The sequence below is a fragment of the Aulonocara stuartgranti genome (genome assembly GCF_965226115.1).
Source record: "Aulonocara stuartgranti genome assembly, chromosome: 12".
Classification (NCBI taxonomy): domain Eukaryota; kingdom Metazoa; phylum Chordata; class Actinopteri; order Cichliformes; family Cichlidae; genus Aulonocara; species Aulonocara stuartgranti.
In genome coordinates, this window is record NC_138948.1 from 8,807,753 (window position 1) to 8,951,931 (window position 144,179).

At 39.6% G+C, this 144,179-nt stretch overlaps 5 protein-coding genes across 35 annotated transcripts in view; 1 reads left to right on the forward strand and 4 right to left on the reverse strand.

Annotated features, from left to right (window-relative positions):
• Positions 1 to 13,780: 13,780 nt before the first annotated feature.
• On the forward strand, positions 13,781 to 90,291 carry kcnt1b (potassium sodium-activated channel subfamily T member 1b). Of its 26 annotated transcripts, none has more exons than XM_082553777.1 (37): positions 14,688 to 15,492; positions 16,204 to 16,326; positions 17,613 to 17,661; positions 19,309 to 19,476; positions 40,425 to 40,463; positions 48,714 to 48,793; positions 50,684 to 50,789; positions 51,784 to 51,840; positions 51,957 to 52,005; positions 52,200 to 52,259; positions 53,947 to 54,021; positions 54,243 to 54,326; positions 56,465 to 56,559; positions 57,175 to 57,355; positions 57,894 to 58,058; positions 59,092 to 59,228; positions 60,115 to 60,178; positions 60,331 to 60,439; positions 60,546 to 60,654; positions 61,938 to 62,087; positions 62,193 to 62,425; positions 62,754 to 62,774; positions 63,437 to 63,650; positions 64,760 to 64,865; positions 65,022 to 65,194; positions 66,171 to 66,242; positions 69,023 to 69,157; positions 69,866 to 69,977; positions 70,216 to 70,311; positions 71,434 to 71,535; positions 71,908 to 71,991; positions 72,092 to 72,220; positions 72,686 to 72,706; positions 72,904 to 73,201; positions 75,517 to 75,579; positions 79,886 to 79,970; positions 86,160 to 90,291. In XM_082553777.1, the coding sequence occupies exons 3-37, from the start codon at positions 17,621 to 17,623 to the stop codon at positions 86,278 to 86,280; spliced, it is 3,834 nt and encodes a 1,277-aa protein (XP_082409903.1). In that variant the 5' UTR covers positions 14,688 to 15,492; positions 16,204 to 16,326; positions 17,613 to 17,620; the 3' UTR covers positions 86,281 to 90,291. The 26 variants fall into 26 exon arrangements, with proteins under 26 accessions (XP_082409887.1, XP_082409888.1, XP_082409880.1 ...); XM_082553774.1 differs by lacking the exon at positions 16,204 to 16,326 and having other exon boundaries at positions 14,688 to 14,853; positions 15,303 to 15,492; XM_082553778.1 differs by having other exon boundaries at positions 14,688 to 14,853.
• A 236-nt stretch (positions 90,292 to 90,527) lies between these two features.
• On the reverse strand, positions 90,528 to 96,411 carry LOC309719522 (uncharacterized protein; the record flags this gene model as incomplete). Its single annotated transcript, XM_082555682.1, has 15 exons — positions 90,528 to 92,246; positions 92,337 to 92,393; positions 92,488 to 92,586; positions 93,721 to 93,801; positions 93,902 to 93,976; positions 94,076 to 94,177; positions 94,271 to 94,351; positions 94,454 to 94,528; positions 94,619 to 94,720; positions 94,866 to 94,961; positions 95,048 to 95,146; positions 95,254 to 95,322; positions 95,420 to 95,506; positions 95,603 to 95,746; positions 95,838 to 96,411. 15 exons carry the CDS (start codon positions 96,409 to 96,411, stop codon positions 91,003 to 91,005), a joined length of 2,985 nt encoding a protein of 994 aa, XP_082411808.1. The 3' UTR covers positions 90,528 to 91,002.
• A 3,791-nt stretch (positions 96,412 to 100,202) lies between these two features.
• On the reverse strand, positions 100,203 to 129,448 carry camsap1b (calmodulin regulated spectrin-associated protein 1b). Of its 6 annotated transcripts, none has more exons than XM_082554531.1 (18): positions 129,011 to 129,445; positions 127,490 to 127,655; positions 121,213 to 121,475; positions 115,194 to 115,355; positions 113,939 to 114,019; positions 110,744 to 110,885; positions 110,336 to 110,475; positions 110,163 to 110,259; positions 109,049 to 109,172; positions 108,561 to 108,643; positions 108,354 to 108,441; positions 105,842 to 108,143; positions 105,370 to 105,506; positions 105,071 to 105,285; positions 103,957 to 104,059; positions 103,687 to 103,796; positions 103,288 to 103,406; positions 100,203 to 101,878 (listed from the first exon to the last, which is right to left on the reverse strand). In XM_082554531.1, the coding sequence occupies exons 2-18, from the start codon at positions 127,653 to 127,655 to the stop codon at positions 101,582 to 101,584; spliced, it is 4,629 nt and encodes a 1,542-aa protein (XP_082410657.1). In that variant the 5' UTR covers positions 129,011 to 129,445; the 3' UTR covers positions 100,203 to 101,581. The 6 variants fall into 6 exon arrangements, with proteins under 6 accessions (XP_082410657.1, XP_082410656.1, XP_082410654.1 ...); XM_082554530.1 differs by having other exon boundaries at positions 109,016 to 109,172; XM_082554528.1 differs by having other exon boundaries at positions 105,071 to 105,506; positions 109,016 to 109,172; positions 129,364 to 129,448.
• A 4,089-nt stretch (positions 129,449 to 133,537) lies between these two features.
• On the reverse strand, positions 133,538 to 141,247 carry ubac1 (UBA domain containing 1). Its single transcript, XM_082555393.1, has 10 exons — positions 140,660 to 141,247; positions 139,432 to 139,552; positions 139,282 to 139,355; positions 139,086 to 139,193; positions 138,820 to 138,922; positions 137,999 to 138,107; positions 137,443 to 137,719; positions 136,898 to 136,984; positions 136,550 to 136,688; positions 133,538 to 135,891 (listed from the first exon to the last, which is right to left on the reverse strand). The coding sequence occupies exons 1-10, from the start codon at positions 140,795 to 140,797 to the stop codon at positions 135,776 to 135,778; spliced, it is 1,272 nt and encodes a 423-aa protein (XP_082411519.1). The 5' UTR covers positions 140,798 to 141,247; the 3' UTR covers positions 133,538 to 135,775.
• Positions 141,248 to 142,120: 873 nt separating this feature from the next.
• notch1b (notch receptor 1b) overlaps positions 142,121 to 144,179 on the reverse strand; it is a 42,326-nt gene continuing 40,267 nt past the window's right edge. The window contains exon 34 of the mRNA XM_082555788.1: positions 142,121 to 144,179. This exon is cut by the window's right edge and continues 784 nt beyond it. Coding sequence (XP_082411914.1) covers positions 143,590 to 144,179 — 590 coding nt within the window. The 3' untranslated portion in view covers positions 142,121 to 143,589.

Sequence of the window (144,179 nt, forward strand, 5' to 3'; positions counted from 1 at the left end):
TGACATTTGAGATTTACAGAGCCCATGGAGAAATCTTTTATCTCGTGTTCAGAAGTCATTTACCTCATGGGGACAAGTTGTTTTTTTTAATTTCACATCCTAGTACTTCAGGGTAGAGATTAATATGAATACTGCAATTTTAAAATGCTAAATTCATTCACTAAACCCCCAAAATGCAGCAGATGCATAAACAATATAGCAGTTTTAAAATAATGTGATAATAATTCATTTTATTTGTACATGTTGATTTTAATTATAAAGTCACTGGGTAGCTGAGAGTAATTTTTTCCCATTGATTCCAGATCGTGTACTGAATGCTTGAACTGGATAAGATTGTAAAAAAGCTTAGTTCATATATTGCAAAAAAAAAAAAAAAAACCTCGCGTTTTCCTTTGTAAATAAAAATATATTTTCCCCTGTCTCCTAAGCATAAAAATGTATTATAGTTTTAAAATGTAATGCTGCTGGAAGTTGAATAGATATCTAGTTTTGGCTAGTGACTGAAGTCATCCATGAAACATCTTGATTTCTCTCTGACTACTTGAGCAGGGTTTAAAAAGCAACTGATATATTCAGTAATTCACATGCCTAGATATTATTCATCCAAGTCAAAGAAGAAATGCCCTACATGCCTTACATAGAAATCTGTTTATGAGAAGATAGCTTGTCAGTATTTATTTTTCCCTTACAGACTTCAATAAATCCCTGACCTCCTGAAAATACTGGATTTTATTTTACAGCTGAATCACTCAAGAGGCCCTAGGGTGATGAGAGCAGCCCAGATACTGAGGTCACTGAGTGGCCAAATCAAATCTGCCAGTAGAGTGCACGGGTGTCACTGCTGAATCTGGAAGGAAACTACAGACAATTAGAGAGATCAGTTGTCTATCTTATACCCAAAGACTTTCGACTCATTTATTCTGCAGGTCTCGCTGACGGGCAGACGACTACAATTTAGCCTGGTGTAACTGTCTGTTTGTCTATCTGTGAAGTAAAGGTGAAGTGCGTTTATTACCAGATCTCATAAAACAAATATTAATCTTTAGAAACAATATAATGTGTAGTGTAATGTGTAGTTAAGACACAATTTGGCAGTCAGCCCTGGAAAAAGGACCACAAGGAGGTAACAGAATAGTCATTTTTACATCAGAATTTGCATTTTACCGACTTTCCTTGACCAACAAATAATGAATCATTAAAACATCCGAGCGGTTCCTGCTGAGCAAAGAAATAGAGATTTGTGATGTGTTTAATTGTTATAATTTTTATAACCCAATAATTGATTAATTAGAAAACAAATTTTGCATCTAGAATTTGTACCTATACATACATATCTTCTACTTTCATTAGATAAGAAATCTAACATATACAACACCTTCATGGGCCACAGAAACCCTGCATGACTTTAAGTTATGAGGCAATCAAGTCCATCTGAACTTAAAATTGAGCACACGTCAGCAATTTCCTATTAAAGGAGGAGTCTGGGGTTTCACGGATGGTAGAATGAATCACTTGGGGAAGTTATATAGGGATTTGTGGAGCAACTGAGGGAAGGCAGGTTTTAGCACTTGAAATGTCTTACAGTTCAGAAAGCTATTGCAATACAAAGAAGACACATTGCAGGAATCAGAAATGTGTTTACAGATAAAGCACATAAGGTTGTTGCTTTCAGGCAGATTCACAAGTCTGATTACAGATACTAAAAGATTAAAACAAAAAATAACAGTAGGATAATGAACAAACTTCCAGCTCTCAATCTAGGTTTTTGAGTCTTTTGGCTGGAAAGATTTGTAGTAGCGAAACAAGAGGGGACATAATGTCTGAACATCACATGTCTTGTTTTGCATAATGCAATACAGGAAGATGTATAAAAACTTGTTTTTGTTAATTATTGGCAGTAGTTGGGAGAAAGTTATGAGTACACAGTCACTGTAATTTGTCCATGTCTGCTTTATCGCTTCATGTCACAAAGCAGCACTACAGGAGCAAGAGGCCCGCCATATGCTGGTTTGTTGGTCAAAGAAGGGTTATTCTGCCATCATGGCATGTCAACTCCCCTCACTCTGCAGAGACAACTCAGCAAATGCATTCCAAAACATGTCCTCAACAGCATGTTTATGGGTCAGTTGATGCATCACAATTTGAGAGTTTAAAGAGTTCAGGAAAAGAACAGATTTTCTTTTTATTGCAACACTCAAATACAATATTGAACTGAAGAAATGTTATTATGAGATTGTATTATGGAAAGTGTACCTGCAGGACCAAGATTTTATTTATGCTTGCAGTCCTCTGCTTCCCTAAATATATATCATCTCAGGCACACAGCTCTGGCTGTCAGCACAGCAGCTCCACTCACCAATTGTTCAAACCTAATGTTTGCAAGGAGCAGCCAATTAAACTCAATTTTTGGCTTAGGTAGTATGGCTTTACAGGGAAAGGAGCTAAAACAGTCTGATAAATCTGATAAATAATTGTTATTGTAAATTGTGGGTTATTCACAGCTACTCTGCTAATGCCATTCTTCCAGAGTTGCTTCATCCGGTGTTTTGATAATGGTGTTAGAGAGCACTGTCCTACTCCCATAGGTGTTAGATTCAAGAAGAAAAACATGGGGCTGGAATGTCATAATAGGTCCACTCTTAGTAAACAGCTTTCGAAGGAGTCTGCAATCCTCATTAAATGAATGCATCTGTTCACTCTCTCACAAGACCAATTAATGCTGGATCTTGCAGTTTCAGTACCATACTGTTGTGAGACTGCTGTGGTCACTTTATTGTAATTGCTGTAGTCTGTCCTGGGCAGGCTTTTTGGTTAATAATTAATGGATGCCTGGTTAAATGGCAAATAGATCAAACTATTTTTCAGCATTTTTGTACTCTAACTTAGCACTCAAAGTGTTTTTAGTACATATTCAACCATTCACACATACACTATTCAGAGGAGCACTCGTCACACAGTTACTGCAGATGTTTCAGCTGCACATCCAGGTCCTAGTCTACCACACCCCAAAGGTGCTTTGTTAGATTGAGATCTGGTATCTGTAGAAACCATTTGAGTACAGTGAATTCATTGTCAGGTAACCAAGCCTAGCTCAGATATGAGCAATAGAGAGCTAACTGAAACCATACTGGTGTGGATTAACAAGGTCTGCGTCAGGTTGCAAGGAACCAGGTCACTGATGAGAAGAGGGCTATTTGAACACGAAGGCATATGTGGGAGAACAGGGCACTGTTGGAATGCTACTACCAAGTAACTCCAGCGGAAGGGGTTACACAGGGAGGATGTGGGACCTATGAAATACCCAGCATCTAGACTGACAGCAAAACAATTAGTAGCTCAGTGTTTCAACACTTGGATGAAACAGCTGCTATCACAACTGGAGATCAATGAGGTATAACACAAATACTGCGACAAGTGGGAGCTGGGATTGGGTACCAAGCCCTAAGTATGACTGAAGGTGCGCTGATTGCCAGAGCAGCTGACCTGAGAGATAGGATCGTGGCAAAGGTGGAAACCTGGTCCCTCCATGGCCAATTACCAAGACTATGTGAAGTACCCTCTGAAAGTCTACTAGAAGATGTGGATGCAGCATTACAGAAGATCCCTACTGCAACCATCACCGAGACTACACCATGGCAGCAGTGAACCAGAGGTGCTTGGCTATAAGATGAACAGCCACAAGTAGCAGTGTCCTCCATGGAGAAGGAAACTAGTGGCCAAAATCAAGGTAGCTCAGAGGGAAGTTAGCCAACTTTTGGAGTTGCATAAAAGGTGCAATGAAGAAAGGGGTGCCTAAGAAGTACAGACACCTGCCCATACCTGAAACTTTGGAAACTGCCAAGCAAAGACTCACAGCCTTGACCAGCTGCTTAAACAGGTATACCAGAGAGATAGAGGCCAGGAGAATAAACCAGCTGTACTACACTGAACCATCCAAGATATACTGTCGGTGGCAGGGGAACAATATGAGAACAGCTCCTCCAAGGATGGACACAGCGCAATCCTGGAAGAGCATATGGGAGAAGAAACCCATAATGGTGATGCGAAGTGGTTAGTGGATCTAAGAGCGCACCACAGCAACCTCCCTGAACAGGGTCCAGTATCCATCACAGTGGCCAGCTGCCAGCATTCCATGAGCATCTGGCAGCACAAACGAACCAGCTGCTAGTAGACAAGAGACACCCAGAATGGCTAATTGAAGGCTGGACTTTCCTGATCCTCAAGGGTGCCCAGAAGGGACTGGTCCCATCCAAGTACCAGCCAATAACCTGCCTCAATACCACATGGAAGTTCCTGTCAGGCATCACTCAGGAACAACCTCTGAGATATATATGCAAATCATGGGGAAGTGAGATGTTTTGATATGTTTTTATACAAGATCTATACTGTGGGTAGGGGAAGATAACCTGCAATGTTACAGGAATGTGGGGAGTTGAGATAGTTTTAAAATGTCTTATGTGTGTACACTGGTCTTATTCTGGCAAATAGTTATATTTAAAAATGACACTCTATGGAATAACTTCAAAACTTCTCCCCTGGTATTAACACTTAAAGCCCTTTAACACAAAGGATTTGTCACTGTGAGCATTTCACGCCATCTTCTGAGCAGATTGAGTTTTCATTTTCCAGTTAAACTGCTGACTTCATGAGAGGCTTTAACTGAAATGGGTTATTTTCATTTAGGCTAATTTTGTGGAACAAGATGATTCAACCTGCATTTCATTACCTCGCACAAGCAATCACAGCAAGGAAAGGTGAAAGGAAGCATGCTCGAGCTGGCAGCGACAATCTGAAGTCAGCTCTTAATAAGTACCAGCTGCCTGGCTCTAACAGAGAATTCCTCCCAGCTCGAGCTGATGAATGAAGTCGTGTAATGTAATATAGGTGTCATGTGGAGACATCAAAGTCGGTGAGTTGTGGACCAACTGCTGGCAGTAGGCTATGGGGTGCTGATGCTTTTTCATTAAGCCAAGGCTGGCAAAAGATGGTGTAAGTATATACGGTCCAAACATCTATATATTGAAAGACCTCTGTCCTATTGTTGATGTAACTTTCTTTGACCAAGAATATAGCATTGTGAAACTTGAATTTAAGTTAGACTTCATGGTTGTTTTGACAAATATAGCAGCAGGCTTGTAGATAAGTCAAATGCTGAGGGTACAAAACTTACAGGGCAAGACATTCTTCTCAAATTATGCTTAAGGTCAGTGTCGTATTTGTCAATTTATGACCGCATTCCCGCATGAATTCCTCCAAGGGTGGTCAGATTTCCTGGATATGATGGTTTGCCTCTCTCTTTGACTTCTCAGTAGAATAATTTCCCATTAGTTTGTGTAATACAGTCAATCTAATTTGTTTTCACTTTTATCTCAGGGGATACTTGGATCCACAAGTTTAATGTTCCTTTCTTTACAAAACCATCCCATTTCTCTGGACTGTGTTTGGGTTTGTGTGTTTCCTCCCAGTCAAACGAACCAACCTAACACAACTATTACCTTATAACTTGCATTCTCTTCATGACACATTACAATAAACTGTAAATTGTGGTGGATCTTGAGTGAGACAAGCTGCTACATCACTGACCTTGTGTTTTTATTTTTACCCAACCTGAATCTGGTAATCTTAAAACTTAACATCATTAGCCATACACTTATTTTAAAGTACTGCTTAAACTGTAGATCAATGTTTCATATTAAATAAAAAGAAAGGCAACTGCTTTAAACTGCATAACTGTGTATGCTGTAGAACTAATGGGAGAATGAGAGATTTGTATTTATTTGCCGTTGTTGTTGTTGATAGTATTCGACAGAAGAGGTCAGTATTAAGGCAGAAATTTGATGCAGGTGCCTAAAAAAAAGTAAAATCAAATTGTAATTATAAAATCTTATTAGTGAGCGATGGACTGCCCCAAATTCTTGTTTTATAGGATTTTCTCCATCTCCTGATGTTTCTGGGGTATTTATTTCTCATAGGCCCAGAAAGTCCAAAATAAGCTATTTCACTCACACACACAGTTTCTTCAAATATCTCAAAGGAGCTGGCCAATTTCCCAGTTCCCACAGTTAGCCATTTCTTAAATGGATGCCAGCCAACTGACCCAATAATAATCATCCCAGCAGGCTCTTGACAACAGTATGGGGAAGACCTGCTCCAGAGTGATCAACTCTCTATGCATTGATCCTGCTAGCTCTTTTTTTTTTTTTTTTGCCCCTTAGCCGACTGCACCTAATCTCTGAAGGGTGTTTACATCGCTGTGCTGACATTTCAGGGGAATATCAAATGTCCCACTCAAGCAAAATTTTGCCAATTAGGAGAAAATATTGTTCTGTAGGATGTGGGTTTTCAACTAAGAGTCTTGAATACAGAGAAAACAATTTTAATAGCCTTCCTGTGGAGAGGAAACACTTTGACAGATGTTTGCACAGATGCCCACACAACTAAAACGTTTTCACTCAGTGCGAACGTGTGTGTGTTTGTGTGTGTCTGTGTGCAAAAGCTAATGTATGAGAGTAGTATACTACTCTAATTAAACTAATACTTTATCTTCATTTTGAAGTATCTCTCTGGTAACTATTCTTATTTGCACTGTCATTTTATGCTACTGAGGCTAATAAGAAATTGTGGCTATATAAAGGGGAAAACAGTATTTGGCTATTGTAGTAAATGGGCAATTTGACTAATTCTGTCTGTTGCAAGACCCTCCTAAAGGATAGAAATGAACCAAAAGTGACATTCCCACACTGCCCCATGAACAGTGTAGAATGGTTTTCTATTTTTATTTGTGTGTAAGCTTGAAAAACTTTAAAAGTAGCACAAAGCACAAAGATTGCAAATACTTTTTTTTTTTTTTTAAAGCTGAGTTTCTATGAAAGCATCTCTCTGTGACTTGTCTTCTCAAAATGTTATTGCCAGCAGCTGATATTATCTTCCTCCAACACTTTGACATCCCACTCTTTGATTTCCATCCTGGCAGGTACAATCCAGACACAGACAGCTGGAGTACAGATGTAGCACCCTTGAACAACCCCCAGAGTGCAGTGTGTCTGGTGGCAATGGACAGATATCTGTATGCCATTGGAGGACATGATGGCATTACTTTCATAAGTACTGTAGAGAGGTACTTTAGCACAAGTGCAAACTAAAGGTCAATATCTTACAAAATGAACTGTCATTCCACTTTGTGCAGACTGTAAACAAATGAGACTGTTTTAAAGAGCTCTCACTGAAATGAAAGGTCTCTCTTTAGAGTTTGCAAATAAAATAAATATGTATCTTCCATTCCTAACACAGTCTTCTAATGTGTTTAGTTTACTGTCCATGTATGAAACTTGTTTGTGCTATGAAAAAAAAATCTATAAATGTAGCTAAAACTAATCTAATCATTTTCTTATTTACCTGACATTTCACATTAATTTGATGACAAGCTGAAGAGGCTGACTCAGAGGAAGGAACAAAGAATTCAAGCTGCACAAAAATATCAATGACAGACAGATCACTTGCTAAAATGATAACCTTTGTTTCGTTGTTATAAATATGATCCAAAAATGAACAAATGGACCAAGCAGGTACCGGTGCTGACAAGAAGAACCAGAGCTGTGGCTGCTGTGCTGGAAGGTAACCTGTATATAATGGGAGGGAGTGATGGTGAAAGGACTCAGGTGTGCGATGCTATTGAAAAAGACTATCTTTGTCCTAAACCTCACAGATACTGATTACATCAACAGGATAAAAGGCTGAAATCGAATATTATGCCTAACTTCAATAAGGAAAATCTGTAATCACTCACCTGCATTCATCCCTGGCTGTTTGGCTAGTAGTCGATTCTTTACGTCACTTCCACTCACCCACATTCTCAAACTCAATACTGACATCATTACTGTAGTCCAATCATCTTCTTACGTGCCTCGTTTGAGCCAATCTGCTTACATTAAATCTCAGTACTCCTCTGTTAGTCTCCCTTTTAGATTCTGATTCATGCAGCTCACTTCCTCCCCACCTCAGTCAGAGCCTCCAGCTTCATCTTCACCAGCATCCAAACCCTGGAGTCACTTAAGTCCTTGATGATGGTTATCAGACTTTAATTGGCTAATAGATTTTCCTGTCTAATAATTTTTCTAACACAATAAATCATGTTCAATTGTCCCACATGATTTCTCCTTGTTGAATTAACAATTATTCACTATGAATTAATGTGAGCTAATCATAATAATAATAAAAAAATGTCTTTCATAAGACAGACTTTTTTTTCACCCACCGTGCTAACCTGCAACCATCCACATTTGGGCAGTTGGAAGCAACAAATACCCAGCATTTTGCTTTGCTTTTATATGAAGATTTTTTTTAAACTAAAAGAATAATAAATAAATAAATAAATAAATAAATAAATAAATAAATAAATAAATAAATAAATAAATAAAAGCTGAAAAATAGTATGTGTTAATATAGGAAAGCTATACTCACAAAAAATATTTTGTGCCCTGTTTGTGACCCGACCTCTTTCTACCCTCAAAAACTGAACTTGCCTGCTTTTGGACATAGGAGAATTTAAGAAACACTTATTGTGTATCTTGACCCCTTTAATTCCATGTATCCCACATTACCACAAGACACACACATGCATACACACTTACAGGCAACCGCTTCAACCTTGCCAAAGATAAACACAGGTCACTTGTTCCTAACTATTTTTGTCTGTGAGAAGTGCACATCGGTGCAATTCCCACAACCATTTTTTGGTTCCCATCAAGTTCTTGGACACAATCTTGGCTTGGAATATCCAACATGTTTTTTTTTACAAACTGAAAAATGTACGTATATTACAGGAAACACTTTTAGCTTATTGTGTAGAGTAGATTAGTAAAGCCTGTGTTATAGGTCTTAAACCCAGGGCTTAGTGTTTCTCTGCGGGTTCAACACTTGTTTTTAAGATTGCCTCTTTTTGCATATTAGTGCAGTTCACATTTTCCTTTGGCATTTATTATTTCCCCTGTCTGCAGTCTAGTTCATCTTCTTGGTTATGTAATATTTAGTTATCCCTTTCTATTTCCCCTGTCTTCCCCTGTGTTCCCATGCCTTCTGTCAAGTCTTTGTCTGTTAATGATGCCATGTTTAGTTACTTCCTGTTTTATTTTGCTAGTATCTTGTCTCTTGTGCACTCTGTTTGGCTTTGCTTTCTTTGTTTTGTGTTCCCAACAAGTGTCAGCTGTGTTCCCTGGTGTGTCCTGTCTCTCTAATTACTTGGTGTGTATTTATTGTCTGAGTCTCCCTCTGTTGTTTGTTTGTATCCTTCCCTCATGGCAGTTTGTTTACCTCCTCCAAGGGTCCTCATTTATTTTTCCTTATGTGCTGCTCTGCATTTCTTTTGGTTTTTTTTCTTAAGTTCCAGCAATAAAACTGAGTTTTTGAGTTAATTTCTGCCTCCTGGATCCTGCATCTAGGTCCACACTCTGCCTGCCACACAGTCGTTCCCATGACAACCTGGGCATTTTTCTACATAAACACTCCCAACCTGTAGTGCTACACACATGGTGTATATGGTTGTGCATTAAATAGTATACATGGCCTCCCCTCACTTGTGCTATCTTCTAAATGTTCCCCAGTGTAGCGGTACAACCCTGCAGATGGAACCTGGTCGATATGCGCGCACATGCTGAGTCACAGAGAGAGCGCTGGTTGTGCTGTGTACCTGAGACACCTCTACATGGCCGGGGGCAAAGATGAGCTCAAGCTGGAGCTCCATGCAGCTGCAAAGGTTCAATTGTGACACCATGAGGTTGATGCCTGTGAAACACATGAGGAGTGAGAGGGTAGATTGGTACAACAGACATAAACTGTTCTCTCTAAAAAAAAAACTTCTGGCCATATTTGCATACGAATGATAAAAATGGAAAATATGGAGCGAGGAAATATGAGTGACATGAATGAGAGAGGACCACATGATTTTTCTTTTGTTTTATTGTTTAATAATTTACACTGCAATAAAGGGTTCTTACTGAAAACATTTTCTAGCATGCTTTCACTGGATTGTGATGGTGCTGATGATTAAAATGAATTCATTATAAAGTTAGAGGACCCAAATGTAGGATGCTAGACGAGTAAGAAAGTTAAAAAAAAAAGTATAAAATTGAGTAAGAGAGCATGAGTGAAGCTAATCAGGGCAGGGAATGCAAACATACAAAATTGAAACAAGACAAATGCACAACAAAACAAGGAGATTCAGGAGACGTTGGGGAAAGAACGGTCAGGGTTTGAAAAAATAAATCAGGAATCAAAACTAAACAAATCCAGCACTGATAACAGTATAATGTTTTCAGTGCTCACCATCTCCGTTTCATATATTGGCATACCAGCTTTTGGCAGCTAAACAAAACACTAAGTGTCACTTAGCAGTTATGTGTCACAAACTTAGTTTGGCTGGATGATGGCATTTTCACACTATGGGCATAAAAGTATCTATCAAATTTGAGCCAAACCAACTATATTCTAAAATATTTGACTGAACATATTTGAGTGAAACATCTGTCATTGTACTCTGGTACAATGTGAAAAGTCTACACAGATTTATTTTACAAATGTAAAGCAGCACACTCGCAGGTCACTTTGTTAGGCACACATTTTCAACTGCTGAGTAACATAAATTCTGTTCGGCCAATCAGAGGTTTGGGGGAAGTGTTAGAATGATTGGAGGTGATTTAAGTGACCTTAAAGTGGCCAAGATTCGCTTTGCATTCACTTAGTGGCTTTTGAGCCACATGAGCTCAAGAAACACTGAGGTGCCAAAGTCTGAGTATTTCCCTCCATATCTTACAACACTACCACTGCTGATCCACTGGGATTTTCCCACACAAACATCTCTAGGGTTTACAGAGAGTAGCCTGAAAAAGAGAAAATATCCAGTGAGTGGCAGTTCTCTGAGTGCAAATGCCTAATTGTTCCCAGAGGGAGAATGGCCAAACTGCCTCCAGCTGACAGGAAGGAAGCAATAAGTCAACAAACCACTTTTTAAAATGAAAATATGCAAAGTAATAAATATGATAGCCTTATAAATAAATATATAGAAAACCATTTTTTTCTGGCACACTTTGGATCCCTTAGTACCACCTGAGCAATATTTAAACATCATAGCCTGCCTAACTATTGTTACTGACCATGTCTATCTCTTTATGACCACAGTGTACCCATCTTCTGATGGCTGCTTCTAGCAGGATAACGCACTATGTCACAAAACTCAAATTATTTCAAACTGCCTTCTTCAACATGACAACGATTCACAATTGATTTCACAATGATTTCACAACTGGCCTCCACAGTCACCAGATCTCAGTCCAACAGAGCACTTTTTGGGATGTGGTGGAACAGATTTGTAGTGCAGCTGACACATCTGCAGCAACTACGTGATGCTGTTATGTCAACATGGACGAAGATATCTGAGTAATGTTTCCAACACCTTGTGGAATCTATGCCACAAAAACCTGAAGCAGTTCTAAACGCAAAAGAAAGACTAATCCAGAAGTGTAATGTAAGTGTAAATAAATGCTAAATCTTTCCAGTAACTGTTGAGATTATTTACTTTTGATGAGAATGGCACCTTAATGACACAATTTCAAACATTGGACTTTGAGTTTCAGAAAGTTTTTTCTACTCTTGACTCTGTATGATATCAGTGAGATCAGATGTCCATAAACAGTCACGCTGGTCTGGTTTTGACAGCAATCCTACCGACATCTTGTTTAAACCTTCTGTATGTGACAGGTAATCATTTGGGAGAAAGTTTGCATGAAAGGGGTGGACTTAAAGAGATAGAGAATAAAATGGCTTGTTTCCCACAGTGGAAACAAGGCGCAGTATAAGATAAATGAGGATACTTCAAGAAAACACTTGGAATAGTTTTCAGCACTGAAACAAAGACTTGGTTCTTCGTAACATAATCTGAAATCCTGGGATCAACAAAGTATATATATGTCTTTCTCTATCTTACTTGTGTATTTTCAGATATCTCTTGTAGTCTTCAGTGGTGCACTGCTGGCTGTAGGAGGATCTGATGGTTTCACCCATCTGAAAACAACAGCAGTTTACAGCCATGAAAACAACACATGGAGGTAAGAGGAGAACTGAATTTGTGACAAAACTAATACAAAATGATTGCTACAAGCATCAAATGATGCCATAAGCCCTGACATAATTTTGTTTTGATTCCCTGTTAATTACATTTGCAGGAAACATGAAAGCCATAATGTAAACAAGCTATGAACTGAATCACTATTCAATGACATCAATTAGTAGTAGAGAGCTATAAAGAGGAAATGTATTTACATTTAAACATCATGAAGGGCACAGCAGGCCACGAATGCATTAGCATAAAACATTAAATATGTTGTATAAGATATATTGATACAATACATTATATTAATATTTTCCCGGAGGATTATTGTTTACACTTTGTTGGTAATATGGGAGAAGGATTAACTAATCAAAATAATTTTATGTTTAACTGGATTGTTCGAATCATTTATGTTTAGTAAATGTAATTACACTGGATGTGGCAGGTTCAGATAATGGTGTTAAAGGGAAAAATACAGACTCTTACTTTGGTAAAAATCAAGACACAAAAAAGAGGAGAGATGTCTCTTCCAAAATTAGTTAAAATTCAATGTAACATTACATCGATTAATGTTAAAGAAAGTGTATGCAGGATGAAAATATTATAAGCGAGACAAATATATAGTCTCTTTGTGATTCATGCACTGTGCTCATGTATGGCTCCTATATATTATATATGCCTTCAGGCTGCAAGCTGAATCTGGGTGCTTCACTGTCTGAGCATGTTTCCCTTTCCATCTGTTTTTAGACACTTTGGAAGCATGAAGAGTAAGCATCCAGGTGGGAGAGTGGCTGCGCTGTGCTGAGACTCAACAATACTCATATTATATGAGCAGGACAGAAGTGTTAGAGAAAAATAGCCTAATGGATAGGCTCAGGGACACATTGCAATATGGTTCAAGTAAAGGCAGTAGAATAAATGAATAATGGAAGAGTTCGCTACAAAATGAGACATAGCTGCATTAGTACATGGTGACAGCTAACTAAAATTAAAGCACATCACATGCTACCCAGTTTTGATCTTTTATGTCTGTTGTCTAGAAATTATAAACAGATGAAACTGTAGAAAGCAGATTTCAAGAATAGGTTAACTTTTGGATTGACAGACTTAAAATGTAGATTTTATACAATTCTGAAAAAGAAAAAGCAATCAAGTAAAAATGAGACAATCACAAAATGCTCATAATATGAAAAAGTGAATCAGTGTTTCAAGGGATAGCACCATTTAAGATGATTTCATTTTAACTCATGAGCTTGCTAATTAAATATTAATGTGGAGTAACAGGTGTTAGTCATGGATAAATCATAGCTAAGGTACGGATTTGGAGGTAAAAACATAGAAAGCGCATATTGTTAGTCTTACAATGAGGCATGGTTCATGTGAAGTGTGTTAAAAGTAACCAATCACAGCTCCTTTCTGAGTTATTTCAATAAGCTGGAGACATCTTTGAAATTTATGTAGACGTTAATCATATCACTGAATTTTTGCAAGTGGCTCAGTCTATTCAAAGTATGCGGGAAATGACTGTAAATGACCCACAGCAGTGACTGTAAATAAAGTGCTTCACCATATTTAATCATTGAGCTTGTGTAAACATCCACTGATAGGAAGGGTGCCTGCTGCGGTGTAAACCAACAAAATCAGACAAATCAAGTGGAGAAGAAAATCTGTGGGAATCAAGATCCTTAGCGAGACTAGTGAGTGAGTGAGTGAGTGAGTGAGTGAGTGAGATCTGACTGCTGGCATGGGAAAGCATAAGAGGCTGTGTGGGCTTTAAAACGATGACGCTCAGAGCTCTTTCCCCTGGAGAATAATGGGCTGAAATGTGGAGAGGCTCAGCACAAGGAACGCACACAGAGTAGCGCGGCTTTTCCACAGACACACAGGAACCAGCGGTGTCTCCCCAGTCGTGCCACTGTGCACACAGAATGAATATTTTCTTCAATGTGAGGGGGACAGTTGTGAGGCAAATAGCAGAGGACAGAGCAGCTGTTGCAGGTATGGTTTAACAGAAATACATATATACATTTATGTATGTAATTTTTCCCTGTGTGTTGTAGGAAGATATTGCAAGTGTAACTTGCCAAGACTCTACACGTGCTGTGTATATGCTCCATAAAATGTTGCTGGATATTGATAATTATAAGGATCAACAAATAACTTAATAATTTTGGGGACTGTTGTGATGTTTTGGTCTTTTCCTGACCAGTATGCAGCTAAGAGTAAAGCTCCCCCCACATGCAATTTATTGTGTGGTAGTGGAAATATAATAGTAGAAGAATAGTTGCACTTTAATGCACTTTTTTTCTCCAAACAAACGTGTTTGGATATATAGGTACATCTGTCACTACCCATTAAATACCACTTCTTAAAAATAAATAAATAAGAGCCAGTCTTTTGCCTTGACATAACTTTGAAAGAATTCTGCGCTGTCATGATTTGGGGTGGGAATAACCGTGACAGCGCAGAACTGCAGAATCTATTATTAGGTGTTTTTTTTTTTCATTTCACTAAAAGCTCTTTTTAAATTAGAAATTTCCTGTCAGCATTAAACGCTTCAGTTTCCTCGGCAGACGACGAATTATTCCAAGGTTGTCCGGTAGGTGGCGAGGCACCGGTGGTGACTTCAGGTTAGGAAATCAGCGCCCCTCACCCGCTGTGTCCTGGGAAGCAAGGATGAGGATGATGATGTTGTCCGGACAGCGTGGAAACCCGGTGGACAGCGCGCTTACTTGATGTGTTACTTCATATGCGTAAGCAGACGTTACATGGCAGGAGACAACAGCAAAGAGAAGCTGTACTTTGAGTGATTCCGAGGGCAAGGGTTGTTATATAACAGCAGCTGACAACGGTTACAGGGGACTGCGAGCTAATTAAAAAGACGAGCGCAAGTTTATCGTTAACTTAACGTCCGTCCTCCTTCCGCCACGAAATGTAGTTCGGCAACAGTGGCAAACAAAGTTGTTGCTAAGCGACAAGGAAGTCAGTCGGTTGTTTTTTGTTTGTTTTTTTTCGCCCATGAATATTTACGTTTAATGTCAGGTGTGCCATAATCGCGTACATGTGATAATGATAATGGCAGGAAGTTAGCAAGTCAGGCTTCGCGCTTTGCCGTCAGGAGACCCTTCTTTGGGTTGATGGGATTTAACTAAACCTCCAAAGCTCACTGTTGGATCCCTTTTCTTCCCACCTCTGATCACAGGAGCTAACTTCCACCCCACAACTCTTGCAATTGTCACTTTCCAGTGATGACATAGCTTTCGCGGGTACTCGTTGTTGGGAAGCATCCTGTGTCGCACACGCAGTGCAGTATGGAGAGCGAATGGAGATTATCTAAATCAAACCTAAGTTTACGATGCTGGGACCTCGGCCAGAAACGGGAGCACAGCCAGGTAAACGAAGTTAACAGGAAATCACAGGGTACAGATGCACCTATGTGTTTTAACGCGTATTAGTTCAGCGAATATCATCAAGTTTATTGTAAAGCTTTGGTGGCAGATGCTGTACCGTGAAGTAAGATTATTATTATTTTCTCTGTTATTTATATTGTGTTGCCATAACATCTGTGGTGGACGTAAATGCAGATGTTTTGGTTGTCATGAAAATATCATGACTGCATTTCTGCGTTATGTATGTCTGTATTAATTGTATCTGTATTAAAGCTGAACCCTTGGTAATTGCAGTGAGGATGGGCTGATTCGCTGTGGTGGAGAGCATCTTTCTGCCATTGTTCATCACTGCAAATCAATACAGTTATCAGCTTTATATTGATGCTCAGTGGGCTCTTCCAGGATTCCATTACCTTCATTCATAGGGGCCACTGAATGCCTTGATTGAGTCAGAAAATAATGTGAGTTTGCTTTAGAATAGCATCATCAGCTGGGGAAATCTTGGTGTCCTGCCTCTCTGTGGAGGTTAAAAACGTTTGAAGAGTCAATTCCGATGGCTCAATCATCCAACACCTTAATAAGTAACCCGCCCCCATTTTTCCACTAATTAAAAGTTTTGTTGTCACTAACAAACTTTTTTCAAATGTGGAATTTTGATAAATATGTTTCACAGATGATGGTTTTAATCACAGATTTCCTTTTTTTTGCTTGCAGACTGTGCTGAGCATTATGTCTAGATATTGGTCTCTGCATTGAAATCTGAAAGGCAGTTAGTCTCATCTGACCTTTTGAAATACATAATTCTGAAGAAGACGATTGCAGATTTTTACAGCCATTGTAAGTCGAATTTGATTCTTTTTAGTCTTCTTCTCGCCCTGGTTCCCGTTATTTATTTAAAGACGAGTTTTATGCCTTCCCTGCACATGCTTTTCCTCGCTCCATCTGCTCTCTTTGGTCTGAATCCACGACATTCGCTCCATTAAAAGGAGACACTCTCTTACCGCAAGCGACTCTTTTTCCCTTTTATTGTGGTCACTTTGCCTCCTCCATTAAGTGAGCTCTCAGAGGTCACAGGCTCTGTATTTTTTTTTTTCTTTTATACTGCGTGCTAATTTTACTTGCACAGCTGAATGTACAGTTCTCTGTCTCTTTTATCTTGTCATGTAGTTCTTCTTAACTTCTGATGTCTCCTAAAGTAAAGAACACATTGAGAGTACTATATTCTTTATTCTTCTGCATTCACCTCCTTTTGTTTCTGGTTTTGGCTTTCTTTCCACTCCACCGTACTCGCGGTCATAACCTATCTCTCTTTTCTCTGTCTGCCCTTCTGGGGGACTGTGCCTTCACTGTTAATAAGGGAGATCATGTTTCTGGTTGCTATTAGCCCACTCAAGATTGCCCACACCGTAGTATGAAAACCACAGACACACACTTAGCTCTGTATTACCCACTTATTTTCCCTCTGTAGACAGTTTAGCAATAAACCAAAGGCACATCAACAGAAAGTCTAGGTTTATCTTTTAGCTGGAAATGTAAAAAAATGTCATGGAAGTGCAGACACGGATGCCCATCTTGTTCAACCAGACAGATGAAGCTTTGGTATATTGAACCTACACTGTATGTATTTAAGAACGGTCTTTGTCCTGTTTCTGAAATGACCTTCCATCTGTTTGTTTTGCTTCATGGGCAGAAAAAAATGTGCTAACAGCATCTTGACAAGGGAATCCCTCCTCACTATTGCAAAGATTAAAATGTACACTAGGGTGCCTTTAATAAACACATGCAGATAGTAGCTGATTAACCCACTTGCTGCTTTCCACTTTATGAAAAGATGCAATATAAAAAAGTTAAGCACCATCGAGTGGAGATGTTGGAGAGGGACAACTCGGTAATATCAAACTGTACCCTTGCATAAATGTGTTGGTGTAATCCTGCTCTATGTAAAAACCAGAAAGTTTGAGAGTGCGCACTGATCTTTGCGTGTAAGCTGTGAAACAGGCAGTGGATGTGATCGACCTCTTTCAAAAGGTCTTAAGAGGAGAGTTTTTATAAGTGTTGTTTAATCTCTCTTTTCCCTTTTCTCTCTCTCTCGCTCTCGCTCATCATTGATGTCCCCCTGTAAGAGCCAGTGATGAACCCTCCACGCCGATCATCGAGTTCCCTCGGTGACAGGTAACTTCCTGAAGAACTTCCCTACATGTGTTACTGTGTGACAAGGTGGAAACGCATGCAATAATTAGCCACAATATTTGAAAAAAAAACAGCTGCTTAATTTTGTGTAAATGCACATTGTTCTTTGAAAATGGTCTTTACCTGTAGTGTGCCTCCACTACTACTGCTCCATAGATTGCCTTATCAAAATGTAATCTGAATTTTCAAGTTGCTCTTTGCATTCCTTGAGTCATTTTGGAGCTTGAAATGAAAGTGTTTGGGCAAAAGCTTTAAGTGTTGAGTTACCAGCTCATGGAGACTTGCTTCATTTGCAGGCTACATTCATAAATTTGATGGGATTTAAATACAGTCAGCCAAACAGAAAACTAGACAATTTATTACATAAAGCACCACCACAACCACAATAACCTTGAGCTCTAGTCCATGACTTGAATTAGCAGAGCAGAAGCCTTGGAGAGAAGTGCTGACTACAGCTTGCATCCACCTGTTAGTTGCCATAAATTAAAGTTTTGTTTTAAAAAGTAAAATAATAAATGACAATAGGTGCAAGAGAAATGAAAAATGAAAAACATTTTACTTCAGCTTATTTATTTGCACCAATCTCATTTAATCTCAGTGTGAGTCATTAGGCTACTGCATAGTGCTGACATTTAAAGCTGCATTAGTTACTTCTAGTTCCTCCTTTTCCTTGAAACATATTGCATGTGGAGCTGGTGAGAGAGAGCTGATGTGAAGTAGTATTAATCAAGGTAATGGCGTCATGTAGTATTACACTAAGTGTAATATACACTTCTCAGCAATTGTTGCAACAAACCATCATCCTTCTGGCTTCATTTCTAATGTCTGGATTTTAACTGTTGACATTCTGGTTGCAGTAGTTTTTAATTTGACTGTCGTTTTATGTGACCAGGGAAATGTTTATTGGGGATGGACCAATAAGGCCGCAGCTGCAGCAATAATGTATATTGTAAAATGTAAATAGGTTGCATATTCATATGTCGTTCCCTTTCTTTTTGAATAATGCATGTATGCATGTTTGTATGTTTCCTTTAATACAATAATACATAATACAAGATGTTTGTGAAATAAGTCAGTTGCATCAAGTCACATGGTTTAGATTATTATCCATGTCAGGATTTAGGCTTAAAATAGGGTCTGTGTGCCCATTGCAAACCATTTCTGCTTAAGCTGTTTTCTCAGCTGTGTTAGCAGCACAAGAGCTTAATAGCTGGTCAAGAATCTTCATTGTCATTATCAGTGTGCTCAGTGTGTCATCCTCATAAATGCATGTCGTGTTTACTTGGGATTTCATGGAATGGATAATGGGCCTTTTCTGTTTGCTGTGGTTTCCTTTTTGTCCCATGTGAATAAATTGGCATGTGAGCATTACAGTAAAATGTTTGTCATTGTTCCCCCGAGCAACCACCTTTGTGATTGCAGACAAGTGCATTATACAACCATAACTTTCCTCACATATGTTTTAAAACTTTGTAATATGCTTTTTCAATTAGAGCCAGCCTCTAAATTAACAGCGTCACGTACACTTTTGTTGTGTCTGTTCTCAGCTGAATACGTTGTTTTAAAATGTCACCGTTGTACTAGCAGACAGGTTGCTGAGCAGATTCTGCTGTCTTTCTCGTCATGCAGGCCATCCACTGAGACCGTGCAGAAAAACAACAGCAGCAACTCTGGTGTTATTCTGGACATCTCAGCTCTCAAGATGGCCGATGTGGATTCAGGGGTGCCTCCGCTCCCACCTCGTTACCGATTCAGGGACTTGCTGCTGGGGGACCAGACATTTCAGAATGATGACAGGTAGCACGAAAAGCTCTCTTTAAGTTTGTGTGTGTGACATGTGAGAGACTGCCCAGGAATATTGTGGATCTTTTTTGTACAATAACAACAACAGAGAACCTGAAATCTTGCAGTCTTTATTAAGAAGAAGTCTCTCCTAGAGTAAATGACAATAAATTGAGCAAACTGATACTACTTTGGCCAGAATTCTACTGAAATAAGAAAATCACATAAAATAGAATTAGCTGAAAATTCTACTTGTAACAGCTGTAACGAGATTTGTGTTTTTCAGGGTATAGCTGGATTAAGTATATATATATTTATTTTTTTATTTACCCTTGACTGGCGCTACAGTCACCAGAGTGCTGTAGTGTTTGGGAGTACAGTTATCGCTGCGGTTGGAGAGGCAGACCAACAGATGCTGTTTGCTACCCAAGAGGGGAAAAATTAGCCTCAGGCATGGCTGAGTGCTGTGGAGCTCTCCATGGTGCTGAAATGAAGGCATCTCACTAAAGGATCAGCAGTCCATTGTATACTGGCTTGCAAAGAGGAAACTGGCAGCCAAAGCTTTGTATGGTGGACTTACTTTTGATTTGTCAGAGATTTGTGTGTTAAAATGAACTTTCACTATTTCAACTTGTGAGACTTTATATGAAGGCTTCCATAACGTTTTATCCTCAATGCACTGCGGCTCAGTGATGTTGAAGTTCCTGCTGTAGGTGAATCCAGTTCCTAATTCAGTTCCCCGTTCTACACTATGGAGAAGTATGGAGACGACACCCCCCCCCCCCCCCCCCCCGCCCCCCCACACACACACACTGCTTTGTTATATTTCCTAGTTGAGAAGGGAAGTGATATTAGTTTTCTAGTTTTCACAGCTTTCCTGTTAAAAACAACAGGAAAAAGGAGCAGAACCATTGAAGCTTCCAAAAGACGTGTGGTTGTGTTCTCAGTATTTTGTTCTGTTGCATTTGATCCATTTGAGTTCGAGAAAAAGACTTATGAATACTGGTGGTTATAAGCAAAGACTAAAACCAGACGCTTTGCCTACAATGTTATCTCACAAGGTGTCCAAACACTCTCAGACAATGAGTGAAAATTGCTTAAAGAAACAGGAATGACAGGGGACTTAAGAAGCTTTTTTTGCTAGGCTACAGCAGATGCTGTATCTGAAAACACACTAAATGGCATGACCCTAGTGGTATCTGGAGGTGTCTGACATTCTGCCAGTTCATACTGCAGTTGCCTGGACAAATCAGATGGAGCTGAAGGTGGCAATCACATCTAGCCGGCAATTATGGACAGTGTTTACGTGGGTGAACACGACCTCTCATGGTGTATTCACATAATAAAAATGTGCACCCCTAACATCCAACAAAAGGCAGAGGAGGAGTACAACTGATAGCTTAAATCAGAAACATTTTTTCAGAACTTACCATTAAGTCCTATAATTTCACTCACTTCTCTCCAAGCCCACTCCTTTTCTCCCTATCTTTGTCTAGAAGTGCAGTTGAATCAGACAGCTCCAGCTGCCCACAAACACAGTCAATAAATTAGTTCTCAATTTCTCATTGTCAGCATCAGGATAATCCCAGCTCTAAGGGACATACTGAGAAGCAAATTTTCTTCCAAAGTTAAAATATTGTAATTCCTGCAAGATGCTGATTTCCCTTGATTTGTATATCAATTTGCTTTGCTGCATAAACTCTGTCTGAAATCTGGCCACAAAGAAACTTTGCTTTGCTTAGTGTAATCACAGCATAACAACTGTTGACAGAAAACAAAGCTCTCCCTATCAATGTAGAGGGGCAGTTGCTGCGCAGATACTGATTATGATTAACACTTCATTTTGAGTAATGTTCAAAGTAAAAAGATAGATGTTTATCTTGCCCTAAGGTCCAAAGACTTGGACAGTTTGTCACTAGAGAGTCTGTGCTGCTATTTAAATGAAGTAAAGTTACAATGTGTTTTTTGTTTTTTTTCTGGGTTTTTTTGTCAGTACTGTTTGATTTCTGAGGTTTATACGATTTCAATAACTGATGTTTGCTCACAATGAGCCAGACCAAGTCTTAATTAATGAATTGGAATAGATAACTTGCAAATGCTTTGGTATACCACTACCTATCATTTTATTTCTTTGTTCATCTGCCTAGTGTCACTGGGGATCCTATCAGTTAAACGCCATCACTATGTTTTTAGAGAGAAATGCAAGGCATGTGTCTACAGATAACATTTAGAGCAGCAGAAAAATACACAATCCCCACAACCCACCCCCACAACCCACCCCCCACTACACGCACACATGTTTATTGTTCCTGTGTGCTTTCCCAGAGTGCGCAAAGGTTTCCCTTTTACTGCATTAGCCATTTAATGTTGACAAACAAGTCGTTTGAGTGAAAGTGAGATAATGCACAACTTGTGTATAATATATCTCGCTGTATGTTTAACAGTGGAAATGCATGGAAAATATACATGGCAATATAGTCATTAGGTAACATATCTCTTATCTTTTGTCCCGTATGGGTTCTGTGTCATGTATCTTAAGACTGTTCCCCTGCAAATGAATGTTTTGCTGAACATTATTGAATTGCAGAAGGTAATTAGAGCTTGTTGCTTAGCTACCAGCACATGTATGCCTTAGTGTGTGTGTACATATGCATGCACATTCTTGGTGTTTCCACAGAGCCACGTAATTCACAAATCCTGCCAAGAAAAACAGAGGATAACCAAATCCAAACAACAGCTGTAAAATACATAGATACACATGTACATATACACAGGAAATCAATAGGAAAAGCACCAAAAAGTACACTGCTATTGATACTGTCTTATGCCAGTGCAGAGTAATCCCTATTTTCTGATCTCTGGAGTGGAAATTCAAACAGATGATGTCACTTTGCCTTGGGGACATGCTTTTTCTAGCTTGATGATCTTCTGCATGCTCATGGGTTGAGATGTTGACTATTTCCTGTGCTGAACCTTTGTGAAGTCTGAAGCCTGAAAACAAATTACCTCCCAGAGGGAGGAATCAGCACCTTGCTGCCCTGATGACCTTCTGTATCTGTTTTTCTTTCATTTGTCATGATGTGCTTTTAGAGTTAAAGGCAGTGGGTTGCAGAGATAACGCACCAAATAAAGATACATCATTAAGGGAGTCCACCAAGGCACCGGGTTATCAGAAGCACATAAAAGGGGAGGGGGCAGTTTGTTGCAAAGTGAATGAAATATTAATAAAATAATGGCGATAAGGCCATTCACTGCTTATGGCCTTATCGCCAAAAACAAAACATATTAGTAATCTGTTTTTGTGTTATCTTCTACAGTGATTACTATCTTGCAAACCATTCTAAGTTTTAATCCACAAAAATGGCTTTTTGGTTAGACGGTGTTCTCTCATGCATGTAGAGTTATTGCTACTCACTTTTATTGGCATAATTTAGATGAGATTGCTCAACTTGCTCATGTTTACTGGAACCTGCTTTGTTGTAGTCGTGTTTTAGATTTGCAAAGGACTGGGGGGAGACAAAAGCCAGATACTAAAACCGTACTTTTTTTGTGCCTGGATGTGAACTCATTTATTGTGGAGAAGTGCCCGAGTGTCACTGTGAATGTATTCTTTGCTGTTTTTCTGTTTGTACGCAAATGCAAATTGTTCAATGTGCGACAGTGCAACAGTATTAAGCCCTTCTGTGCTGTCTATGTAAGTGTTTCACTTTATTTCCACTCATCTCTGTGTCTGTAGTGTGGATGTGGGCGTACAGTGTAGATGCCTGTGTGGGGAGGAGGGGGGTAATCTCCCTCCTGGGCTGTCATTATCTCCAGGGTTGGGTTTCAGAGGGCCATAATGACGACTTGGTTGTGTGGGCGCTGAAGAGCAGCATTCACACTGAAGTCGAGCAATTTGTGTATGTGTGTGTATGTGTGTGTGTGTGTGTGCATGCACTAAACAGGTGTTCGTGTATGTGCCCTGAGTGTGGGCATGCTGGTGTATGGACCTGTCAATGTCTGATTATATATCTGAGTGTGTGTATGTGGGTTTATTCCTCAGTCTGTCAGCCAGCTAACCTCAATCAAAGTCAGAAATGGAAACAGCCCACCAAATTCATGTACAAATGCCAATAGAGTTAAAAACAGAGCAGAAGAAAATTAGTTGAATCTGTCTTATCTCTGTGGTCTTTTTTGTGTTTTTGTGTTTTTTTTCTTCTGGCCTCTTATCAAGGCAGGGTCCCCTGGGTGTGAAGCTGACAGGGTGAGTGTTAATCGGTCACCTTATCAACTCGACACATCCTTGTGAGTCAAATAGAGCCACTTGCAGTGGTGATCTAATACTGACTTGTGATCTGCTGTCAAGGAACAGCTGGTCTCAGATTAGACTCATTCATTCATATTGCCATTTATAATTCTGAATTATTTCATAAACCTCAGTTGTTAGATTTTTCCAAGACACCAGGCTGTATGTTTCTGGTCAATCAAAAATGTCATGTTTTGTGAAGTGGAGTTGGACACACTTTGACTCAACATGGTTTTGTTTTGACCATATAAATACTGCAAAACCAAACTCCATGCAGAATTACACATCCTGAGACAATAATTGTGCACTGATACTGGCAGCAGCTGTTTGTTTGCACTGATTCTGTGGCAGAAGTGGCTATTGGGATTTGATGCCTGAATGATTTCAATCGGACCGAGTTTAGGAGGAGGATAAGATACAGAACAAAGCGAAAGGGGAATATGATGAGCAGAAGGAGCACAAAAACTCAAAGGAAGGGAACGTGTTGGAACGAGTAAATGGGATGGAGGAAAGAAGAAAGACAAAGGACCAGAGGGAAAGTGATGAGTCAAACTGTAAAGATGAGGATGGATTGGTCCAGCTAGATATAATCAGATAATACCAGGTGCAACGTGCACACAATGATGCCTTTTGTTAGTGAACAACTTGAATGCCATTTAAATGCATGCAGCAAATTCATTTCATCATATATAGGGGGCAGAAATGGAAAAACTTGTCCTTATACTGATGTCTTTATACATTTGTCACTTATTATCTTATGTAACAAGCACACACAGAGAAGTTTTTGTTGTACATTTACATTTGATGCAAAGTTACTGATGTTGACTTTTTCTTTTAAATAAAACAGCTAATGCTTTATGCTTAATATTTGCAAATAATTATGACTTATTTTTTAAAGAAGCCAAACAGAAAGTGATATATGGTTATATTTGACTTGATCTAGCTATACCCTGAAAAACACACAGCTAGTCACAACTTTTACAAGCAAACCCTAAGTGAAGTACCATCTGTAGGTCTACTAGAAGATGTGAATGCAGCATTGCAGACAATCCTTACTGTGACCATCAATGAAACCAACCAGCTGATCTACACCACAGCGCCTGTGATTTCTGAGATGCTTGGCTATAAGATGAACAGCCAGTAGATAAGATGAACAGTGCCGTCCATGGAGAAAGAGACTAGAGGCCAAGATCAAGATAGCACGGGGGGATGTTAGCCAACTATCGGAGCTGCAGAAAAGTGCGATAAAGAAACACCAAGCTGCCCGTTACCTGAAGACTGCCAGACAAAGACTCACAGCTTTCATCAGCTGGTTGAAGAGGTTTACTAGAGAGGTAAGAGAAGTGTACTCTCAGTGGAAGGGGAATAATATGAGAACAGCCCCGCCAATGCTGGACAAGGAGCAATAATGGTTGCGGATATGGAAGAAGGACAGCAATGCTTAGTGTCTAGTAGACTCCGAGAAGGGACCCATTCAACTACCGGCCGCTATAACCTGCCTTACTATCACATGGAAGTTCCTGTCAGGCATCATAGCGGCTAAGAAGAACAGGCACATGGCTCAATACATTAGCTGGGCACAAAAAGGAATTAGCAGTGTACCAGAGCGGGAAAACACCAGCTATTTGTAGACAGAGCTGTTGCCCAAGACTGCAAGATCAAGCTCACCAACCTGTGCACTGCCTGATTAAATACAAGAAAGCCTATGACTCAATGCCTCAAACATGGATCCTGGAAAGCCTAGTATACAAGATCAACAGGACCCTAAGAGCTTTTATTTGTTTACATGTGTATATTAAACAAAATACATTTTTGTACTTTGCATTCCTCTCCAGGACATATACCAAGATTTGTTGATTGGTCTTTGCATAAAAAACTTATGTAGTACCTATAGCTACAGGCAAGGACATAAAATGCAGCTGTACAATATGTGGGCGATGATAAACAAGTCTAATTATTCACTGCAGGAGCCTCTATACACTGACTGTAGCTTGAATAATTGAAGAATGAGGGAACAAAGTCTGGACTTTTTAGGATCCTTGGATATTCGGTCATCACGTTGTAACCACAGTGATAAAAAATAAGTTACTTCATAGTATAATAGTATAAATTAGTATACATTAAATGTAATGTCACAGAATATCACCATGTGACTCATTTATTCACTAAATATATTCCTTAACTCTACTGACATGTAACTCTGTAGTTGAATCATGTATACATCACCTACTTTGTCTCAAGTGTGTTTACAATTCCTTTAGTCTGGTCTGTTTATTGGTTTTCTGTCTTAAATCTCAGCATTTCAGTAATAGTGTTCTATAACAGTTTCCTTCTTGAACATTTCCAGGGGTACTCACTGGTTTCTGCCACCACAAAGTGTTTATGACTACAGTGACCTGACTCAAACTGCTGTATGTATGTCAAAACACTGTATATGAAGTCTCATTTCCTCCACTAGTTTTTCATTTGATTATATGATTATATGTAGCTAATAAGCAGTTACATATAGCAGCATTTTCCAAATTTTTGTTGATAGCAACAAATGACAGCTGTCGTTTCATTTGCTGTGGCAAGCATTGTAATTAAGCTATCGCCTGTTTGTGTCCCTAGTTTCCATGCTGTCCAAATTATTAGTATGTAATGATAAAGGAGAAACGGCAACTTGAATACCATGAGACATTTTGCATCGCCAATTTCGACCTGATGACTTCCAGACGTCATCTCACTTAAAAGTCTGATGTGCTTCAAAATGTGTGTGTGTGTGTTGTTACTGGTGACATGTGCATTTCCGCTTAGCAAACAGAGCTTGAAATTAAGACCATAGGTGGCATTAGTCATCGCAATCAGCGCAGAGTGGGTAGGCGACACTTAAGGACGGCAGACTTGTTCTCATTAGCTGCGGAGTGGCTGTGTTTTTCTTGACATGCTGTGAGTTTAAGAGTTGTTGTTATTGTCACAATGAAGTGCAGGACCCAAGCATGTTGTCCAATTTCTGTCTATTTTGAGACAAGTTTCTCTAAGGATTTGTTCAGCCAGTGAGCGGAAATGGTGGAAATGAGTCTGTCGAAGCGTTGCATTGCTAAAAAGCCCAATTTGTAGGGAGCTCTGTTTCGACGATTTCTAGCCAGATTTATTTCCCATCAGCGCAGTGGAGGTATTAGTGAAAATGACACGACCTGCTTAAGCAGAAAGGAATGAGCATGCAGCTCTCATAAAAGGTTTTATTAGTCTTTATATGAAATCATTTGGAACATCACAGTGTCTGAGTGCATAGTCTCAGAGGGATAGCTCAAGTGGGACGTGCAATTAGAGAAAGACTGCAAAGGGAGAATTATTGAAGGTGGTGCTTGAGAAGAATTAAGATTTCATTTACCCCCTCAGAATTTGTTTCTCTTCTGGGCCACTGCATCTTTGAGCCTTGAAATCTCTGGTGCATTTGCCATTTAGCTCTCGTGCTTTGTCTTGCCAACTTAATTAGCATCAGTGGACTTGGCTTGTCAGACTTTAATAAGCAAAAGCAATGATGGAAGTACTTGGTTGAGCTTGTAAACATAGACCAGGGAGCTCCGGTATTGAGGATGCAAGTACAGCTCCACATAGTGGATTATTTAGCAATGGCCAACCACATTTCTACCCACTAGTTCAAAGGGTCTAGCAAAACTGCAAAACCTAAATACTAAAACTGGCTTTGAATTTGAAAGCGTTCCCATGTTTTTCTTAAATGTTACAACAACTGCTTTTTCCCTTGAGTATAATAAGCTTTAACACTAATTATCACTTATAAATCTATCTTAAGTTGCTGTTGTATAGCTGTGTTGTAGGGTGATTTCATGTGTGCTGCTGTGATTATCTGGTTCTCCTGCCTAAAGGCAATCAGGTAAATGTTTTATAATCAATAAAGCTGCTATGGTTCACTGATCATGAATGTGCAGCAGTATTTTAGGAAAGAGCCCAGTGGCAGCCCTTTCAAGTAATTCATCTGCCTGCCAATCACCTGATGACTTTTTCATCTCCTGTCTACAGCACCTCACATCATAGCATTATAGCAATTTTCTCTGTTCCTTTATATTCAGTCTGTCCTGGATTCACTTTCCTGTCTTGTACATGAGTGTTAATGTAGCAGCATTGCTTGCTCATGAGCAGACATATGCTGTGTTAGTAAACTGTTGACATAGAAGTTCTGTGGTATAAGCTTCTGAAATCTGCAATTGATGTGTGATGGTCTTAAAGGCTAAATAAGATAAAGTGGTGCACTTTCTTGTTTTAACAGATTTTCTTTTTCAAACTGTGCAAACTATTAACTAAACTGTGTGTTAATTTAAATGCATCATTAAAGTTCTTTATGCTTGTATGTTCCTTCAGGTTGTTTACACTGAGTGATCAGTACTATATAGACTGAACAGTAATTTTATTGTAAGTGAAATGAAAATTGCAGGTATGTTTTTGAATTATTACATGATTCAGCTGTTCATTTAGTAAACGAGTATCTAGGTAAACTAACTGGAGTATATAGTGGATGCTTTCATGTAAGGCAAATGAAGAGAACCGTGCCACTCATTTTTGGTACAGCGTCATGCTGGGAGCAGCTGTTTTATTCATGGAACTGTCGATTTGTTTGCCATTAATGTGGCTTAACGAAAGTGCCAGAAAAGGTTTCAAACGTATTTATATCGGGGGGAAAATATTCAGGAGTTTACCGAGATGGTTGTGGTGTAAATACATGTTGCACAAACTGAAGTAGTGTTTCTTATTACTTTAGCGAGTTTTCTCTGTTCATAAATAACTTAACAGCTCAACTGACATTTTGAAGAGTTGATGGCGTGTTTCTTCTAATTATTATTATTATGGATGAATCAAGCGCTCTGGCATACTCATTCTACTCAAGTAAAGTTCCACAGTCATCTTCATTTTTGGAAGAGAACATAAGGTTATGACTGATAAATGGTTGTTGAACCTTTTCCGCACCAAACAGCCTCTGGCAAGTTTGCAGTTAGCAAGCAGTAGGATCCCCGTTTGCAGTGCTCAGATGCATGTGTACACTCTTGTGTGTAAGCCTGCCAGTGGAATTGGCTAGACTTCTTCCTCCTCTTTGGCTATACTGAGCACAGGGAGACAGCTCACCCACAGCAGTGCTAGCTCACTGCGTTAATATGTTTTGACAGAGGAAGCATTATCACAGCTCTCAACTCTCATCTGCAGCACGAAGCACGATGCTGAGGCGACCCCAGTGATCACGGAGATTTAAAGGGAGACTTATTACACTTATTGCACATCACAGAGGATCTCTCCTGGACGTACAACACCACAGCACTGGCCAAGAAATCACAGCAGCGTCTCTTCTTTCTCCGCAAACTAAGAAGAGCAGGAGCACCAGCCCCCATCATGCACACTTTCTACAGAGGCACCATCGAGAGCATCCTGTCGAGCTGCATCACTGTGTGGTTTGGAGCCTGCAATGCGTCCTGTCATAGAACCCTCCAACGCATAGTGAGAGCTGCAGAGAGGATCATTGGTGTCTCTCTCCCCTCCCTCCAGGACATTTACAGCACCCGTCTCACTAATAAAGCCCTTTGCATAGCGGCTGATCCCACGCACCCAATGCAAAGCTTCTTCAAGCTGCTGCCGTCGGGGAGGAGACTGCGGAGTCTCCAGGCCAGGACCAGCAGGCTGAAGGACAGCTTCATCCATCAGGCTGTCAGGAAGCTTAACTCCCTCCCGATTCTGCCCCCTCTCCCCTCTCTCCTCCACGGTCTCACTGAACTCTGTCACACACACACACACACACACACACTCTCTGACTCACTCACTGGCCTGCACCAGTTACCAGTCACTTTGTGGAGCATTGAACTGCCATTACCTCATAAGACTTTGTTGTTATACTATCTCATACCGTACATTACCAAATCTCCATTTGCACTATTTGCCTATTTGCACTACTCTGCCTGGTTTGCACTCAATGTCATTTACCCTTATATTGTATATTGTATAGCTTTCTTGTTATATGTAAAATTGTATTATATTTATTTAATTTTTTTACTTTAAAATATTTTACTTGCATTTTTAATCACTCTTATATTTAAATGTTCATTTTCTATTTTATCTAGGGATTGAGAGTAACGAAGTTTCTATTCTCTGTATGTCCTGTACATGTGGCAGAATTGACAATAAAGTTGACTTTGACTTGACTTTGACTTTGATTAGGCCCACCAGCAGCTTTGGTTCAGTCTAACAAGCTTTTACCACTTTCAAAACATTAAGTGCAAATAAATGTTGCTGTCAGGTGACTGCTTTTAAAAAAAAAAATCCCACTATATCAGTGTCCATTTCTAAACAAATAAATTAGCTGCAGTTGTGCATCCAGCTATACAGCTCAACAGTGACAGCAGTAGCGCTATGGCACAGCATGATGTTGCATACATCAGCTCTGCCCCCAAAACCCTGTTTCTTTTTTAAAAGAAATGTCTTTTTCCTTTCATCTTCGCAGCTGGAAGTTACTCATCTTGCATAATTGTGTTTAGTTCTTCTGCCAAGCATTTCTAAGTGGAAGGCTGTGCCAGCTATAGCCAACCAGCAGGCTTCACTCCTCTCTTAACATGTTTGTTATATCCCTGCATTGTGCTACCCACTAATGTAATTAATGCAAATATCCAGTGTGAACAATGGCACTCGTTCGACTTCTTTTGTGCTTCATTAAATCTCGTTTTTAACCCTGAGTTGGGTCTGGGCTTCACCTGAAGTAACTGCAAGGGTTGAACAGCTCGTTCAAAGATGTTCGTTACTGCAGCCTCACATGAGATAAAACCCAGGACTATACTGCCATCTGTGTGGTTAGATATACTGTAAAATACATGAAAGCGCTCTCTCTCTCTCTCTCTCTCTCTGCTACACTGTCTGCAATCCTCTATTTCACCACTAAGTGTCTCTGTGCTCAAATCTGTACATTTCTTCCTGCTACTCGTGAACTCATTTACAATCCACTGTCTGGTTTTATGCAACATACATTGTTGCTTTTCTCTTTCCATTAACTGTCATTTTATGCTTCGGACTGTTTCCTTATGGTCAGCTATTACCTTTCCAGCACTTTGGATCACAAACACAGTCTTGGCGAGAGTATGTGTCACATGATACAACATGATTCATTTATCAGTTTACAGTTTGAAATGCAGCACCGCGCTGCTTGACAAATATTTATACAGAGATAAATGACTTTAGTACACGGAGACAGCATTATTGTCTATGATTTTACGAGTATGCACACATTGATTTTTAGAGAACATGAGCCTGTTAAAAGGTACTGGGTAATATCAACAAGTGTTCCTCGAATTTTATTGACCCTGTTTCCCACTAAAGCTTGGTAAAATGCAATAAAGTATAAGACTACCGTAAACTGCAGCCTTCAAAATAGAGTTTAATCAGCATGTTTTTAGAACAGTGCAATATGAAAAAGAACATAAACTAATCCAGCGATCAATCCTACCTTCGGAAAAAGGGCTGTTGTAAAAGGTTGGTTTCATTTGTACTTAAATCCAAACTGACTGTATGCTATAGTTACAGATGGGATTGTTAAGGTAGTTGTGTAGATCCCACTAAAACTGAAGACGTAACCGTTCAGTCATCCACAAGCCAGCCTCTCTAATCCCCAGGGTACTTTAAGCAGATAATTTAAAATGTTTCCTGCAGGTTGAACTGAGATCAGCATCTGCATCACAAATGGAGTGTGTAATGTGTTTTGTAAATGCATTACCAATGGGAGTTCAGCATGTATGGCTGCTTTGGCTAAATTAGGAATAAACCACACTGTAAACACATAACCAACAATAGGTCTGTGAGCTTGTAATCATGAACAGAAGATGAGGAATGTAACTGATTTTGAGTAACTATTCTAGATTAATGCCTAAAGAATCTTTTCAGTGAGCAAGACAGTTTTTATTAGATGACATAAATTTGAATTATAAATAAAATGTGAAAAATCTGGCAATCAGACTTGGGTTTTTGATGACAACATCCATACTGTACAGAGTTTAAATATATTTGCAAGGCTACTTACCTGTTTTTACCTGTCCTGTTTTAGTCTAAAGGCCACTTTTGAGGTGACTACCAATGAAGTTAGTTTTTGTATACATCGCTTTGTATCAGCTGTGGTTGTTTAAGAAGTGTTTTACAAGTAAAATTGGTATGGTGTGGTATGGAAATTCAGGATAAAGTAATTGAGCAGATAAATCAAAAGAGGTAAACTATTGCAGAATACCTTCACATCTTTAATCCCTGGTTCAGTATGTGTTAAGCAGTTTACATACAAAATGATCAGTGGCTGCAACGTTGGTTTCCCTTTGAATGACTTAATATGTACATTATGGGTCCTTTATCTCTGACTAACTGAGAGAGCCCTCCTTCCGTTACAAGACTTGAAAAAAACCCAAAGGACATATAATTCGGGGTTAAATTCATGTTTACATGTTGAGTTTTATTCTAACAGTTCAGGCTTCTTAAAAACACTTTTTAATTAATATTTTTCTTTAAAAAATGACTTTGTAAAATCAATTCCTATTTTTTTTTGTCATTTACAACTTTAAACTCTGGTGGTTTCTTTTTCATCACCTGCACACTCTCACACTAATATCATGTCAACTCCAGGTGTCCCGTGTTCCCATGCAAACCAGCACGATCATGTCTGAAGTGTTTGCCTATCCACCTGCTCATTTGTATGTGGTTTTTCGTCACTCCTGCCTGCAGCTACTGAAAGGATAGCACTTCTAAAGCTTCCAGTGAAGTTGAGATGAGGACAGCTTGATTTATTTTCAGCACTGTTTTTAATCATTAAAACGGTTTCAATAAGGTGTAGGCGCATCTAAATCTTCAGCTCGTTTTAGCTGACTGGACGATTTACTGCGGGACAGGACTGAAGAAGAATGAAGGGCACGTTGGCCTGATCAAAAGTAATCGGCGGTCATTAAATTTGAGCATCTTGGTTATGTAACATGCTGGGAAGCCCGGTTGGTCGAGCTCTTGACGCTACACCGTGACGACGTGAGGATCTCACAGACGCGCACGGGGACCTCTTATCTCCATCAGGGATGGAGGTAGATTCGATTAACAGGAGACAAGTTCATGCTTCCCTCAGTGTGTCTGAGGACCCCGTGATGCGACAGGGAGAGAGACAGTCTTCGTCCTCCTTCGTGCACCACCAGTGAGACCGGGATGCGGTTTTCCGGCGGTGTCGGTCGCTAACTGAGCCCATTTTGACACCAGGAGGAAAAAAACATATTGGCCGTTATCTGCTGGAGGTAACACTCGGGAAGCATGGCAGGCGCAAAGCTGACGCCCTCTCCCTCGGAGATCGACCCAGACGTCAAGACCGATGTGCAGAAAACACCAGAGCCCACCTGGGTCAATCCCTCCACCCCTCTCCGGACCATCGGCTCTTTGGGGAGCGATGTCGACCAAAGGTAGCTGCCGCAGATCCGCACCAAAGGCGCATGTTTCTAAATGCAGCTCGCTTGCACACACGCAGCATCCTCACGGTGTTGCAAGCGACCGGCACATCAAGTCTTCCTAATAACTTGGCTGGTAATTAACAGTAGTCGTAATCAATATTTCATTACCATTAAAGCTGTCCGCCTGTAAACTGACATTTCCCACAAATTTACAGCGTAGTGTGGGAACTACGGTAGTTACGCATCGGGTCCTACAGGCTATATTTTCCCATTGGGATTAAACATTAAGGCAACCAGTACGACTCTTTGAGTCACTTTCACGACAGATGGCTGAATGATCGCAAACATTTCTGTCGTGAGTCATTTTGCTCCAGGCATCAATGGGATTCATTTAATGACTGCAGTGTATGGGATTACATAATTCAGTGGATGCTGCATTCCCATTACAATTTTATGAATCTGAGAGTTTGCGTGGGGTAGAAGTAGTCTTTTGCAGGTTGCATGAGCTAAGTTTTTTTAATATTATTAATGCATATATATTAGATTGATAGATGAAATAAAAATGCAAACCACAGGAGAGCTCCTCACATACCCCCTCCCTATATAAAAATACTACATGTTATTTCACAATGTGCGGGCACCAGTCCATAAAATCTGCTTTTACTCTGCTACAATTTGATAGACAAATTAGATGTGGTTCCTGTAACAACTGAGGGATGCATTTTTTTTTTCTTTCGGAGACAAAAGAACTCAAGAGCTGCAGAAATGCTGCTGTTCAAGCTAATATTTGCACTGTTATCTGCAGGTTATGAGGTTGGGTTGACTGAAAACAGAGTGTGCTTATTTGGCTGTGCTTCAGAAACTACTGCACAGCCAGTATGCTGGTGGTGCAGTGTGCCCTGTCTCTCAATATTTATAGCACATATTTTTCTTCTCACTTTTTATGTGAAATACTGATATTTATCTGCATGTTTGATCAGATCTGCTGGGATTTAATCTGTTCTGAATGATGGAACATTTGCTGTTGGTTGTGATTTTAATATCCATATTGAGGCTACAAAAGCAACAGAGTGGCATGGGAAATAGCTAAACAACGTGATTACAGGAAGAATGTCAAATGCAGCACATTTGGATCAAAAAATCATAATCCTAAAATAATTGGCTACATTGTTTATTAGAAACTTTAATAAAAACAAAACAAAAACCAACCCCTTTAATTAAATATCGAGGATAGATTAGAAACATTCAGTTTTTACCACAGAATCCACCCTTCACTTTCTCAGCTAAAACCATGGGCAGAATACACACACCTCTGCAAAGCTGCCTCCCCGAGGCAAACGCCTCAACTTTAGCTACTGGATTTTGGATGACAGATCTGGAAGGATGTCAGAGTTTGTTACGGAGTTGGCAGAGATGTCTAAAGCCCTGAGAATTCAGGTGGACATAAATCAGAGTTGAGGCTTGAGCTATCACTAAATGGGAGCCATCTATTGATTCCGTTCAGTTCCAATTATTCATATAGTCCATACTGGTTTCTCAAGAACTTTACCTTGCAAAGTAAAGCTCTCACAACATCACAGGGACAAACCCAGTGATTCATATTGGATTTTTGTCTTCAGTCTTCCTTTTTTCAGTGTTTTTTGTCAAGCTTTATTAGCTGTCAAATCCTAACCGTTATGTTCAAACGGATGTTCAGTGTGGTGAACATGACAGTAGAGCAGATAACAAAACATGTCTACTAAAAATTGCAATTACAGCTGTGATCAAGACAATGAAGACAGAGGTTTAAAGTCCTATATATGCAAATAGGTGAGCTCAGTCATCAGTGCTACCAAAAAAAATAGGAGAAATATACACTAATGAAAACATTATTCACAGATGACACATCAGTACTTGTGATGATGATGATACTGGCAAAGACAGTGAATAATTAGCCAAAATTATAATGTGTGATTTTGACACTGAGGGAGGAGATGAAGCTTTTGAAGTTACTGGTGTCCTGTAGGTGGATATAGTCAAAGTGACAGTTCAGATCCGTAAGAGCAATTAAAACCCAACAAAAGCCAGTAAGTCTGTTGGCAGCTGAACACTGTAAGAATAGGTTTAGAGACACTGAACAATATTGACTATTGCTTTATTGCCATCCAAGACTGTTTAAAGGGTTGTCTAGTACACTATCTACAAACGGGTTGGCTGTAAAACCTAATGCATTAATTGGCCAGTTGCCCTGAGCGCGGTCCATCTCCTTTGTTTACAAGGTAGCGAGTTTTGTTGATAAGGGCTTATATCTTAATTGAGGACATAAATTAATAAAAGTTGGCCTTCATTTTCATCCAATCATTACATGACCAGATTTTTGCAGAGATAAAAAAAAAGTGTATTAATTTATCCAAGTCACTTGCAGGGTGATGTCTGTAATCTGAGAGCTTTCTGGGTTGTGAAATGTGGTCAGCGGGGATTTCTGTCCAGCGGGCGATTTCTGTCCAGCTGGCTCAGGAATGAAAGGATGCGGAGAGAGTAAAAGAATCAATAATCTGGTCCATCGTATAGCACGGTCTATAGGGAATTCATCTATTTTGGCATAATTTACAACACCTCTATGTTTGTTTATATCGATTCTCTGGCCGTTATTGACATCTTAATATTGCAGGCAGTGAGAGACTAATTAAGTCTTGGAGGATTTTCAATAACAGAGAGAGAAGGATCATCTTTTAAACGCGGGATGTGGTCAGAACTGATAAACACATGCAGATTTATTTTGGCTTCGTCCATCTTCTCCACCACTTTGTCCTCGCAGTGAAAAATGTGTTTGCAAATCGAGCATTTGGTCTGCCTTGCTGAGGCACTATTATGCACTGTATATTCTCACTAAGAATGGACCAGGATATTGCAAAGGATGATTTGAATTTTTTAGGTCAGCTGCGTAAGAACTTGATAAAAGGCAGAGTGACTGATGTGCAGCGTAGGCTTTATCCCATTTGACATTTCAGCAACGCAGAGCCTTTCACGAAGCTCACGTCTGTCAGTCCAGAGTGCTTCTGCTTTTTTAGCCAAGTTAGCAAACTACTTGTGTACTTGTATCCTTGTACACTTAATATTACCTCTTCAGTATTAAAGCATCAAAGTTGACTTTAAATTATTACATTTGTGCAAAAATGCTGGGCAAGTAGAAGGTCGTTGGTTCAGTTACAGTCAAACAAACAAATCACCATTGATGTTTTGTCAGGGAGGACAACCAGGCTAAATCAAAAATGCAGAGCTAGCTGCTGTGCTGACCCCGTCTGGCAGGGGAGTAGCCGAAAGTAGCTTTTATAGTAGGATTAAGTAGAAAACTCAATACGGCCACAAAACTGCTGTTCGATTAGACCCAATAATCCCAAAGATATAAAAGGGACAAATTCCACAGTATATATGTAATATGTGATAAGGTTTGTCTTTGTGATGTTTATTATTGCATCAGCAGAGATATTATAGGTAATAATTCTTTACTGTACCTGCTCTAAGTAGTAACTTATGCTAAGTAATATTTGACACTGTTGCAAAGCATATAACCTCCCTTCATTCATTTTGTTACTCCAGTTTTCAAGATTTAAAGTGGAAGAATAGTATATATTATATACCAGAATGATACTTTTGCTGTTAGCTTTTTCTGTGAATACAGACAGAAAATGTGATGAAGGAGCAGGGGAATAACATTAGGTAAAGGTAATGGGAGTTGACTTGGGGAAGGTGCGACTAAGGGCATTTTGACCATTTAGTATCTTTACCATCTAAACTTCAGTCTAGGATTACTGTATGAAATGGAGATGCTGCAGTGTGAGTCTCTTGAGTTGCTTCTGGGATGTGTGGAGAACAGTATGGCAAGCTACCAGACTGAAAACTACACTTCCCATTTGCCTTTGTAATTTCTGCAGTCATAAAGTATAAGTGCATGAAGCCCTCCCACATTATCTCTGTAGCTCTCACAGCTGAATGTTACTGGAAAACATACGTTGAAAGTGCTGGTCATGTTGCACATAACTCAGTACCTCCGCTCACACCTTCGCTCCAGATCTGCTCCAAAGAGGTGAGAATCAAGTTGTTCTTTACTGTAATTATTTGATCTTAAGTATACTAAGGCATGACGTTAATGACATAATCTAATAACGTCTGAATTATAATTGAAAACGGGACAGATTAGACTCTGCATGCAGTGTATCTGTTGTAAGCTAGTCTCCATTCATTTTAGCCTCTAAATTGTTTAAGCTCTTAGTAGCCAGATAGCATCTTTATTGACCAGTAAAGTGCTGTGAAATATCCACCAAATCACTAGCGGGATCACAGCAGAGCAGTGATGGTCCTGTTTTTATGTACATTATCTCTTATATAAGCCGACTAATCATTTGCTCATTGGTTTAACTCTGAATTAACATCTCAAACTGCTGAAATGTAGTAATAAGCAATGATAATATACTAATAAAACTGTTAGAAAATTAGTAAAGTGTTGCATTGCAAACCTGGTTCAGTGTGTTTCGTATGGTTCAGAAATTTCCCAAAAATGTCCAGCAGTCCACATTTTATTTTTTTTATCTTAAAGTTCTGTGTGTGCTAAATTCTCAAAGTGAATTTACTGAATTGAATCTGTCTTTCAGAAGTGGAAAATGTGATGTTATTAATCATTTAAGGTTGTAGAAATGTTTTTAACATCATTCTAGATTACTTGAAGAAAGAATTGCTTGGTTTCAGGTAGGGCTGCACGATTTTGCGTAAAATGAGAATCACGATTTTTTTGCTTAGAATTGAGATCACGATTCTCTCACGATTTTCTTTTCCAGTATAAATATTTATTGCACTTATTAACTGCACATCAACTTCAGGTGAGACTGAACATAAAAACAATAAATAAACATAAAAACAACAAATGTCTCACATTATGTCGTTGCCGCAAAACGTTGTACTGCTTGAAATTCCATCTCCACCGTTGCTCGACACTGCGTGTATAGAGCAGGTAGTGCAACAATAGAAAAATAGTTGCGGGACGGCACTGTGTAGCGTTTGTCTAGGGTGTTGATCATTTTCCTAAATCCCTCGTTTTGCACAGTGTTGATGGGAGCCATATCTTTGTTCAGGTGATAAGTGATAGCCTCCGTAATTTCTTTGTGCCTGCGGGAGTTCGACGGGTATAGGGAAGCGCTGTATAAGGTTCCCGTTATTGATGTTTGGGTGGTTGACGGGGTTTTTTCCCCTGCCAATTTTAGCAGCCAGCTTCTGTATCACGTGGTATAAGGCTCCGCCCTTGTCATTTGTTGAGCAGGAAGAGTGAGCGCTTGTTTTCATGCAGATTACGTCCCGGATCAAAATGCGGTACAATCGTCGTCTTTTTTTTTTTTTTTTTAAATCATTGTCATTTGGAAATGAGATCGCACATAAGTATGAATTGAGATCGCAATTTTCTAACGATTAATCGTGCAGCCCTAGTTTCAGGATATTGAGCCATTAGAAGAAAGTTGCAGATAAATGAGTGTACATGGACACTGATCTTTGGAAATTAGAATGAAACCCATTTTCACTGGCATGTTGGAAGTGAGAGCCATTGTTGAGATGGTAAAACGTGCTTGATTAATTACTGAAATGGCAAAGTCCTCCCTTGTGACCTCTCTATTTCCTGAGTGGAATGGACAGTCCATTAGTCCATTTAGAGTTTTGACAATCTTCTCAACGCAAACCTCTCAGCTCTGCAGTCTTTATTTTCAACACATATTCCTCCACCACCTCTTTTTTTATAGGTTTGACTGATATAAAGACCTTGTTCATGTAGAGATTTCAAAGACAATTCAACCCACCCTTTGTCCATTCACTTTTCCCCAAAATTGATATGGAATATTTTTAAATATACTCCAGACACTGAAGCAGCTTACTTACTAGATTAACAGTAAATTCAAATTTTTTTTGAGTTTTTGGGGGTTATTGGGATATTTTCATAGGTCATAGTGAATACTTAAGGGTGGAGTGGGGGCAGCTGAACATGTGGTGTTACCTGACTGAATATAGTATACATATAGTATGTATACATACCGTTTACAAGAGTTAAAGGAAAGGGCTGTGCTGTGATTTCTTCTATATTTACTTTTACCTCAAGTTCATAAGTACGAAGACAGAATATCACATTTATTTTTCTCTCACACAAAGCTAAGGTATATTTTCTCACTTTAAAACAAAGGAAAGTAATGTCCTAATCCCAAAGTGATACTCTGAATATATACCAAATGAAAGCAGTGTACAAAAGAAGAATCACTGGTATTAAAATGAGAAAAATCTGTGTAATAAAAGTCTGCCCCATGAATGGCCTTTTGACTCAGACAAGACCCCAGACAAGATTTTTTTTTTCCATGAAATTTGTACCTGTGTAATTACTGTGTTCATGTTGTTTCCATTTTTGAATCTGTGACGTTATGTATTACAGTATAAAAGAAAAATCCCATTTAAAAACTCATACGTTTTGATTTGTTGTCAGACAAAAATGCACACTATATTATATAAAATACTACAACTTTCAGCCTCTGTAAGAAGAATGTAAGAAAATAATCGACGTAAGACTACTTCTTCTGCTTCAAATCAAATTGTACATTTAACCTGTGACCCTTTGCGCCTCAGATCTATTCATTTGTTAGTGAGTGAAATTATCTGGGTATGTCTCTGTTTGTCACCTCCCTCAGTGTTACATACTTCCCTTCTTTTAACGGTCATCTCAATATGGCAACTTTGAGACTGACCCTGAGGATGTGTACACTGACTCCCTGTGGTTTGCGTTAAGTGTTCCATCTGTTCTTATGGTTAACTTAATGCTTTTTTATGTCACGTTAACCTCAGATATAACCAGTATCCACTGTAAATGTTTATATTTACTTGCATGTGAAGTTTAATGGTGACTTAATGAAACCTGGTGGAAAAGTCTTGCAGTAAGAAACAGCCACTCAAATATAGTATTTGATTAACCTGTTTATTTTATATGCCTTAGGTAGAATTCCTTTAGGAATTTCACTAACATATTGTCACATTCCACTTTGGCCTTTCTTGCTGCACAACTGATTTAAAATTCTCTCTGAAGTTTAAATTTGGCTCCATTATAACTAAGATGCAAGTAATGAAACTACATTGCAGTGGCATCCTTTTCTTGCTTTTCATCCTTTCCTTCCCTTTCCTGCTTTCTTGACCCCACTCTCTCCTAACCTGTACCTATCTGTGTCCGTGTGTGCTGCGTCCAGGTATCAGGAGGAGTACAGTATGGACTCAACCAATGCCCAGTAAGTCTCTGGCAGCATCATGCTTGCATGGCATGGATTGTGTCTGCAGTGATAACTGGACTGCGAGCACCAAAGCATATGCATAAAGCACTTTTCACTGGATTTTGCCTACACCATGTGTAAACATAATGCCATTACTGTGATAAGTTGCAAAGTTGGTAGATGATGCAGAAAGGTCATTCTTTGGCTACCTTTTCAACAGTTGTTGTGGAAAAGATGTTTGGTCCATTTATGGAAACTGGCCACATTTGATCATACCACTGTAAATGTTGGAAAGGTAGCTTTCAATAAAGTAAATGCTGGTGTATTTGTTTTTCAACTGAATGTGCACGCCAGGCTTCACCACTTCAGTGTTGTCAATGTCCATTTGTGGGCTTGAAACATGCAACTGTGTGAGCAAATATGACAGAATTCCTAGAAAAACAAAGAGCTAAATATTGTTGAAATGGGGGCTGAAAACACTAACATGGAAATGATTCATGCCTTACTTACCATATAATGTGCATGTTGGTGAGTTGAAAATCATTGAAATGTTTATCATCTTTTAGACCGACTGAGTTAGATGGTCTTTTTTTTTTCTTTTTCTTTTTTTTTTTTACTGCAATACCTTTTGGGAAATTGAGACATTTCAGTGATAACTCAGATTTTGGGTTGTGGCTGTAGGTGATGGATCATCAATAACGTGGTAAAACCTGAATATGGAATCTGTAGAATTCCTTCTCTTCTGTAGGTGGTTTTCCTTTAGCTGTTATGACTATGAGTTATGACTCGAAATGACAAGTGCAAAGTGTAAATGTATACCAGTCAACAACATCATCGAAACCTTTTCTACAGTTTCACATTAAAACAATACATTTTAATGAGATGATCAATGTTATTTGCATCCCCTGTCAGTGGTTATTATTGATGTGACTGACTGGTACAAGTCACATCATCTCTATGCTGCAATTGTTAGTCATGTTGCAATGAAGTGCTGGGTTCTTTCTGTGTGGGGCTGTAGGTGTGAATGTGACCGTGAATGTTGGTTTTGCCCCTGATGTTGCTCCTGATGGCTGGAATAGATTCCATCCATGAATTGGATAAGTGGATGTTAAGAAAATGGATGAATAAATGGGGGGGGGAAAGATTTTCCAGCATATATATATTGGTGTTTCAATTATTCAGATCTAAAAGTTTGAATAAACAACAACAAATTTATAGTCAGATTATGGTTTATTTATTGAACTTGTACAGATAGAGGAAGTTTGTAGTGTTTATGGGAGCAGTTGTCTTGTCTTGTCCAACATATGAATAATGTGCAATAGCAGCTATGGTTAACCTGTAGATGTAAACACCTGCCAAACAAACATTGAATTTGTGACACGTTCTGTAACATTATTAATCCTTCAGCAACATTAATGCTCCAACCTTTTACCGACACACCGCAAAAGAAGCTGAAATGTCAAGATCCTCCCTCCTTTGTCAGAAATGACAGGTCATTTGACCTTTAAGGCTGCGGTTTTATTCTTGATTAACCATCCTGTCAGTAAACTGGAAATGGTAATGTCACATACACTAATGACAGTGAATCTGTGTGTGTTTACTCTATCGGTTATCTGTTCATTTATTTGTTTTTTCTGACTGTCTGTGTAACAAATGTATATGTTTAACTTAATTTAATGAAACCACAGTTAACAGAAAACATATTTGATTACTATTCATTTTCCTTTGGCTCTTATTGAAAACGCTTGTTCAAGAAACACTGGTATAACTTGTCAGCAGCAGACCTTTCAGCTGTGGTTGCTAATAGAATATTTTGTACTGCTGTGTAATGCTACTTTGTTGGCTATGCAGTTGGAGGTTGGGTTGAACATTGTGGGTGTGTTGAGCTATACGCATGTGTTAACTAAAAAGTGCTTAATTAAAGGCAGTGCATTTTAACACGGTGTTAAAGGATATGCCTTTTAAACTGTATTCACTGTGGGGTGATTGACCTTGTTTCCGTGGTGCAGCAGTTGCATTACCCTGGCAACACCATGAGGAATCTTGAAGTCATTTTTAACTAGGATATGTCCTTCAGTGCGCATCATCAATATGTAGGACTGCTTTCTTCCATTTGCGCAATATCTCCAAAATTAGAAACATTGTGTCTGAGAGTGAAACTAGAAACTAGTATTACTTCTAGGCTGGACTACTGTAATTCGTTATTATCAGGATGTTCTACCTGTACCTGAAAAGTTTTCGATTGATCCAAAATGCTGCAGCAAGAGTACTGACAGGGATTAGAAAGAGATAGCATATTTCTCCTGTAATGCTTCTCTTCATTAGCTTCCTGTTGAATCCAGAATTAAATTTAAAATCCTGCTCCTTACATACAAGGTCTTAAATAATCAGGCCTCATCTTGTGTTAATGATGTTTTAGTACCATATCACCCCTTTATGGGACAGACTTCTCATTCCTAGAGTATTTAAAAGTAGAATGGGATGCAGAGCCTTCAGTTTTCAGGCCCATCTTCTGTGGAACCAGCTTCTAGTTTGGATTCAGGAGACAGACACTATCTCTAGTTTTAAGATTAGGCTTAAAACGTTCCTTTCTGATAAAGCATATAGTTGGGGTTGGATCAGGTGACCCTGAATCCTCCCTTAGTTATGCTGCAATAGGTCTAGGTTGCTATGAGATTATCATGATGCATTTAGTGTTTTTTCTTTAATTACCTTTTTCACTATGTTGTTTATACATTCTGCATTTCATATTCGTTATTATTAATCTGACCTTGATTCTGCTGGAGATTTCTTCCTGTTAAAAGGGAGTTTCTCCTTCCCACTGTCACCAAAGCGCTTGATCATAGGTGGTCATATGATGATTATGGTTTTCTCTGTTTCCTTTGTATTATTGTAGGGTCCTTACTTTACAATATAAAACACCTTGAGGCAACTGTTGTTGTGATTTGGCACCATATAAATAAAATTAAATTGAAGTTGACGCTGTGCAGTGGTTACTTAACCATTTCTTTCAATGATTACAATTTAATGAAACATTAAAACAATATTTAACTGCATTTTTATTTGCCTGTGAAACATTTTCATACAATTCTTGCAAAGGAGGGAAATTCATGAAGTTAGTATTTCCTCTACAAAAAGACATTATTAGGGTATTTTGACATTATTTCTTTTTTTTTTTAAATCCAACTCATGAATAACTTATTTTTTTTTACCATTTTATGAATTAGACCCTTCTGTGGTCTTTAACATCACCCCAGTGCCATTATCCAATCTGACAACCTTGTGCTTTTAAGTCTTATCCAGGCACTGAGGTCTCTGCACTTTTTACAGTGCTAAGCCTTAAACTCAGGACCTCTGTAAATCTGGAGTTCATGCACATTCTGATTCTTTCATAGAAAAGGATTATCAAAACTCACACATGGAGGCTAGATCTAAATTATTTCTGCACTTAGAGCACTTGAGCAGTACCCTGTTAAAAACCTCAACATTTTGTACCTTTTCGTTTTCTGCGGACAAAGGAACATCTCTTTTATGTGATGTCGCTTTCGTTTTATGAAACTATTCGACAAACAACATTGCTACAATGCTCTTGAAATATTCAGTCAAGAGGAGGATAAATTTGGTTTTACAAAACCAGCACAGTCAGCACAGCAGGCAGCAATCTTAAAGCTGCACATTTGTGTCAGAACTCCTTAATAAACCGTGAAAGACATATGACAGTTGCTTTGAATAAGCAGCTTTCAGATGCCTATTTAAGGCTTCATTGCACTAACGTTTGCTCATACATTCATAAGTATTAGGAACAAAACCATTCAGTGTAATCTGGGTCCGTCAGCGGTCCACACCACCCACGCTCATGTGCAGCAGCTTACAAGTTGTACATATCCTATAGACAACCAGAAATCACCATCCCTGCCCTTTCATGTTTCCCTTGTCTATCCACTGAACACACAGGTCCTATTAAAGTTAGTGAGGAAGGCTTCCCCTCCAGATGATTATGACACAAACACTTACACATCCTTCTTGAGGATTGTGGATTCAGTGTCCATTTGATAAGCTGCCTTCACAGTTAACACAGTCGCGTCTGAGCTGAAGTCCATATTCTATCTTTGCACTATAATAAGGCTTTGGAAAAGTACCTGCAACAATTGGGAAGTTTTGAGTGCTTTAGAGTGATAGAAGTAGAGAATAACAATGAAGCCACTGCTTTTTATTCGAGGAGTATTTTTAGAAGCCTTGCAGCGTTTATATCAGGAACACTTTAGTGGGAGGTGAATAGGACATTTTCTATTTTCAACTCTTTGCTTTGTCAGAGGGGCAGCAGAGCAAATCCGCCATCAGAAAATCTAAAACTGTATTAAGGCTGTGATGTGAAAGAGTTTTTTTTTTTTTAACACTGTTTACAGGTAAGATGCATCATTAATGGTCTGCATAGTGATTCTGTGGCCTGGTTATCATCAGAAACCTTGAATTAATGGGTCGCTTCACTAAGGCTGCCTGGTTGGTCAGGGATAATCAAACTGATGTGTTACAGATTTGGTTCTTTGCAACTAGTTGCAACTGGCAGACTGCAAACTAAAACATACAAGGCAAGGTTGCTGTTGATTGGGCTCTGCAATAGATGCAGAGCATGAAGCATCTGAGTACCATCTTAGGACTGATATCTGTTGTAGGCTCCTTCTTGAGTGACTATTACGACCCCCATTGTCTTGTTGTGGTGTTTGCCTGTGCTTGATTCTGCAAAACCCTCACACATATTCCATATGGCGCAGAGCATCTGGCGGCTGTTAGACAGAATTTGTTTTTTGTTCGTTCTTTTTTTTTTTAATCTAGAATGGGGCTTTGAACAGATCTGTTCTGCTCGTCTGATTATCCCGAGGTCAACAAGCTGTTTGATGTTTATTTACATGGTCTACAAAGCAGTTGTAGTTGTTCAGTGTCTCACATGAGGAGCTCATAAAATTGCAATCCTGTCACAGGCAGCGGTCACTGTAAACAGCATTTATATTTGTGTTTGTTTGTGTGCCACCTCAATACTATACATATATGTATATATATTAGTGTTGAAGCTCTATATACCGTAAAGAGTTGTTAGTTGAGGACTCAAGGTCATATGATGCATCTATCCTGTGTGCGAACAAAGGGACTGCATCTTCTTAAAGTTATTGTCTGTTGTGAACACTGTGTGACTCCTTGGATATACAGACTACTAATCATCTTACCCTACAGTCATTGGTGGTGGTTGTTTGCAGACTCGAGATGCCAAAGGAAAGAGAGTATGTACTTGAAAGGTATTGCTGTGGGTTCACAGCTCCTGGCAGCCACTTTATGTGTAAGAAGACCTTTTTGTACCCTTGGTCAGAAGTGTTTTATAAGCACGATAAAAGGTAAGGACAGCAAATGTTTATCCTTGTGTATTATGTGGACAGAAATAAGTGTGATGAGAAGTGCTGTAAGGCCATAATTTTGACTGGCTAGTTTAAAAAAAAAAAAAAAAATCCACAGAGGCAATTCAGTAATTTATAGCTTCTTATTCAAGTCCATTTTTTGCTTTTTCAGTTGTGAAGGACCATAGCTTAGAACTGTATTCTGAATCTTTGTCAGTAAAATATTGTTTATATGGTTCAAATTACTGAAATTATAGAACAAATGCACAGTTTTGAGACTACTGAATGTTGGGTTAAGTCATTTTTAAATATAGTCTCAGGAACTTTATGACATGGAAATTGAGAGCCATTGGTCTTAAGAAAGTAATGGAAAGCTAGAGCCATATGCAAGACATGTCTGAATGGCATATTGAAGTCCTAGTTGTTGACATATTTCTTGTTGTGTACTTTGTGTAGCAAAGCATATACAAAATCGACTTTTCTTCAATCCAAAATACTTTATAATGTCCCCCCAAACTACAGTTTCTTCTCTTACTTAAATAACTGAAAATGCTCTGCTACTAGAAAGAGGTATAAATACTTACATGAAAATCTGATCTATACACCCACCTTTACCTGGCATGTTTGAGCTTACCAAACAAAAGCAGCTGCAACAGATTTATATAACACATCAGATTACAGTTACTTACATCATTTTCCAGTATATTTATACATTCACCAGATAACATGACATCGACCCTTTTCTCCCTTTTCACTCATCTCCATCTTTGGATATCTTTACCTTTAACCACTTTGCCTCCATTAGCCTCCTTAAAATGTCCATGTTCAGCTGGGTGAAGGTGATTTAAGTGTCTGATTAGGTTTATTGTTAGGAAGTTTTTATGATGGTCCCTCCATGATTTTCTTTGGTGAAGTTTGCCTTCCCTCCAAGTGAGGAGCTTCCATGCTAAAGACATGTTTTTTTGTGGATGTGAATATGCGTGACAATTTATATGCACCACAGGACACATGTTGTACATGCATGAAGCAGGCCGGCTCAAAATCAGAAATACCCAAAGTCAAGATTGCTGGAAATTGGCCTTTTCCGGTCCCTTGCTGGTCGATTGCTGTGTCTGTAGTATTTTACAGAAACATAAAACTTAAATAATCAAGTAACCTAGAATTAAAACTTTGCGGCCTTTTCATTTGTAAAGTAGCTACTCTCTGTAAAGAATGTATTCGATTTGCTGCTGGGCTTTTTTTTCTGTTAAATGAGTAATTCCCAAAGTGTTCAGTTAAGTATTAATGTACTCAGTTTGTGTTTTCCTTTAGTCGTGTCTTAAATCAAGATTTAAGTTTTATAAATAAGTAATCAGTCTGTAAATCCACAAATTTTATTTTTCCTTACAACAATGGTTGGCTTAGGTTTTGCTCTGTTCACATTTGTCCATGTGCTTATAGGCAACAGGGTAAATAAAAGGCCCTAGTAACTTTCATTCAACTTTATAAGTTCTTTTACAGCTTCTTAGGTGACCGATACCAGTGAGTGAGATATGTGTGTGATGGAGTCTGTATGGATGGGGATTTGGAGATGATGGCTTCTACATGTGTGTCGGTGTGTGCATTTGGCTCCGTCTGTCTCTGACTAATTCCTCGTGCAAGGAAAGCATGCCACACAGACACGTGAGTGAACATTTCCTGCACTGAAAACTGTCTCTATGGCAATACGGAAGGAGGAGAGAGGGGATTAGCTGGGAAATGGCTCATATCATGTTCTTTCTCCTACCTACACTCTTTATCTACACACACATAGTCCCTTTGGAGTAGGCTGCTGTAATTGCCCCTTAGCTCGCTTCTCTCCTCCCTTGTCTTTTCGCACCCTGTAGTCATCTTGTCAGACAAGGTGGAAAGCTGCAAGGGTCCCTGCTGTGACTGTAAGACCATTATTACTTTCCCTTCATGTTCTTTACTGACAACAAGCTCTGTATATTACTGAAATGGGCAATAGGCCTGGCTCATTACCTTCAATTGTCTAACCTACCCACAGTTCTGTAGCTACGTCATCATTCATGCTTAAGTGATTGTTTGGTCCATTATGTCTGCTCAAATCTTTAATAGCTTTGCATGTGTCATAGTAGGTGTGACCACTTAAAAAGCATTGCTAAAGTGCTATAGTTTTTAATAGGGAGATAATTGTCAATTATTAATGGAAGCTTTTTTTTGGTGCTGTTTATAAAGCGGGCTCTCCACTTGTATTCTCTCTTATTTATGTGAAGAAATAAGGCTAGACTCCAGAGGTACTGATTGTCTCTCAAATTGTAAACAAGGTTTCAGAGTGCTGAATGTGTTGGCACTCTTAAAAGTCGCAAATAAATATTACAAATTTTATGAAATGTTTAGAAATATTAAGCAATCAGAAATGATTCAGTCCTATTTTGCCCTTTTCACAGAACAAATTAGTCAATTTGAATAAATATCTCACTAAAGTAATTAAAAAAATACTTTAAAACAAAGTATTTCTCTGAATGTGGAGAAGTTTCGCAGTCGCTGTCGAGAGATTGTCAGTATATTTACATAAATCTTCATTAATGACTGCAGATGCTGTACGTTTGAATTTCAAGTTAGATGTGAATGTACTTGTGCTCAATATTGTTATTGTACATGGCAGACAGTAAATGCTGGGTAACAGAATTAGTGAAAATAATATACAGCTTATTCTAAGTCTGTATAGATTTGCATGTGATCTGCTGTCTGGAGTTTACTGGAAAAAAACTCAATTCTGTTGACAAGAAGTGAAAAATCACAATAAAATGAAACGTACGAAACATGAAGACTTCTGGGAAATGTCACCATATTGTTACTGTTTTCTTCTATGCTTAACCTTTCTGCATTGCCCCCACAGGGTTCAGGTAGAGTTCTATGTGAACGAAAACACCTTCAAGGAGAGGCTAAAGCTTTTCTTCATCAAAAACCAAAGGTCAAGTAAGTAACCATAAACTATGCTATCTTTTAGAGTGAAAATGGTAAGCGGCTTGCTACTGCTAGATACTTTCTGAGCCAAATGAATAATAAGTGCATAATAAAGGAAATGACAGCCAATGATGACATATTTCCACTTTGTGTCTCAGTTGGGGCTTTCATTATTACATTAGCTGCCTCATTGTTGGGGTTTTAGGTGTTCAAGCTGTGACCCAGCGTGGACAGAAGAATATGGCTCATTTGTGGAGAGATGAGGCAGAGCTGCAGTGTTTTTCTCATTAGGACATGCCACATTGTCTCTAAAGAAGACACTGGCATGACTCAGCAGTTTGGTGCACTGTGTCTGGAAGCTGTTCATTTGCATGTAGTTATAAAAATGTACACTATGGGAACTCTCCCATATATAGTTGGACATGTTGTTACCGGGTCCGTGACGCTGGCTCTGCTTTCGTTCGCTCAGCTTGTTGTTGTCACTAGGCAGCCATAGTCTTTGACATAAAACAGCAGGTTTTAATGAAAATGTCACATCGTGCTGCGGGGGTCTTCTGCTCCATTTGTTGTTTGTTTGTCTGCCCTGTTTCAAACCTTTTTAACACTGACGCAGGCTTCATCGCAAGGGGTCGTGTCACTAGGGATTAGCTAACTCACTGGCTGGATGACTGACTGGCTAGCTGACACTGCTAGATTTAAAAAAGCTTCTGTCATCTTCTGTCAGGCTTTAGTTTTTATGTGTATTATTTAGTGTTGTATGTAGCAGGTTGTATGTGAGTTTATCAGTACACTTATGTCCACAAAAAAAACCTTGTGACTTCATAAACATTATTATCACCCATTGTCATGTTTAGGCTGTGTGCAGGCAGGAGAGGACCCAAACGCAAGCTCACGGGAAAACAGGACTGAACTCAAAATACAGCTTTATTGCTGACGGAAGTTAAGGCGATACAAGATAATATGGAACTAAACTGGGACGCATAAAGGAACTGACTCACAAGGAAACACACGGCAGAGCACACAGTCATGAGGGAGATTGCGACACTGACACAGAGAAACACAGGGCTTAAATACACTGGGAAATAATGAGGGGAATGAGACACAGAAGGGGAGCACAGCTGGGAGAAATCGGACATAACGAGACCCAAGGGAAGCGAAACTCAATACATTCACGTAGGACACAGACCTTCAAAGTAAAACAGGAAATGTAACATAGACGCAGACTTGACTAGGGGAGACAGAGCAACTAAGAAACACAGAGAAAAATAACAGGGAGACACAGAGGGCGGCTAACTAAATATTCAGAAAACTAAAGAGAATACAAGAAAGTCAAACTAAGACACTAGACTAAAGAATAAACTGGGGCAACAAAGAGAACTAAGATCATAATACAAAAACTCAGAGACATAAGAAACTCAAAACACTGGGTCACCAACCCAGGACCGTGACACCCATGGCTATTTCTATGCAAGCCCACCAGGCATTCATACTGCTTTGTAATGCTTCTGCACATTGTTAGGATACAAAAGTGCTAGTGTTATTTTTGTGTTCTTCTTGAAGGATTTGAAGGATGTGCGTCATGGAAAATCAGGTGTGCCAGGCTGCTGTAGAGGCATGGAAATATAATAGTTATGGTTCAGGGGTAAAAGCATTTTATGCACCCAAACGACCACAATTTGAGCAGTAGCAGTTCGCTATGATGAAGAGAATTTGCTGGATTTGTTGTTGACAGCAGTCTCTGTTTGAACTTCAGACTGCAGACAAAGTGTACACAAAAAAGAGTGGAAAAAAGTCAACACAGAGCTTTAAGTCTGAGCCTGTGAATAATGTGAAAAGATGTAAGCAAGCTCCTCTTTAAGTCACTCAATTTAAGCTCCAGCTTTTTTTGTTGTTGCTCCACAGGCCTGAGGATCCGCTTGTTCAACTTCTCACTGAAGATTCTCACCTGTGCCCTCTACATATTAAGAGTCAGCTTGGAAGATCTGAAGGAGAAAAATGGGAGCCCATGGTGAGAGTGAGACTCTACCTCTCCCTATTCAATCACTGTTCCTATTCCACTTGTACATAGTAATTCTTTTTTATTAAAAATCAAAAATGGAGGATAAATAAAAGCTAGAAAAGAAGAAAGAGGAAAAGGGTGATAGTCATGTCATCACAGGGTAAGTAAATGTTAAAGCAGTCCTTCCAGATACTCAAACTCTACCGCACAAAAAACATTAAAGCTGAGATAAAATGAGTGAGATAAAAACAAAGCCATGTATGTGTAATGTTACTTTATTAGTCCATCACTCCCTCTGTTATCTGGCTTCACAGAGCCCAATATCAGCTGTCACAACCAAAGTCTGTTATTAACAGGTCTGCACATTAGGAAAAGTGTATTTACAGCATTTTAATCTAGCAATTCCAAACAATTTCCAAAATATTTTTTTTTGTTTTCCATTGTAGAAAACGGTAAATGTAAGTGACTGCGGCGTGATGGCTTAGCGCTTAGCTCTGTTTCCTCATAGAGGATCCTTGTTTCAGTGGCTGGTAGGGCCCATCTGTGTGCAGTTGCCTCTGGGGACTCACAGATAAACATGTTAGGTTAGTGCTGCCTGTACTGGACTATAACAGACTGGCCAATAAGATTCTTCATCTCGAGGGTTTCACTGAAGGTTGTCAGGAGAGCATAAAGCATAAAGGATACAGTACCATGAAGTATTTGCCACTTCCCAATTTCAGCAAAAAAAACAAAGAAATCAGGGAAAGGGCAAATGCTTTTTCTCGACACTGTAAGTATATGTGAAATATTCAGTTTTTTACTTTCACAACAGTTATTTATTTTATAGTGATTATATAATTTTACTCATGTTGTGTGCGTGTTTATATGAACAATGTGAAAAAGTTGCTCATCCTATGCAGTTATGTGGATGTTTGACTCCCAGTAGACGTGTTTCCTCCCATTCAGACGTTCAAACTGTTACTCTGTGTTTATCTTTTCCTTACTCCTGTCCGTAATACAGTGCAATGAATCGAAGCAATGGTTGGAATGATACATCAGAGCCACCACAAATCAAATGGTATGTTCATGTTAACATGGCACTCCATAGTAAAATTAGTGGTGCACAATAGTAAGGTTGATAATAAATGCAGATGCAGTGAAGTGTGAGTAAAAGTTTCACATTGTTTGTGACAGGGAACGCATTTTCTGGGTGAACAGACGAGAGTCTGTGTGGGCAATACAGGTGAGCATAATACCGTTTCTGTGTGCATAAATCAAATTCCATTCCATGAACTCAGTCTCAATGCATAATTCAGCCCAGAAACACCACAAGCCATTTATTAGAACAAAACACTGCAGAGTATGGACGTTCCCCGCTGAAGGCCGAGAAGAGTCTGCATTTGCAGGGTTCATTTATCTCTCTCCCCTTTGCTCCAGGTGACAGTGGCCTTAATCAGTTTTTTGGAGACTATGCTTATCACATATCTCAGCTACAAGGTAAGAGACTGACTCACACTACAAATTTTATCTTTTTAATTCTTATTGTCCTCTTGCAGCTTCTTGATCTAAGTCCAACGCTTTGTTTCCTGTCTTGCGAACCAACACTTTCCAGCCTCATTTACATTCCCCAAAGACAGCCCCATCACAGAGCCAGCAGTCTTTGCTGCAAATTTTCAACTCAGACATCTAGCACACTGTCTCAGAAAGAAGTTGAGATAAAGGCTCTACAGAGCTTAAAGTGCTGTTTGTGTTTTGTCTACAAACACGTGACAGAAAGATGCATCACAAGTGTATTTAGGTCTGATTTGCGAGCCTTGCAAACCTTAGCATTGATTCTAAAGTCGCTGGAACTCTACCAAAAGATTTAAATATCATTTTTCTCAAAGTTATTCCCTCGTGTGGTGTTTTGATGATTTTGGAGGGTGCGATCAAGCACATCCACCTAAAACCTCCCACAGGGGCTCAGCTGAGTGCTCATTTTCATATTGATCAAACCATTAAGTGAGCGCTGGTACCTTATGAGTGGTGATGATATGGTCATTTAAAGTGATCACTCTCATCAGGAAACCTTTTTTTTTTATCGTAGGATAACAATGATCACTTATTGTACTGGTTTTTCAGCTAATCTTCTCTCCCCGAACCAGCCGAATGCCACAGAACACAATCAGTTCCCTTCGCTGTAGCTGTCAAGAGTTTAGGTTCAGCTTTCCTTGAATCTGTGACACATCTGAGTATGCACTTCTTTTCTCAGTCCTTGTGCATGCAAAAGGAGGATTGTGCACATTGCAAGTAAAATATAAAAAATATGTGTTAGTGAAATGCACGGTATATAGAAATACAGAATATCTGATGGCAGACAGAATATTTGAAACATTTTACAATCCACACAAACATATCTTCATAACAGACCATTCAGTTAGCTGTAATAGCTCTTCTCAGATATTTATTGAATTGAGCAGCATCACATACTGTCCATATTTTTTTCTTTACTTTTTAATCTGTTAATGTATTTAGAAATTAAGATTTTAGGAATGAACACACTATTAGTTTGGATTTGAACATCTCCCACAGCTTTCCCTGACTCTGAATCTAAGTTGCACCATTGCTTTCATCTCCTGTTGAGATCCTCAGATGTTTGCATCACAAGTGTAAATTTATAGTGTTCTGCTTCTTGAACATTATACCTTGACAGTGAAAATATATGCAGATATATTTTTACTTATGTTCTCATTCACTGCTATATAATACCAAATGGAATTATAGTGCACAGAGACATTATGTAACACACGTGTAAATGAGCAGAGGCTGCATCATACAGTCGATTATGTAAACCCTTCATTATGAAAAGAGATTTAAGTGGTATATATATATTAGAACCTTTTTATCTTCACTTTAAACTTTGTATCTTACATTTAACCACAGTAGCTAAGCATAACAGGCAAAAACTACAAACAAGCACATTTGAATGCTTTAAGCACAAAGTCAGGTGTTATATTCAGATACTGACACTAAAATTGTTAATTTCAAAGAACCATCTCCTCTCAACAAAGATTTTAGACGTTAGCACAGAAAGTTGTTGTTGTTTTTCCTACATGGTGTTGTTTTATGTTGATGTCCTCCATCTACCGAAGGCAGACCCCTGCAGCAGATTCATTAAATTGTATCCCATTAATTTCCTTTCTAGGGAAACATTTGGGAGCAGATCTTCCAGATTTCCTTCATCCTGGAAATGATCAACACAGTGCCATTTATAATCACAGTGAGTAACTTAATCAGTTCGCCTTGTCCACAAAACAAGATCTTCAAATATCAGATATGTACAATTTTGAATTTAATGAGAAACTACCTAATGCATCTAAATTTCTTTATTATTTGTATTGGGGATTGTAACGTCATGTTATATATGAGGTATGTTAACTAAATATCGCTTTACTAATATACTGTATATTTTCACCCTGTCTCTTTCTTTTCTTCTTTAAGATTTTCTGGCATCGATTAAGAGACATATTCGTCCCTGTGTTTCTTAACTGCTGGCTAGCCAAAGGTGCTCTGGAGAATATGATTGTAAGTTTTTTGCCAATGTAAATAAAGTGTGTGTTGCATCTTACACACTAAAGCTTGATTGTACTAGAGAGAATAAACAAAACTGTATGTTTTCTTTATTACTATGGGCTTTGAGGTTAAATTATCTGCCCTCTAGCAGCCATATTAGAGCTCATGAGTAGCATTGTGTAAGTGCTCAGTGGGTTGATACAATGTAACAAAACAGAATTTAATTGACTAGGCTAATTCATTTCTTTCTGGTTGCTGACACTCTCTTTTTGTCGACACTGATATGTGCACAAAACAACATATCTTTTTGAAGCTACATTTATCTGTGTATTAGCAGTAACAGTGGTTACTTTGATAAATTAGCCTGCTGTCTAATTAGCTGGCTACAAAGCTAACACAAGCCATGTTATTCATGTTTAGCTGACGTATTTAGGAGAAAACAAAAGACGTGTTTTTTTAATCGAACAGCAGACTTTCATATTCACGCTGCAGTAGGCTTTCAGACATACTGTGTTTTCTCACTAGAAGCTAGCATAAGGAATAAGCCAGAACTTTTTCTTTCTTTTAGAATTGACTGCATGTTCTTGAGGCTAGTGCACGGCATGCACGGCAGGTATCGTGGCCTTACACTCATTGGTCCACTTTATTAGAAATACCTGTTCACTTTCTCATTTATACAAATTTCTAATCAGCCAATCACACAGGGTAGGTGTGAAAATATCCAGTGACCATTAGTGACCATTAGTAAATGCCCTGTTGATACCAGAAGTCATAGTAGAATGGTCAGACTGCTTGAGCAGTTAGTAAGGCAGCAGTAACTCAATCAGCCACTTGCTACAACCAACGAATGCAGAAGAGCATCTTTGAGCAAAACTAACTTTGAAGCAGACAAGCTACTGCAGCTGAGAACCACACCAGGTGCCACACCGAGGGAACTGAGGCTACTGAAGCTACAAAACTGAGTAAAAGAAGACTGGAAGAAACATTACTAAGTCTGAGTGTCAATATTAGTGGTTCAGGCTGCTGCTGGTGGTGTAATGGTGTGGGAAATACTTTTTTGCACACTTTGGGCCCCTTATCACTTATTGCTCATCACGTGATTCCTTTATGACTACCATATACCCATCTTCCTGTGGCTGTTTCCAGCAGGATAACACACCATCTCACAAAGCTCAAATAATCTCCAACTGGTTTCTTGAACATCACAATAAGCTCATTGTACTCAAATGGCCTCCATAGTTCCCAGAGATTGCCATCATGGATGTGGAACCAACAAATCTGCAGCAACTATGAGTTGCCATCGTGTCAATATGGACAAAAATCTCTGAGTAATATTTCAAACACATTGTGGAATCTATTTCGTAGAGAATAAAGGTAGTTCTGAGGGCACAGAGGTTTCAACCCAGTACAAGCAAGGTGTACCTAACAAAGTGGATAATGAGTGTATATTGTTTAAAGTTGCAAGTAAAGCAGTATATGTTTAGAGTACTACCCAATATCAAGAGCAAGTCGAGCCAAAGCAAAAAGTACAAGTGTGGGCACGGCGAAGTTTAATAAAACACAGAGTTCACAGAAATCTGGTGTTGTAGTATTAGTGTTGCCCAGAAGGGTTTAACAGGTACATGAAATTCAAAGCAATTCCATTGGATCCACCTGGTGCAGTGTGTGCTCTTGCTGTGATTCAGATGAGACAGAGTAAGAGCTACATGCCAAGACGGTAGGTGGCAGATGGTTGAATCTGTGGCCAGGGGGGTGGTGGCAGGCAGAACATGCTAACAAGGTGCAAGTGAAAATGAGTCGTGAGCTGCCATGTTGGAAGATGGACAGTATGCTAATATAGGAGTATAAAAAAAAATCTTCCAAAGAGGAAAGGGCACTCGTTTTGGTGTAGTTTGTGTGTTAGTAAAATAATGGACTACAGTTACGTAAGAGATCTGAGCTTTGATTAATTAAATTAAATGATTTTAATTTGGTTTGGAAGGTATTTGTACGTGTGATGCAGATGCCCTTTTAATAATTTGTTTTGCAAATATATTTTGGTCCAGTTGTCCTTGAGAAATTGTTTATTTTTGCTATCACAATTGGAAAATGTGTCATATTTCTCAATCAGCGGTATGACTAATGCACTGAACCTCTTTTCTTGTGTCCAGAATGATTTCCATCGTGCCATCCAAAGGACCCACTCTGCCATGTTTAATCAGGTGTTCATCCTCATCTGCACCTTACTGTGTCTGGTTTTCACCGGGTGAGTCAGCCTCTGTTCTCGCTGTTAGTCACTGAAGTGCATCTCTGACCGCTGGGGCAAAATCTGTTCTCTGAACCTTGTACCACGTAACCCCAAAAACATCGTCTCACAGTTGGTGGTCTGCATGGCTTATTATCTGGTAGAAGCAATATTTGTTGTAGAAACAAAAACTGGAAAAAGCAAAACATGTAGCTATTCAAAGATCTGTTGAAAGCAGGCATTGTGAGCTACGGTTGGTTATTGGTTAATGTTTTTTAAGAGGTAGTATCCATGAAAGAGATATGTATTTGCTACTGTTGTTGGAAAAAGAAATGCTTATAAAAATGCACTGATGATCAGCGTCAGAGTAAACAGACCTACAAACACTGTTATTGTATTGATAACCTTGGTGTCACTTTAAATGCCATACTGAGGAGAAGCCCACGTTGGGCTGACCTTTGGGCCTTTGTTCTTGGTCAAATTGAATTGTAATATCCAGTCTAGACATGACTATATTACCATAGTGAAAGAGATTGCCTTAGTAGAATATATCCCCATTCATATGTTATATTTTAATTATCTTTACCCGTAGGACATTTGTCTGGTGTCATTGTATGATTCCTCGTTTTTATGCAGGGCTTGTGGGATCCAGCATCTAGAGAGAGCTGGGAAGAACTTGACCTTATTTGACTCGTTCTATTTCTGCATCGTTACTTTCTCCACCGTGGGCTACGGGGACGTCACGCCACAAATCTGGCCCTCCCAGCTGCTGGTGGTCATTCTCATCTGTGTTGCCCTGGTGGTCCTGCCGCTACAGGTACCGACTCTGTGCTAAATTAAAAACCAGCGATTCGCAAAGTGCAGTGAAGGGTTGCGGTTTGTTGTAAGCCTTGTGTTAGGTCTTAATCATAAGGAATTCTTTAATATTCTGCAGTCAGTGATGACCTTTGTGTGGGTATCATCAGATATTAAATGACATTTTCATGCTGGCCTGCAGCTCGTAAAAGTCTAATTTGGTCCTTCGCTTCTGTGACATTTTTTTGGCTGCAGAAGAAGTTTGCAAGTGCCAGTCAAAATCCTGGCTCACATTTGCTGCATCATTAGTCCACATATATACTGTGTTATTTATATTTAAAGACTGCGAACAGGTTCATCCCTTCACATGTCTCAAAAAGTTTCTGTCCCTGTGGAGCAAATGGAGTGAGAAGTGGAGATGAACTCCCACTGCTGCCAAATTACTCCAATAGTAGTTTTCACTCCATCTGTGTCCAGACAGAAAATCTATCTCATTTTTTATTATTTATTTCATTCTTGCTGCTTTTGACGTCACTCCACCTTTGCTGTCATTGTGTCAGTTTGAAGAACTAGCATACCTGTGGATGGAGAGCCAGAAGTTGGGGGGGAACTATAGTCGACATCGGGCGCAGACAGAGAAGCACGTGGTGCTGTGTGTCAGCTCGCTGAAGATAGACCTGTTGATGGATTTCCTCAACGAGTTCTACGCTCATCCCAGATTACAGGTACAATGAAAAGACCAAATGATATGTTAATATGCTGCTATTTTGCTTATTTCCACTGTTTCCACTATATCTTCTATATTTCTATTGCATGCTTTAATCATGAGCATGAGACATGAGACCGGTTGTGTAATTAGCTAAGTCAGTAGTACACAGTGACTATTCAATATAAAATAAGGCAAAACCTTTCAACTTGCCAGCCTAAGAATCAGCTGATTTTTCGCTCAGCCCGTGGAAGGACAGATGAACTGTATGTATTGTTTTCATAAGTCAGAGGAATCACTACTCCTCCTGCAGTATTTGGTAGAACTTAGTGAAACCTCCGTGCAATGATATCCTAATAGGTCTTCACCTAAACTGTGCTCAAGGTCATATTTGTCATTCTCAGTGGATTTTAATTGTTATTAATTGGTCCAGTACAGCTGACCAATGACAAGAAGACTTCACTGTCACTGTACTTCACACATACAGCACAACACAGTAACACAATAAGCTGTGCACGTTGATGAATATTGAGCTGGATAAGCTACCATGCCACTAAGATACTGGTTTATATTATAACTTTTTATATTATAATATTTTTGTACTTTATTGGATGTTTTACTGTGAAAAAGTTGCAGCTTTTTTGTTTTATATCATTTTTTTCCCTCAACATTTGGTATCAAGAAAAAAAGAGCACTTTGCCTGTGGATCTTGACATTGGAATGGGTGTAAAGTTGATTTGGTTGCAGTTGTCAGAGCTAAAATGTGTTCATCAGTCATGAAAAATGTATGTTACTTTCTCCTGTACCAATGAATTTATGAGGGTTTAAAAATACTGGGGGAAAAAATCAAAGGTCAGCTCATGCCTGTGTACTTCAAGGGGCTGTAACTCTTTGTAGGATGAAGGTAAATGTTTTGCATGGCTTTATTATATATACACTTTGGACTGACTGACTCACTTTTTATAGATTTATCCAGGGTTTTTGTATTTCATGTTTGTTTTGGGGGTTTTTTGTAGATTTTAATTTTCTTGTTTTTTTCTCTCTTTCTCTAGGACTATTATGTGGTGATTTTGTGCCCGACAGAGATAGACATTCAAGTTCGTCGAATTCTCCAGATCCCCCTGTGGTCCCAGAGGGTTATCTACTTGCAAGGATCTGCTCTCAAAGACCAGGACCTGATGAGGGCCAAGTGAGTAAACGCATAACATGCACATATTAAGACCAACACCTAAAAACAAAGCTCTTGTGCGTTATCTTTCTGAAAGGTTCAGATTTCAGTAGAGCTGAATCTGATTGGTTTTATTCTTTTTATTTTCTGGATACGACTTGGAATGTAATTTAAAGTGTTGCTTCTCAACTGGCAATGCAAAGCCATTGAAGTGCAGTTAGAGGGTGAGATACTTACAAATCAGCTTGGCTGGCCTCTGCTTTCACTTCAGTGTAATGCAGTTTTACTCCACAACGATCATCTCCTCACTTCAAAGAGCAAACTCTGCACAGAAGCAGCGAGAGAGATTGTGACCTGTCAGTTTTGTTTTCGTCAATCAAACCCATTACTGCACAACCGCGGCATTCGTATCTCGTAGCTCGGCTGCAGATGTTGAATTACAGCCCTATATCCTTTTCTTTGAAAAGTCTTAAGTTTGTCCAGAAGTTCACTCCTCTTTTCCAAGATGCCCTCTTTAATGTGCAGCTGTTCAGGTGCTGTGTCATTTCATATGCACCGATATGTGACCACACAGCCAGCTTACCTTCAAATGACTAACCTCTATCGAGAACATGCAGAGGGTTGGTGTGACAGAAGAGGATGCTAGGAAGGGTGAGGTGGAAGCAGATAAAAAAAAAAGGAAGAAGCAGCTCCTGTGTTGCAAGCACTGCATTCTGATACGGTAGTGTTTTCAGAGATCAATTGGGCTTTTAACCTTTTGAGCCTTTGTAATGGCATATTAACGCTCATCTATGCCTGGCTTTAATTTAATGCACTGATCTGTTAAAATGAGGTGTTTCACACCTGGTTGAATGACCTCTTTCCTGCCTTTCTATCTCTCTTTTGTGTGTCTCTTCCAATCTGTCAGGATGGACGATGCTGAGGCCTGCTTCATCCTGAGCAGCAGGAACGAAGTCGACCGAACGGCAGCTGTGAGTCTCATCCTAAACTGTGTCATGATAATGATTATTTCAAATAAGCAGTTTCCCTTTACACCCTATTTCCCTTTGATATTTGCCAGGGAAGTTGTAGATGAAAATGAGCCACTGGACAAGTGAAATAACACAATTTTGCTCCCTCACAGGATCACCAGACTATTTTGAGGGCATGGGCTGCAAAAGACTTTGCTCCAAACTGCCCTCTCTACGTACAGATTCTCAAACCAGAAAATAAATTTCATGTTAAGTTTGCTGGTGAGTGTGCAAAGAATTCATAGCTTCTGAAAAACAGTAATTTGGCATGTTGTTGAGACACAGGCCAGACTTTTTCTTAATTTTGCAATTATTCCTTTTCAATTAGATCATGTAGTTTGTGAAGAGGAGTTCAAGTACGCTATGTTGGCACTCAACTGTGTGTGTCCAGCCACGTCCACTTTAATTACGCTGTTGGTTCACACCTCCAGAGGACAGTGAGTATCCGCCAACATTTATTTGCAGTTATTATTCTTTCCCCTTTTCATTTTTTTCTTTTTTTTTTTTTACAATTTTTTAAAAATACATTTAATTTACTTATTAGTGCAGCACGATGATGCAGTGGTTAGCACTGCTGCCTGATTATTTTGGGAAACCTGTTATTAGACTAGATTTTCCAGTCCTGCAAACAGGAGGACGTTTTTGGTTCCTTTGGATAAAGTCTAATTTCAACACCTGCTTCTTTTCATTTTCCTACACTAAACCAACCATATTTGGTATTTTTCCAGTAAGTATGTGTTACTGTAACACAAATTACCCGGATAAAGTAACAATTATTTGGCAGTTAAACTAAATCTGCATGTATGGGTAGTATTATACTTAAGGAAACAAGTAATGGAAGCCCTGTGTAGTTTTTTTAAGTGTCTGTGAGTTCTGTAATTGCTCTAGAAGACATAGTTTGTTGTAGCCTGTGGACATTGTTTTTGGATTTCAAGCTAATAAGACCTATAAAAACCATATTTTTACTCCTTAAGAATTTACTCAACAAATGTCTGTGTTTCTGCCTACATAGCAGCTCAGCTTCTCTGAAAGGTTTCTATTCAGTAAAATTTCTAATCTTCGCTTTGACTAAAGAGTTGAATATTTGTGGAGAGATTAAATCTCTCTTTGGGATTAATTTGAGAGGAGGATGACTGTGTGTTCTGCACACAGTCTTTACAGTTACACAGACTGCACTCGGTACAATCTCACTACTCTACTGTCACCGCTGCCTCGACTTGTCACTGTCGAGTCAGTGAACATTACACTTTTTTCTTGTCAGGCCATAAATCTGGCTGTTTTTTTTTTTTTCACATTCTGTTCAGTCCGCAGGAGACACACATCCATTTTCATTTCCATTATGGAAACTGGCCCCAGTTTGTGCCTTAGACAAGATGACAGAAGACTTAATTTGTGCCAGGTTTCAAATATAATTATGATGTACACAATCTGTCTTACATCAATGACCCTAAAGCCTGTTGTGTCCTGATATTGTTTGTGACTAGAGTTGAGGAGGCTGGAGAAAACAGGGTCAGAAAAGGTCATGAAAGGTTTGATTTATCAGTACCGAGAGACAAATAAAGTGCAATTTGATTTAAATGTCTTCTTTCTCTGACATTCAAATTGGTTCTGCGCCAGAGTTTAAGATCACAGTCTAAAATATAGTAAGAATGTAGCATGTAGCAAAAAGACTATGGGACACGAAACATCAGAATGAATTGTTCTGTTAATACAAATTCAGGGAGGGGCAGTTATCACCGGAGCAGTGGCAGAGGACATATGGACGCTGCTCTGGAAACGAGGTCTACCACATCCGCTTGTGTGACAGCAAGTTTTTTGGGGAGTACGACGGAAAGAGTTTCACCTATGCTTCCTTCCACGCCCACAAGAAGTTAGTACATTTTCTTCTAGCTCAGTAGAGTAAGATCCTTTCACATTAGAGTAACATCTCTGAGAGCAAAAACCATGTTTGTGTCATTTTGATTTCAATCCTCAGGTATGGCGTGTGTTTGATTGGAGTTAAAAGAGAGGACAACAAAAGCATCCTCCTGAACCCCGGACCTCGCCACATCATGGCTGCCACCGATACCTGCTACTACATCAACATCACCAAGGAAGAGAACTCTGCTTTCATCTTCAAGCAAGAGGAGAAGCACAAGGGCCTGCCTGTCTCCGGGCTCTATGACGCCCCCTCAAGGCTACCTGTGCACAGCATCATCGCCAGCATGGGTAAGACTGAAAGCCACAGGCAGGAATAAATGATGTTTACAAAAAGCGCAGCTGATAAAGAAAGCAGAGAAAATAGGAAGATGGGAGGGTTCTGTTTGTGTGCTTACTAGGCTCACTATCTGATGGCTGAAACGGTTTCCATAGAAGAAGAGAAAATGGATGCTTTGTTGGTGGTTTACTCTAAATTGCACTCACACTGGGCCTTTCTGAATGCTTAGGGCTGCCTTGCTGATGCTTTATGCTTTCACTGACTGTTAAGCATGATTTTTTTTTTTTTACTTTGTTGGCTGACATTGTTGTGTTGTGCTTTTTTTTTAACCTGTGAAAGTTGATCAGGCCACTTCATTTGGTAAGTTTGTGCATGAGGCATCAATTTTCTATTATTCACACATTTTATTTGGAATCATTTGCACAATAACACCTCACACTTAGCCTAAAAATGTTTCAACAGAATGATATATGTATAGTACATATATCAAATCTGATATTGTGCATATATCTTTGCCACATATCTTGTACAACTCTGTATCCAAATAAGTTAGGGTGCTTTAAGTAACAACACTCTGCAAATATTAGCCTTTTTTAATTGATCAATTTGTTCTCTTTGTACATTTTTTAATAAACACGAGCTTTGAATAACGCTAATGCCAATATTTGCATTCTGTTTTAATCACCTTTCTTCGTCACAGCATCCTAACTAGTTGGAAACAATTGTGCTTGATATAACTGATCTATCTATTTTTCATATTTATGATATGATGTATATCATACATCATAGGGATATATTTACTGACAGATATGCTAAGTCATTACTATATGCATGCTTTTCATGGTAGATGGTAGCTTTGTGCTTCAGAAAGCAATACATTTTCTCCTCAAGGTCAAACTTCTGAGACTCAAGAGAGTAGTAGGAATATTACAGGCCAAGATAATGAAAAGTCTCAATATATACATAAAGCTATTTCTATATAGCTTTACAGTTGTGATAATATAACCCAACATGATTTCCAGGCACCGTAGCCATTGACCTGCAGCATCCCGATCCTCCTGAGGAAACCGGCAAACTTGCCCTCCCAACAGAGAATGGAGCTGGAAGCCGCCGACCGAGCATCGCCCCCGTTCTGGAAATCGCTGACTCCTCCTCCATCCTGCCCTGCGACCTCCTCAGTGACCAGTCAGAGGATGAGACCAACCAATCAGATGAGGAAGGCTCTGTAGGTTCAGAGTAAGTTTTTTTTTTTTTTTAAACTGAAATGTGCCCGTGGTATCCTTTGCTCTGTGCTTGATTGATCTCACCTCCCCTTCTCTTCTTTGTCTCTCAGCTGTTGTAGGATCAAAGATGGATGAGTTTGAAATAGGCATGTAATCAGTGTGTCGTGATGCTATTAGATGTGAAGTACTAGTGATGAATGTGTACAATCATGTCAGTGAGGATAGCACTTTTTCTCAAGTGAGGTTCTTGTATGGTGTCCCTGTATTGATTGCTGCTCTTAGCGCTCATTTATCAGTTAGCCAGGCAGAGTCACCCTGAAAGGGTTTTAGCACGTCAGATGTAGGCCAAGGCCCATGTGCTTTATTTTCTCCGTCTATGCGGTTTCTTAAAAGTGAGATAAGTTCAGGATAGATTAGGTACTGATCCCTCAGCCCATGAAAACCAACAGCTGTTAGACCCAGACAATGGTGAGTTTCATAAAGGTGGACCTAACATGGTCCTTCTGACCTGTGTGCCTCCATTACTGCACCCGTTGACGCTTCAGTAGTTTTTCTTTTTTAAGAGTTGTCAGTGCCGCATAGAAGAAAATTCAAGGTCCCACAGTGCCATCGTGTGGTGATCAGTAGGTTTACATCTATGATCAGCTGGAATTTCTTTTATTGGCAAACTAGAGGGCATCGTGAAACTCATTAGGATAATTGCAGCTGACCCATTACAAATCAAGGAGCACAGAACCAAACGGACACACAATCAAGACTTGATTAAAAATAAATAAACTTTGTAATGGAATTAGTCCTTCAGGCTTATAAACATCTGTAATTATAGTAAAGCAGCTGCAGAATCTAATAACAAACTGAAAAGAAGAAACATTAAACTGGTGATAATTCACTTAGTTTATATCATAAAGTAGTGATGAAAGAAGGAAGAGGGAGTTGGTGATGCTTACAGAAATTTTGTAACAGTAGAAGCCTCTTCAGAATCTCCTTAAATAAAGTTAAAAATTAACAGTCGCATAATATCCTAAAATATGTCACCGCTGATATTTGCCTGATATTTCTTTAAAGCTTTAAAGGTGAGTTCTTTGAGTGTTTAAGTGTTTTTTTCTGTTTCTTTTCCACAAGCTTTGTGAAGGGCTATCCCCCCAACTCACCCTACATCGGCAGCTCTCCAACCCTGTGCCACCTCCTACCACAGAAAGCTCCGTTCTGCTGCCTTCGCCTCGACAAGGTAAGACTCAATGAAAACTCACAGTACAAAATCAACGCTTTTTTTAAACATCTGTTTTATCGTCGTGGTAAGTAACTGCCCTGTGGTTTGTTTCCTAAGCGCACAGGAATACTAGACCTTGACTAAATTTCTGTTGAATTGTCTGTCTCCATCCAGGGCTGCACACATAACAGCTTCGAGGATGCCAAGGCATACGGCTTCAAGAATAAGCTGATTATAGTGTCTGCAGAGACGGCCGGAAATGGTCTCTACAACTTCATCGTCCCTCTGCGGGCTTATTATCGGCCCAGAAAAGAACTCAACCCCATAGTGCTGCTACTGGACTACCCGTAAGACTGTTCAGTCTAACATCCAACACATCCAGACCAGCGTTTATTAGATTTCCTGACAGTGATGCGAAAGCCTAAAGCTTTTCAATATCACAAGAATTTGAGAGTCTTATAAAACTTGTTTTTTTGTGTGCTTTTTAAGAATAGTTGATGATGATATAACCAATGAAGGAGGCCCTCTCTTTGTTACATGGATGTCAGTGTTACTGCACAGTGTTGATGAGACTGGTTTATCATTATTGCGGTGCATGGACTTCTCTATAGGATCATTATTTTAGCAGTTTCAGATGTTACAGGCAGCAGATTATGGTGCAGGCATGAAAATGACAGCAATATAATATCTCTATAAGGGCTTGCTTATTATACCTGGAAGGATATACTTGTTAACCTAGCCCCAACATTGAGAAAAAGCTGTGTACTGTATATGATTAAGTTCACCAAACAGAGAACTGGAGTGAATTTCAGGATTTACAAAAAAAATTATGTTTGCAATTTAAGAAATTCAGTCAATCAGTGGATGACAAAAGATGAAATTATATATATATTTTTTTTATCTCTGTTTCTTTTTTCTCTGCATTATTCATAGACGTCTGCAGTGTTTGTATGTTAGGGCATGTATATTTTTGTGCATGCATGTTGCAGTGGTCCATTTTTTCTGCTCTAACCCACTGCGGGCTTCATTAACTTTGACCTCATTTCTGCAGTTTGCTGAAACAGATGAACGATAAAAACACAGGGCCAGGAAAACAAAGTGGCCCCCTCAGGAATTTAAATGTCAGGCAGTTTTTTATAAATCCTCCAAATGCATTGAACAATTTATTTCTCTCTTAATCCATAATGAATTCAAACAAATCTTTCCTGCCCTCATCAACAGGCAGATTTCAGGAAATTACTTGTACAGTTTCGTAATCTGTCACTGGGGTTTACAAAGATAATTAGTGTGGGATGCTCAATTCATGTTTCCCGTTTCCCGCAGGCCAGACAACCATTTCTTAGAGGCCATTTGCTGCTTTCCAATGGTTTACTTCATGGCCGGCACAATTGATAAGTAAGTGTTTATATTATAAAAGAAAACGCACTCGGTTAATCACCTAGCTTAATGTATGAAATAATTTTTCATCCAGCCAGCAGAAGTACAGCTCCAGGACATCTTGGACATCACAGTTACACAACAACTTAAATGCACTGTAATCTTTAATGGCTCTTGAACACATTTGCTGCTGATTTGATTTTGTGTTTTATAGGCACATTTGAATCAAATGTAGCAGTTTGATTGCAAACTATATAATACATTTTTAAATCATTTTAATCTTTTCTGTGTTACCTGAGGAAGAAGACAAAGATGCTTGTCAGTGACGTTCAAACGTGCATCTTGCAGCTGTTACTTGCAGATTTTTGAGCTGGAACAAAGCAAGCACTCAGTGTTTGACTGAAGCAGGGAAAGCAAGTGGTAGTTAGTTTGAACCTAGTGATTTAAAAACTTCACTAATGTGTAATTAAGCTGTCAAGAAAAAATGGCTTCTTTGCAAACAAAAATGAATGAACAATGTAAAGAGGGAGTCACCATAGCATTATAGTCTAAACATTAACAAAAATAATAGCTTTATGGAGACAACTGTACATTGAAACCTAACTTTTAGTTCTGCAAATATGATTCTTTTAGTTGAGTCATGGAAAAAAAACAAATGGAAAACATGCAGTTGAAGATGTGCTGCGTTTATTCAGTCCCGTAAACCAAAGGCGTGTACTACGAAGCTGGATTTGTAACTCTGGTTTTCAGTTTCATGAAGGTAGTTCACCTCTTACTGGTGTGCATCACCATGGTAACTTATACTGAAGATCTAACCTGCTTCGGGGCAGGTTGTACTCGAGACGAGAGCAACAGGCACGAAAGTCCCGCCAACTGACCAATCAGCTCTCTGGAAAATATTCTTAGAAGCAACTTAAGTTTTTAAATGTTGACTGCAAACAGTTTTACAATAATTATTCTAAAAACTTAAATTTATAAAAAACAGGAGACCTGTTTCTTGAACTTGTATCAAATTGTTTATAACCACATTCGACTTCTGTTTTTAGATTTCTTTCTTTTCATTAATCGCCATGTTGCCGCAGCTAAAAGAATAAAAACTCAAACTTTACTATGCACATCTACATATTATTTAATGAAATAACAGTAAGAATCTCAGCTTCCTCCATGTCTTAAAGTGCTGACTATGTAATGCTGCTTACAGTCAGCATTTTTGTTGGTTTTGCTTTCTGGGTTTATGGCTAGACTTTATTAATATACTTACCATCACTAAAAGCATATTTGTAGAAGCACGTTTCTTACTAAACTACTCAATAGTGTTTTCCCGTTAGATGCTCACACCACTAATTTGTCTGCTGCAGCTGTGTTGCTTTCAGCCAGCATTGTGTGTTTAACCTCCAAAATTACCAGTAGACTCGTCCATCAGACGGTCAGGCCTGTCAGATGCTGCCAGTGCCGGTCGTCTCATGTGAACATACGAATAACTAGATGGTTAAACCCCAGTTTAATCTATCGAGTTGATAAAACCTTTCATGCAACTACTTTGTCTAGTTCTTGATGTTAGATGTAGGGTAAGCCAGACAACAGAAATATATCCTGGGTATGTTGAATGTGCTTGGTAGTGCACGTCAATTCTGACAAAAAATAAATATATTTAGTAACCACTAACCTCTATCTAAAACTTGTTTTTGCAGTCCAGCTCATTATAATTTATTCATGCATAAAAATCCACTTAGTAAACTCCTCACCTTCTTGGTCGATGCAGATTTGGACATCATAAATCCAATTTCTGTCTAAAAGAGGCAACATTAAAATGTTTAAAATGAGAGAAATGTGCCATAAAAAAATCAGCTCAATTTGAATTTGATGGGAGCAACACATCTCAAAAATGTTGGAACAGGGCCGTGTTTACCTCTATGTTGCATCTGCTCAGTCTGTAAAACTCTATGTAACTCTGTGTAGCCTGTAAAACCTGTATGTAACATTCTGCATTGATAGTGGCATTAAAGATATGCATGCTGACAATTGCATGTGTACTAATGTGCACCACACTACATAGAGACGTGCATATTTTTGAATGGAGCTCTGATAACAAGCAGAATGGTCCCTCTGCTCTTTAGTTCAGAGGACGCAGCATCCATGTTTGCATCACAGAGGTTTAACCTGGTGAACTATTTTAACAGACAAAGATTTCTGGAAGTGTTCCTGAGGCCATGCAGGCATCTCCATGACAGCCGCCTGAGGGTCCGAAGACCACGAACATCCATTATTAATTTTTGCTGTTTTGATGATGTTATGTACTGTAGATGATGAGATATTCACAGGAACATATTGAGAAACATTATTATGAAATATTTCCTAAATTTATAAGCGCTGTTTTTTGCAGATTAGTGAACCTCTACCCTTTACTATTCCACAATGCTCTTTTTTTAAAATATATATCAAATCATGTTACCGATCTGTTGCCAGTTAACCTAATTAGTTGCAAAATGTTCTTCCAGCTGTTTCTCTCATTCACACTTTTTTGAAAGGTGTTGCTTTCTTCAAATTCAAACTTGACTAATATTTTTCATGAAATAGGAAAATGTCTCAGTTCACACATTTGTTTTATATGTTTTATATATTCTTTAGTGAATACAATGTGGGTTTATCAGATTTGCAAGTCATTGAATTCTGTTTTTAAATTTTACATGATTCCAACTTTTTTGGAGTTGGGGTTGTATTTACTATATTACTCTTATATTTACCGTTTTCTAACATGTCATAACCTATTAATCACTGCTGCTTTCTGAATGGGACAGCTTGGACAACCTGCTGCAGTGTGGTATCATCTATGCTGACAACTTGGTCGTTGTGGACAAGGAGAGCACTATGAGTGCTGAGGAAGACTACATGGCAGATGCCAAGACCATCGTCAATGTCCAGACAATGTTCAGGTAACATAGAGCGTGCTTTAAAAACTCAAAGGTGTCCTCCCACCAGTCTCAATTGTTCTCACTCCCCCACTCATCTTATTGATCCAGGAACAAGTTCATTAAGTTCATCTCAGCTTCTCTCCTCTTTGTGCGCTTGGCCTCTGTCTTTCTCACTTTGCAGAGAAAAAGGTTCATGATTTTATGTATTTTGTGCCTCTGTTGGGGAAGAGGTGTCATGCTTGTTGATTACTGTACTAAAGCATTTTTCACAGAGACAGCTGTCGTTGAGAACATGTTGGAGTTCTCGTTAGCTCTTGTTAACATGCCCACGTCTAACAAAACCAGAGTACGGCAATCGCACTTAACACAGTGAATTTTGGGGAGTCTAATGTTTTTGACCACAGTATAGATCGCCTTGTGCGAGCTCACCCTTGTTATGTATGAGTCAAGATTCTGGTTTTGGCCCAAGTGTGCACCAGATTCACTTAATTAATGTCTTCGTCTGTTCTTACTGCAAAGCCAAAGAGCAAATATAAGCTTTTAGAGGGGGTTTACAGAAAGGCAGAGCTCATCTCAAAGACAAACTACAGCTGCCAAAGCTGTGAAACTGCTCATTTATTTAGCAACTAAAATTAAAAGCATTTATCACTGCCACACCATGTCTCTCTCAACACAAAGCATTTTGTCTTTCCACTGACATCCCTCTCACTTTATTTCCTCCACACTCAGGTTGTTCCCCAGTCTCAGCATCATCACTGAGCTCACGCATCCATCCAACATGAGGTTCATGCAGTTCAGAGCCAAGGACTGCTACTCACTCGCACTCTCCAAACTGGAAAAGGTGAGTGTTTCGTGTTCAGTGTCTTTGACTTAGATCGTTTTATTTTCTGGACAATTGAAAAATATCTCAGTATCCCAAAGAGAAGTGTAAGCACTTTGGGTTGTGCATTATAACTTGCAGCCTATGAAGTCTTCTTTTTTTTTTTTCTTTTTTTTTACCTTTTTGCACTGTATAAACTCATCTGGCCAATTTTTGTGTACACTTTGCTAGTTTTAAGTTGGACCCAATTTGCTTTCAGAACTGCTGTAATTCTTCGTGGCATAGATTCACACAGCTGCTACAGATTTGGCTGCACATCCATGATGACAATTTCCTGTTCTACCACATCCCAAAGGTGCTGTATTGGATTGAGATCTGGTGGCTGTGGAAGTCATTTGAGTACAGTGAAGTCTTTGCCTTGTTTGAGATAATTTGAGCTTTGTGACATGGTGTGTCCATGTTCTGGAAGCAACTGTCAGAACATGGTTACGCTGTGGTCATAAAGGGATGGGCATGGTCAGCAACGATACAGCAGGCTATGGCTTTTAAATGATGCTCAGCTGGTACTAAAGTGCCAAAGTGTCCCAAAAAATATCCTTCACACCATTATACCACCACACCAGTCTGATATGATATGCAAAGCAGGTGGATCTATGCATTTATGTTCTTTACACCCATTTTCTGAGCACACCATCACCATTGCAACAGAAAACCAGACTAATCAGACCAGGCAGTGTTTTTTTCAATATGCTTTTTTTGGTTTAGCTTCACCACAAATCTGTTCTTAACTGTCGATAGGGGCACAAGGTGCTGCTGTAGCCCATCATCTTCACATTTTGTTGTGTTGTGCATTCAGAGAAGCTTTTCTGCATACCTTGGTTGTAACAACTGGTCATTTGAGTTACTGTTACTGTTGCCTTCCTATGAAGCAGCGTGGCCATCCTCCTCTGAATTTTGGTATCAATGAGCCATTTTTCTCTTTTTCAGATTATTCTATATAAACCCTAGAGATGGTTGTGCAGGAAAATCCCAGTAGATCAGCAGTTTCTGAAATATTCAGACCAAACTATCTGGTAGCAATACCCACACCACATTTAAAGTCACCTTTCTTCCCCATTCTGCTGCTCAGTTTGAATTTTAGCAGGTCTCTTGACCATGTCTACATGCCTAAAATCACTGAGTGTTGCTGCTTCAATCAGCCGAATAGATTTTTGTGTTAACAGTTAGTTTAACAGCTGTACTAAACAACATGGTCGGGTGAGTTTATATGACATTTAAAGAGTTAGCTTAGTTTCCAGGAAATCAAATAAACCCATTAATAATTTTTGTCACACTTCAGGCCTCTTGTGAATGAATGCATTTGTTTAATGCAGTTAAATCATCATTACTAACAGATAAAGCTTGTATGTATCCCCACTCTTTCTTAAATCTTTTTTTGGCTCCTTTTTTTTGTTTGTATTTTGTTTTTTGCTTCCAGATAGAGCGTGATAAGGGCTCCAACCTGGCTTTCATGTTCCGGCTGCCGTTTGCTGCAGGCAGAGTGTTCAGTATCAGCATGCTGGATACACTACTTTACCAGGTGGGATAACAGACTTTGAACTAGTTCGTTATGAAATAGTTAAATATAGACCTGTCTGTCAGCGATTTCATCCTTAGAATTTGTGCTGCACTAGTTCCTCTGTCTGAAAGTTGTGTCTAAAAAGGTAACGGCTGTTACATCAGTATTTCCTAGTAAGGTGCAGTTTATTGTCTAAAGTAAATGTGGTTTTTTTTTTACGTGTTTAAGCCTCAAATGAATATCCTACAAAAGAACATTTGTGCCATTAAATATTAATGAGCATAATGCACAGGATAAAATAATTTATTGCAGGTGTTATAAAGAAAACTTCCCCTCAGAGCAATTGCAAAATGTGTTTGCGAAAGCTTTTAAACTTATTTTTTTAAACCACAGTCATTTGTCAAGGACTACATGATTGCCATCATCAGGCTTCTCCTTGGTCTGGACACCACGCCTGGTTCTGGGTACCTATGTGCTGTATGTGGAAATTTACTTTTGCATCTTACCAAGTGATTTGTGCATTTTAGTAATTTCATCTGTGATGTGCAGCAACTTTATCGTCAATCTCTCACTTCAGATGAAGATCACAGAGGAGGACCTGTGGATCAGGACCTACGGCAGACTCTTCCAGAAACTTTGCTCCTCCAGCGCTGAGATTCCCATCGGGATCTACCGGACCGAGTCGCATATGTTCTCAACCTCAGAGGCAAGTTCACTTTGATCAGATACTCAGTATCTGAGTCCTGGTCTTGGATTTGGTGTCAGCTTTTGCCTGTGGTTTGAATTCAGCTACCATCTATTAATCATTCCCTCCTTTAGTTTTTGCTTGAGTCCTTCTCCTTTGATACTCTTGCTTATTCTTCAGCTTGTATGTCCTATTCCCTAAATTGCCTTTCCTTTGTTTGAGGCTGCACATTTACCATTCATTTCTTAATACAGATACATTCCAGCTGACAGAAATTCATGTCAAGCAATGAAATTAGATTTATATTTTTGACTGACTCTCACATACTGCTATTAATACAGTTATAAATAAATAAAATATTAAATACAGCATATGTAAGCTTCCATATGCTGATGTTTAAGGCTTCGAACATTTGTTTGCTCTGAATGCCCTCATCTTTCATTGCATCTCTTTTTGTTTGGATGTCTGTCTGTCCTTGTATTCCAGTGCAGGGACAGTAATGCACAGGTAAGGTCCAAACAGGCTTGATTCTGTTTATTACGTCAGCTGACTCCTTTTTGCTTAAAGCAGGCAAAGTAAAAAAAAACAAAAAACCTTACTGGTATTTTTTTTTTTTAATATCAAAAGTTTGTTTGCTTCTTATTCTTATAGTGCACGCTTTCCTCACAGAATCCAGCATTCACATTTCCATCTTACCATTCCAGTCTCAGGTGTCCATCAACGTGGAGCAGGGTGAGGAGCACCGTGATCGTGGAGGATCCTGGAAGGAGAAGACGGGCTACAGAAACTCCACCACGAGTGACCAATCGGAGCACCCGCTGCTAAGGAAGAAGAGCATGCAGTGGGCTCGGCGGCTGAGCAGGAAGAACGTCAAACCGTCGACCAGAGCGGAGCGCATCTCACAGCAGAGACTGAATCTGTATCGGCGCTCCGAGCGACAGGAGCTGTCCGAGCTGGTCAAGAATCGCATGAAGCACCTGGGCCTCCCCACTGTGGGATACGGTGAGTGGAACAGCTGATGTTATGATATATGAGGATATATTGATGCTTTAGGTTGAAAGATATTACTCAGTATAGCTTATTGTATAGGACTAGATACAGTTCAGCTGCTCTAATCAGTTATTTTAATTAATGATTGTATTTCTTTGTATTTAATTTGTAAATATTAGTCATAATGTCCCAGAAAATGAATAATAATGCTAATTATAATGTTTGTTGCAGATTGGAGTCTCAGTTCTGTAAACATGACTTTGAGGTCACAGAAGCTTTGGATGCAGAAATCCTGTAACTGGTTGAGTTAAATCGCAGTGAGTGAAGCCTAAGAAAAGTCAAAGAAGGAAACCTTTAGTTCAGAAGTCACAGACATTCAAGTCCACACAGCATAGTAGTGTGAATCCAGCTATAAAGATCTGATTAAAGTCATATAAACTGAAAGCCCAATTTCTGAGAGAGGGTTTTTTGAAGGGTGCGGTATGTAAGCATCTTATTCTAAAAGGATGCTACTAGCCAGCTAACCCTGTCCATCTCGTCTCCCAGTTTCTGCTAGCTGCTCAGGTGTGGTGGTTCTTGATGTCATTAAGTGGCTGCTCATAGTCCTTGTTGCTAAGAACTGGGGGACCTGAACCCTGTGGATAACTGATTTATGATGTTGCCACAAAAGCACCCTGGCTATTTGGCACAAGAGACTAATCAGGCCAGGCCTGTGCTCTTATTATTCAAAATATTTATAGCCCCCTGAGAACCAGCCTATTCATTTATGTCCTCTGTAATGGATGTTTGTTTTGGCGTCTATATCTTTTGACTTATTTGAGCTACTTACGACGCTTTTTCTAGTAGTGAAAATGGTGAAAATGTCACCCCAGATGGATCTCTTTAGGCTGCTTGTTTTTTAATGATCCAAAAACCAAAGATTATACTACAGAGAATTTTAGAAGCTGGGACAGGCTAAAGATTTTATTTTTGTATTGTTCCTGAACACTGTAATCTGCTCAGATCAAGAATAGCATGTGACTGATTTCATGCCACAGGCAGTTACACATACAGTGCCTTTGTTATCACTGCCTTATGTGAGGAACTCCCATGAGTTCCTTGATTAAACACGGGTACCATTACTACATACAGCTGCAGAATGAGTTCTTGCATTTGTTTGAGAACACTTGTTGCCTTTCCTCAGTTGCCTACTCTGTTACCACCTGTTGGTTTTACTGGGCTTTGCTCTGATGCGTAATAATAATGATATTGACCATCTCAAAGTCTCAAAGTCACATATCTATGCACCACCACAAATTTCATTGTCACTGTGTTATCAGTTTAAATCGAGATATAATAAACTGGCCCTGTTAGCCTTAATAAGATTGCACGTACTGAATCAATGGGCCGTAGCATCAGCTGCAAAAGTACTTTCTGAGCCTGGTGGTGAAGTATATTCATGAGCTTAAATTTTAGAAGCAAGGACACTCTAGAGTCTGATAAGTTCAGGTTTCAGGATCAAGTTCATGAGATTCTTTTGCTTCACTAATTGATGCTTCTCTCAGCTGGTTAAATTATTTCTGCAGTGCAAGCAGCTGTGTTTGAGAAAGTTATTTAACCCTCCGATCTGTATTCCAGTCATTTTTGTTTTCTTTTACCTCATCTCATTTCCCATGAACACATAGTAATGTGAGGCTTGTTAGTACAGATCATCGACATCGCACTGCATCGTCACTGACCTTCAGAAAACCTCATTTTCTCACATCACTTTCACACCCATCAAACTCCTCTTCCGTGTGTCATAACTCAGACGCACACCACCTCGCAGTCATGATCATACCATCATGTGGATGTGAACACATCACGCATGAGGATGCAGGAGCACGAACCTCGTCTCAGTTGCATTCAAGACTGCAATTACAGAGTGAAATTGCCTGCATTCTTTTCAGTTCACTTTTTCTTTCGTTTTTGCCTCCTCCCAGCTTCACGGCTCAAAACAAAAAAGCAGAATCATGCTCCAGATGTGTTGTAATGTGTCAATTAAATACGTTTCAGGAAGAACTCCTGAAGTTCAAGATCTTCTAAAGAACCATGAATGTCAGTGAGGATTTCTGCAGCAGGATGTGACAGATTAATAATTTGGAAGTGATTCTGTGCACACACTGATGCATGGCCTCTTTGCATTGCTCTCACACTTTTAAGAGTTTTTTTGATTGTTGTTTTCTTTTTTTTTAATCTGCAGATGCTTTTGCTGCCTGCCTGATATTTTTTTTGTTTCTTGTTCTTGTTTTTTTTTTTTAACCTCCTTTCTCTGCCTCTTCTGTCTTCCTTCCCCTTTTGGCTTGTAGAGGATGTTTCTAATCTCACTGCGAGCGATGTCATGAATCGAGTAAATCTAGGATATTTGCAAGGTAATTTGTGTGCTGTTTATAACTCATTTGCAACATGTGAGTGATTACGTCCACCTTGTGGAGAAAGGAATTTGTCCTTTCGCCAGCATCCAATGAAGAATAGCATTTGCCCACCAAAAAGAATGCTTAACTGTAGATGTTATCTTATCTCTTTAGTTATATAATCTGTTTTATTTGACGTATAACTTGAGTACAAATGAATACATTAGGACGTTGAAGTTAACAGTGACTGCCGTTGCTTAGAGTTGCAGGCCATTTCAGAGCACCCGTATTCAGAGGGGACCAGGCTGTCAGGTTAGCTGGTTGATCACAGTACTGCAACTTTACTGCATGAGTGTGAGTGTGCGTGTGTTTTTTATGTGAGTGTGTCCCCTGCCAGAGTCAGCAGTAGGTCAGCAGCAAGTCTCTCACTCTACTCTCTCCCTCTCTTTTTCGATCTCCATCTGGTCTTTCTGCACTGTGTTCCTGTGAGGTGACGTCCCAAATGGCTAGAGTACTGCAGGGCATCAGAGTATGGCTTAAAGAGTGGAGCGGAGTGCATTATGTCTGTGGATGGAAGGATAGATTGTATTCTATAAATGTATAAAAGACGACGAGTGTCGGAGGTGGTCTGATGTAGAAAGTAAACATGTTGGATGAAGCGGGGCTCTTTTCCTCCTCCATGTCTGTTACTTTCACATGTCAGTGCACCTCAGAGTGTATTAACTTTATGCCATGGCCACTTCCCCAAAGAAGTCAAGTTTGAGCTGATTGTAGTCAGTTTGAGCTCTTTTTACCTCTCAGCGTTTTTGCTCTGGTAATATATCTTGTGGTTCTGTACTCCTGCACACTGGAGTGCTCTCAATTTTATTTAAAGAGCAACTTAACATTCACCAAAAATATTGCTTTTTTAGCAACTTCCAGTGGTTTAACTTCTCGCTTTAGTGTAGTTATGCAAAATGTGCACGCCAAGAGCACTGTGTGGAAAGAATAAATATAGAGGGAGGAAATAAAAATCAGAATATAAAGGCGGGTGATACTGAAAGACTGCAACACTCTGCTGGCAGGGTGGAACAAAATTATTCCAAAGATATTTTCCTTCACTGCCGTAACAGTGAAAGTCTTACAGCGGTGTTCGATTGGGTTGAGTTCTGGTGACTGTAAGGATGATAACATATGTTTCACACACAGACTCGCTATAATGTGGACATTATGCTAGTGGCTCTTAAAAGCAAAGCCAGCAAGGATGTGTCATCTCAGTATTAGCAGGGGGCAACTCCTCTGGCTCCAGAAAGAAATCTGATTGTAGAAGTCTGTAGGAAATGACCCAAGTGCTCTCTGGTGACTTCAGAAAATGCTTTTCTAATGAGTTTACAGTCGTAATCGATGGTTCCAAGTCTTATTTAACTCAGCACATGTAAATTATGGCCCCCATTAGAGCCTGAAAGGGCAATAAAACCAGGGTATGCTTTCAGACAGGCCTGCCTCATGATTGGAAAATCTCTTTTGAATGTGGAGCGTCCTTTAGTTTCTAATTTTATTTTTAATACACAGTCTGTGGATTGACAACATTTTCATACTTATAAAAGTGCTTTGTGGTCATCTTGTTTGAGGCCAGCTTTTGAACCATAAAGATAAAGGTGCTCCCTCAGAACAAATGATGACGCACGGCATAAAAGAGGATCGAACAGGATTCGGTTCTTTTCCTGTAATTTGTTTCACACGTTTGAGCTAAAAATCGAAGGTTTCTAAATTAGAACAAGACCAATCTGTAGTTATTTTAGTGCCACAATAACTAAATGACTACATCCTAAATTGCTACATTAAAAACTAGGATTTTGATTAATGGGAAAAAACACTGACCCTAATAAATGGGAATAATAGGAACGCAAGCAAAAAGAGACCAACTTAAACGCTGACCAGTCCAGAATCATGTTTCCAGAGTTGGATAATTACCAGTGTCAGTATATTAAATATAATATTTAAATATTCACACTTCCGTAGCATGAATAAGGCAGGGGTCTAGATCATCTTTATTTGTTGCTTTGGGGGATTTTAAGCTGTTGATTCCAAATTAGTAGCATTAATAGGAGCAAAACTGTTTAAAAAAAGTATACCCTCTAACATGAGCAAAAGTAAGCATTGTTATAACTATAGTTATGCTGGATTACAGAGCCACAACAATAAATCCTTTGCTTTTCTTCAGCTGGTTACCAATTATATATCTGCCGCCATGGTATAACCCATATTTAATACACTGAGTAGTCTGCAGTAACGATGTGTGGATGAAGGGCGAACAGAGAATTACCGTAACTGTAAAGTGTACCTGAATAGATGAATAGATGAAGCAGCAGGTTGACCTCTTCCACTCTCACACTCCCAATGTGCTTTGCTTCACTCTGTTTGGTTTGAGTCGCTCTGCGTTTGGTCCAGTCTGACGGATGCTGGAGCATGTTCCTCTCTGTCTGTGCGTATGTCACATGTCAGTCGGGGGGAGGCTGGGTTGTGGTGGTGGTTGGGGGGGGTGGGAGGCTGAGTGTCGTCAGTTAGCATGGCAACCTGCCGCCTTAGCAGCCTGTTGGTCCCGTGTGGAATGCGCAGGACGTAAAAGGAATGCGACTTAGATCGATCTGTTGCGTAGCTGGGGACGCTGTCTGCATGCTGGCTCCGTTCTGAAGCTGCGCATGGGGTGCCATTTCAGTCAGCAGGCAGCATGTGGGCCTCCCCTTATTCCACAAAGTGCCCTGTCAGTAACGGTTAGACCTTCTCTCTCTTTCACCCCGCCTGGCTTTATAAAGGGCCACAAGCAGGTGGGTTTGTCACGGAGACACACGTGCCCTCCTTTTCCTTCCTCCGCCCATCACACGACACAAGTAGGAGACACTGCCGGAGTGCAATCACCACACATGCATGCAGACATGATTAACACACACACACACACACACACACACACACACACACACACACACACACATAATATGACTCATCTGGAAAAATAAAGGTTAAACTCTCATAGGTTTCCTCTCATAAAATCTAAACTCTTCATAGTGCAGAACAATTTCCTTGGCCTAACTGTGTTGTTGAAGCAATAAAAGATGTTTGTTACAACTGTTAATGTTTTTAGTGTTTATAACAGGATGTAAAGGACTGAATGGGGGAATTTTGCAATTTATGAGTATCTTTAAGTGGTTGATTTGAAAACGAATTAAAATGCTTTTCAAATAAAAATAATAAGATTTTCTAAATCAGTTTAATATTTTGTGAAATATTAAATTTTCTAACAGTAATTTATAATCACATGGTTGATTTATTGTTCAATTAGCTTGTTGCAGACTGGAAGAATTGTTTAACTATTAAAGTGAATCCGTCCTCGTCCCCAGTTGTCAACGTCTGGTACTTCCCCTGCAGTACTCATCAGAATCTAATCAAACTTGCACACACTGATCGCTTAATGGGTCCTCACCCAAACTGTGATCAAGGTTGAGGTAACATTGGTCGTTTTACGTGCAGCAACCTGTGAATTGTTATGAATCTTGAGCCTACGTCATTTACATCCTGGTTAAGGAACTAGTTAAAGGTAGAGAATATATGCAGGATTGATTTCTTCTACAAGAAATTGGTGAATATGGCAAACTGGACTCTAAAGGCTTTCAAAACTCTTTTGCTAGTCAAATTTTATTATACATCTTTAAAATATACAAACCATAAGAACTTTGAATACTGTGTAAAATGTTTAAAAAAGGAAGAACTGAATGATGAGCCCAGATCAGTCACCCATTGAAAACATTTTGCATTAATGATAAAAAAATAGAATAAAAGACATCCTGTATAAATTGATTATGTGAAAACATTTACATTTAAAAACTGCGACTGTCCTCCACTCACAGAGTTTGTATAAGTGTGGTAAAGCTGCCCCTGCTCCAGCTATTTAAAATGACCGTGTAAAAATGTCAGATTCTGGAGTTTGTATGTTCTTTTTTCTAATCCCATTTAAATACAGGCTTTACATTACTTAATGACAGGCTTTATTCATGCTAAATGTGTTTAATAAGATCATTTGTTTCCTCATATTAAGATTTAAATGATCATTAGCAGTTGTAACAAGGAACCCTCAAATTATTCCCGCAGTTATTTGCCTCCGATTTTTTGCACCACTTGCTCGTTAAGTTTTACTTTACTTTTGTCCTGACTGAAAGGCTGAAAACAAGGCAGTGTCATATTTTAAATGGATAAAAGGCTCATTTCCTGGTTGATGTTCTGTATAATGGAGGGGGACGAGAGAGGGCTCCAGAGCAGCACTGAAGGCCATCTCTGTCTGTTTCTACAGATGAGATGAACGACCACCAGAACACGCTGTCCTACGTCCTCATCAATCCTCCTCCTGACACCATGCTGGAGCTCAACGACATTGTGTAAGGACCTCTCTCTTTTATCCTCTACACTTTACTTTGTTAACACCTTTGTGTTTTATCTGTGTGTTGTTAGTTACAGTCAGACTAAATTACAATCTAAACCATTATGTTTTTTAGACTGGTCAGCCAACACTAATGGTACTTAAATGTAAATTAAACTGAGTAATAAATTACTGAATAGTTGACATGTGGAGCTCAGCTATGATATACACAAATCAAAATCTTATATATTGTTATTAAAGCCTGGAAATTATAATATGGTATCCATCCTCATATGTCAAAGCATTAACCAATATTAAATATCACCTTATTACCACTTACTGCCACAAGTCATAATATAAATATTAGAATATAAATATATTAAAATATTAGGGGTGCAACAATACACAAAATTCACGGTTCGGTTCGGTTCGATACTTTGGTGTCACGGTTCGATATTTTTTCGATACAAAAAAAATGTTCATGCCTTTTTAATTTGTCATTTATTAAAATTAGAAATATATATTTTAACTCAAAAGTACAGTTTTTAAATTTAATGTTGCTGAAACAAAAGTAATTTAAAAAAATAAATCTGATTGAGGAATCACTCATCTTTGGAAAAGAGAGTTTATTACAGAGAAATGGCTCTTTCCAAAATAAAAGCTATACTATACGCTTCTTCTGGGCTATATTCTCAGCAGCATATTGTAGCGGGTCAGGGCTGTTCGGGTTCTGTTTGTACAGTTATGTTTTGTTTATGTTGCCATAGTGACGGGTGACGCCCTCTCGCTGCGACGGTGTGTCCTTCCGGGGTCAGAGGGCGCCCTGTGTGTTGTTGTTGTTGTTGTTGCTGTGCGGTTGCCGCGTTGAGCAGTTAGCTAGCGGCAGTGTTCTTCTGCAGATGTCAATAAACGGCTGTGCTCCCTGGCTAGCTCACGGGAAGCAAGACCAAACGACACCTCCGTCTCCTCCTTGTCTGAGCTCGCCACATTGGTGTCAGAAGTGGGATGATGGTGGCACCCCATGTTCTGACCCGAGTGACTTTTCCCCCGCCGGTCGTGACCGGCCGGTGCGCCAAAAGAAGGCACCTGGACATTTGCAAAGTGAAAGCAAAAAACAAGCGCAAATTCAAACGCGATTTCAATATGTCACATATTGACAGTGGCTCACCGATGCCAATGACATAATTACCCAGCTACATTTCCGAAAGAATGCAAAAGCATTGACATATATTTTCTTCCTACAATAGCCCGACGGGCAGGGCAGAGATAGCCCGACTGGAAAAATCGCTAGCCCCCATCGGGCTAGCGATTTTGCAAGCCCTGTGTTACAGGCATGGCCCTTTAAGGATGAAGCCTGATGGGAAATGTATTCGGGATGTGTGTAGCGGGACTGCCTGGTGTGTGTGTGTGTGTGTGTGTGTGTGTGTGTGTGTGTGTGAAGAGAGAGAGCGGAGAAGGGGAAAAAGTAACGGTTAGCTACAGAAGAGACGAAAAGAAAATAAATAAAAGGAATATAATAACTCCCTCGACAGCCAGAGTTGTGTCGGCGATGCTCGCTGTGAGTAAACTGTTTCAGCCCACTGTACGCGGTGTTCGTGCCTTAGAGAAGAAATAAAGTTCGGTGAAGCAGTTTCCTATGCCTCTTTCGATCTTTTTGCTAGCGGAGTTGACCTGTATAGTAAGCTGTTGCCGGCTACGAGTCAGTTACGGAACCTTCAAGTAACTGCCAGAGGTTTCCTTACTACGGTTCGGGGCCGCGGATCTGGCGCGGTAACACCTGTATCTGATTGAGGAATCACTCATCTTTGGAAAAGAGAGTTTATTACAGAGAAATGGCTCTTTCCAAAATAAAAGCTATACTATACGCTTCTTCTGGGCTATATTCTCAGCAGCATATTGTAGCGGGTCAGGGCTGTTCGGGGTTCTGTTTGTACAGTTATGTTTTGTTTATGTTGCCATAGTGACGGGTGACGCCTTCTCGCTGCGACGGTGTGTCCTTCCGGGGTCAGAGGGCGCTCTGTGTGTTGTTGTTGCTGTGCGGTTGCGGCGCTGAGCAGTTAGCTAGCGGCAGTGTTCTTCTGCAGATGTCAATAAACGGCTGTGCTCCCTGGCTAGCTCACGGGAAGCAAGACCAAACGACACCTCCGTCTCCTCCTTGTCTGAGCTCGCCACATTGGTGTCAGAAGTGGGATGATGGTGGCACCCCATGTTCTGACCCGAGTGACTTTTCCCCCACCGGTCGTGACCGGCCGGTGCGCCAAAAGAAGGCACCTGGACATTTGCAGGACTTTGTGTGGGGTAATGGGGTCGTCGGGGACGACTGACCCCTTAGGTGGGGGCTATGTAGCGGGTCAGGGCTGTTCGGGGTTCTGTTTGTACAGTTATGTTTTGTTTATGTTGCCATAGTGACGGGTGACGCCTTCTCGCTGCGACGGTGTGTCCTTCCGGGGTCAGAGGGCGCTCTGTGTGTTGTTGTTGCTGTGCGGTTGCGGCGCTGAGCAGTTAGCTAGCGGCAGTGTTCTTCTGCAGATGTCAATAAACGGCTGTGCTCCCTGGCTAGCTCACGGGAAGCAAGACCAAACGATACCTCCGTCTCCTCCTTGTCTGAGCTCGCCACAATATTAAACATATCAGGTCCCCATAAGGAGAATCATGTGCTAACGGCTGTCTAAATGACTCGGGTAAAGTTTGTAGCATGCATGCTTGTTGTTTTTGTCTGCTTCCACTTGTCTTTGCACTAGGATGATGTCGGTGTAAATGTGCAGTCATATTCGTTGTGTTCCCACTAGTGCTGTCAGCATTAATCTCCTTGAAATGACGTTAACGCCACAACATGGCAAATCTCCGTTAACGAGCTACCCCTGCATGGGGCTAGACAGCCAACACGTTAACGAGCTAACTGCGCTAACACACTAGTTCCCACTCATGTAATTGTGCATTGAGTGGCACATCCAACATACTGTTTTACTTTAGTCCATGACGCGCTTAGCTTCAGGGTCATACGTCACATGAAAACCAAAATAATTCCAAAAGCCAGATCTGAATGAGGGTGGGGGAGGTTCAATTTGCCATGTTGCAAGGAGAGCTTAACTTCTGTCTCGCTAACTTGCCCTGCGCTCTTCCTTCTGACAATGCTGTCTGTGTTGAACGCTCAGTGGATCTGCGCTGACAGTGCAGCCTAGGCGGAGTAGTCGAACGCAGATTCACTGAGCGCTCAACACAGACAGCATCGTCAGAAGGAAAGTTGATAAAATAAATTACAAATTTTGTATTGTTCATACATATGCGTACCGAACCGAAAGCACTGTATCGAACGGTTCAATATCGATACGAGTATCGTTGCACCCCTATAAAATATATAGTATCAGAATACAAATATATTGTAATGCACAGATATTGCAATTTTATTGCTAGTAGGTTATTATTTTGTAACCAGCACATTGTTTTACTATATTTACCCCGGGTTTCTTGAATGTTATTACCCATCCATCCATCCATCTTCTTCCTCTTAACTGGGGCCGGGTAGTGGGGGCAGCAGCCTAAGCACAGAAGCCCAGACCTTCCTCTCCCCAGCCACCACCTCCTCCAGCTTGTCCGGGGGAACACCAAGGCGTTCCCAGGCCAGCTGAGAGATATAATCTCTCCAGCGTGTCCTGGGTCTGCCCCGGGGCCTCCTCCCAGTGGGACATGCCCGGGACACCTCACCAAGGAGGCATCCTTATCAAATCCCCGAACCACCTCAGCTGGCTCCTTTCGATGTGGAGGAGCAGCAGCTCAATCTGACCCCTCCTGGATGGCCGAACTTCTTACCCTGTCTCTAAGGGAGAGGCCAGCCACCCTTCGGAGGAAGCCCATTTCTTTCGCTTGTAACCGCAGTTTCGTTCTTTCGGTCACTACCCACAGCTTGTGACCATAGGTGATTGTAGGGACGTAGATCAACTGGTAAATTGAGGGCTTTGCTTTTACACTCAGCTCTCTCTTCACCACAACAGACCGGTGCAGCGTCTACATCACTGCAGCTGCAGCACCAAACCGTCTGTAGATCTCCCGCTCCTTTCTCCCGTCAGTCGTGAACAAGATCCCAAGATACTTAAACTCCTCCACTTGTTGTTACCCAATAACATAATTTCAATGTAATATCACTCAGCTATAACAACTATTGATACAAAATTATTATTTGGATACACTTACAACTTCAGTGGGGTAATTAAAAGGGAATGTTACTATGTTATTACTGAGCTGTAACAAATTGTTACTTTGTTATCTGATCTGGGGGAAAAGGACAAATTATAAGTTTATTCAACTTAGTATTTACAGTCATCCTGTATATCCAGACATGCAGCTTGCAAACAGCTACAAACAATGACTTCACACTGTTTCGTAAATATATCTTTTGCAGGAGAACTGCAGGAAAAGTCTGGTATTATGTGAAATATTCCATTTATAACACCTTTCATGTAAACTCCAGCTGTGTCGCAAAGCGTCACCCTTTTTGATGTGTGAATCGATGCCTGCAGCACACGCGCACAGGTAACGGTTAACACCTCGAGCAGAGAACCAGCAGGGTGTGTGGATCTTAACAGGCGGCGATATAACTGGCATGTTAACTGGCTAACACTAAAAAGTATAGCTATTCTGAAACAGTCAACAACGTAACACGAATATTAATTAATACGAGGCATCAGTAAAGTTCCTTAATAATACTGGTGTCACCTTGTTAAGCGTGACTGCTTCAGAATTATTTCTAGCCTCATAAGAAAGGCAAGTAAAAAATGGCTGAAATGAAGTCTAGTTGTTATTTAACTTGCAAAGGCTTAACTTCAAACTGCGCACTGAACTTCCACTTTTGAAGCCTCGCCGCCACAGACTCCAGGGTCGAGCTTATGTAATTATAATGAGCAGCCAGAAGGGACAGCTGGCAAATCATTCTGCTTTTGAGTAATGCACCAATCAGACACAACATTATAACCACTGACAGGCGAAGGGAATTGCATATCGCTACAGTGCCACCTGTTAGGGTTGAGATATATTTGGCAGCAAGTGAACTGTCAGCTGTTTTTGGCAATGTGGATCTGAGGGACTGACATGATCCAGCTTGAGGTGGCTATATGACTGTGTCACAGCCTGTGAACATGGTGGGTCTTACTGGGCTACATTATTAAAAAGTTCAGTGCAGGCCGTGACAGAAAGAGGGCAGGCTGTTGCCACACTACAGAGCTGGTCATGTCGACCCCTGTCCACAGGGGAGGCATTGGAAGAAGGCGGCCTGGCCCCATGAGTAATGTTATCAGAAAAAGCAAAAGGATTTACTGTTTAAAAAGGCAGCCTGAATGAAGCAAGTCCTTGCATTTATGTGGGTGTTACTTCAACCTCTGCCTAAACATAGTTGCAGACCATTTGTATCTGCTGATCGTAGCGGGCTCTTTGAAACAGCTACAAATATTATATGAAGGACCCTGGTTTAAAGAAGCTGTGTGCACACAATACCTAATGTTAATGTTGGAGCTGATTGGTGTAGTTAATAATTTAACTGTTAGAACCAAACTAGGATTTTAAAGTTTCAATTAATTTGCACTCATCCATACTACAAGTTAATACACTACCCTGTAACTGTCCACTGATTGAGATCATGACAGTGCTTTAATAATAGAACTGTTCCAGTATTTAAGATCTCATCTGTTATTTATTTGAGATCTCTCTATATTTTTTGTTTCATAGACCTTTATTATATTGTTTTCAACTTGATAGTAACTAAGTAAATCACCTGGTAATAATAATTAAATTGTTGCTACTGTAGACAGTAGTATAAAACATACAACATGTGTTTGATCACGCCAGATGTCCTTCCTGACAGAAACACCAGCTGATTCCTGTCATCTCCTGGGATAAAACCAGGGCTCATTCTCTTGTTAGGTAAATGTGTAAACCATTACACTGTGGAGCCACTCTGGAGACTCAGTAAGAAAGGAAGGTGAACAGTGCAAACCTCTTGAGTAATATTTAGCAAGTACATGGTTGGAAAGTTACTCTCACAGTAAGTTTTAGACTAATTAACAGCTTAATTTAGTGATAATGCTCAACTTTCCTAGAGGTGAAACCCCCGGCTGCCATATTTAAATGCCAGATGTTTACATGTAAGTACTCGTTTGGGAGTCCAAGTCTGTAACTGCTCCATGCTGGCAGATAATGTCAGTTTTTGTCTTTGCAGGTATATAATCCGCTCAGACCCACTGGCGCACGTGCCGGAGGACTCGCAGGTGGGACCGGCTCGTTGTAGCAGGAACCAGCAAGACTTTGGCACAGAGACCAGAGATGAGACTCACCTCTGAAACCCACCCACGCCCCCAGAGTCCTCTACACACCCTGACCCTTAACCTCTGAAAGCCGGCCTGGGCCCACTGAGCTAGTTTGTCTCACACAGATAAAGGCTCCTATCGGGCCGAGATCAGCTGTCCATAGTGAATGTGCATTAAGTGCGTCTCAGCTCGAGACCAGAAACGATCAACATCTTAAAAATTCACCCCTGAGAGATCTCCTGTTTCCCTACCGAGCTGCTATAGAAAGATGCATGAAGAGTGCCTCGTCATCACCTGCCATTCAAACACACGCAAACACACATCACCCACGAAAACAATCTGAAACTGAGAACCCTCCTCCGAAAAAAAAAGGACGGCGAGAGTAGAGCTTAAACAGAATATCTTCACCGTCACTTCGTTCACCAAGCAGTGCGGTTGACCTCATACCATGACCTCCTCTGTGCTTGTTTCTACCTGAATTTACAAAAGAACAGAAACCTGGGGCAACTACACCCTCCTTCACATCTAAACGATCATGTCATCTAAAGACGAGGGTAAATGCTTTGAATTTCTTCTTTTTTAGGCATTTAACCTAAAATTACACTACCTGTGCACTTCTCTTTACTTATTTATTTTAGCTTAATTCAAATTTTAAAACTTTGTTAGACAGGTTTTTTATTTACTTACAAGCACAACCTTTTTTTCTGTAAATATACACACTGCCGTGCTACTTTTATCAGCCAGGTTTGCGGTATATTTCTGGAAATGACTTTGTTGTGATCATTGCTAGAAAGTACATTTATTCCTAATTTATTTCATTAAGTTTTCCAAGTCATGTCTGCTCTACTGTATGTGCCATTCTGTTTACACTATTGCTTTGTGAATATCGTTGAATTATTTATAACTTTTGTGCCATTCTGCATCTTTTTAGTATGGAGCCTGTCAGCAGCAGTACAGGTGGAAATAAAACGTTCGTTATTCCTTGTTTTACTGCAGTGGGTGCACAAAATGTTAATTCATGTTCTTAAAGAAAATGCAGAAGTGCCAAAATCTGCAGTTTCGTAGGTCATCTCCATCAGTGAGTCAGTCCCCATAGACTTGCATGCCTGTCGGGGTTTCCCAACGTCAGCTATGAAATGTACATATTTAAAGCCTTTAATAATCAGGGTGTGACAGTACTCAACAATTAGTTGCTGAACTGAACTACAATGTTTGTGCTGCTGGTGCCATTTAAAGCATTTCTGACGTAATATTATTTGACATAAAAATATATATGGCCTGCTGTGCAGCTGATTGTACAGTCTGACAATTTTGTGCTTAAATTTTGGTGTACCTAATTTTTTTTTATTAGTAAGTAACTTATCAGTACTAATCAGAAGTTATTTTAGTTTCGACTTTCAGCCCTACGGTTTATGGACCCAGCTTGCTAACCAAGCTAGCTGCAGAACATCCTCCCAATAAGAGCTAAACATAGTGAGCTTGGCCCTGCACAGTGCTTGTTATCACAGCAGCACTATCCTTCTTATCACATGCTCATTATTTAGGAAAAGTCTGTAGGCTAGTTTTTTAATATACGCACACAAATTACATCTCATGTCAGATCACATTTTGTGCATTCAGTTTAGTAAAACATGGCATCCCCGCCGCCGCCTGCCAACGACAAGCTCTGTACATCTGTGACATCAGTGTTTATTATTACAGGAGCTGACCCAAACATCTGCAGCAGCAAAAGGAAAACTGTTCATCAAAAAAAGGAACAATTTTCTAAATTTAGCATTTAGAAACTAATGTTAACAACACAAGCCTTTTTGCTGCTGTACTTATTACAACTCAGTATTTATCTGAAGTATTATAAGCTGCATTTTTAATTTTATATTTAAGTGCTATTTATCGTTGAATAGGATAGAATGAGAAAATTCTTTTTTTTTCTGGACTACTAGTTTTAACAAGTTAATTTTTAACTGTCAAGTGTCTCCGTCACTCAGTACATATCATGGTCACTTTGTAAGGTACACCTGTTCAACTGCTTGTTAATGAAGATAACTGATCAGCCAATCACATGGTGAGAATAGAGTGCATTTAGGAATGGATGCCTGTTTGAGACAACCTACAATTCAAACCGTGCATCAGAATGGGGAAGAAAGGTGATTTAAGTGACGCGGGAACAGGGTAACCTACATCATTTGAAAATTCACGGTGAAAATCTTTGGATTATTGCGTACATAAAGATGCAAAATGTGACTACTTAGCTGTAGAATTTAGAGAGAGTATTTAGATTACCCAATTATCTAGCAAAATAAGATGCTCAATTAAAAAAATCACCACTTGCACTAAAATCAAATCATAAAATGTTTAAATGACTTTCAGTTATCAGTGCCACAATGGATCTGTTGTGGTAAAAATTGGAGAATTGATATCTCTAACTGCTATTTCACTCGGTCACTTGAAAATAAAGATCCTCATCTTTTGCTAAATGCTATCAGATGCATCATCGTTAACTGTAATTAATATCAACAGCAGTCAGGCTCCAGTGTTTTCAACTTGAATTCATTTGATTGTTGTCGGGGTTTTTTTGTTTTTATGATCATATCTGGAGATGAGTTGCAGTGCGACCGGTAGCAGAATAGTTTTGCACAGATATCGACAGGCACAGTCAAGTCTGTTTCTATCCTGTAAATTTACTGTATTTCCAAATTTATTTTGGAACGAGCTGAAAAGCAAAATGCGCTCCTTTCTGAACCGTACGGGCACATTGTGTATGAAACAATATTTAATCTTGATTTATCTTCTTTCAGCTGTACATTTGGTTTGCTCAGTGTATATAAAACCTTAATGTACTCATTGTTTGCCAGTTTGTTATTTTGTGTGACGAAACGTGAAACTGTTGGACTTGAACTATTTTTGCACTATGCTCTACGGGAATGCGTAGAGCATAACAGCACCCCTTTAATATGAATCTGCAGAACACGGCGGACAGTATTCAACCGTTCCCATGAAGCAGAAAAAAGCGTGATGTGCAGTAAATTATCATGCATCTGTTGGTTTGGTTTACCCTGTGAATGTTTACAAAACTTGATTCGATACTTAATTTTTCATTTGTCAAAGAAATATCCAGTGACGATTTGAGAAATCAAAGTGTTTTCTCTCACTGAGATGTGCCATTTTTTCCCTTGTTTGTTCTGAAGAAAATATAGGATAGGATTTTTCATGCTTATTACTGTAGGCATATTTGTTCCGCTGAAATGTACTGTTGATCTTTGTTCATTGGCCCCTCTGAAGTGTCAGTTTACAGGGCAGGGAGGTGAGGAGTGAAAGCGTGAGTGACTGCGATGGAGGATGCAATCAGTGTGCTGATATACTCGCGTAACATCTTCCTAGGTCCTCACTTGTGACAAATCCGAACACTCTAGAAAGGGTTCACTTCACATCTCCTACTGTCCACACTTACAATACCACACGGGGCATGTTAACACGAAAAAAAGAAGCATGTTTTGATATACAGGCTTGCCAAGAACAAGACCTTTTGTACGTTGACAGGGACATTTACCGTTAGTCCAATGTCTAGAGAAACCCATAATCGAGTCAACTGCTTGCAAGCTGGAGTCATTATTTGATACTGTGTATTTATATGAATGGAACATGCATGTTGTCTCTGTGTTAACAAAAGCCTACTATATGTATTCTGTTTACCTCCACTTTGTTTTTGAGTCATTGTCCAATTTTTGTACTATTTCTTATGAGAAGTGTTCTTCTCCACATTCATAATATGAACAAATAAATGCTGCATGCAGCCAGAGCGGATGAACCTAACACAAACACGGATGTTTTATTTCATTTATGTGAGGAATGCGGGGATAATGACATATATTTTGTGCCGTATATAGATATGACCCCACCTATATAGGTGGCTGGTATGTTATGTGTGTGAGCTAAAAGACTCTTCTGATGTGTGCCGAGAGTTACCAAACAAAACTTATTTTGTTAACATCTTTTTTTTCGTCAAAACAAAATGTTGCTAGCTCAAATTAAATATTTTTTCTTTTGCTCTTTTATTTACATTTCCATATTTGTACACATTCAGCAATAAAGTAAGCGATGAAAATTAGCTTCACCCTAAAACGTCTTTATTATTATTATGTATCACATTATAAGTGACACTATCATTTTTTTGGACAAAAATTATGTATTAAATTAAAGTTGAAACAAGATATTGAAACCATAAACTCAGAAATTTAATAAATCAAGTGAGCAGGGCACACATTGCATAAAAGGAGAGCAAAGTAAAATACAGGGAGGAGAATATTTAAATCAGACATGCAAAATGATTTACTAACGATTGCAACATGCAATTTAGTGCTAATTGCACTGATATTTAACGCTGAAAAAAAGCATGTCTTATCTTTTGAGCTTGATATTGAAATTCACCTCAAAAAGCTTTTTTTTCCAACTCTAATCACAATTATGAGCACTCTTGGGTCTAGTTTAGAAAATCTGGCCTTTAAGTAGACTTCTATGCAATCTGATTTCAAGAGCTGCCCTCTGCTAGCCATTAGAAAGATTGCTGGGTTTTGGAAAATGGGCTAAATTCAGCCAGTCGTCATATTTAACACAAATGCATTAAGAGGCAGAGGCTGGACTGCACTGTGCCAATACAGCAAACTTTCAAGTTACACTTAGTGTAAGAATCAAGTGAGAATTTCATTTTACTTGAAGAGTGATTGGATAGCCATGATGATCTCCTCTGCCAGCTCTCTTCTAACGCCGTTGCTTGTTGGCATGTGTCTGCTTCCACCTCTGTCTGGTCCAACGGCCATTGTTCTGAACAACTTCATGCAGCAGGTTCATGAAGGCGTAGTCGTTCCCAGACAGCAGCGTTTCGTCATCAGGTGATGCACCACCAGAGGGAGCCTTTGAGCTGGACGCCCTGTTTTCTGCCCTCTGCCTGCTGTGCACAGCTCGTTTCGATTCCTTCCTCTGATTGTCCTCCTTGCTGCTCTTGATGTTGTTGTGTGCTGAGCTTTTTCCAGATGTCTGATGTCGATCCTGATGGAGGTTTTCCTGATTCGCATTTTGGTTTTGTGCAGTCGTTTGTGTCACAGTGGTAGTATCACCCACTGCCATCCCTTCTTTCTTCAGGTGTTCCTCTTCAATTGGTTTTAAGGACTGCGAGTGTCTCAGGTCCATGAGAGCCCCCATTTGATTTTTCATAGTTTCATCTTTCTCTTTGTCCCCATCAAAAGCGAAGGGATGGCCTCTATCATTTACAGTCTTCTTTATTTCATCTGAAAACGTCTTTGTTACATTTTGTCTCCAAACAGTCAAGTCATCACCATCCTCCTCATCTTCTGCTTTTCTTTTGCATCTTTCCTGCCACTGAGCTGCAGCGAGGGGCCAGGTAGAGATCCTCTTGATAATTTTGCTGCCTTTTGATCTTAGACCAAGACCTTCAACAGACTCTTCAACAGGAAGTGATTTGTTCTGGTCTGTGCCGATGCTCAGATAAGGTACCATGTCAGTGCTAACAGGAACACATTCAGGGTTTTCATCTAGATTTGTACCAGGATTGGCTGCTTTTTCATTCTCCTTGATCGCGTCTGTGGTGTTTGCGGGATTTTCTGTCTGAAATCCTCCTGCAGCTCCTGTGGCTTCAGTTTCATTCACCAGCTTCTGCTTTCCCTCAGCTGGGTTTTCAGTGACTTTTGCTTGAGCCTCTGTCTCAGTATGCAAAGTCACAGGATCCTTCCCAGATGCACAAAAAGGAGACATGAGGATTACAGCATTTGCTGACTTTGCTCTGATTCCAGTAAAGGATGTTATCCGAGCCATCTCTGCATCCTTATTCTCAGAGGATCTTAGAGAGTCATGACTTGATCTGCTTTCTTCTTCCAGCTGCTTTTTGTCTTCTCTCGAATGCCCGGGTGTCACACTTTTTTTGTTGTGTTTCCTTCGGTGTCGCACAGCCAGGAAACACACCACAAACAGCAGCACACAGAGGACCACTGTAGAGAGGGCCAGGTAAACAGAAAGACTATTTTAGCTACGTATGTATTTTCAATTCAATCAAACAGAAATATACAGTAGAAACATACCAATCACAGCAATGAGCACACGGACAATGTTGGTATCTGACGGTGGTTGTGATGGAACTGGCCAAAGGAAAAAAAAAAAAACCAGCACAGATTTCATGCATTAGTATTTCAGAATTCTGATGACAAACATTTTGAGAAGAATCCAATGTACCTGTCACTCCAGCAGGTTCAGAAGCTGTTGTGGATGAGTTTGTGAGTTCGGCGTGGGGTGAGGCTTCTGTCCTTACCAGAGGTGACGTCTCATAAGATCCTGAGGAGAATAAGAAACAAACTAGAGAGTCCACAATGTTGTAAAATGCAGAATGTTTTCACTTCTTAAAAGCAGTAATTGTGCAAAATGTTTTAACAGTTATATACAGTTCAGGACCGCTGGGCTATGGTCAGATTAATCGTGTTACTCTGGCGCCATCTGCAGGTCAATAACTGACAGAGTTTCAGGATGACTCATACTAAGGGTGTGTGCAGATTTTCCCCAATGCGGTTACGGTAGATTCTGTCAAACTGATATAAAATTATTTTTTCATAGCAAAATAATAGACAACAACATAAAACAAAACAAAAAAGTCTTAGGAATATTCGTAATCAGTGATTCAGAGCTATTCTGTGACACAGATTTGATGCTGTCAAAGTTAGAGACCCTCTCTTTGCCTTCCAAACTGCCTTAATTCTTCATCACAAAGATACAGTAAGGTGCTGGAAACATTACTCAGAGATTTTGGTTTATATTGAGATGATGACAAGACCAGATGACTGTGGAGGCTGTTTGAGTCGACATGTTCAAGAAACCAGTCTGAGATGATTTGAGCTTTGTGACATGACTGTCATGCTGCTATAGGAGGAGACATCAGAAGATGGTACATTAAGGGGTTCTACTCTATTTAAACAATGCTCAGTTGGTACTAAACGGCAAGAGTGTGCCAAGAAAATATCCCCAACACCACTGTACAAGCAGCAGTGGCATGACTCATTGATACAAGGAAGGATGGATCCATGGTTTCATGTTTAGACCCTATCAATCAAATGCTGCAGCAGAAATCAAGATTTATCAGATCAAGCAAAATTTATGTTGGCCAATTTTGGAGAGCAGAATTGTAGCATCAGCTCCCTGTTCTTATTTGACACGAGAACCACCTGATGTGCTTTTCTGCTTCAAGATTTGATGCATTGTGCATTCAGAGATACTCTGACACAAAGAAACAGTCCATGTCTCCTTGCATAAATGCATTGAGTTGCTGCCATGTGATTGGCTGATTAGATATTTGTGTTAATAAGCAGTTGAGCATGTGTACCTAATAATGTGGTCAGTCAGTGGTATGAGTTGTGTGTGTGTGTGTGGGGGGGGATAAAAACAATAGAAACAAAAGACAGGAAAAGCCACATGTACCAGTGAGAGAGGAGCTTGTGGGTTTGGTTTTGAAAGAAGTTTCTGTCTTTGATGTTGGTCGTGAAGGAGTTTCCACTTTTACTGCAGGCAAAACAGAGACACTGATTGCTAATGTTTTAAAGAGATAAGAGTATTCTTGTCATAATGGTGAATTTCAAACAAAAAAAAGAAGCACATGTACCAGTGGATGCAGGGCTAGGTGTATGTACATAGATAGGCTTAGGGTGGATAGAGGTCTCTAATGATGAAACTGTCACTAGAGAGAACAGCCGAGACATAAATACGCACAAATTTAAAATGTAGAGAATTTCACATTTCTAATAAAAACTGGGAAACGAAAAAAAAAAAAAAGTACCAGTTTGAGAAGAGTTTATTGTGGATGCATCAGTGGATGAGGCTTTGAAAGAAGTGCCTGAGTTTGAGGTTGGGCGTGATGGAGTGGTTGTCACCACTTTTACTGCAGGTAAAAATAGAAATACTAAGTGCCAGTTAATAGTATGCACACACTGAAATGTAAAGAGTTTCACGAAATTTTATTAGCCACATGTACTGGTGTAAGAGCTTGTTGTGGGTATATCAGTGGGTTTGTGTGAGTTTGATGTTGGTCGTGATGAAGGAGTTTCCACTTTTACTGTAGGAAAAAAAGAGAAAAGCATTGTTTTTGTTTTTAAAAAGGGGTGAAAATATTTCTGTCAGAATTTAGAATTTTTATGAAAAAAAGCAGCACATGTACCAGTGGATGCAGGGCCAGATGCGTGTGCGTAAGTGGGCTTAGGGTGGACAGATGTTTCTAATGATGAATCTGTAACTACAGAGAACAAACGTATGCACAAATTTAAAATGTAAAGAATTTCAAACATCTAACGGAAACTAGGAAAAGAAAAAAAACTTCATGTACCAGTGTGAGAAGAGCTAATTGTGGATGTATCAGTGGATGTGGGTTTAAAAGAAACATCTGAGTTTGACGTTGGACGTGGTGGAGGCGTCCTCACCACTTTTACTGCAGGTAAAAATACAAATACTAAGTGTTGGTTATTTAAGTAAAGATATGTAAATACTCTTGTCAAGTGTTACAAATAAAAAACAACAACTCTGGCACAATTTAAAATGAAAAGCATTTCAAAAAAAGGATTAGCCACATGTACCAGTGTGGGAAGAGCTTATTGGAGGTACATCAGTGGATGAGGCTGCGAAAGAAGTGTCTGATGTTGGGCGTGATGGAGTGGTTGTCACCACTTTAACTGCAGGCAAAAATAGAAATAATAAGTGCCAGTTACTAGTACGCACAAAATGTAAAGAATTTCACAAAATTGATCAGCCACTGTACTGGTGTGGGTCGAGCTCATTGTGGCTACATCAGTGGGTTTGTGTGTAACAGAAGTGTCTGAGTTAGATGTTGGTCGTGATGAAGGAGTTTCCACTTTTACTGTAGGAAAAACAGAGAGAAGCATTGCTTTTTTTTTTTTTTTTTAAAGGGGTGGAAATATTTCTGTAAGAATTTTGAATTTTTATGAAAAAAAGCAGCACATGTACCAGTGGATGCAGGGCCAGGTGTGTGTGCATAAGTGGGCTTAGGGTGGACAGATGTTTCTAATGACGGAACTGTCAGTGGAGAGAACACAAGCACGCACAAATTTAAAATGCAAAGAATCTTCAGCATCTAACGGAAACTGGGAAAAGAAAAAAAAGCTTCACGTACCAGTGTGAGAAGAGCTTATAGTGGGTTTGGGTTTGACGGAGGTTTCTGTCTCTGATGTTGGCGATGGAGAGGTCGTCACCACTTTTACTGCAGGTAAAAATGTAGATACTACGTGGCAGTTATGCTTTTAGACTTGTAGACTTTAATAAAAACAAATAATTAGGCAAGAAGAAACAGCTGTACCAGTGGATAAAGGGCCCACTGACGGTGTTCTTGATGGTGATGTCACGCATACCGTTACGTTCCACACCAGCCGACCCCTCAGGGATGGAGGACTCTCACAGGTCACGTCCATCTCGTTTTCCAGCTGAGATCTGCTCTGTAGAGCTGAGGGGAGAAGCGACTTTACATTTCTTTCTTTCTTTTCTTTTTTTTAATAAAACCACATTAATAATGTAGTTTCTCACTTTTCTCAAACCTTTCATAAAGGCGACAAAGTCTTCAGCTTCACACGAACAGTCCCAAGGGTTCCCACCTAATCTGATCTTGGTGGAGGTCAGAGATCTGAAGGCTTGTGGTGAGACCCAAGTCAACTTGTTCTTGGACAAGTCTAACTCAGCCAAGGCGGCCTGGGAACTGAAACTATTCTGCTCAATATTCCTGAGCATGTTTTTATTCAGCCTGAGGCTTGTGAGGTTAGCAAACTGTCCGAGCGTGGACTCACTCAAGACTTCAATGTGATTTCCCGTAAGGATGATCTCACTCAGGGCGGCGGGCTCTTTAAACCAGTTTGAATTAATCTGCGACAGATTGTTTAGCTCCAAGCTGAGATACTTAAGATTGGTAAGTGAGCTGAAGGCTTTTTCAGCGATTCTCGTGACACCTGCGTTGTTGATCGTGAGCCTGGTGATAGAAGCGAGGTTCTCACTCTGCAGCACTGTGGAGTTGATCTCTCCGACATCCTTCAGGACCATCAACAGAGATGAGGAACCAGGTTCAAAGTCTAAGTGGGCAGAAGTGTTTTTAGAGGAGTCAAACACAAAGCTGCACATACTTACATTTGCATCCTTTTGCTAAATCAATCTGAATCAACAAATGAGCTCAAAGGAGAAAACATGCAGTGAAACTATAAAATCAAAGCATCCTGCAGATATGCAAACATCTGAAGAGACTATTTTGTTGCCTTTGCTTCCCCCTAGTGGTTGACAAATGTGTGACCAGAGTAAAACTTGCAGCATCTGTTACAAGTCAGCAGGTATCATTAACTGTGGTTTGATCACGTTGAGTATTAAATTGTTAGTAAATTGTAGTAAGATCAATAAGAGAAAATAAAACTTCTTGATCAATCTTTACAGCCTGACAGAACTGAAATCAGACTTGTCCCAATGACCCCAGAAGCCTCAACATCATAGACTCAGTCTGGGACTATAAAGGCACAAAAGACAATGAAATCATCGGAATCCTCCGAAGAACTTAAAAAATATATAATTGTAAAAACTTTGGTCAATGGAAATAAAAAAATTCTGAAAAGTAGAGTTTAGGGGTCATTTTCTTTTTTATATGAAATTCTATTTTTTACTTGTAAAACTACAGGAAATGGTTTTAGCTTTGAATCATTTGATCGGACTGTTTTTTTTAACCAGCGTGAGCAGGTTTTGGTTCATGTGTTTATTCCTACAAGAATGTCTAAATCTATATCTGTGCAGGTCAGCCGAAAGGTTTCTTCTTAAAACCACATTCAGGGAGTCTCAGGTATTTAACCCTTAGTGAGGGCCGTCCCTTTGGCTCATGTGACAGGTCACATGATTAACAGTGGATCAACAACCCTGGGGACCTCCAAGAGACCTGCTCCTACTAAGGGTTAAATATCATGCACTCTCTGCTTGTTGTTTGACAGCTGAAGAAGTTTATTAGACGAGAGGTGAAACATCTTGTCAGAAAAGGCGACTTTAAGGCCAGTTGCGTTTTTTTCAGTATACACATTTGTGTATTAAATTGAATTAAATTAAATGAAGAAGAAATCCATTTTTCTTCTTGGTATGAAGTTAATTGACTTTATTTCCGATATATAAAATGTTGCTGTCTAAGCCTATTTTAAAGGTCACCATTAAAGGTGTAGTAAACAAAATTCCTTACATGTTGGGATGTTGAAGCAGATCGTGATCGTTCCCTCTTTGATACAAGGACGGCTCAGGTGGACAACAGCCAGCAACAAAACACCACCAGCTACAACTGTGTGGATGCAGACCGATCACATTAGTTAAAGCTGAACATTTGATGACTTTCTGTGTGAGCATTAAAACCAGCAGCACTTACCCTTCATGGTGACCTGCTGGATGCAGTTCTTCAGCTCGGACTGTGGAGTGAGAGTTTGCAGATTGTGATGGTCTCGTGATCACCTGAACTAACAGGTGTGAAAAGAAACAGAGTTGCCATGACAGAGAAGAGTCTGCCATGGTTATGGTTGTGCGTTTGAAGGCGCTGTTCCAGTTGGCTGATGAAGCACGAGACAGCTTTTAACAGTGGGGGGGCCTGAAGATGTTTTCACCACTTAAAGGGCTTTTCAGTTGAATACAGCACCAATTCAAAAATGTTTAACTCAAGCACTTTATATTGCAAAGCAAAGATCCCACAATATAAGAGAGAGAAAGCACTAAAGATACCACAACTGTTTGGGGGGGGGAGGAAAAGTGAGAGCATAGAAAGATGATGATTATGGGAGAACATAGACCAGTGTAACGTTGGCATATAAACATATGGGAGAATATAGGTAGGTTCTCAAGCATGTGATAGTCAATTTTCATTGTGGGCTACATTCGGGTCCATTTTCTTAAATGGGCTGAACCAGTGTAATGTAGTTTAACTGCAAATTTAACCCCTGAGATATCACAATTTCAAGAGGACATGCCTGTTTTCTCTACATCATAAAGAAATGCTGCTGTAGGTAATGAAAGAGACCTGTCAGAAACTAATGTGTAAAATTAAAAAAGGTTGAACTTGAATGTTTTTTGGTTCATGAAGATCTCTCTCTCTCATATCCATCCAAGAGTCTTCTTCAGTCTCAGGTATTTAACACATAGTGATGTTGTCCCTTTGAGGTGATCCTGATGCTCAGTGAGCCTTTATCAATAATGCGAGTCCTATCACGGAGCTCTACAGTTGTTATAAAACTGGCTCTTGGGTGACAGGTGAGACATGTTTTTAAGCCAAACAGTTGCCTTCCTTTCAAGCGCTCAAATACACGTGGGTTCATCCTAGGAAACATCCTTAGTGCATCATGAGAGGACTCCCAGCAAACCGTATTGAACATTTAAAAACATTTTAAGTAGAATTTTAGTAGCAGAGGTTTTGGGTTGTTTGTTTTCTTTAAACTTAGTGAACTCTGAGTTAAGTACTTGATGGGGTTAATATGCTTCCTCGAAGTGTGATGCTGGCTGATCACTCAGGACTTTGTACATGTGTAGAAGGATTTTAAATTGATTTCTATATTTAAGGGGCAGCTAGTGAAGAGAAATGCAAATCTCCCTCTCTCTAGTCCATTTGAATGCGCTTGCTGTGGAGTTTTGAATGGACCTAAGGCTTTTGCTACAACTTCATAACAATGTTGAATAATATTGAATATACATGCCCAAAGGTTCATCCATCCATCACCTCATTCACACCAAAGCAGTGCTCATGCAGAGGCAGTTCTGCTTTGGTGCTTTTTGAGAAGGAGCAAAACCTCTGATCCCTACTGAGCAGAAGTTGGAGTAATTTCTATTAAAAGTGTGGGCTTTATTTGCCAGCCATTAATGAGTTCCTTCTGCTTGCCCCTCTCATGATGTCAGGAAACAAAACCCTCCTGCTGTTTAAACCTGAATCATGTCGAATGAACTAAAGAGATGCATCAAGATAAACACCGATTATTTTTAAAGTGAGGTAAAGTCCAGTTTAAATTAGAAACCTGTCATTCTGGGAACACTTTTTCTGTCTTGTTAGCTTTCATTCATTAATAGGAAAAAGTGTGTTTCAGTGAAAAGATGCAGACTTGCTCCTCGAGAAAAAAAAAAAAAAGTGTGACAATTGCAAACAAAAAGTTGTGATGTTTTGTTAATCAACATGGTGTCAAACAGCAGCAACAGAAAGCAGTGAATCTAAATGGATAAATGAAGCCATGAGAAAATCGAAATGAAAAATGTGACTTTTATTTACTTGAAAATTTATTCTGTTTCAGTGCTTCCATTTTAAAATAAATAGATGGCATGGGATCAAAGATAAAAATCAACAAGGATGAAAAGTACATGTGTAACAAAAAAAAAAATACGGTGACCAATGCCAGTACAATCTTTTAGGTAACATGAAAATACACTACCGTACAATTAACGATCGACCACCTCTGCCACCCAACCTCCCCAAAAACACCATGCAGCAAGAGAGAAATCAAGTATTCCACAGTTTTTTTTGGAGACAGCAGTAGTATCATGTCAGTGACGGCCCTTCGGCTTTAATTGTCAGTGTTAAATCTTAGCGTTTAGTTTAGTTTCCACAATTATATTCATTATTTTCCCGGAGCGCACAAACAGCAGTCTTATTAATTCTTAGTTTTTATGCCCATTCAAAAGGTAAAATCCCCTCAACAAGCAGAAAGTAAAGTGCTCGTGCAACGCTTGGGGTTGTTCTGGAGGCCAACATATGGTTTCTAAAAAACACACAAAAAAGCACTTTGAGTTTTGAAAAAGACAGAGAGAAGAAGAGAGACGACGTGGCAGTGTTTTGTCAACACCTTGGAGGAATGTTCTTTAATGTTGGTACATAACTGAACCACAGCCCCCCCCCCCCCCCCCCCCCTCCCACCAACCACCCCTCCCACACACAGAGACCCTCCCCTCCGTAGTGAATATATCAAATACTGTCATTCGAACAGGTTACAGGGCAGCGCGGAGGTACTCTTCACAACAAGAGTGCGCGAGCCGCTGCTGCGATTTAAGATGGGACAGGCTGACAGAAACACTTGGGGAGGAAAGAAAAGGCTTTGAGGGGAGTTACATTGCATGAAATAAGCCGTCGACAAGTGTTCATGAGTGCACCTTTGTACAGGACAGTTTAAGTAGTGTCCAGTGGAGAGAGAAAACACAACTAAGCTCTAAACATCAGAGAATTCCTGTTATGATGAAAAGACATAACATCAGCTTAAACTCTATTCCACATTGCTTAATTGATAAATAAAAAAAATTTAAAAAAAAAGCGCTAAAAAAAACAAAACAAAACATCAAAAAGCATCATTTTGTACCAAAGCCTATCATTCATCCTAAAAATCAAAAAGGATGTTTTGACAAATAAAATTCTTTAAAATGACCATCGTTATTTTTTTGCCTTTTTTCTTTGCAATACACATATCCAGTGCTACACGATCAGCATCTAGTTTAAAAAGCGGCTGAATAAATGGACGATAGTACCACGATGCGTGAAAGGCCAACGGATGTCTGAGGGATACCCAAGGAGCTCCCCCGTGACTAAAGAAGAAGACAGTTCAGAGCAGCAGGTTTTCTGGAGATCCCTGGTGAGGCAAAATTGGTAATGCCAGCCTGATTCGACAGATTCGACAGTCCACACGGGGAGAAACTGTAGTTGTGACAGCAGTGTAGTCCTAAAGGGTTGTACAAAGTTCCCTTGTTTCCGATTTTCTGAAAAGAGCGACATAAACCCCCCCAGCCCACCCCGATGTCCCCACCCCCTTTTGTGTCCAAATTTGTCCAAAAGAAGAGGCATTTCTGGAGAGAAGGAAGGATTTTTAGTGCTGCAGCTGAGCTCTCAACCATGACAGTGCTGAACTAATAAATACTTCATGTAAAAATGAACATCCACCACATATGAGGGGGGGGAAATGCCACATGCTTGAGTCATGGTTGTTGTTGAAAAAAAGGAAGAGAAAAAGTAATCAGGCAGACTCAAAATGAACCTGAACAGATCCCACCGACATCACAGGAAGAAGAAGCAAACTGAGCTGGCATTCCCTCTCACATCGCAAGCACCAGACACACACGCACACACACACACACACACACACACACACACACACCTCTTTGTTTCTGCCTCGGTCCACCTACAGATGACCGCATGTCCATAGTGGCCTCTCTCCCGTGTAGGTTTCCATCCCGAGCTTTGGGGCGTCATTGCAGTCAGAAAACAAGCAGTGTGAGGATAGGATGAAGTGGATGAAGGTGTGTTTCCAAATCCTGCCTGCTATTTTCCACTTTTCTTTGGCACAGCGCTTCTCTTGGCCTGCCACAGGTGGTTGTGGATGGTCAGGGCGTCCACGCTGACTGACACAGTCTTGGCAGGGATGACGGTAAACTGCTTTCGATCAGAGCTGTACTTATACAGCTTATCAATCATCTTCTTGCTGATGCTCTTGGGTCCGGTGCCCGTCAGCTTTTGTATCTCTTCGGTGTCGGGGAAGTACGAGTAGAGTGCCCGAAACTGGCAACCACCGTCACGAAACAGGATCATGAGGTGGTTGGACTCACACTTCTCCAGCTCCTAGTGGGGTAGGGGAAGGGAGGGGGGTTACAAGGAGATATAACTCCTGGGTAATTTTAAGACAACATTCTTTAAAGACACAACTTTCACCAACTTTTGCATGACGTGCTGTCACTGATTATGAAAAAAGAAATTGATCATGCTTCCAAGATAGAAGTGCCAGTGTTACTTTTGTGATCCCAAAAAGAAAACAAAATAGTTTAAGAAAAACGAGTGTATAAATTACATCAAAATATTCATATTCTGAATGCAGGAACCTTTGGATCACTTAATTCCAGAAGATCCCAGAAGTTCATTTAACAAACATCTCAGGTAGTGAACGTGCGTCTAGTACCACAAAAAGTAGATTGCTAAGGACTGAATTGGTCCTTGTAGCCATGTTAAGAATAAGAATAACTTTATTGATCCCAGAGGGAAATTCATACGTCTGACATGGCTCATTTGCTATTTGTATGAGACTAAATAGCCTGATGTCTTCCAGTACTGATGTATTTTTGTTCCATAAAGTGGGCGAGCAGAGTTGTTCAACATGGCTACTAACGTCTTTATTGTGCATCTTTCCATCACTTCCCCCAGCGTGTCCAGTCAGGCTCCAATTACAGAGCCAGCTTTTCTCATTAGTTTGTCCAGTCTTCTTGCATCCTTGTTTCTGATGCTGCCTCCCCAGCCTCAGAATGATAGGAGATTTGCAGCAATTTACTGCAGATGTTAGGAAATCTTAGTATTCTTAACAAAAAGAGGCAACTTTCCCCCTTTTTGTACAGTTCATCTGTATTCAGGGACCAGTCCGGTTTATTACTAGGTGTAAACCTAAGTATTTATATTTTGTTACAACCCCTTTGTCCACCCCACAAACTTTTACAGGCTGGAGAGGGAGCCCTAACCTTCCTAAATCTACTATCTTTTCCTTCGGCAATCGTGGCTGAAGAGTTAGCAGTTCGTCTTGTAATCGGAAGGTTGCCGGTTCGAGCACTGGCTCCGACAGTCTCGGTTGTTGTGTCCTTAGGCAAGACACTTGCAGGCAGAGAGCCCAGTGGCACCAGTGTCCGGCAGCCTCGCCTCTGTCAGTGCGCCCCAGGGCGGCTGTGGCTACAATGTAGCTTGCCATCACCAGTGTGTGAATGTGTGTGTGAATGGGTGGATGACTGAATGTGTAAAGCGCTTTGGGGTCCTTAGGGACCAAGTAAAGCACTATACAAATACAGGCCATTTACCATTTCTTCTTAGAGGTGTTTAATATGAGGTAGTTTTTCTGACTCCAGTCACTGAAGGCGTTTACAAGATCCCTACAGTCAGATTCCCGTCCATTCCTCACACACCAAAAAACAAACAGACAAACAAAACCAAACAAAATCCCACCAGCATCTTTAGAAATACTATACAACATGCTGATACCACCCCACACTAACCTCTAGGATCTGGTTCTTCTGGGGCTCGTTGACTTTGCCAGCCAGGCAGCAGTGAGAGATTGCATTATGGATGATTGGCTTGTTTGACTTGGCACTGGGCTCCTTGAAGAGTTTGGGGCCTACAGAAGAAAAGCCATGAAAATGTAACAGAGGACTAAGTCTGATGACTGCAAATTTAACTACAGCTACGACACCTACAGTAGGTGTCAGTTGCTTCTGACCAATAAAAATCTCCTTAGCATGTTCAGAAAAAAATATAGTGACCAAAACAGCGATATTCACATATCATTTTAAATGTTCCGAGACTGATATATTGATCTCTTTATCACTAATCAATGAATAACTATAAAAGATTTGTAGTCATAGTAAAGACTGATCACAGATCACAGAAAAACTTGCCAGTATATTCAGCCATGGAAGTGATGGAAGAGGCGGTGGAGCCGTTGTCCCAGTCTCTCTCTGCAGCTCGACTGTTCCGACTGCCTGGAAATGACTCCACAGAGTCACAGCTGGACACAATGGCACATGAATGGGTGGATCAATAATCATGACAGAGGGCTTCTTGGGTAACAAAACAATGTGAATATAGACAGCAAATCCTAAACTTGCATAATATAACAAATTCTTACAAACAGTAAACACATGAAAGAAAGAGTCTGGGAAATTTACCGCTGGGAGCCTGCACCTCCAGAGTTTACGCTGTCGGCCTCGTTGGTAGCGGCAGATGCGAGAGACAGATTGGAGCCTGACTGGGCGTTACTCAGTTTGTCAGCTATGTAAAACAAAAGAGACCATTTGAAAAATGTAGGAAAAGTTTGGTTGTTTTTGTTTCCCATTTAAATGTAATTACAATATTTTATCAATACTGAATAATGAGTCCATTACCAGATTCTAAGAAGGTCTTTGTTTCAGTAAAAACCAACACTTTTATAGATGATATAGGGAGAAGAGCTCTTTAGCCTGTTTTTTCCTAGATCTCAGTAGTTTGGGACAAGAGCCATGGTCTAACCATCTCCATACTCCGTTAGAGGGGGCCATCAGGGTCAAGTGACCTAAAGAAATGGTGGGACTTTGCCAAAAAGTACTTTGATGACTCACAGACCACGAGAAACTGTTTCATCATATCTGATGAAATGAATATTGAACTTTCTGATCCAGTTCCAGATATACACATTTATTTGTAACGCTACAATCAAACAAGGTGTAGGCTACATCAGTCCAAAGACATACAGGAGGTGCTAACGTGTATAGAATAAAGCACAAACGTATGGTTAAATGTGGCCTGTAGTCTAAAGTGTTTGGGAAAAGGCCTGCGTGAGCTTAAATGAATCGGCCAATCAGGATGAGAGAAACTTAAAAAAAAAATAAGTATGCCCAACTCAAGGTTGTCATTTCTATCAATAGTGTTTTAAATGAGAAAGTTTTATCTGAAAACCTACTGAGTAATTCAGTCTTTTATTTTGAACAAAAGCCCTCCAAAAACCACTCAGCTTCAACCCTTCTGAGTTTTGGTTCTAGACTGTGCATAAAAATGAAATTTTAAAATCAGCCTGAGAACCAAAATGTCTCAATACTCTAAAAATCAAATAATATTAGTGTCATAAACAGTAAGTGTGGAACATATAATTATTAGTAAAAAAGAAAATAAAATAAAAAATAGCCCACAGTCAGTCAATGTACCCCACAGCTCAGCTGGAAAAACAAATGAAGCGCACCATGCTGTGACATTTACAGAAAAACTGATTTTTAGCTAAATGTCAAAGTGGTGATGTAACAGTCTTACCTGTAGAAGAACACTTGGAGAAATTATCGCTGGAGGATTCCTCTCTGAGGACAGACTTGGGTCTGTGCTTCTGCTTCGGTTTGGGAGTTTTGGGCTTCACAAGGCCTTGTTCCTCAAACATCTCTTGTTGCTTCCTCCGCAGATACTCTTGCTTTATCAGCTCTCGCCGTGTCTTCTCCTCCTCTTTACGCAAACGATCCTCCTCGGCTTTCCGCCTAGTGTTGGCACCAAACACTGGAATTTTAGTAATTTTCCTAACAAATAAATTGGAAATCGATGTCAGTGTGAAAATAATGTACCTGGCTTCGTCACGTTTGAGCTCAGATTCGGCCTCTAGTTGTTGTTTACGTAGTCGAGCCTCCTCTGCTTTCTTCTGCTGCTTCAGCAAAAACGCTGCTCTCTTCTTAGCGAGCTCATCCTCCGCTTTCTGCTCATCCTAGAACATGGAAAAATATAATAGAACAATGTATTAAATCTGCAAATAATAACAAATGTGGTTAAACACCAAAACTGAAAACTATGCAATCTGGTTATTTAATAATTAGAATCACTTTTTCCATTTGGCCAAACAAAAACAAGCAAAAGATTACAAATTCAAAGTATAAATACGAATAAATATAATTTGCATTTCAAATATTTTTTTTAATCAGCAAAATATGAAATTATAAAATGTGTGTCAATGTGAAAAACTATTTATGTTAATCATTTATAATTGAAAGAGTGTATTAGGGAATTAATAGACACTTGAGGATGCCTGTTATTTATTTTTACCTTGAAGAAGAAGCCCAGGACTGACTTCTGCTCTCCATCATCTCTCTCTGTTGTTTTGTCCTCAACACCCCCCTCTTCTTCTTCTTCTTCTTCTTCAGGTGCCTTCAGCTCTGACAGATCAACCTCAATGAGGTGGGTTTTGTTGCGTTGCGCCTCATCTGATGGTATATTCTCTTTCCCTGAACCGTCTGAAGAGTTGAGCTCAGACTCTCTGGTGTTGCTGGACAGGCACTCATCAAAGGGCACTTCTGGAGGAGCCAGTGATGTCAGGTCCACTCTGGTCGGCAAGCGAATGTTTGCTTCATCATGAAGTCGGAAGGTGGCACTCCGAACGTGGCCAGATCCTGGCTTGTCAACTGTCTCCACTACTGTGGGGTTTCTGGGACTGTCGGGCTGCTCAGTCCTGGGGGACCTGCCCCCAGCTGAATGCTTTGGGTGTGGCAATGTCTCTGATCCACTCTGGGTGGGTGTGAGGGTCCTGGTGGTCTGGCGGCTCTGCTCCTTGGCCATCTTTAGCTCTGATGGTTTGGATCTGGCGCTTCGGCCAGAGCTTAGTTTGGGGGGTTTCCTGGTTGGAGCGGTGCTAGTGCCAGAAAGATGCTCCACAAAGTGAAAGCCTGCTCCAGTCTTGGAATCTCCGTTTTTGTCGCTGGTTTGAGCAGGAGGTGGAGCTGCACCAGGTGGGGACTGTACATTCTGTTTCATCAACATCTCCTGCTGCAGTGAAAGCTGCATCATTTGTTGCTGGATGCTGCCAATAGCTTCATTTAGCAGGTCGATAGAGCGACTGCACTCATTCAGGTCCAAATCTTCATCCAGATAGAAGCTTCCACCGTTCCCTTTCTTTTCTGCTTCTAAGGCACCAGACGGGGTGGTCTCATCCACTTCCTTCTCCCCTCTCATGGTATCAACACACATATCATCTTTACTTGATGGTCCTTTCTCCCCATTGAGCTCATCTTTAGAGATGTCAGCTTTGAGTGGGTTGGGTAATGTGTCACTCCTTCCTCCACCTTTCTTTACTATATGCAGAAAGGCTGCTTTTCCCAGCTTCTGTCTCTGTCTCGCTGACAGTACTTCCATCTTCTTCTTCTGATGCTCAATGGCACGCCGCTTCTCTTCCAGCTGCATTCTGAGCTGGACCAGTTCAGAAGCCAATACATTTGCACCGCCACTGCCTGTACGAGAGGATCCTCCCAAGGGGGAAGAGGGGCTCTGGTCCCTCTTAATCCTCCATGAGGAAGCCAGGGGGCCACTGCACTCTGATCCATCTGGAGTGGTCCTCTGGGAACTGGAGGCACTGGAGCGCAGGTCATGGTTGCTGCCAAAGCGCTGCTGCTGAGCTTTACGCTCAGCAAAAGAGGTCATGCGCACGCTGCCACTGGCCATGCTGCTGGCCTGGGAGTGTGTGCTGAGACAGGGGCTGGAACGACCGCTGCCACCATTAATATCTTTGTCTTCATGCTCTTTCACATTCATGTCTTCTTGGAGTTTGGCTGATTCTTCTTCCTCCTCGTTGAAGGCTTTCCTGGGCCAGAGTGTTTCTTTAGTGGTTGCGGCTTCATCCAAATCCTCTTCCTCCTGATCCAGGTCCCCTAGGTCACCATCCTGACCATTGCCAGGCTTTAGTTCTTCAGAATCTGAATGCAAGTAGAAACCCTCAGCTGGGTCCCTGGAGGAAGGTTCCACACTGCTGCTTAGCCTGAGACTTGCCTGACTTTGAACAGGCTCATCTGACAAGCCTTCCTCAGCTGGAGGAGGAAATGTTTGGTTCAGATTGGAGGGAGCTTTCCTGCGAACAGCAGATGTAGATCCATTTTCTCTGCGTAAAGAGCCCCTTCCTGCAGACCGGGACACTTCACCACTCTCCTCCTCCTTGTTTAGGCATACAGACTTCTCTTTAGCCGTTTTGAGCACGGCAGGCATTAGTGGTTCAAGGTAAAAGCTATCTGGTGTCAATTTGGAGTCAGTGGAAGGTTTGGATCCAATTACAGCAGCTGATTGTGTCCCCTCAACCCGTTTGGAGATGGCAGGACCATCGCTCTTGGCTACGGTCACCAGAGTTTCTTCCTCATCCTCCGTATTGACATTAGTCAGAAGGCTGTGGCCGTTGACTCTACGTACTGGAGGACGTGATGGCTGGTGTACAGAAGTCTGGTGTTTGGGAGTGACATTGATGACATTGGATGCCAGGCTGTCCTTACTAATTGAGCGAGCCAGACTAACGCTGTCACCAGAAGCTATGTCTGCATCACTGTCAGTGGCTGAGTGCAACAGATAAGGGCCCATTGTGGACACTGGTCTGCAGAAAGAGATCATGAGAATAACCTCAGCTGTAAAGTCTGTACTATATGCACAATATAAATAGTCCTTACAGAATTTAAAATTTTATTCATTTTTTGCCTTACTTACACAGTTAAGACCTACACTGGTCACATAAACAAGTTAATCACAACTAGCTGTATGAAGAAAGCCTTTTATTTTAGATTAAAAGTGCAATTATTCCAAGTACCTCTGCCTCTTGTCGGGCCATGCTACTACAGAGCCTCTGACTTGTTGTCCGTCCATCTGAGTCAAGGAGTTCGAGCGGTTTCTCAAACCTACCCAGAAATACACAGGTGCAGATTTAAGTCAGCATGACTTAAATCCGAACTATTAAATCCTACTATACAGGTAATGCATGTATGTTTAAAAAAAATAAAATCAAGATTCATCTTACCTGCATCGTCTCCTTGTTGCTTTTGTTGTCTCTGTCGCAGGGGCAGAAGTGGGTGTGAAGGACTGAAAGTTGGGCCCCCTTTACTACAACCAAAAATAAGAGACAAGAGGTTGGCAGAAAATTTATGAACAGCTTAGTTTTGTGTGTTTTGGATCTTATCGTACAGACAATAGGACCCAAACCCACTTTAAACCAATCTGATACATCTCATTATATTTTAGCATATTCACTAGAAAAGCCCAGTATTTTACCACATAACAGACAATCAAGGTCCAACAGCATGCACAAGGTCATCTTAACACAAGTGATCAGACACAGGGTTAGATGTGAAGGACACATGAGAGCGAAACACAGCCATCCCTGCATATCTACCCATCCTTGTGGGTCTATTGTAACTGTTTAGATGACAGGATCATGATGAAGTGGAATGAGAAGGAAAGTGAGAAAAGACTTACAGGGGGTCAGAGTCTTCAGGGTGCAGGAAGTACCTGTTACAGACTTCAGGGCTGCTCTGGTTGTCGGCCATACCAGGACTAGCTAGGAAGCTTCGCTTGGTGGCGTTGGAGATGGGCACTGATGGACGGGCACTCTTGGGATGAGCTATGGCTCGAGCTGAGTAAAGGACAAGGGCAAAGGTCTTGACAACTGACTATTAATGATGAGGATGACTAAACTAGCTGTACTTGGGAAAACAACTGAGCTTTAGTTCTAAGGACACAGAGCACTCTGTAGGGTTGGACCAGAGGTTTTATTTCAAGATACACCAGCGTACCATACAATTTTTGTGACCATGGGTAGGGCTGTTCGATATAACGATATACACCGGATGAAACGTCTATCGTTTCATTTTACGCTATCGTTTGTTTCGTGGTGTCGCAAAATAAACTGTTTACGGCAATATTTTTTCATCGTTTTGATGGTCACTGTAGTGACTATATTAATTTATTAAAGTTCTCTCTTTCTCTTATATTTTATATAACCACATTAAGGACGGACAAGCGCCTGTTTTTATGCGTTGTGGTTAGCAACAACGACGGTAACAGCATCACGTGTCCGCTTGTTTATGTTCCACATAAACCTTTCACAATAAAGCTCAAGATCCTGTTGAGACTTTTCAAAATAAACTGAATCACGTGAAAGAGCAGATTATTTACGGATGAGAATTAAAAAAAGAGCCGCCAGGTGCTAAAAAATAAACCTTAGACTCAAACATTAGAACAGGCTTTTCCCCGCAGCACGCCGTGTAATAAATACTCACAAAGAAAACGGCGGCCTTTACAACTTATGTCTAAAAATGTATAGTTTCATGCATCGGTTAAAACACTCGACTCCAGCTACATGACGCGCAGCGGGAAACACTTCCCGCAAGACGAGCTGCCCGAGATTCACAGAATTTACAGAAAATGATACATTTTTGTGATTTATATCGTTATCGGGACGATAGAATTCTTATATCGGGATATGAGATTTTGGTCATATCGCACAGCCCTAACCATGGGAGACCACGAAACACTACAATGTAATTCACCACATATGCATACTTCCTTCTCTAATAGGCTTTAATAGTTTAATAATCTTCACTTAATCTACTGTAATACTTACGATCTTTAAACTCCTGGAGGTCTCTGGGCTGGACAAACTCTGGCTTTACTGTCTCAAACCACCAAAACAGCTCAGCGATGAACACCATCACATTGTGCTACACAAAGAGCAGATGGCACGTTATAATACTTAAAATTCACTCTGCAGTACAAATATCTGACAGTTTTTTGTACCTTGAGCACAGGCGGTGAATAGAGCATGTCCTCTGTTGTCAGATAGAAACTTTTATTCAGGTACTCATTGGCAAATTCTCTGAGGAGCTGGATGTTGTACAGGCTATCAGCGATAGAAGGGACTTCCTTCAGGCAAATATCTAATCAGGTGCACAGAGAGCAGGTCAGATCAGGACAACTTGATGACATGATGGCTATAAATGTCTCACTGACTGGACAGTGAGAGTAAGTATGAGCAAGTGACAAAAATAGCATCACACAGTTATTAAATTGAGCATGTAAGTAGAGCAAGTCTATTGGCCCCTATAGAAAAATATTATTTGAGAGTGATTTGTGAGATGTAAGTAGTGAACGTGTGTGTGTGTTCGGGAGACAGAGAAAGAAAACACACAGGCAAGAGCATCATACCTTCCAGCTTCATGAGATCGGAGCAGTAGTAATGGACTACAGTGAGCAGTGCAGCTCCATCACAAACATCCCTCATCAGATCTTCCAGCAATGGAAAGAAGGGCAGCTGTCGACCGGAAGCATGTTCCCGACGATACCGTACCTAACCACCAGGGGGAGAGAATCAGGGTTTTATGAGAAGAAAAGCCACAACACACATCCCTGGAACTACCAGTCAAGTGGCACGTCACAAAACATCCTACATGGAGTGACTAATATCACAAATACAAATCTCTTTCACATCACAGTAACATCTGATGTGTAAGTTTTTCTTCCAGTTAATGTTAGAACTAATTTAAGCATCAGATCAAGGTTCTCCCCAGTGGTTTCACAGTAAAATGGCATTTGTAATGAAAGCACCAGTTAAAGGCTTCATTTAAATTGATCAACAGCACGTTTAGTGAAGTCTGTTAAAGATGGTTCCGAATGACAAAAGCCCCAGAGGCACCATGATCACCCAATCGAGGGAGAATCCTTGAGACCTGGTTAACTGTGAGAAGATGAAGGTGAAGGTGTTAAAGAGCAGTGACATGAAGAGCACAGAGTAAAAGATCAGTTTTCCATTGACTTTAATGACAAGCAGACCACCAGCGGTGAAAACCAGTGAAACCAGGTAACACAAACCAGCTGACCCAAATGTCAACAGCTTTAATCACTGGCTCACTTTTTGTGAAACAAGTGTATCATTAATACAGAAATTCAGCCTCCCAAGTCACATTTATTTGAATGCCTACTCTTTGAAGCTGGTAATCATTTCAGGAACTCACTGAGGAAATTGAATAGCAACAAGTTAATTAAATGAAACAGACAAATGCACACCCATTTTAGAAGCTAAAAATGAAATCACATACATCCAGACCTGACAGAAAGCCCAAGTACAATGTACTAACTTGTAGTGCTACATTTACCTCCATGTTAGGAAGAGGTCAACTCTGCAAACTAGAACAGGGAAAACTAGAACTGGAAGGTGATGATGATTATTATTATTATTATTATTATTATTATTATTATTATTATTATTATTATTATTATCATCATCACCATCATCATCATCATCCTATGTGCACATGTGTGTACACATGTCCTGCAAATGCCGCTTAATTTAGTGGGCAAAACTGAAGCTATAACCTTTTCCAGATATAATATTAAATTTCGACTTAGAAGGAGATGACACATAATAAATTCAAGCATAGTTCCACATTTAGTTATACTAACAGCTAGGGCTGTGCGATATGACCAAAATCTCATATCCCGATATAAGAATTCTATCGTCCCAATAACGATATAAATCACAAAAATGTAACATTTTCTGTAAATTCTGTGAATCTCGGGCAGCTCGACTTGCGGGAAGTGTTTCCAGCTGGGTGTAGTGTACCTGGAGTCGAGTGTTTTAACTGATGCGTGAAACTATATATTTTTAGACATAAGTTGTAACGGCCGCCGTTTTCTTCCTATTTTTTAGCACCTGATGGTTCTTTTTTTGCCTCTCATCCGTCAATATTCTGCATACTATTTCACGTGATTCAGTTTATTTTGAAAAGTCTCAACAGGATCTAGAGCTTTATTGCGAAAGGTTTATGTGGAAAATAAACAAGCAGACACGCGATGGTTTTACCGTCGTTGTTGCTAACGGCAACGCATAAAAACAGGCGCTTGTCCGTCCGTAGTGTTGTTATATTAAATATAAGAGAAAGAGAGAACTTTAGGAAATTAATATAGCCACTACAGTGACCATCAAAACGATGAAAAAATATTGCCGTAAACAGTTTATTTTGCGACACCACGAAACAAACGATAGCGTAAAATGAAACGATAGACGTTTTTATATCGTCATCCGATATATATCGTTATATCGAACAGCCCTACTAATAGCCTTCACCAAAACAGCCAACTTTATACTGTATAGCTTTGCCTAATTAATTTAAAATATATTCCATTAGAATTCAGAAAATCCAACATTGCTTGAATTCTCAGAAATATATATAGTTTAAATCCAAATTCAAGTCCAGAGATTCTAGGCACTACTTAGAGTAAATAAAACACAACCAAACAAAAAAAAAAAAAAAAAAAAAAAAAAAATTGTAATCAGCATAAAACAGCTTAAAATGAACTTTAATCTCGCTCATGGAGGGTATTCCACAAAACTATGCTGGGGCAGTTGTTGTCACAAGTCACGGGTGAAACTAACAACCAAACAAGAAGCTGTACTACAGGACACGTTCTACGTTAGTGAGTCTCCTGACTAGGAGGGATCACTGTACCGCTTCGGAGAGTTCCTCTGGCCCCAGCATGCAGTGGGCCAGCTCGTGCATGACATCAGGCTGATACACAGAGCAGAGATACTGTCAGGAGATTGTGGGCATATAGGAAAACAGTGCGTGAGAGCGGAAGAGAGAAACTGGAGGGAGAATGACAAAGCAGATCAGTGAGAGAATGTGGCCAGTAATGGGTCTGCAAAGCAAAGGAGAGGTGTAGGCATGGATTTTTCTCGTATTCTCACTAGGCAAGCAAATACCACACACATCTGCGCACAGAGAATCCACATGGCCTACTTGAGCTTGAAATGAGGTAGCACACACTGCATAGCTTAGAGGAAAAAAAAGTTTGGACACAAAGGTTAGAATAACCTTACACCTTAGTGACATATTTGCCACAAGGGGGAAAAAAAGAAACAAACTAGCTGTCAGCCTTCTCCCCCCTGCTGACACGCTGGCTACATGTAGCACGTAATGAGCTTGAATGAGCCATGGAGGAGTGTGCGCACACATCAACACAGAACTATGCGTGCAAAGGGCAGAGGGGGAAGAAAATGGGGTTATGGGGCCTGGCATCCAACTTACAGGGACTAGCTTCCAATACCATTTGGAGGGAGACTATCCAGTTTGCAGGGATAAGAGAAGGGGGAAGGAGGGACAGATGAGGAACAGGAGCAGAAAGGTTAACACGTCAGAGGTCAGAGACAAAAGGATTGGATCTGCTTCCAGTTTAAACAGATAAGAGTAGAGGAAGGTCAGAACAACATCAAAACGCCATTAGGGAGAAACATTCATGTGAGCGCTAAGGATGCTGTTGCTGTTTTGAAACAACTGATTGCTTGACACACCTGGATAAGACATGGAGATTTCTAATAAAGGAACCTATTTTGAGTGGCTTTACCTTTTGATGGCTAGGGGACTCCAGTGGGTGGTGCTTGACTTTGTGCTCCCTTTCTGCAATCTCCCTCATCTTCATGTTTACCTGCAGAAGAAAAAAAAAAAAGAATAACAAAACAATTATTAGTATGTTTGCATGGAGTCAATAAACCACACTACTGAATGGTAATAGAGGGCTAGGAACCGGTTAGCAACTATCTGGCGACCACTGAATGCAAATGGAAACTGCATATTAAGCTACTGTTTGGAAAATTGTTCCCGTGAGTTGCTGGCTGACAGTGGATGAAATCATTGACAAAGAGGATGTAGCAACAAAAACCTCCTTGTGGATATTTTGATTAGAAATAGAGTTCTATGCTTGATGGAAGTATGCTTGAATGACATCTGTAGTGAAATTTGAAGTGTGATGCAAGGCAGAAACAAAACATTCACTTTCAAAATAAAAGCTGCACCCCAGCCTATAACCAAAACATTTCACTTTGAAAGCAACTTGTTTCAGTTTCAGGTATGCGGTGCACTTTTCACAAATTCACAACAGCTTGGTAAGTAATCCGTACAAATGATAGATAACCACGGCAATCTGCTAGGGACAAAACATTTGCAAAGAGGTTGCCATATACTTTTTTGCGATAAGTTTCATGCTAATAGTGGCCAGTAACCTTAGAGAAGAGCTTTCTGGATATAGCAGTTAGTTAGTGAGGCATTTGGAGCAAAATTAAACAACTGCCTAGTGAGAAATTGCTAATCAGGTCAGAATTTCCTTGACGAAAACTTGACAATGTTAGAACAAATTGCTTTTCTGAAATTTAATCTAAAAAAAATGTAATCCATTTAAATATTGCGCTAGTAGACTAAAGAACATATTCTTAGTCTCATGAATAAAGAGATTTATATCACAGTTAATATCAGAATAATTAGATTAAAATTTCCAAGATGATAAAAACAAAATGTGCATTCTGGCATGTGGAAAAAATATTTTAGGATTATATCCCCCATCTCCCATAGACTGACAATGTTCTTTCAAAAGACAACTACAACATGAACTTGAGTCTGTGCGTGTAACAGACCTAGACTCCTGTGTATTGGACTATATCCAATCATCAATGACATAAGTGGACCACTTTATTCAGAGCCCCAGGAATAAAGCCAGCTGGATTTTAGAGGATAAAAAGCCTAAACAAGATTTGTTGTGAAAGAGTTTAATAATAATGATGATAATATCCTGCTGTGTGTCTTATCTGGGTCATGAGTGTCTATACCTTGTTGATCCAGAAAACCATAGCATCCTCCAGGTCAAAGGGCAGCTCCTTAGAGGCACTGAAGGTAGAGAAGCGCTTGACAGAGGCCACCACTTTCTCTATGCTGATCATCTCCACTGTGTAAGCCATCATCAGGGCATCGATCATGGGCATGTGAGCACTCTGAGTGAAAGTCAAGAGCAGAGCACATGGCAGTTCAATCCTGCTGTATTTTTTTTCAGATTCCAATGCAAACAGGCAGAAATTTTAAAGTTCCCAAAACATAAAACATTACAAAGTGTTAGGTAGATGATTATACGGAACCTAGGCACCTATAGCAGGGTTCTTTTAACATACACTTTTCTAAATTAGCACAATCATCACCGATGCAGCAGAACAAGAAGTATTTTTTTGGTAATCATTTACAGTTTTCAAAGACACTAAAAGCCACAAAACACTCAGTATTTCACTTCTATAAAATATGCAACTGCTTGGAAAGAGGAAAAAAAACTAAATGTTGCAGCCATTAACCTTTTTAATTTTAATGTTCCTTGTCTCATAACACCATATGTTAAATTATCATAAAAACTACATATTAATGCTGGGTGTCATCATTCATTGGCTAATTTCGTCACACCATCCCACAGACACAGGAAAATCTGGATTGGATTGTTTGGGGGGGGGGGGGGGGGTTGGGTTTTTTGGTAGGGATTTTCTCATCTCAAACTGAGATGAGAAACAGCCCGAGACGCTTCTCGTCTTCCACCCGTCTCCTTTTTGTGTGTTAGTCTTTCTTCGTATCAACTTTGATGTCAAAACTGTTTTATTTATTTATTTTTCTTACTTGAGTCACAGCGAGTGTCTGAGAGGAAACGATATTCAGAACTTCCACTGTTTCCGCTGGAGCGTTGCTGCTTTTTTGTTCGCTTTTTAACTGTCATCACTTTGGTGGGAACACCTTAGAAAGCCGTCCCTTTTCTGGGATCCTCTCTAGACACAACTGATTCTGTTTCTTCACTTGGACTTTCTCCTTCTTTATTGCCATAGCGCTCCAGGGTTCTCTCACGTCACATAGTTTATCACACTTCAAACATTTCTTTTGGAGCCTTAACAGAGCTTTTCTATATATGCTTTAGTAATCCACAACTCATCTTCCATCCATTCATGCAGCACCTATATTGTTTTAAAAGTTAGTAATGACTAAGCGTCCTACTATTTAACAACCACTAACATCTGTGAATACACAGAATAGACTTATTAAATAATGTTGCTATCCGTGGCTTCAGTGGTACGGCCAGGAGGTTCTTAAACAAGTGTGAAGCTTTAAATAACCACAATGGCTTAATCAAAGCTGAAGTCTCTCAGTCGGCACAGTAGGTGTCCAATGTTAAACCCGCTCTTCAACTCCTAATGCAATCAAGAGGCCCAGCAGGGGCATCCCATCACCCAGCGAGCCGACAGCTGATGCCTAAAAGTCAAAATATTGCTCCTCGATGGTCAGAGTGCTAATTAGATCCAATCAAATACCAGGGAATCTTAAATTCCCTTTGGCTAGTGAATCTTTATTTTGTAAAAGTCCACTACTAAGTATTGTTACTTATGTAAAACATCACAGGCAGCACCTGAAACTATAACAAAACTATTACAAAACACATATATAACAACACACACAAGTTTCAAGCAGTGCTTTGTGCAACACACTGCTAGCTTAATCCAATTGGTGATGGAAGTGCACAGAGATTAGGCTTGTTAACATAACAAATGAGAGCTATTCAGAGCTTTCTCCACTGCATGACCTACATGAACACAAACAACACTAAAATACATTTCCAAACAAACTAACATGGTATTGTCTGAGACATGGAAACGTTAAGAAAACAAAGTAGGGATGACTATTGTGCATACGGGAATCTAAAAACCGCTTAGCTCTGGTAGCTCTTGGTCTCAAAACCAGACTAAAACGTTTTCATGAAAGAAGCCAACTAAAGGGTAGAGCTGACCTAAATACCATTTGGGGGGCTTTTAGGGTTTGTTGAGAATTATTTGCAAACATCTGAATCTTTGAATACTGAGAGAATCATAGAGCGAGGTCTGGGGACGGAGGCAACCACTGTACCTACAACAGTTTTAGGAGCCCTTTTAGTTTTTTGTGGTTCAAATGCTTCCTTGGACACCAATGAACATAACATAACATAACATAATAGGCCGAGGGGTAAAAAACGTAAACATTTGTCGATGGAGTGAGACTTTTGCTCTAATTTGCCAAATCAGGCAGCTCTCTTGGCTGAACCACACTTATTACTTACAACAGCGTAAAGGGTAAGAAAGACAGCCCTTTCATTTTTGTTCTGCATGTGGGGCAGGAAAACCCTGACTAAATTCTCCAAAATTTTAAATGGCTCAAAGTCTTAGCAGGATATAATACTACAAGAGCAGAGCAGAGAGGAACCCCCCCCCCACCCAATATTATTCTTTACCCTAACTACACTATAATTAAAGCCCATTGATTCTGAACAAATACATACTGAATTCAATTTAAAACATCCAATGTGGTCAGCAGAAAACAACAACACATATTTAAACTTGACATTAAATAACATCAAAATAGCATATTTAGGATACATGAAAGTGTAAGATGTTCAATCTTTTGTTCTCCTATAACACCACGGCCTTCAACAATGCAGCATGTAGCCCCATGTGGAGCAGGGGCTGCTGGTGCCCCAAGCTCTGTGTGTACACACTGACCATGTGTGCGCACACACTATAGTATAAATTGGTCTACAACAAAGGGTAGCTTCACAGGATTTTTCAAGCCCCAGCTGTTTCCCAAAAAAGAGACAGGCAAGGTGCAGAGGAAGTGTCTGTAGGTGTAGGATCCCCTTCATTTAAACAGACACACAAAGTAGGAAAACACAGGTTGCTATGGAAACACCTTGTCAAGTCAGCAATATGGCAGTGGGGGTTTCAACAGTCTGTCACAGATAAGTGGTGTCCTGTTCAGGATTTTCTGACATCCTCACTTGGCTTTGTGTCTGGCCGCTTACATACCGGCCTGCCTGGATTATTGTATCAGACTGCTGGGAGGAAAAGCAGACGTACATCACTTAGGAGCCAGCCTGCAGAGGAAAGGCCTGCTCTACACCACTGCTGGTTTCCATGGTAACAAAGGGGTAGGAAGCAGGGAGATGTCTAAGAGCAAATGAGGCTGTTGGTGTTCATCCTATCCTGTGTGAAGTGCTCTTAGTTAAAGTGTGATACATCGTATTTCATCACCAAGGGTTCTGCATTCATTCACACGGATCTGCCATGGTGACTCAAGCTGTGCAGATGTGGAATAAATGCAGAGGGCGTTTAACCTCATTATGAGGTGATCTGTGAAAATCTTACAAGGATTACACTTGCCTCAAGACAACTAAATGGGTCAACAGGGCAAGTACCCAGTCACCAACATCTTTACCATTTTGCTAAGTAGAAAGCTTGAGAAAGGGAGGAGAGCTAGGCTGGATAAGCATTTAAACTGAGCGTTTAGGGAGCTTTTCCAACAGATGGATGAAAATTAAGGTGAGAAAAATACCAGACACAATAAATTCATTTCAACAAGGTATTAACACAAGAGCAAACCTCTTAATGCTAATGCCCCCCACTCTGAGGGAGCACAGAGATCAGTTTATTTAGCAGGATTTCTATTTTTAATGATCCAGCGGAGAGTCATTTTAAAAGTATGTTGCTTTTGCATATGATTGCAGCAGTGATTGGAAAACTGACCAATAACACTTTATGTTAGACACTGAGAACAGGGACCGCCATTCAAATGCAAAAAATGAATAAAAAATAAAAAAATCATAGTGCATCTCTCTTACTCCTTAGTTGCTCACGTCAACTTGAGCTATCACACATTATGTTTGATTTATGTACATTTAATTAAAGTTTACTTGTTAAAATATGTGTCAAAGGGATGTACTACAAATCAAATTCACCATAGCCAGGCTTTTTTGTGTTAGCTGGATCACCAAAACCTAAAACTGCTTTCCTAGATAACGAGTATCGCAGTAGAGGTCATTGACTTTACCTGTTAACCCAGGCTTTCTAATTTAGGATTTGTGTATGGAGTAAGAGTCAAATGACCTCTCAGCAAACAAATACATTACAAATTTTACAGCATGCTTCATTCAGAGGTATTAGAAAGGCCTACCTCAAAATTTTGCATGTAAGGAATACATTTCTTCCTCAGAGAATATATAAAGTGTTTAGAGGCCACTAAAAAAGCAGCGCATTAAAAATACGTTAATCAAAGCTGATGTTTAACCTCGACACTGAACATACACAAGGCCACAAATTTACTGAATATGAGATAACTGCATCAGTTAGTGTTGGTTATTGACAAAGATTACCTAATGTCAATTTCTGTTTCAAAGACCAGAATTATCTCTAACTTCTATATTTCCAGGTATACTTTAGAATGATTCAAATAAAATTAAAAAACAAAACAATGTAACCAGTGCAAATTATTCATTTATACCAATGGTGGAATTTCATATTTGAAAATGTTTAAACTGGTGCTGCTTCACTCTGCTTTTATCAACACAAGTTGTAGCCATATTATTTAAATAAACATATTTATACGTATTGTCAGTTAAGAAGTGAATGGGGACCTTTGTGTTAAACTAGTGGCCAATTCAATGACCAAAGAGTTGCAGGATTACACTGTGCAGGAGTGCCAATTAAACTGTGATTAAAATTGCAGTGTCTGACACTGTTGCGGGATTTGGCCAAATTATTAATTTGATTATACCCAACTCTGCTTTTGGATAATTCTAAAATAACCAACTTCTTTCAGATTTAGTAACCAAAATATCTACAGTGTTATCAATAACAACCAGTAGAAAAGAGTAAGCTCATCAGTAATAATAATTACTGACAACTAACCTCTGCCTCCTGTTGTATTTACATAAAAAACACACGGTGGTTTATCTGATACTGTGGTATCATCTTTTAACATCACAATGATGTTTATCTTTTAACTTGTGTAAAAAGAGCAAACTGTTAGTAAAGATATGAGTAACCTGTGAGTAGTGGAAAAAGACTCATTACAAAAGCATATATAGTATGAAATAAGTGTTTGTGTTAATTAAATTAACTGTGGCTAAACTCTTTCAAGACAGATTAAGGACAACAACACCTTTGCACAATGAAGGGGGGGAAAAAAAAAAAAAAAAAAAAAAAAAAATCACACCCACACCTTTCACGGTAACCCCATACACACCTTGCATGCCAGCAGTCAAATGTCACTTATCCATTTGAATAGATATGATGCAGGAAATATTCAAATATTCTGGACACTGTACTAAAAGCAAAGCATGCTTAAAACTCTTTACAAAGTGGATAATGTAAAGAATCTGCAAATGTTTTTGGTTTTATGTGCACTGACAGATGTTTTTAGGTTTGCTGGTATTGCTGGATAATAATAAACGGACTACTAACTTTCACTGACTTCACTGAAGAAAGATAATGCATCTGAAGCAGGAAGAGCTCATCCCCTGATAGACAATCTGTGCTGCTGAGATACACTTTGTAATTGCTATTACAGTTTCACGGCCTATATGAGACTGCATGTGTCAGCTGATCAATAAAAGCATTAACATACCAGTATTATAGTACGTTTTAATTTCAAACCCAAGCAGCAGCTACATGTGAAAATAACAAATCAGCTCCCAAACTTATTTTTCCACAAATTCATTCATCACTAACCTGCTAGCCCCTGCCCTTCCAATTTCGTGTTTCCTTACTGGCTTTCAGGAGAGAAGATAGTTTACTTTAGGCTTTGGAGATCTACCACAAGGTGGAGGGCCAATCTAACAAGAACATGCAGCAGGTGGAGGCCTTCCTTACGTACTGCTACACCAGTTTACCATGTGTCAAAGCAGAACCAGTACTACTAACTGTCCATCGACTGGACAGGAGACTCACTAGACAGGCAGGTGACAATATTAGGTGTTATTGCCACAAAATACTGCAAAATTTGAGAGGATTTTGCACTCACCATTTTGATCGGCATACAGGCCAGGTCCCCCTCTGTAACGGGTGTGTCATCACTCTCCACCACATAAATGCCCTTCCTGGACAGAGCTTGGATGACAGACATGTGGGACTGAAGAGACACTGCCTGCTCAGTTTTGAGGATGAGGGCACACACACGGCAGTAAAGCTCACAGGACAGCAGCAGACGAATGACAGGTGGCTTGATGTGTTCCTGGTCATACTGGTCTGTATAGAACGGGTCCCTTAAGTCCTCTGGAATATGGTCTGCAATGGAGAGAGTGTTTGAGGGGGAAGTCAGTGCCCAAAATACAGGAAACATCCTGAAGCAGTATGTGAGGTTAACACTAGATCAAACTATACATGGACTGAAGACATACAAAAGCTGGTTAAGATAACATACAAAATACTACATAAAAAAGCAGCCACAGCTCTGACTGCCTCATCTACAGGCTACAGTAATGTGACAAAGCCCAGTGCTTTCCATGTAATATTTGTTCCATACCACTATTAGTTTACTTGTAGCAAACATGAACTTTTGTAATTGCAAGTTACAAAGCATTTCCTCAGGAGCGTATCAGGGAAACAGATCCTTGATAAGCCAAGACCTCAGTGAGACTTCTCAGGTGACACTGTGGACCTTCCCCCCCCCTCCCCCCCCCCGAAACCCACAAAAAAACCCAGTTGACCTACAGAGACAATTCTGTTGCTTTGAATATGAAGTCATTCTCAAAAACAGAAACCACAGCCATATATGGGCATGAGACAAAGCGGCTCTCTCGAGGCATGCACAAACTACATTTTTACTGTAAGGTAAACCAGACACAGGAATAAAATGGGTGTAAAGGCATGTGCAAACCTGTCCAAATTCAAAACAGAACAGGGACATGATTGAAATGACCCTGTTCTGTAAAATCTGTTCTTAACGCTGTCTGAGCCCCAGTAATACGGCATGAGCTGTGTGTGTGTGTGTGTGTGTGTGTGTGTGTGTGTGTGTGTGTGTTGTGTTCTTAGCCTCTGCACTGACTGACAGGATAAAGGGAGCCACTCGTCAGCAATCTCCTATTCACAAAAACTGGATGGTGGATAGCTTCTAGCAACTGGTTTAGTGGATGATGAAGTACCAAGCGCAAAAGATGAACTGTAAAAGCAGGCATGGTACATATGTACAGAGCTTTTGAGAAGAATGTAAATTCAATAAAATTTTAAGGAAAAAATAATTCCTTAATAAACAATCGACACAATAGACTTATCATGTATAAAGCTGTAAGTTTAGAAAACATCAGATGCAGGCTTTCTTTTCCAATTTCTTTTCCAATGGTCAAGAATAAGAGAATTTTTGCGGAGATAACCAATATAAATGACTAATTTATTACTATATTGACTGTAAAAAATGTGTGCCTGAATACTGATTCCAAAAAAGAACCCCTACAGACTTGAGGAAATTTTAATTATAATGAGGACTTGATTATTTTACTTAACATCACAGGTTGGGGGTTCCTAAATTGCATCCAAATGCAAAATATTTCTTTTCTACTCTCCTCTCTTGTGATGTTAAATTTGTTTCTGCCCCTCCCTGAGCACACACCCTGACTTCACACAACCTCTCACCGTCTTGTCATTTGGTGATGAAACTTATGAAGTAATTAGGAGCTTTTGTTCTCATGCATCAAATCTGATAATGTAGAAATATGACCAAAAACTTGTATCACAGGGAAGTGGGAAATGCAGCTTTAAAACCTATTTTGAACTTTTTGTCCCAAACCTAGAAAAAATCATTTTGTCTCTAGGTAAAAAGACCCACCGGCCCTGCTAGTTACCTGAGCTCCAGTCAGACCAATCAGAAGCAATAGAAATAAAGCTAAAGAAGCTAAACAGCAATCGCAAGTTATGTTGGTGAATTTCCTCTCTGTTCTTGGCCCCTTCCTAGCTAACATTTTTCAGCATGCTGTTCAATGGTATAATTTTAAAAATAAAACAGTTTGTGCCACAATGTTTGTCCTGTTAGTTGAACATTAGTTGTGAGCTGTTACCTGTTGTCTTGTAGTCATCTATTTGATTCATACAACTATAACAATGAGTAAGAAGGTGGTATAAGTTCATCAGGGCTATGATATAGTGATATAAGGCACTTGAAAGAAAAAACAACAATAGCTGCTGTATTTGTCCACTAATATAGTAGTTTACATATCTGGTATCCTGCCCAGAACATGATGAACATTTGTTGTTGTGTAAAAATAAACTGCAAAGAAGTATTACATTTAAAATCGCAGATTTAATATATTTGCCATCCCGCCCTTATTTCAGTAGCTGCTCAGATCATATCGATCCTGTAATCGGTATTCTGCATGCATCACTGAAACACAGGCCAACATGCTGCCAACCCCCATAAGAAATGAAGACGTCATTGCACAACAATAATCTATTACACCAAACACCCAGCAGTTTTGATCATTCCTAAAGAGCAGTGTTTGAGTATATAAACAAACAGTAACATTGGAGTAACTGTGTGTGAAAACAAAAGGGTCTGGTCAGGGCGAGTCTTCACGTTTGAATACATTCAACAGACACTGATGTCATGTGGCAGCTGCCCCCCTGTGTTCCTATTACCCAGAGCCAGGCTGACAAATTTACTAACTGGGATGGGGTGGAGCTGGAGAACCTGGCCTGGCAACAAGACCCAGCAAAGTCAGCCAACCAGGACCAGGACTATACCATGGTCAGCACAAGCAAACATGGGCAAGAACCAGTACTGTGCATGCAGCCATCACAAGTTCTAACCCTCGCTGGTGTTGTGTCTGGCTGTCTGACACGCATGTTGCCAGCAGCTGTGGCAAACATAGAGGGTAGTAAGGACAGGAGACCATATTGACAAATACAACCTTGTGCAAGGAGGAGGGGAACCAGACAGGTGAAAACAAACTAGATGAAAACTAGATGACCCCAACATCTAAAGATTGTTATACTCTTTACAATGAAATTACATCACAGCTCTTTAGGCTGTTTCTCTCCGTCAGCCAGTGAACAAGCCAAGCAAACAAGAGTACACTGTAGCAAAGACCAGATGAGCCATAGGGTGAAAATAAAATGGCCCTAATTTATTGAGTCCCCATGGGAAAAGGCAATTGTGACTGCAGCTGAGAGTTCCCTCCTTCTGGGCCACCAAAGCACTGGGCTGCTTTACACTTTCCATTGTAACAGAAAAGGATCTCCACCCAAGTTTGTGTGTGGTGCATCATTTTTGTCCTTAGGAAGTGGCTTTTAAGCACCATCTTTCAGACTGCATCGTTAGCCAAGGCCTATGATGACAGACAGCGAAATGACAGAGCAGACTCCTACAAGCCTTGATATGAACTCAGACAAAAGTATGAGCCTTAGTAATGAACCTTAAACAAAGAGGGCTTTAGAGCAAAATGCTGGCCTTAAAAAACAGGCAATGGAAACAATAGTTTTCCATCCATAACCCAGATTACCTTTGAATCCAATCTTGCTGTCATTTGTTTAGAATGAATGCACCACTGGCATTAGGAAATCTGAGTAATGACCACAAATATAAAGAGACCACAAAATACAAAGGAAAGCTTGTAATAAGCCTCTGAAATAATGGTCAGAGACTAAACTGAGCCAGCACACACACACAAAGCAGTGAATGGAGGGATTTATGAATCAGATAGCTGAGGTTTATATTATATATAACCAACTTCAACCACTATGATAAGGAAACACCCTGCAGCACATAAAAAAAGGTAACTAGCAGTCCTTCAAAGATGTCTTTAGTGAACCAACTTGTGAAATGCTGTCAGGCACTGGTGACTAACCAAGCACCAAAAAGTGAAAATCATTTCTGTTGGTAAAACTTTTACCAATCCAATAAAGCTTCTTTGAGAGAAATTAAGGCAACATTCACATATTATAGTTTCTCCTTGGATTTACTGGAGTTAAGTAAGAAAATAGAAAAACTGGACAACATGACTGTAATGTTTCATGACGTGTGTTTGTCTGTCTACAGGACAGGTTTCCAACAAAGGTTTCAATCCAACACTTTTTTTTCCCCACAAGAGACCCAACTACTGGAGCATTCACATTTAACCGTTGAGCCGTTAAAAGATTTCTGATAAAAAGTGGGCTGCATGCTTAGATTAAACACTGATACAAAGTAGAGTCACCAAGCAATGTGGTGCATAGACTGCATGAAAGTCACCACATTTCCAAACTTCCTCAAGCATTAGTAGAAGCACAAAATCATGTATGAGCAACTCATGTAAGTGTAAAGTGTAGATATCCCCACTGCAACCAGTGGGTCCAGTTTACCTTAAAGTCATCTCTTACTAAAAGGGTTCCATAGCATTTCTGTAACTCTCTCCTGTAAATTCATATATTGGTGAGCTCTCACTTAACTTAAGGGATTTCACATCATACCCACCAAGTTAATGTGGCATAGATTTTCCATGATATAAAAGTGTCATATTTTAATATCAACGGCATAGAAATCTCTTGCGTGCACATTCCCTAGCATGCAAAACAAGACAATCCAGACATGTTAGACAGCCAGACCAGTGTGTCAGGCTTGACAATTTAGTACCTACAGACTAAGCTACATCAACAACCTTTAACCCCAAGCACAACACTATGCGAAATATGCAAGAAACTTGTTTTACTACTTGTGGGGAGGAGAAAAAAAACAAACAAAAAAAACCTGTCAAGTACAACCGAGCTAGGAAGGCACGTGACCAGTCATCAGTTGCAACCAAAACGTAAACAAATCACGCAACTACGTATTACTGGAGCGCTTGCTAGTTTTGCTCCATATGACAGGAAGAGCAAAATGGTGGCTTGAAATCACTCAATTACTGACACGGTTACATAACGAGCGGCCAAGGACATGATGCCAATCCAAATAGTGGTAAAAGTGGGATTACAAAGCTCAACCCAAGACATAACATCCAAGCATTTTTCAGTTTAATTATTATGTGAAAATATTTTTGCAGGCTCCTAAAGAATTACAAGATTAAACCAGTTAAGTTATTGTTATACTTAAGTGTTAAGCAGTATGTTCTACTTTTAAGGTTTCCAGGAAAAATGCTACCTACACTACATTTGTGATCACATTTTACATAGGCTGTGTCACAACTATTGATCTCTATAATACTGGTGCTGCTGCTGTTGGAATCTTGAGGCAACAGATTCACAGGTCTAATTAGGTAGTCTGTCATCAATGACAGTAGTTCATTGGGGAAAAAAAGGGATGGAAAATGTCCTTTGTTTTGTTTGCACCAACAAATTCTACTGTCTGCAAGTTACAATTTTAGATAAAATGTTCAGTATTTTTATTTTGTATCATAAATATCATCACTGCAATTTCTTTGAAACATCGTAATATAATTTAGAGATTGTATCACCCACCCTTAGCTCCAACATGAAAACTTTTTTCTATACAAAACATATTGCAGAAAAGTATGTTTGACGGAGAACTTTAGCACAGAAGAGCAGCTGCAATTCAATTGTTTACAATATCGTCAGAACAGTGCGGTGCACATGCAACAGTTATGTATCAAAGCTCAGCAGACAGTGGTTGACTCAAATGTAGTCTTTGTGAAATAAATTGCAGAAGATTTTATATAACAATGTCTCCATAATTCCTTTTGCCACCTAACATAAAATATGCACATATCGTGAAAGGATATCAACTGTACTAAAGGTAAACAGTAGGACTTTTTTAAAAGGGTCCTAGTTCCACAACTTCACTAAAACAGATCCTAAAATGCTTACCTTAAATTTCACATAACTCATTTCACCCTTAAAATGTATTCCACTCTTGGAAAAAGCAACCACAGACAAAGCAGGAAAACCTGCCCCTATCTGACAAAGTTACTAATGCCGATACAATCTCAACAGGCAGTGCGAGTGACTGGCAGTGCAGATCAGTATTTTCCATGCTCTGACTACAGTCAAACAGATATAGCCTAATCCTTAGTGCCTGTCACTCAGGCCGATTTGGGCTCATTCTCACTGGCCGCCCTACAAGAATGGAAGGATCTGGTGAGTCAGTATGGGAGTTCGGTTGCCAAGTGCCATGGGGGGGAAACAGTTTTGGCTCAAGAGCACAGACACAAGTATTTCTTCCTCTTGGGTTTTTGCTGTCAAAGTTTCGCTGCTGGAGCGCAACACAATCTGCTGACTATCACTGTAGAGAGCAGTAAACACAATGTGCCAACAACAACATCTGAAGTAACTGTGAGACATGACATTTGTGTAGCATGAATGCAAGTAAAATTACTTACCAATACCGTAGGCTTTGGCAAACAGCCACCGTAGGTTGGCTGCTATTTTTGCTCTGGCGGAGTCATACATCTCCAAAGGTACAACGTCCATTGTGCCTTCTGCAACCCCGGCCAGTTCTACTGTTCTCTTAGTACTGTCCCCGCCAGCACACAAATCAACATCCATCTTTAACCAAAAAAACAAAAAAAACAAAAAAAAAAAGCACATTGTTAAAGATAAAATTATACAGGACATTATGCTGAGTAAGAGCCAATGCCAAATAATATGATATTAGCCAGGCATGATTTGCCAAGTGACAAATTCCTTTAAAATGACTCATAAGTGATTTTCTGATACATATTTAACTGAAATCTCACTGACTACAATGTTTGTTGCTTATCAACAGAATATGTTGTTTTTTTATTTCCTTCCTTTAGTGACCCATTAGAATTACATGTGGTCATTGAGACACAAGTGTCAAAGAGGCATTTCGCAGTCACTCATGATGTCAAACAGTAGACAATAGACTTGAGATTTCCAAGCAGCAACTATTTCTTAAATCACCTTGAACTGAAGTCATGGTGACTGCAAGAATGAATCTTTATGATCATTATGTACATTTTGACAAGCAGACAGTTGACTGTACTATTGCACAACTGCAAAGCAAAGGATATGATGTTGGTTTAACCTTTGTGATCACAGTAAGTTTACTTGCAACAAGTACATGTAGACAAAAGGAATGTGATCAATCTTTGTCATAGTTTAGAAATTTGATACTCACGTCTACACTGTGCAACACAACTCTAGTAGCAGTTGCCAACTTTAGACAAAATGTATTCCACCTCAAATACAAACTTACAAATTATCAATGTCAGTCAGCCAAGCAGACTTGTGTTTTCTGATTAGTTAGATCAAAATCACAGCAGTTTCACTTTTAACTTCTTTGTCATATAGGTGTTCACCTTTTACTTGGACAACGGTTCGACAGGTTCTGACTGTCTTATCCTGTCAACAGCCTAAAAGGCAATACTAATTACATTAATAGGTTAATAGAAGGATACTGACTAAATTTAGTATGGTTTTGACAGAAAACTAGTGCACACCTGCTTATCACACATGAGTTCTAACGGATTTTTTCCGTTTGTCAGAAATCTAAAGTTCTCTTTGGTCATGAGTTTAAGTTATCGCATTACCTGTAAAAATATTAATAATAATAATAATAATAATAATAATAAACAAACCTGTAACAATTTCATTTACATTAACGGCCCACAACAGTACTGTAAACGCTGCAAGGCCATAACTAATGTTAACATACTTTAATACGTTAGCAGGCTAACGTTACGATAACGTTATTAACGGGATCAACCGTTAGCTGAAACAGTAAAGATTTTCTTAACATTTGGTCTACTAAGCGGCCATGCAATGAAACGCAAAGCAGCTAACTATCACCAGCTAACCGCTAGCTTGCTAGTGTGTGCTGTACAGCAGGACCACTCAATGGTCCCATGAATGACGTTAGCTAGCTGGCAAGACATTACCTTGAAAGGTGTGGTGTAAGTCCAAGTCACACTTTCGTTCCGTCGGGTAAACGGTTAACCAAGGACCTGTCTCAATAAACAGGAGCCTGCTATATAGAAAACACACCAGCGGCAGCGACGCATTATAGCCAGCTAATAATGCTAGCTTGGAGGCGAGTCAGTGTGGTCCCCTCCCAACAACAAGAACCGATCCGCGGCCTGTGTGACAACCGCTCCACGGCAGACTTTGGGCCGAAACAACACAGGGAGAAAACGGGAGGCTCACCAGTAAAAAAGTACAGCGTACGCGGGTCTTAAGGCTGGAAATCTACCTCAGTGTTAAACCCTCCATGTTAGATAAAAAATAAGCATACGTTTGGGGCTCGAGCAATGCAGCGAGGATCAGCAGTGTCTTCGCGCTCTGCCCATAGAAATGCAATTATTATCCCAGCCTTCCCAAACGCGCACAATGCGCATGCGTGATTAGCTTCCAGACTATACTCGTAATACTGGAAACTGAAATCCCGCCTTGCATCACAGATGCTTTTTACTATTAATATTACTTTTTAAAAATATCTTATTTTTAACTGGATTCATGCGCACTGCATTTTTGTAACATGACTTCCTAAAGAACCTGTTTAAATAATGTTAATCAATTTTTTTCTCTGATGTGTCTATTTAATTAACCCACAAGAACGTCAATTTAATTTCTCTTAAAAACTAATATTTCAACATGCACTTGCGTTAATATATGTATACATTTTTTCTTTTGTACTTTAGTCCTGTTTTGTCCTTGCAGTCTTGACCAATGATGGCATCTAATGGTGAAAGATGGTATAGGAATTTGAAGATTTGGAATGATTTTGTAGAGCTTGCGTAATATCCGTAACTGTTCCTCAAAGTTAAAACTGAAGAAGCACTGTCCTTCACACTTCCCACTTTCATTACATATTTAATATGTATTTATATAACTAATGAAAGAAAGACGCAGTTTTAGCTCCTGGTTCGAAATCTAAAACTGTAAATCATTTCAGAATGTTTATTCATATATCATTTATGGTGGAAATACTCAAAAACTCAAAAGTCAGAGATTTTAAGAAAAACTGAACATGTAGTTGACTCCATGCAGTTTGCATGCCAGCATTACAGGCCACATAATGGAGTAGAAGATCCCACAGTGACCTTTGTTGAACCTAACTGGATTCTCGTGCTCAAGTACTTTTTTGGCTCTCTTTGGCTTTTAACACAATCCATCCTCATATTTTAATCAGAAAGCTTTTAGAACAATTTAACCCAAATAAAAACATTTTGCTGGAGTCTTGGGGGATTTTGTTTGTTTGTTTGTCTAGCAGGACTCAAAGAGTCCAGATAAATGCAATTCTTTCTAATCAAGTTTGATTGTCAATTGGCTGCCCACAGGGATGTGTGCTTTTACCCTTAGTATTTATCCTGTATACAAATATGTGTCAAAGCAGGAACATTAATAGTTGGCTGCTGGACAAAGACACCAGTCATGGCCCAATTCTCGATGAAACATATCTAAGACAAAAGATATGAGGATTGATTTTAGAACACATACTCATAAACAACAGGTTACAGCCATTAAGGGTCAGACAGTGGAATGAATTCACCGTTATAAATATCTCTGATTATTGATTCCAAACTGAACTTTGAAGCAAACTGTGAAGTTGTGAGCTAAAAAGGGCCCCTGTGTCTGTCATGTTATTTCCATACTGAAAAGAACAGTGATGGTTTGATTTTTGTCTTGCTTTCACTGACGACATAGTTTGGATATTTATCTGTAAAGAACAAAAACTCACTCCATCAAATTATTAAATGGTCTGTCTACTGTGAAGAACAACTTGGTATAAAAGCAACTTTTCTCCAGCAGATAAACAGCTAGTTGTTTTTTTTATATTCTACATAATGTGGGATGAATTCTATTCTTTGTTATTATTTATTATGTTGTTTTTATGCTTATCTGTTGTTTGTGATCTGTGTTTGTTCGGAACATTTCTTTTAGACAACTTGCTGAAAAACATGCTAACATGTTCCTGGGATAAGAAACGTTTAACTGAGCAGGCAAAATTCAATCTTGATGTCAAAAATAAAGTATTCATAGTGTTTCTATGAATCAAGGTCAAAACCAGGTACAATACTAGCAAAAGAAATCTCAAAAATAAAGACTGTATAACACTGTCTATTAAAAAAAAAACAACCACACATAGACAGTGAGCCACAATTTGGCAAGTCCCTGAATTCACGCCAACTTATTTGCCATGACTGAACAACAAAATCAAATATTTACAGCTGCAGCTAAACAGCGCCATCTCCAGGCTTAAAGCAAACAAGTCAGGTGGCCCAGATGGTTTTCCTTTTGAGTGGTTTGAGGTTTTTCAAACTGAGTTTGAGAAAACTGAAAAACTCAGTTTGAACTGAGCTAAGGCTTGTTTTTGGCCTTCAATACAAAACTAAAGGATTAAAAAAATGGCCCCTCATGGAGCAAAGCAGTTATATCAATTATGCCCAAAGAAGAAAAAGACAAACTAGAATGTTGACCATCTAGAGCAATCTTCGTATTACGAAACCCAGATTAAACTATTAATTACCAATGCGATGGAGATGGATCATCATGAATGATCCTCCAGTCTATGTATTACTGGATTAGAAAAACCTGGAAAGATTTATGCAAAAGAAAAAAAAAATCAATGGAATAAAGGCCAGTTACAATTCTGGAATGATTATATAAAATATTATTCTTCTGCTTATCTGGGGTAGGGTCACAGGGGCAGTAGCCTAAGCAGAGCAGCCCAGACTTCACTCTCCCCAGCCACCTGATTCAGGGAAGACCAAGATGTTCCCAGACCAGCCGAGAGATATAATCTCTCCAGCATGTTCTGCATCTGCCCCAGGGTGTGTCCCAGTGGGACAAGTCCAGAACACCTCACCTAAGAGGCACCCAAGAGGTATTCTTCTCCGATGCTCAAACCACATCCTTTGGATGAGTGGCAGTTCTACTCTGAGCCCATCCTGAATGGCCGAGCGCCTCACCCTATCTCTAAGGGAGATACCTGACACCCTTCAGAGAGAGCTTATTTCCCACACTTGTATCCGTGATCTCATTCTTTTGGTCAAAGCCCAGAGCTCATGACTATAGGTGAGAGTAGGGACATATATCAACTGATAAATCAACAGCTTCGCTTTTACAGTCAGCTATCTTTTTACCATGATGGACCAGTACAGTGTCCACATCACTGCAGTCGCACGACCAAACTGTCTCTCGATCTCCTGCTACCCTCTCCCCTCACTCGTAAACAAATTGGAAAAATTTAGAAGTGTCACCTCACATACAAAACAGTTGCAGCAAATGTCTGCCCCTCTCTGAGCCTGGCTCTGCCAGAGGTTTCTTTCTGTTAAAGGAGAGTTTTTCTTTCCCACCGTCGCCTAGTCGCTCATAGGAGATTGCCAAATTGTTGTTTGTTTTTTTTTACCTTAATACTGTAGACACTTTTTTCGAATTTGGAGTTATATAAATAAATTTGAACTAAATTTAATTGCCCAATTGAAGAACAAATACAAAAAATGGTCAAAATATTCAAATTGTAAAACACCAATAAAAGAACCATAAATCAAATAACCTATAGTTCTGTTTTTGTCTGTTTTGATTCGAGTGCATTTCTGGATACCTGACCAGTTTGCCATAAAATGGATAGGTGTCCAAAAGCATACAGTACACATAACTCTAAATTATAAATGTAAGAGTGGCGGCTTTCTGTCTCCCTGCGTTAACCCTGAGTGGCGTCCTGTCCTGCTACCATACACCATAACGCAACTAAGTTCTATAGGCGACCTTTTAATTTTAATAATTGTATATATAAATTTATAAGTTGGTCGGTTTAAAGAAAGTTTTATTGTACTTTCATTGTGAATACATTAAAAATAGGCTGAGATAAAAGCAAATGAACAAGTCAAAGGAGCTTGCAAAGAAAAGCATCTGGACTTCTTTAAGTTGCTTGAAGACGTTTCACCTCTCATCCGAGAAGCTTCTTCAGCTCTAAGGGTCAAATGGTGGAGTCCCAGATTTAAACCCAGTGGGAGTTTCCCCCCAAAGAGGGACAAAAGGACCCCCTGATGATCCTCTAATCACATGAGCCAAGGTGTGAAAACGGGTGTGGGTCCCAATCCGCCAGGGTTTCGGGTGAGCTCATTGTGAAACCTGGCCCCACCTTATCATGCGATTTCCTGAGGTCAGATGGCCCAGGATGTGAGTGGGCGTTAAGGCGTCTGGGGAGGGAACTCAAAACTGGATTATAGATGGTAGACAGTTGGTGTCGTAAACCACCGCCTCTGGAAAATGAACAAATATTAGATAAAATATATTATATATAATATTAGATAAAATAAAATACAGCAATATTTATAAATGTAACTAAATTTAATGTACTGTATACAGGTAAACTAATTCCATCCACCTAAAGATGGGCGGCATTCTGCACTGATTTTCAATGTGGCATTGCTGAATGGAATCTGTGAAACAAAAACACAACATACAACCACAAAAAATAATTTTAATGCAATAGTGATTTAGATGCCAGTAGCCATTAGGCTGCTTGAACGAACAGACTGTGAGCATATTGCATAGGTTGTTGATCTGGGACAGTCCGACACGTGGGCTGGGTGAAACAATAATCAGACTCCAACAACTCCCTCTTCACTGCCCCTTAGCAATAAAATTCACTTTGTTCGTTCGGGTTCCTTCTGACCGTTTTCAGCATTTCCTGTGGCCATTTTTCTTCCTAAAGCGTACAATCTCCCAATGTTCGTATCAGAATATTAAGAGGGAAAGATAGTTTGGTATTCATGCCAATGCAAAGCATGGAGGTGGTGAGACAACTGGTCATGATGGCCATGACAGATTTCCAATTGGGCACAGTGTGCAGAAAGGTTTCCATAAATTCAAACATGCTGCATCACTTTGTATCACACTGTGACCTACCAGTCCATAAACACATTTTAATGATGGTTTGTAAAAACAACATTTGAAGCATTATATTTTTTCACATTTGTAGATTAGCTTCAAGGTTTGCTAAAAATGTTATAAATATGAACATATTACTAGTTTGGCTTTGATATAAATAATGTAATATATAGTTCAACCAGACAATTTTCTCTAAAAACATTTAAATATTTTCAAATATTGCATTTACCAAACCATTTGATGTGGTGCTCTTATTCATAGGTAAAGTTCTACACAGATTAGTTAAAGCCATTTCTCAAATGCCAAACTAGAAGGGGGTAGAGCAGAGGTTTGCCATAGCGACAAGTTTAGAAAAACAATCTCAGCCTCCCTGAGCAAAAAGTCACATCAACACCACATTTTAAATATTGAATAAAAACACTCAAAAACTTGGCAAAACACACCACCCTCCATATTGTCTTTAAATCTCTTGTACAACAAGGAGAGGCAATGCTCTCCTTCATGTATCTGGAGACTTTAAGTACTCAATGCAAAGGCTATTATTAACACACTACCCATTGCAGTTCACACATCTCTAACACTCAAATATATGTCTATACAGGTCAACAGAAGTCCTTGCTATTGCACAGAAATACAGGGTTTTTCTCCACTGGGTACATCTAATGACAAGGCAGGTTATACAGTGACATTTTGGTTTGACAGCATAAATGTTTGTTGCTCTCAAAAAGGAAGAAAAAAAAAAAGGAAAAAACAAAAAAACAAATCAAAACACAGAAATTGGTTGCATGTCAACTTCTATTGTTTCCACATATGTTTGAAGACACTCGCACCTCTCAAGCATGAAGCGAGCATGCATCTTCATCATTCAAATTTAAGTTTAAAAAGGCAACCACCTTGTGATAAGCTTCACTTCTTCGCTACCAGTACATGCTTTTGAGACAACACACAAACCCTTCTTTCTTCTTGTACTAGTGCTGCGGTACGCGATATTCATAGAGGTGAAGAAGTGCCAGACGAGAGCAACATGACAATATGACAATCATGAGCACATCGACAGTAAACACACACAGGCCTAATATAAAATCTTCTTGTAAAAACATGACTGAGACATGATTTAGTGTACAGTTTTGCTCTAAAAGGCAAGAAAGTCAAATAAATATGTTTGAAGAAGTTCAATGAAGATTTCTTTTTAAAAATCCTCTTTGACTCTACTTTTTCCTCTCAGTTATAAAGCACTGATTTTTTATTAAAACAGAGGGAGAAGAAAAAGAAGATGTGATACTGACAGAAGTCTTCCACACATTCACCACTGATGAAACATTTTAAAGAGACACTGAAAACTGCAGTTGATTTTTAAATATTGCAAAACATAGAAAACAGTTTTTGTTGAAGTGTAAACATTAAATTGATGTCTGATGTCATTTTTACACGTGGACAAATTATATAAAATAAATCATGTCTGTCATACCTATAAATTGTTATCATTAAAATGTAAAAACAATATACTAAATCTCAATTTATATTATTATTATTACTGTAATAATAACTTTATGTTAACATCTGTTTTGTATAAGTGTTTTTACTGTATTGTTATAAATAAGTTATATCTGTAACATCTTCATTCATACTTTGACTCCTCTCTCTTTGTCTTTAAAAGGCAAAAAACAATACTTGTGTCTCTCCCACGCTCATACATACACATTCATACATGCAAGCGTACGCCTCAGTGTGATCAAACACACAAACACATACACACGAAGCTGCCACAGTCATACACGGGATGGGGGGGGGGTCGTCACCAGGAGGCTCTATGTGCGATTGAGGGTCTGGAAGATTCTGGATATTTGTAGCATGACAGGGCCGGTCTCGGGATCGTTCATCCACTGGGTGCTGTTCAGAGGATTCTCCAGCATGTCTTCAAACGCTGCACATAAACACAAAGCATATTTGTGAGTTATATAATAGACCCCCAACCCACAAATCTTTCCCCTCTTCTGTCAACTGGTGAAGACAGGTAGACGGGCCTTTCTCTATGTCATATGCCTTAAGTGGACACTGATGTCAACCGCTGGTTTTGGGCTCAGTGACTTAAAGCCTAAACGTTAGTGCCTTCATTGCTTCTTTATGTTTTATATATCATGTTTTGGAGCCAGGAGTGACCGTTTTTGAACAAGCGAGTGGAGTGTTGGGTTATTAGCTAACCTATAGGGACAGATATCAAGAAAAAAAGTAACAGACTAATAAAATATCAGAACTTCACTCACCGAAACCAAAGCACAAGTCTTCATGGATGTTTAGTATCACACAAACAACAAAACATAATATAAAATAACCATATATACACAGGTGAATGAAATAAAAAGAATGATTTCACACTGTTCGAACAGTTTTCCTGGACGTCTCAGCAAGATCTTTTTCAGCTGCTGGTGGTTTTTCTGTCTCATTTTACAGAATGAGACTATATTTGAGTTCCTAAAACTACACAATAATATAAGGATGTCAAAAAGTTTTTAATATTACTTTAGGGGAGAATTTTCAAAAACAGGACACTACGTTGGCTTTTACACTCAATGAGACTATACCTAGAAGAGTTTTGGGATTGGTTAAACCCAGCTGGACGACTGGATTTTCCAGGATGGCTTGAAACAGTGGGCTGTTGGTGTCGATGCCTTTGTCCAGATCTTCTGGAGAAGGTTTCCTGTCTCCCAACAGCCACTCACACTGCAGGAATACACAGTAAGGAACAAAAAGGACACCAATTAAAATCTTTATGGAAGTCAAAGTATAAAATTAACTGAAAACAAGTGAAACAGGTATTCAATGTTACTGGACTTGTTGTTTTCGGAAGGTTTCAGAAATTACTGGGGGGAGGGAGCTAACTGTTAAATTTGTTTATTAATAGTAAAACTACTGACGATGTGTAAACTTACCGCTGCATCCTGTTGGTTGTTATTGACTCTCAGAGCATCGATCACCTCCTTTTCATCAAAGCCCATCTCCATCAATGCAATGACTGCCTGCAGAGTTCATTAAAAAAAGCAAAAAAAACCCCACATACAGTTAAAATCTATCTAAAGTCTATTCCAGCAATTCCAGCAGCTATCATGGGGACACAAAACTTACTTAATAAGATGTGAACAAGTTATGGTAAAAAAAAAAAAAAAAAAAAAAAAAAACTTCCATCAAAATCGAATATCACTCAAGTTTAAGTGTGGCCCTGTCCCACATAAGATAAGATAAGAAGAACTTTATTTATTCGGAGGAAAAATTCTTTTGTCATACACATGCTCAATGCAGCAAGAGAGAGAGGAACAGAGGAATAAGATATACAATAAGAATAGTAGTATACAGTAATATACAATAGGATAGTGCAAAATATAATATCAAATAACTCAAATATCATGCAGCCGATGAGAACCCTGAGAGGAGATTTGTAAAATCTGAAGTCTTGTATAAAAGCTAAAATTGCACCCACCCTTGAATCTGGTCTGAACTCCCTTTTCCTGCGGATCCTCTTGAAGATCTCTGTGAGTTCATCCTGCTTGTTGCTCTCGTCTGTGCTCGACTGGCTGGATAGGCTGCGGTGAGGATTAGGACCAGAGGCTGAAGCAGAAGCTGAAGCAGGGGGGCCTGGAGTGGCAGCTGCCGTAGCTCCTGCTGCCCCAGAAGAGTCCTGGCCTGGTAGTGGCGTGTCCACAGAGGGGTCATCTACATGCTCAATCAGCCACTCCATAGCCTGGGTCACTGACATGCTATAAGGAGATCAGATAAAACTACTGTTAGGGTACAAAGATAAGGAACAATTCCTATGAGACCCTTTCGTGGAACCTTGGTATCAGTGCATACTTCTCCAAAGTGCTGTCCTGCAAATTAATGCCCACTGGATATGTTTTCACCATATTTTGCAACAGGGACATATTTTTTTATGTGTGTGTGTGTGTGTGTGTGTGTGTGTGTGTGTGTGTGTGTATATATATATATATATATATATTCTTTTCCCCCCCCAAATATAACTATAGATACAGCCTTACTGGTTCAGTCTCAGAGCTTTGATTGCTCTGCTCTCAGGGAAACCCATCTCAGTGAGCTGCTGGAGGGCCGTTTCATCCACCCGATCCTCTTCATCTTCATCTAACATTGCTATGAGACACAGACACACAAAGAGAAAAGATCTTTGGTTGACAGCTAAATGTTTGGAACAATCAAACATACAGAAAACCTGCACTGCCAAAATAAATGTGCGCAACTTCAGATAAAAGATAACATCTAGTTTCTAAAAAGTGCCCATTAGTATGTTTTATTTATTTATTTAGGACAGTGCATGTTAATGAACATAAATGTAAAATAAATTACATGAATGTAAACATGCCAGATTATAGCCAAGGGCTAATTTCCATCTGTTGTCCATAAAACATTAAAAAATAGACATAATAATTCATAAAAAATTCAGAATTCATTTATAATAAAAACTCCATCACCAAACTCACACATACACACCATTCTATTCCCAAATAAAACATTAAAACTATACAACTTATACATGATCACACACTTGATTTGTCCATAACCAGTTTTTAACCTGTGCCTTAAACAAGTTGAATTTTGAGCATTCTCAAATGGATTGTTGTGGCTAAAATAAAACCCAATCCTAACCCTAACCACAGACTTGGTAAATGTTAAAACTCAGGTGGGCAATTAATTTTCCTGAGAGAAACTGGAGAGATGAATCAATCATTTTAGAAAGATTAAAAATAATAATACAGCAGAAATGAATTCAAGTTAATGGTGCTGTGACAGACCCAGTTTTTCCACTGGAAAATGGGTTAAAGGTTTAAGGGATTTTCCACTTTACCATTTGCCTTTTTGAATAGTTCGACAGCATCAGGGTTCAAGGCAAGAAGCTTCTGTGCGACTTCAATAAGAGAAACCAGGATTTTTCTGAGCTCTGTTTGAAACTGCAACAACACAAACAACAATATACAAGGACATTAAAAATAATTACAAGCTATCAGTCCAAGTACAGTGCAGGTAAATTTCTCATTTACAATATTTTAAAGTATTATTGTAATTTATCTACATTTCAGTGCACCCTGTGAGCTAAAGCTAAACCTCTCTTACATCTCTGATGTTGTGTTGCGTAACAGTACGGTCTGTGTGGCGTGTGGATAGGCTGGCGGTGGCTTTCAGAATAGCATCTTTATCTGGAGCTTTGTTTTCTTGTTTCTTCTGTGATGAACAGAATAAACAGCAGTTAATAAAATATATGCATGTTTAAAAAAAGGACTTCTTCCCAAAAACTGGACAGAGGACTTACCTTGTCTTCTGAACTAACGTCAGCCGTCTTTGGAGGGGTTGGTGGCGGTCTTTTCTTTATGAGCAGCAAAACATCTACAACATACATTAAACATGTTAGCTTCATGGAAAACTGTGGCAAACCACGGCAAACTGGAGAGACGCTACATACCTTTATCTTTGAGATTTTCATCAGCAACAGTTTTTGTGTCAGAGAGGACTCTTTCTGTAGCAGCATGAATAAGTTTATGATGTGTAAGGGTTTTGGGATCGTCTAGACTTCCATGTACACACTACAAATTAAGCACAAAACAAAACAACTCAGGCACAACCAGATAACTCATTGTAACTAATCACTTTCTTTGTTTTAAATATCATTCAGTTACTGTTATAAGTAGGACCAATAATGACAGACATTTGAAAAAGTTATTTAAAAGAAGAGAAAAAGGAAAAAAAACAAAAACAAAAACCAACCGATGATCTAGATGACCAAGATCCTACACAGAAACAGTGGATTGAAAAAACTTAAACACAATTTTTAAGTTGTACATGTCACAGTGTGCTAGTTATCTACTTTGTAAATGGCCTGGTCATTAAAAAATAAAATAATTGAACTAGTAACTAACTATTTTAACTAGAAATAGTACCATCTGCTTCTGCTTTCTGACAAATTTGAATGAAAGCGGTGTACTTTGTTTTTTAACATAGATTATGGCAATGGTGCTGTTGGTCTATATGACTTATGCATTAAAATGGGTCTGACACCCCTGCAACAGAGAAAGCCAGATCCTCACAACACAGTTGTAGGAACAAGCAAATTTTCGAGTTTTGGTTATCAAAATAACTTTAGATCTGTTTTCTCTTGATCAGCTTTAATCAGTTAACTACATCAGCTCTGATATTTAACCGAAGATACAAACTGAGTAAAAACAGTCTCCCTATGTGGAGGATTAGCTGCTTTCTGTCTTTGCCTTGTCATCATAAATTCAGGATTGGTTGGGTAAACAAAACATGACTCATCTAAAAACTCTAAGCACTGACTTCATGAAGTTTCAGAGACGTATTAATTAATTTAAGAATATACTGGGCTGACACGAAAACCAAAACTTAAACCACTACTTGAGTTTTCGCCATAGCCCAAGGAAGGAGAAGTGAAGTGAGCTGTATAATAATAGAATGGCTAAAAAGTAGCATGCGTTTCTTAGTAGCTACTGGGACAACCAACTTGCTAAATTATAAATAGCAAAGTCTACCCAGTTACTATAAATACAGCGCCAGTGATACTGACACTGACAGTTTACGAAAGGGACATGGCACAATGTAAAGCACCCCAGGCAGAGGAGTGACAGGTCGAAAAAAAAGGAAGCAGGACAAACACAAACAAGCCAAGAAAAACCTACATGTTTCAAGCACCTCTCCTTTAGTTTCTCAACAGTCGTGTCTTCCGTGACCTCCTCCAACCACTCCGTGCCGTCCATGGTGCAGATGTGTATTTTCAGCACTTTGCCGGCAAATATTTTTTCCTCCTGCACGAACATAGCTCCAGACTTAACAGTACCAGTCCAGTGACGATAGCTAGCAGCAGTTGCTATGTGCCTATTTGGCAAGCTTGCGTGCTAACCTTAGCACCCAGCTAGCCGTCGTCTGTAAATCCACCAACAACAAAGTGAGAGCGGGCACCGACTAGCTGAGGGCCATTTGGGGGTTCCTCGGTCGGTTTTCGCTGCGGTGGTAACCGAGAAACACGTCCTCTTCAAGACGAGTTCTTCTTTTTTCCTGTTAGCTCACAAGCAGTAACTAGCGAAAACCCTATTTTTACTGTAACTTGAACTTTGAACTCCCAACTGTACCGCCAATGCTGGATTGTGGGATGTGTAGTTCTTTTGAGTGACAGGTCCAAAAATACAATCAACCCGGTCAAGCCGTTTTTAGAAAACACAGTTACTTGCAACAAAATTATGAAACATCGTAATATTTGCTTCTTTAACCTGCACTTAGAGGATCCTCAGATCTCCAACGGTCCAACATCAAGGTAACTAAAACAAAGCTGAAACTGGAGTTAAAACAACAACAACGAGTTAATTAATATTAAAAATAGGCTTCAGAAAAGATGAATATCAATTAGGTAACTATATGGCAATACTAAATGACAATATGAGGAGTGTTTTTTCTGCTTGTTTTCATTTTTCCACCCTGTCGTTCGATTATATTAATACCATTTTTCTAATATAGATCGATTAAAAAATGTTGCAAAAGAGTTGTTCAAAATGCTTTAATAAATAATATGTACACGATAAATCTAAGAAAAATCAGAAAGAAGGTATACTCCATTATTATGTAAATGTGTGTGTAACCTTGGATCCTGACAGGTGTGTTGATCTTTTACAAAAATAAGCTGTTGTAGAGTTTTATAGAAAAATAACAAAAACTATTTGCTTAAGTATCTCTATGGCAGCCAGTCTGAGCATGTTGAGCATGCATATTTCTTTTCTTTTTTTTTTTTTTTACGTTTTTACTTAATCATTACACAGTAAATTGAGGAATGGGTCCCACAGCTTATACCAACTATGGTATTCAGATGATTTGTTCTTCTTATGAATTTTCACGATGTTGTATAAATATTGCAGCTGTAATTCACTTAAACTTAATATAATTAATTTTCTTTAACAACTGTCACCACCAGATGGGGACATACTCCATCCATACATACATTAAATTAAAAGTAAGAGCCAGATCACAGGAAAATTCAGCTTTACTCATCACAGGCTAACCTAATTGCAGTGATGACTTTACTGGATTTGTACTTTAGATGTTTATTATAAACACACAAGCATAAAAAATAAAAGACAATTATCACTGATTTCAAGACACACAGGTGCCCTTTATTATAACAAGAAACATTTTTACAGATTGAAAATGAAAAGGGAAAATACATTTGTTGCAAATTATAGCTTTATAAAGACAAAGGAAACATATTGCAGATATTGCATTTTTCACTACAACCTAATGTGGTTTTTAAAAACAGAACTTTTTCCAAACTATACCAGAGTGCATCTCACAAAACATTAAGGTGGACCACAACTTGAGAACAAAACCAACAGTTTTCATTTCATTGAAGTGTAACAAAAAAAACCTTTCTATCATACATAAACATTTGCCTCAATGGATTTTTGTGTGTTCCAGAACAGCAAATAAATATCAATTTATAAAACCTCAATATTTATTTATTTTTCCATTTTTATATGAGAAAAACACCACCTAACAATATATTGTGCCTATTTGTATAGAGTTCAAATTTATTTATGCATAAGGGACAATAGGATACAAAATATAAATTCTGTTCTGTTTTACATTTTAGAGGCTGATGATTGGTGTAACACCTATCACAATTGCATGCTTAAGACATAAGATTTCTTGAACAAAATCTTGCTTACAAGGGACACAAGGGGCATATTTACAGAAGGAAGGACACAGCCATAGGCTCAAACTAAGGGAGAGAGAAAATGGAGATTCCTTTTCCCTCTGAACAAAAACATACACTGTGGCCGACAGGCCAGATCTCCAACACCACAGGACTCGCAGATACTCAAGCCTGCCTTAACTGCCAATCTCCAAGATGGCCTTATACTGTACAACATATCACATTCCCACTCCATTTCCACACGAGTGAAATCAAACCAAGAGGCACAACATAATGCTGTTCCACTGATTCAAGAAATTTACATGACTCTAAAGAGTGTAGCTAAGAATCACATGATATTTATGGAAGCTCCCATATCATACAGGACCTGTACATGGCATTCATGTACTGTTAACAGTTTACCATCAGTTGATATTTCAGATGCTTACAAATAACTGAAATAACACTGAAACTTAATATGTGCTCTATAAAAATGCCCCTTAATCACGATTTTCATTATAAACAAGATTATACAAAAATATATATATATAAACATGAGAAACCATATAAAAAAGGCAAAGTCCTTAAGGGAAAATAAATACCCAGTGTGTATGCTGCGACTTCACTCCAGAAAAGAAGTACTAAAAGAAAAGACTTTCTATAAAGGCCATCCACTGCCCTGCTTATGACATAACACCGTGGACCCCACAAATTTCTGAAGGCAGGCAATGCTTATAAATAAGACATTAATAAATAAAAGAATGGATGAAACACAGATGTTGCTGTTAGTATAAAAGCTTATGAAGGTTTTTTAAAATCCTGTTTACAGCGTTGCCCTTTCTCTTTTTCCTCCAAGAGTGCCTTTTTAGACAAAAAAACAAGAACAAAAAAAAAACATATGTACAGCAGCTCAGCTGGGTCTGAAGATTTTTATTTGAACTGTTCAGGTATGTGTGCAATCTGAGACTGCATGCTTGTCGGTGGACTCGAGATGCCCTCTGACCAGTCAGACATGTTGGAATGAGGAGATGAACTGGACCACTGGTCAGGGGAGCCGGGAGAGGGTGTCAGAAAGGGGTGGTCAGGTACTTGGACCTGATGATTTGGGGTGTTGTCAATGGGGCCCGAATAACTGTGCTGGGAGGGTGGGGTGAGGAACTGGGTGCTAGGCATTGACTGGCTGATGGAGGAGGGCATAATCTGGGTCTCCTGAGGCAGGATGGTGCGGATGGGCATGGTGGAGTTGCCTGTGCCCTGCTGGAGCTCTGGAGAACTGAGCTCCCCACTGATGAAGTTTTGGGTGTTGGCTGTGTTTGAGTTCTGGTGCTGCAGCTGGATGCTCTGCTGCTGCTGTTGTTGAAGCTGCTGAAGGTTCTGCATCTGCTGCATCTGTTGAGCTTGCTGTTGCAATATGTGCGACTGTGGACCCATTCTGGTGTTCTGGATGCCCTGATATGTCATCATCTGAGTCAGGCTGCTGTTTGGGTGGCCATTATGGAGCGTTGTTGTCATCATCCCGT

Excerpts from the sequence above, each read along its gene's own strand:
- kcnt1b (XM_082553754.1), top strand. The coding sequence starts at position 14,029 with ATGAATATTTTCTTCAATGTGAGGGGGACAGTTGTGAGGCAAATAGCA. Across the intron at positions 60,179-60,330 it reads AAGTCGACCGAACGGCAGCT|GATCACCAGACTATTTTGAG; the intron begins GTGAGTCTCATC and ends GCTCCCTCACAG. Across the intron at positions 70,312-71,433 it reads TGTTCTACCACATCCCAAAG|ATAGAGCGTGATAAGGGCTC; the intron begins GTGCTGTATTGG and ends TTTTGCTTCCAG.
- camsap1b (XM_082554528.1), bottom strand. The coding sequence starts at position 127,655 with ATGGATGTTGATTTGTGTGCTGGCGGGGACAGTACTAAGAGAACAGTA. Across the intron at positions 115,356-121,212 it reads CCTGTATGCCGATCAAAATG|AGTGCTCACATGCCCATGAT; the intron begins GTGAGTGCAAAA and ends ACTTTCACTCAG. Across the intron at positions 101,879-103,287 it reads AGAAGAACCAGATCCTAGAG|GAGCTGGAGAAGTGTGAGTC; the intron begins GTTAGTGTGGGG and ends CTACCCCACTAG.
- ubac1 (XM_082555393.1), bottom strand. The coding sequence starts at position 140,797 with ATGTTCGTGCAGGAGGAAAAAATATTTGCCGGCAAAGTGCTGAAAATA. Across the intron at positions 138,923-139,085 it reads CGCAACACAACATCAGAGAT|TTTCAAACAGAGCTCAGAAA; the intron begins GTAAGAGAGGTT and ends GTGTTGTTGCAG. Across the intron at positions 136,689-136,897 it reads ACAACCAACAGGATGCAGCG|TGTGAGTGGCTGTTGGGAGA; the intron begins GTAAGTTTACAC and ends GTATTCCTGCAG.